This window comes from Solea solea, chromosome 1 (assembly GCF_958295425.1).
Source record: "Solea solea chromosome 1, fSolSol10.1, whole genome shotgun sequence".
Taxonomy (NCBI): domain Eukaryota; kingdom Metazoa; phylum Chordata; class Actinopteri; order Pleuronectiformes; family Soleidae; genus Solea; species Solea solea.
Genome location: NC_081134.1, coordinates 291455 through 435633, shown reverse-complemented (window position 1 = coordinate 435633; position 144179 = coordinate 291455). Strand labels below are relative to the sequence as shown.

Below are 144179 nucleotides of genomic sequence, written 5' to 3'. Positions count from 1 at the left end.
TCAATATGAATGAATGAATATGAAGTTACTGCACCTGCAACATTGCAAATGGTAAACAGCAGAAGCCGTTCAGTCAACACTGGACACTTCCTAATCTTAATCCAAGCAGTGGGGTGGCTCTGTAGGATAGCTAATCACCCTCTGCTTAATAAGGATTAGCACAGGGTGGATAAACTGCGGAAAAACAACAATGACACTGCATTTCTCACCTTCCTGAATTTGCACTGAGGTTGTTGCATTTACCCCTGAATACCCCCAGCTGAGGAAGGATGCTACCTCTATATTAGCAGGCATGTTGTAGGTATACTAATACATCATCCTAGGTCTAGCTCACTATTACTCACTACTCTTGGACAAACTTGCATATATAGTTACTGGAACCAGTTTGACTTTTTGTTTTTAAGCTTAGGATAATAAAATCACAAAAGTGGCCTTGCATTCACGTTATGAACGTTCATAGTCAAAGTGAAGAACTAAGTGATTATTAAGCAATTAATGTTGTATGAGTGTTTGACTTCCTGTCCTGTTTGTGCTAAAATAGAGCACTTGTGTATTTTCTGTGGTAGCAACAGACTGACAACTCACAACAACACAAATGGATTTGGTAGAAGCTGAGACTCAGAATCCTATCATTCAGATTGAAACAGATCTGTAAAAATCTGATCAGAATCACATTCAAAACCACCTCCATGTGGTTTGAATCAGCTTTGTAAAAATTGGATCTTGTGTTTTTTTTGACTTCCAAATAAATCTGATTTGGGCTGCAGTCTAAACAAAGCCAAACTTATTGTCCTGCACCGTCTGTTGTGTTAGTTTTAGTTCAGTGTCACTTCCTGTTTATTTTGGTAAGGGCTTTTCTCTACTTCCTGTGAGCACCTTGTCTGCCTTGTTCTGTGTCGTCTGATTCCCTGATAGTTTTCACCTGGTGCTCCTCACCCTCACTCCCTATATATACACTCCCTGCTCCCATGTTGTGTTGCCAGTGTGTCTTTTGTGTGTTGTCAGTGTCTGTGCCACTTCAGGTTTTGAACCACATAAGAGATCTTTTGTTGTGTTGGTGTGTAGCTTATGTTCTTGTTTGTTTCTCTGTTATTTAAAGTCAAGTTTAACTTTTAGTTTAGCTTTTTCTGAGGCGTTCCAGCTCCCGCTTTGTTTACTTGTTAAAGGCAATAAATCTCTTTAAAACCCTTCTCCTGTTTCTGGCCTTGTGCATTTGGGTCCAATCCTTGTGAGAGTTTGTAACACTTATCTTTTCTTTGAATCAATATGTTCAATGAAACAAAGACAACAGAAGTGACACCTGTTTGTCTGATGTCGGGACCCATTTTGTGGCCACAATTTGCATAAAAAGAGAGTTTTTATTGTTTGGTTTTGATTTGATTTCAAATGCTTTTTTTGGTGTAGCAGCGTTACAGCGCCACATACAGGCCTGGCATATGTACTTCAGCAATTTTACAGTCATTGGAGGTTTCTTATGGATGAAGACATTTCCTGAAGCGAGATGGATGGATGGATGGATGGATGCTGTGTTGAAGAAAACCAACAAAGACAAGGATTGTTAATATTTTGTAAACTGATTTGTGTACTTGTTATTCACTGAATGACAATTAATTTGCACAACACTGGGCAATATAATGCAAGCAGCATCATAAATGATAAACAGTGTCACTATAACAAAAAAGCACAGACTTCTCTGATTGCATCACTGGAGAGGTGCCTGAGAGAAGATATTATGTTTAGCAACCAAAGACATTTGGCACAAATGAAAAGAATATAAAGCTAAAATAACTATAATAACTAACTATAATAGTCTGAATATAAGACCAACTATTTTTTGCCCCAAAAAAAACAGAGGATGTTATTTTCATTGTCTAAGCAGAACTCCAGATCTTTACGTTGCTGATATACATTATCATTTGTTGCCACCTGGGCGCCCACTAATAAGCACCTATAAACACTCCTAATGCATTTGGAACCCCAGTCCAGTCCTTACTGAAAATGAACAAGGATCTGATCTGGGATTCAGAGACTTAATTCATCCCTTTAGTGGCAATGGACGAGCCTCAGTCAGCTAGCTGGGGGAACATCATTAATGCTAACAGGGCCTGTGGAGACACTGCCAAAAAAAGAGAGGGGAAACATTATTAACATAATGTTTCATTTACATACCATTCATTGCCCCCATACAAAGACACACAGACAATTTGTGTGGACATTATTATATATGTCAATTTATTTGTATATAAATATACATATATGTATATATATATATATATATGTATATATATATACATATATACACACACACATGCATAAATATATATATGCTCGTAGTTTGTCATACTTTAGATGAAGTGTTTGTGCACTAATGCATTCATGAGGTTATACATAATGCAAAATGATATATACATAAATATACACATTAATACACATTAACAAACATAAGATGCAAGTTTAGGTGTAACATATACATGTGTTTATAAATACACACAAGTACAGTGTGGCTCTAAATATTCTGCACAAACATCAACATTAGTATGCACATGCAGATATATTCACACACTCACGGATGAAATGCATTTCCTCGCCCTCTTACACAAACCTTGACCATATCTAACCACTTATTATAAACCTAATCTTCACATAAACCTAATACTAACCCTAAAACCAGGTCCTAGCCCATGAACAGCCCTTTTAATGTATGGCAGAAAGTCAGACAGAAAGTGCTTCCTTTGGTTTATAAGTATGAATAGTCATCATAAGGGTATATACATACAAGTACACACACACACACACACACACACACACACACACACACACACTGTGTCTCTGAGTGGTGGGGGTTGTATCGTGGTTCAGTCCTGGCTCTTTGTTTGATGCCTGTATGGCTGTAGCTCCTTTTAATGAGCTCTAATGGCAGCCCAGAAGGATTCTAATTAATCTGCATGCACAAAAGGCCTGTCTCACCCTTTCTGTCTCACCCTCTCTTTCTCTCTTGACCTCACCCTCCCTCTCCTCATGCACCCCCTCCTACCTGCGCATATTCTCCAGTTGTCCGAGAATCCTTCCTTCCTGTCGCCCCCCTCTTCTCTTCTCCGTATCTGTGCTAGGTATTAAAACTGAGGCATGTAGGTGACAGGAGGTGAAGGCCATAAGGGGAAAAAATGGACAATTTAATTGCACCAAAGATAGCTATTATTATGAGATTGCAAAAGATATTTCCAACAGCAGCAGCAGCAGCAGCAGCAGCAGCAGCAGCAGCAGGGAGTCATCCATGGCACTCCACCACCCACCATCCCCCAGACTTAAGTGCCCAATGTTCCGCAAAGGTCGTGCCACTGTTGTCACCAGTCCCCAAATGAAGACACTAATAAAAGGTTTGACGTTTGCACCATTGCTCGGCAGCTCCCTTAACCCCCCCCCCCCCCCCCCCCACTGGCAGGTTACATTTCTCTTCTGTCCTTAATATCCAGATATGCACTTGAATACCTAAGTGGTTAAAATTAACAATCAAAAGGTTCATTCTGGAATCAGAGACACAATCATTAATTGGATTTTTAAAGAACAGAAAATCAAGTGCATAAAAAGGGAACCCAGTTTAAAACTTAAAGAGAAAATCTATGGTATTTTAAATGTACATTATGTAAGAAATTAATTTCTATCAAGACATGAAATGGTCATCATATGTCATCAGAGATTAAGGACACATCAAATTGAAATATTGGCTTCACTGACATCAATATTGGCTTCGCTGTGTGGTTTGCTCTGTTGCATCACCCACTGCCACCCACCCAGTCACATGGCTTGTAGCACTTTAATATGTCACAGAACCTAAAAGGTCTCACTCCCCCTCTCAAAAATGTCTGAGAAGGCGGTGTGCGTTAAAGATGAGGAAATAATCATTGTGTGATAATTCTGTACTGATGTGACTCTGCTGCTGCTCACACAGAGAGTGACGAAGGTTTTCTATGTGCATTAACACAGTGTAGGGGTCGTACACATGAAAACAAGTTCAGGAGAATTGGCTAAATTATTATTTTTTTATCATATTTGATCTTTTTATCTACACAGAGCCTTTGGGAGCCCTGAATTGCTATTTTTGGGGAAAAAAAGAGTGAAAAAAGATCACAATGTTACCCTGGCATTTTCATGTAGACAACAAATGCACTACTTTGGTAAAAAACAAATTGTATTTCCTTATTTTCGTTCCTGGCTTTCTTCACGCTGTGTCGTTACGATTTTACAGACCCCAGTCAACTTATTTTTTCTTTTTAAAAGAAGCGACTAACGACAAATCTACCGACTTTCTGTCATAAACCTAAATAGAAGGAAATGCACAACTTCACGAGTGAGATCCATCTAACTATATTTACTGTGGGTGGAGAGTCGGACACACACACACACACACACACACACACAGAAGAGCTGTGTGAGCGCAGTGCACACACACAGCGCACACACACAGAGTCACAGGCAAGCTGTGGATGTTCAGTGCAGCTGACTGTGTGTGGAACAATCACTAATCTGTTTTGTTTATTCAAGTAAAAATAGGTTTTGTTTTCTCTTTATTTTATGATTCAACACTTTGAATCATAAAAATCTCTGAAATGTATGAAATCTCTGAAGACATGACGTGTTCCAGTGATATCTAGCGTCTTTTCAGGCTGACTTCAGTTACTTTCCATTGACACTAGTTGGTAACACTGTGAAACAATCTCCAAACACAAGATAATGAATGACAGCACAAGAGAATATAGGAATATGGTGTCATCGTTCTCCTAAAGTATCGCATTATATGGCTACACAGAAAAAAAAACCAATTCAAGTCCGTTAAAATGTTGTCTCTGTGAGGACAGAACACATCTCCAACAAAAAAAATAGCCATCGCTCCTAGAAAACAACAGCAAGTAAGTTTGTTTTCAGTCACTCTGATTGGTTATAGGTCTGTCCAGTTGTGTACAGAGGCATTTTGATCACCGTCCGTTGGTCACGCCTCTTAAGGTGTAAGTGGGAGGCAACTCTCCACCCTTTCCAGACTCAAACACAATCTCAAATGAGATTGCGTTTTCTAGAGCTTGCTCCTTATCAGTACCATGGACAGCGCCGCTACAGTATTCACATAGGCAAACAAATACTATCTAAATTAGCTAAATGAGCATTTCAGTTCTTTTAGTATCACAATAAAAAAAACTATCACACATTATCAAAATGTAGCCATTGATGATAAAATTGAGTATAGTTTTATTATACATTTTGAATTTCTAACCTTGTTTAAATTTTAAATAGGATTTTATTTGACTTATACAGTACTTTCTACACTTAATTATTTACATTTAGTAACCTCATATATCATTTTAGATTCTGATTTTACTACTCTGCTTTTAAGAGAGAACAAACTAAGAAATTAGTCTTAAATCTCTTAATTATATTTATCTGTCTGTTATAATTGCAAAATGTTGTTCTACTTGGTTTTAAAGGCCTTAACATCTGACAGCACACACTGTCTGGACAAACCTCCATCACAACATTATTACTTTTTTGCTTATAGCCCTCACCCTGTCACCATGTCATCTTCAAGTCTTCATATTTTTTCTCTCCATGCGTCTCTGTGTGTGTGTGTGTGTGTGTGTGTGACCACAGGAAGCTGCGCCCAGTGACTGAGTGACTTGGCATTTAAGCCACTGATGATGATGTGCTGCCTCTTCCTGCAAGGTCAGTGGACCAAATCACAGTGATTATACAAACAACAACAACAACAACATGAGGGCTGTTTACACTCTGCTGAAAAGTAGCTCCAGACTTTTGAATTCCACTTTGTCTCATGATATTTTCCTGTGCACACAGTCCACGATGAACCACCATCGCATTTCAACATGTTGTGTTGTGTCAACCATCTACCTCTGAAGATCTCATTATAGATATAAATGCTGAGATTTGGTGATCAAATCTGAAATGTGTTCATACTATTTGTGGCCGGTGTCTTGTAGTGTAAAATAGTTCATAGGACTCATTCGTCAAAAAGCAACACTGAGACCCAAACTGTGATAAAGTGGCATTGGACCAGTTTCCCTTTCTCATAAGTTTTGGGCCTGTCCCTCCCTCTCCTCATTTTGGCTGTCCGTTTTTATTTGGCTCTCTTTATCTGCACACTAAAGCCCACTATTCTCTTCGTTCTATTGAAGTTCTCCATCTTTCTGTTGCACGTGTTAGAACAGAATTAGGGAAAAGAGCTTTCAGCTTTGCCGCTCCCTGTGCATGGAAAACTCCCCACACTGAACTGAAAATGTCTGAACTGATTTCACTTGGAGCGTTTTGTTGGATGTTATTAGACAGAGAAAGAGACAGAGCCTGTATTTTGAATTTATTACTGTGACCTCAACCCACCAAATGTCACGCTTACATTGTACACGCTTACATTCCTTTTTTTTCCTTTTTTCTCAAAATGATTGTTCGTAACCTGTCTCCTATCTAATCTGGTATTTATTGTGACGTGTGCGCTGAGCTCTTGGAAAAGAGATTCCGATATCAGTGGTCTTTTTTACCTGTGACCTCACTTTTTAGTGTTTTACCACCTGGACATTCACCTTTTTTTAATTAATGTTTAATTTCTTCTGGTTTTATTGGCCAATTTAACTTAATTGTATTCCTATTGTTATGAAATAATCATATATATGTATATGTATATGTATATATATATATATATATATATAAATGATGTCATGTATAATGATGAATTTAACTTGGACCGACCTGATCCACCTGGTCCACATTTGCTTACTGTATTTATTTGAGGTCAGTGTATTAATACAAATATATTATGGCAGTTTCAGGTACAGGAAAAAAAGCTACTGCAGATGCAGTGGAATAAAGTGTCATGTTGGATGGTGGCTTTACTGCCCAATTGCCTCCATGATGAATGGGTCTATCACAGAGCCAGAACCAGAAATCAGCATCAGTCTGAGTTCATGTGTGCTGTTGTGTACTGCTGAGTGTGTGTGTTTATGTGTATGTCCTACAGTGGGCGTAGCATAGTAGTCCTAACAGCCGACAGATTAGAAAAGCGATTTCCTGGAGATGCTGACACACACAAAGACGTCTCGTCTCTTCTCCCTCTCTCTCTCTCTCTTCTATTTCCAGTCTTTAAACACCACTCGGAGTTTGCTGCTTTTGCTGGTGCTATTTGTGCCGCAGTAGAAGCTGGCAGCCTGCACGGTGTCAGGGCTTGTTAGGGGGCTGAGTTGCCGGTAAACCATGAAGCCAGAGCTCAGGGGGAGAAATGCTGTACCTTTGAACTAATCCCTGTGAGGTGGCAGAGCTGCGAGCGAAGGAAACACCTCAGTTGATTTTGGGTGACTGTGTGTTTTGTGACAGTATAGTGAATTCAGCAGAGGCCACACTAGTCTGAAGTAAGGTGGTCTGTCTCTGTTACTGCTATCAACTGCTTCTCAGGCTGAAATGTGGATGTTTGGGTTTGAGTCCCATTCAATTGTGTTATTGGTTGTTACCAAACTTAATGTTTAAGAAACACACGTGTGTGACTGTCTCTGACCCAACACAGTCTGTTTGTCAGTCCAGGTTTCTGACATGGGCCTGCTGCCTCTACTGTACACTTCAGTCTCTAGTCAGAAAAGGCTTTTTAACGTCAAACTAAGGCTGGAAACATATTGTGTTAAGTTATTATTGTTATTATTATTGTGTTAAGTTATTAGGTGAACATTTTATAATCAGTGCCATTTGTTAAATGGCTAAAAATCAGTTTTTCAGTGTGTCCTTGCTGGTATTTCTGTTTTTATGGGATTGTTGGGGACTATTTGATGCTGTTCTCTGCATATGGGACAGCAGGGTTCACACACAGCTCAGGGAGCACTGAGTATGTGTGAGTACCTCACAAAACCACACTAGAAAAAAACAAAATACTTTAATTAGCTGCTATATCTTCTAAAAATTTGATGATGGACGGAAAGATATTGAGACGGAAAGCGCTCTCTCTCTTTATCCTGTGAAACAAGGAAAGACCTAACACATGCGTCCTAAATGTCTCAGGAGTCCTCTAAATGATGATAAGAATAGATAGCCATTATATATAATGTCTCCTCACCTCCCTCATTACATCTAAATAATGCCTCCTTCCTATTATAAACACAATAGCAGCCGTCTGAAAGCTACAGTGACACCTCTAAATAGTCATATTGCTTCTAATATCACGTTACATGAAATTAGGCCTCAGGCAAATGACTAATCTCAACCAGATTAGTTGGCCAACCAATTTAACAAAGGCCCAGTAATTGTTTGATGAAGATATTGAATATGCAGGCCATATTGTGTTCCATAAGCTATGATTTAATAACTGTCTTCACGCCACATGAGAGCCATCCTTTATAATACTAACTACTGCTCTGTGTGGACGGGGAAAAAAAACACTCCTGCACTAAATTATTTTTGTGGTACATTTAAATGATTAATAAACAATAAGCTAATATGTTCAGGGCATACTATGAAATGTAGCTGTGATTTTGGTCCAGTGAAGTTAACTGACCAACACTGACCAAACAAAGATATACAAAGATGCACAGACGTACTCAAGTAGGCAAAGGGCACTTATACAGAAGCTCAAATAGTACATGGAAAAAAACATGTTGTCCATCTTAAATATTAATTTACTTCAACAATCGTATCATCCAGCATTTTCAAATGTGCTGAAAGATGTCAGCAAAGCTCTTTGTATTTACCTGAAACTGAAGGAAAATACAGGCATGTGTTGTAATGTAGACGTAACAAAACACATGAAGTTAGTAGAAAATAACCTGCTAATATTCAGCTAAATAAGGTCCATGTATCATTTTGGAATTATCACACCACTTTGTGTCATTTAATCCTTTTTGGACATTTAAATGGAATTATAGGTGACTTGTAAATGACTGTGCTCTGGACTGACCTCTTTCTACAGTTGGTAAATTAACAAAATCAATGTTGTGGAAGATTAATAGATAATTAAGGGTTAATTCCTTTCAAATGAGCAGCGTAAAAAAAATTAAAATAAATAAATATATACAGAATAAATGCAAATAAAATAACTTTTTATTAAAAAAAGGAAAATGGATATGTTATTTGTTGAGGACCGCCTGGTGAATCCACATATTGTTAAAATCCTCTCATTTTAGGATCAAACTTTCTGTTCTCTCTCATCAGATGAGCAAAGACAATAACACTTTTAAAAAAGACTTGTATAATTCTGGTTTAGTTCACTGCAGCGTGTTATTTTCCCACCTCACTCATGAAAACATCCATAAGCCTCAGTGAATTCCAAGTGCAGGGCCAGACTTAGAACCAGCTCCAACAGGAGGCTTTTAAAAATCACTTCACTGGCTCCCACTTAAATATAGAATACATGAAACATCATTTAAAGGAATACTTCACTGATTTGCATGAGGCTTTGTATTTCTAGAATAGCAGTAGTACTTTTTAAGAATTGTGCTTCCCTCCCTCAGTTTTCCACTGAGTTGTAAAAAATCAATTTTCCCTACGACGTTCTCGTCATTTGACTCAGTGTTGAGCAAACGTCGGTTCAAGGTTTGAAACGACGCCAGTTCTGCACTTTTTAGACTCACCCATAGGGGGAGGAGACTTCATTCCCAGAATGTAAACACGGTGTCCGCCATCAGTATTGTGTTTTGTATTTTTATATTTAGTATATAAAATACTGAAGTCCTGAGGGACCCACTGCCCTGCATGTTTTAGATGTTGCCCTGATTCAAATGGTCGGCTCGTCATCAAGCTCTGCCAAAGCCTAATAATGACCCATTGGTTTGAATCAGGTGTACAGTGAACTGTAATGTCCGTGTCATGACAGCCCAGTTCACCTCTGCATGGAGAAAAGCAAAGAACCACCGTGTCCACAGGGAGAACTTGCACACTCGTACACTTCAGTCTTTTTACTGTAAGACCACAGTGCTACGAGTTCAGCCTTTGTTCCATGAATGAATTTTGTCTGAAATGATCATTTGACAAGCAGCAGGTTCCAAAACAAGCTGCCTGACATGTATCAAATATTTTTTCACAATAATGACATTTTTTCAGGCAAAAAAAGAATAATTCTAAATCTAAAAACAGTTAATTTTAACACAGTTGCACAAACTCGCCAGTGTCAGATGGAAACAAAGCCGTTGGTGTTGCTGTTGTTCATCATCTCACCAAAATCTCACCCACTTGAAGTGATTAGTGTTGTTTGCCTGGATGCTCGACCCCAAGTTCCTTTTCACGGTAAGTATGACAGCAAGATATTCAAGATATCCCTCTTGTAAATGTGTAACCACAGAAATAACATGATGTTCACGCCGTTATCCTCTGGAGAAATTAATGCTTTCAAGAGGAACAAACTCACTTCCTCTTTGGGGAATATCTATGAAGTGTGTCATTTTTTCCAAGCTGACACAGTAACCACAGTAATGTTGGTGACAGAAACACTGACATACAGACTTGTTACTAGGGTCAAGGTGTGCTGCTGAAGTTCAAACGGAGCATCAGAGTTCAGAGGAACGATGATTTAAGTGACTTTGAATGTGACATAACTGTTGAAACTGTGGATTCTGAAAAAGAGCAGAAATCTCTGCCTCGTTGATGCTATAGAGAGTAAAGCAGACCGTTAAAGGTGAAAACAAATAAGTCAGACACCAGACCAGACTAAGTGTAGATCTGATGCATTTATAATGGTCCGGTTCAGGGGTTCCCAAACTTTTAAACTCCAGACGCTCAGAATAATGGGGCCAGCGATTCAGGACCTCTATTATCCCAAAGGACATTAAACACATCATATTGTTTCTTGTGTTGCTGCAAACAATGCTGTCAGTCAATCTGTCGTCATCACTTTATAGGGAACACGGATGTTGGAAGTGGGGTCACTTGGCACTAATGAGTGCTCACAATGACACACTGGATGTTATCCATCTTTTCTTATCTGGAACAACACAAAGAAGGTCCATATTTGGCCATGCATTAATGTGTGTGGCAAACGCTGGCAAACGGAATTCTTTTATTAGGAATAAGATCCTGTTGTTCCTAAAACAGGGGTTGTATCATATTGTTTTTAAGGGGTTCCTAAAAATAATAATTAACACAATTAAAACATTTAACAAAAACAAAATAATACCAGAACAGAGAGTGCACACCTTTGCTTGAGGCTTAAACACTCTGTCACCTGCGTTTTACATACTGGCACCTGAAATGTTTACATTTTCATCCACTGGATCTGGACAGAAATGTACGGTGGCCGACAGCGGCAAACACACGGCAACGACCCCAAACACATGCACGAGGACAAACAAGCTTCCCAAAACACCAGCAAGTCCCAAAACGCCAGCAAGTCCCAAACACTAACAAGTGTCAAAACATTTGTGTTTGCCTCTCTTTGCCAACTGAAGCGGACTCAAAAACGGTCTGTGGGAGCCTGGTTTTCGTGCAGCTATATGAGCGGCCGTTACAATGCTCGGGGACTACTTCATTGTTACTTTATTAAAAGACCTTTAATAAGAGGTTATGTGACTGTCGTCAAGCTATCCAACACTCGTTTCTCTGTAGTCAAACTACCTGACACTGAATTTTAACACAGGGATTTACAGTAAGTTGGAGTGTGTTTACCCCGTCGGCCACCGTAGAAATGTACCAGCTTATATTATATTATATTAACATCTCACATAAACATGACAAAATTCACCCTGATGTCTTAGTTACTAAACTGAGCAGCATCACTGACATAATTAACACGTTGAAGGGAGAAAAGTTGTTAGTGGTGAGTAATGCTGACATTTTATTATTCTCACGCTCAGACAAAAAATACAGGATGTTCAGGTCGGGTTCAGTCAATATCGTCTTGTGCTTGATTGGCTTAGAACAGAAAAATGAGTTCTGAGCTGCTCAGAGAACCACAGCGACACGCGTGTCCAGTCTGTCAGAACCACAGCTCTGCGTTTACATCGACACACGCGTCCAGTCCATCAGAACCACAGCTCTGCGTTTACATCGACAATGAGGGATGTTTTTGTGTCACAGGTGACACTCAGTAAAATGTGGTTACTGAAATAAAGAACCTCACAATAGGAAACTGTATCAATGTGTTGTTTGTTTATTACATTTGTCTCCACTAATAAACCTCATCCGTGTGTGACGCACACACAGGTGCCTGCTTGTCGTGGTTGTAAGACAGTAGGGAAACGACAGGAGAGTGACGAGTGTGACGTCCAATCCAACTTTATTTGTCAACCACAGTGGACCAAAGTGCTGTACAGAATAATAAAAGACATAAAAGCTCCAAACAACAACTAAAATCAGTAAAAAGACATGAAACATAATGTGGACGGCAGATCAGTCCAGAGAGGCAGGGGCGGGGCCATGAAGGGATTTAAAAACAAAGCATTTTAAAATGTGTGGACGGACAGTGGAGTGAAGCTAAAATGGGGGAAATATTTACGTGTTGCACCATCTGAAGACGAGCAACGGACGAACCACTAACCGCCACATAAAGAACATCCCAATAATCCAGCTGAGAGGTGACAAAGGCGTGGATTATTGCTTCAAAGTGCTGCTGTGAGAGAATTTCAGCTGCCTGAATTGAAAGAAACTGGATTTTACGACAGCTCTAATCTGCCTAGTGACTGGTCGACTGCCACCTGAAAATAGGACTCGTCACAGTGTCATTCTATCAACTTTTTCAGGTGTGTTAGTTTGAGATTCCTCTAGATTATTAGGTGAAACCCAGATTGTTTGGATGTGTTTTTTTAGATGCAGCCTGATCCCCAGTGTGAAGCCTTCTGCAGCGAGCAGCTAACCTGTTGTTAACACAAAGCCAACATCTCCACTTGTGCGTCTGTGAAATATCTGGCAACAGCTGTGAGACGAGTGTGACACAAACTGTGAGCAACAGGCGACAACGTGGTGACGGCACATCACTGAGTGGGTGACAGTGGCCCAGCGCTCGTGTGCCAACTCATGACACCAGCCTTCCACACACACACTGTGACTGTGTGTGTGTGTGTGTGTGACTGTGTGTGTGTGTGTCTCTTTAAATCAGTATACAGACGTTTACACTTTATTCTCACAACTGTTTACATCAGAGCACGAGTTTGCATGCATGTGGGCACACTGATGAGAGTAGGTGTGGGGTCCTCAGTGAGTGGAAGCATGAGACTACAGTGACTGACTGTGGACACACACACACACACACACACAGTGGACACAATGATCTTTGTAACCACTGAGACTCTGAGGCTCATTCTCACTGAAACATGACAGCGCAGACACAGCAGGGCAGCTGTGGATTAACGGGTAGACCGGGTCATCCTACAACTACAAGTTTAGGGGGTCCAATCTCCGGCTCCAGTAGTCTACGTGCTGATGTGGCCCTGAGCTAGACGCTTCTTCCCAAATGTGTGAATAACGTGGGAATAATGTGTGATATAAAAAGTGCTAAATGTAGATGCTGTGTGTGTGTGTGTGTGTGTGTGTTTAGATTTATCAAAGCTTGTTCAGTAAAATCTGCTCCTGCTTTAAAACCTTACTGTAAGAATATGACGATGTATGTTTTAATCTGCACTGGAAACTGAAGTTTGAGACTCTTCCCGAGGTGTCCGTCCGTCTGTGACTTTTCCTCCTGAGGCGTCTGTCCGTCTGTGGCTCTTCCCGAGGCGTCTGTCCGTCTGTGATTCTGTCCGTCTGTGGCTCTTCCTGAGGCTGACGGTGTGTCAGTCTCCTCACTACTACACCTAAAAAAGCCCTGAAGTGTCACTTAAATCCCAGCACACCAAAGCAACAGTAGTGTGTCTCTATATAGGCTATGAGTAACAAGTTCACATCATCATCATAAACCTCAGTCGCTAAAATCCACTGACTTAGGTCAGACAGTCGAGCCCAGAGTTTAGACCAAATATTTAGCTGTTAAGTGGAAAACAACCACCAGTTTGTCTGCACTTTATGACTTTACATCTTAACGTATATTCTCTAATAGTCCCAGATAATCATTGCAGATGATGGTATGTAACGGTAACTGTTAGCAGGTATGTTCTCTCTATGACCTCTGATCACAATGATTCATCCTTTATTAGCCAGGCAGATACATTTAGATTTAGAATTCACTTCAGTTCACTTCACTTGTCTGGATGTTCTCTGCTGCACATGGACACCGTCACTCAGAGGTCAGTGTGGACAGGTTCTTCAGTTCCTCATAGAAATTCTTCAGATGGTTCCAGGTCCAGATGGACAACAGTACTGTATTCCCTGCAGAGTCGGGATCTTCTCTCCTCGTCCAGACAAGATCTCATACACTTGAGTTCCCTCTGGATATCTGAGCTCATCAAGGACAGAAAACCATGACGTTTTGTCTCCATGGTTACCTGCATCCACCATCACTTCTGTCAGTGACACTATAGCCAGTGCACCTGAGTGAGAGCTGGAAACAAAGCAGTGGATAACACGACAAGGTTACAGAGAGAATCAGCACCTGCTGTGGGAGTGGCCAGAGATGTCAATGAATATTACAGTTATTTTGTTGTCACATGACACAATAGATCAGCTAAAGACAGGATGTGTTCACATTTGTCATGTTTAAAAGTCATTTATTAGTCTTTATATGTCCACTTATTTCTCAGTTACAATTAAATTATGTAACAATAATGTAATGTAATGTAAAATTAAAACTAAACAAAGGTACAAGAATTGTTGTTATTTATTGGGAAAACTGATGATGAGCTGATGAGGTGAGGACAGAACGTCCATCAGTGGAGCTTCACAGCCATTCAGGGTGTGATCTTTAACCCTATAAACATCAACTGTACATCAGATAGGATCATAAAAGTCAAGCCGCTAATACAGTTGCTATTGGCAGTAGGTAACCACGGCGACACAGACAGACAACACCTCAGATTATTGCTGTTGATGCTGAGGGCACGTGTGTGTGTGTGTGTGTGTGTGTGTGTAAATGATTGAAATCTCTTTCTGTCTTTATAAATCAAGTGATATGTTAAATAAGAAATGGATATTAGCATATTTGTCATGTTGTGTTGAGGTTTGGGGACACGTTCATAAAACAAAGATAGACTTAATATTTAAACTTCAGAAAAGATAATAAATGTCACGATAAATCTCCAAATAAATTATTCATTTTTAGTCCTTTGTATTAAAAAAACAAAACAAATAAACACTGGAAACACTTTTTCCAGTTAATAATAAAAACATGTAAGTTTATGTATCCATTTATGTGCCAAGAATTTAAAGTTCAGGATAATGTGTGTGTGTGTGTGTGTGTGTTGTTATTTGTGTGACATGTTGACGCTCATTGCTCTGGTGAAAGATTTTACAGCTGTGAACGTGTTAGAGTGTGTTCATGAAGTTAATGTGTTCACATCCTTTTTTTTCCGGTTATTTCTTTTAATTGGACACTTTAGACATTCATGCTCTCCTCTGCCCAGAGCAGAGCAGAGCAGAGCAGAGGAGTTGGAGAGGAGCAGTGAGATGAGAGAGGAGGAGGAGAGTGGAGGAGAGTGGAGGGTGGGATGGAGAGGGCCGTCCGCTGAGAATCGGACTCCCCCATTCAATCTGTGCAATCTCCACGACAGCGAGAAATAGATTGCTTTTTAAATAGATTGCTTAGCTCCCTGTCTTGGAGCCACTGATGTGGATACATTTCATAGCGGCCCTTGTTTAAACGAGAGCCAGCACATAGCATGATAGCAGAGCCACTTACCCCGGTGTTATTAAGTGTGGAATACTGTTAGCGTAGCCCTCATCCCCTATTTGGCCTCTGAAAACAAATGGGAAAAGAGAGCGAAAGAGATGCATTATGGACACATGAGGGAGCTGGGTAAGGATGAGGGAGATATATATGCACAGTTATTAATTGCATTGTATTTTGTGTATAAGCTCAACCAAGTCCTTCATTAGAGTCAATAATAAGAGGAAGAAATAAGCGATGAGGAGGGGATGGAGAGAGAGAGCGAAGCAGATAGAATGCTGCTTGCACTTTTGTCTCAGGATGAGAGGAAATGCAGCACATTTCCAATTGATTAATACTGCAGACAGCGCTTGTTGGCAGAAATCACATTATGCTGCTGGTCGGTGGGTGGGTTGGAAGCAGTCGAGAAGGAGAGAGAGGAGGAACAGAGCCAGAATTGATATCACGATTCAGTTATAGGGCCTTTAAGCTTCCTCTGATTCCTGCTGCTGCTGATGCTGCTGCTGCCAATGCTGCCGATGCTGCTGCTGCTGCCACCGCTGCTGCTGCCACCGCTGCTGCTGCTGCTGCTCACTGTCCTGGGCCGTGCTCATCACAGGGTGAACCAGGGTTTGTTCCACACAGTGCAGGGCTGATCAATTCATCGTTTTCAAAGTTGTATTGCAGTTTGAGACGATGTATTTTAGGCTGTGTGACGTATCTGACCAACTGTTAATGTTTCAGTCATGTTAAGTTGTCGTCCCTGTTAGAATTAGAATATCCGCTCTAATTTATTTCAATGCTCTGTTACATTTGACATTATTTTGCATATTGAAATAAACATTGACTCAAAATCAAAATAATGTAATAATTAAAATAAATAAGAAAATCAAAATGGAATGACTGTAAATGCAGGAATAACTCAGTTTATCTTGAAGCGTGTTTGTGTTTGTGTTTGTGTCGCTGACACTTGGACTAAGCTGAGCCTTCACTGCACCAACAACCTTCCTGAGACACGGAGAAAACATGGCTGCCAAAGTGAGTCTCATTCTTTGCTTTTATTGAACCTCTTTGTTGTGAACTGTGTATCAATGATATTATATCCACATCATATTTCATGTAGCCATTAAAGATGGATTTGTATAACTGTGAACATTTATTGGTGAAGTTTCAGCTTAATACGCCTCTTGGCTTCAGTTAGCATCAAACTCAAATGATGTTTTGTTTGTAAAAACATGGACCACCAGCAATACTGATATAAACATAAAAGGCTCATTTTGGGGTAATAATAATAATAATAATAATAATAATAATAATAACACATTTCATTTCAAGTCCCTTTCAAACACCCAAGGATGGAAAAAAAACAAAATAAATAATGTAACAATAGGTATAATTATTTTTTTCTTTAACCCCTGCTGAATAAAAATGATTTTTCCATTCTGGATCTTTCATGTTTGGTCAGACGTGAGGGTGATGAGCAGGTGCACAGGTGGAAAAATCTAGGGCCGCAGAAGATTTTAAGAATTTTAATTGGTCTGTGATCTTGGAATGGAATACAAATAATACGATTTTTTTAATCATACCTCACTAATAAAATTTCTTTTTTTTTATCCAGTAATTTCTTGCTCAATTCCAGGACATTGTTGTTTATTTGTATATGTTTGTTTTTTTTAGCTCTCCCTCCTCTAACTCCCAATCAGGTCTTTTTACCATCAACATGGTGATAAATACAACAAAATGGAAATACTTTATATTTCATGTGGGATGAGAAAGTAATGATTTCAGGATCTGTGTTATTTATACAATGACACGAAAATGTTCTCTTTTTTAACCTCAACTCATCTTGGAGTATATCTGCAAAAACTCATTCATTATACTCACGTTTAAATGTACAGCGGTCAAACCAGAGGAATAGTATCAAACATGTATATTTAAAAAATCTTTCTCTAAACTTCAGCACAGGATTATCACATTTTACCTGTGTCCAGGTCGAGGGCCAGACAAGGTCAAATAAATACAAAACAAAGCAAGCTTATAGTTTTAAAAATAGCTTATAGATCAACATTTAAAATACTATAGTTTTTTAAATAATTAAATGAATTGATTTACACATTAAATAGTCTCAAAAGGGCTAAATATCAACATTATACAATTGTTCCAAAGTTGTATACATATCAGTTTGAAGTACTCACAAAAGATCATAAATGTGAAAGAGTGGTAAATATTAGCAGTAAATAGTTTATGAATTATTGTCCACTGAAATCATCAGTATTGTAATGTGATTTCCTTCTGTCTGAGCGGATTTCCTCGGCTGTATTTCAGCAGAACAGGACACGCAGTCACATGTATCTGAGCCACAACATCGCTGCCCTCTTGTACTCTTGTTACCCTCCTCTGTGTTTTCAAAGTCCACATTTCATTTGTTACATTTATTTTTGGTTTAAGTTCTTTTATAACGTGACGTTTGGAGGAGCAGGCCCAACACAATCATATGGTGGGCCGGATGTGGGCCGGATGTGTCCCACGACTCTGCGTGAGCCGTGAGTTTGACACATTTGCTCAGAGTTGTTGATCAATCATAAAATGAATGAATTCATTACAAATGTAGATTTACTGGATGAAACTGGTGAACTGTAACCTTTGCTCACACAGGTTCTGTCTTAAATATGGATGGAACTGCTGTGAGGTGACATTGACAAGAACAATGTCTCACACACATTCAAACATGTGCAATTTTAGTAAGTTTGACTGCAACAAAAAAAAAAACCTTTACTGGCAATTTCCTCATTCATCTCAAAATCACTGAATAAAATCACTGTTAGACTTTCTGTATATGAAACTGTTGGTTGGAGTCAAAGTATTATTAATATCTTGTGCCTTGTGTTATTTCTGTAAACATTTGAGTTTCCTGTGCTATCCTTTCTTATTTATCTATATAAGATAAATAAAGTATTACATTTACTAAATGTTCCCTTTTTTTCCAACATTTTATTTGTACAAAGGGTTTTTCATATATTAGAATATTTCTTCCAGTATATTATTCATATACAGATTTTTCTTTGCACTTTTGCCCATTCGATGCTCTGCTACATTACACCAGTCTCAGTCCACAGAGAGAGCAAAGTAAAGATGATGCATAATTAATTGGTACAAAAGCCGAATATTTCCTGTGGCATTTCTGCCAAATGAGCCTGAGTCCTATCCTTCCCATCATTACCATCAATTTTCCTTAATAGTGTGCTTAATAAGTAATGAGTGGCCTGAAAATCAGGCTGCAACACCTGCTTTATGCTGTCAGTTACACAAAGAAATGCAGTTTGGACAAAACTCTGTGAATTATCCACAGATTTGATCCTTCATTCTGAGATCACAGCTGTGGAGCTCAAACACACACACACACACACACACACACACAGAGGTCAAACAAGGGCCGATTCTGATGCTGAGGTCAGCCAATATGTTGTTGATTTCCAGATATGCGTCATGTGTAATATCTGATTGATTCAATAATAATCAGCCAATGACGATGATTTAAAAATGGCAAATAGAGGAGGCGCAGAAGTGTTCTACGGCTAGGCCCACATAAGCTAGTGGCTAGCACCGTGGCCTAGCACCAAAATAAGTGACCCGGTCTGATCGAGTGCTTTTTACGTGGAGACTCACACTAAATCTGCATTTTGTAAATTGATTGAAAAATAATGATAATAATAATAACACTAATAACAATTATAATAATAACAATAATAATAATAATAACAGTAATAATAATAATCATCATCATCATCATCATCATAATAGCAACAACAACAACAATAATAATATAATACGAAGAATAATAATAATAATAATAACAAAAACATTCTGACTTTATAGCATGTTTTACTGTAGATCTGAGTATCGTCTGCGTGACACTGAAAAGTTAATGTTGGGGTTTGTAAAGACAAAAAAGAAGGGTGCCTAAAACTGCACCCTGTGGCACCCCACATGTGATGAGTGGTGGTGTGGAGGACAGTTTGTAATAAAGGAGTGACACCAGTCAGGAGGGGAAGCAGAAATGCAAACCCAGTGTGCAAGATAATGGAGAAAGACTTGAATGGTCAATGATGTCAAAGATCTATAAGAATCACAACACTGTTCAGCTTCATTTGTTGTGCGGTTTCAAAATGTTAGCTTTGTTTAAAAAAAATAACTGAATGAAAATAAAAGCCTGGAAATGGGTTGACAGTTATTAAAGTTAACATTTATTGTTAAAAGTAACCACATGAAGAAATGTGGACTCTTTTAATCACCTGTTGTAACCTTAGGGATGTTGGTAACCTACTTAATCCTGGGAAAGATCTAAATGAATAGACTGTTAAGTTGAGAAACCGTCGTTCCTTCTTTCTTCATTGCTTTTTATTTTTATTATAATCATCATCACTCTCTTTTATTACTTATTTAGTGAAGTTATTTGCAGATGCTTGTGTCTTTTGGGACGACATATTCTAATGAAAAATTCAAATAAAATAAAAAAAAAACATCATATATTGATATCTACATGGCATTTCAACATATGGCAGCACTTTGGTTAATTAACTGTCACATATTCATTGAAATTATTGTCAAGTATGTGTGTATGTGTGTGTGTGTTTTTATGTGTGTGTCTTTGGAAAAGAAACATTTTGTGAGGCACGGATCTGTGCCGCAGGTGCACCCATGGTGTCACATATTCAGGCTTTAAAACATTTGTGATATAAAGTAACAATAATTGTGCAGAAGTCACAACATTAGACCGTTTCATAAAAATGAGCTTTGAACTGTGATGTATGTGTTTCTATATTATTACTGTAGTTTAAACATAGTCACGTGATAAAGCAGCCAAAATACTCAAGGGCTTGTGAGGGGTTAGAATTAGGTTTGGGTTAAAGGTTAAAGGGTTAAAGGGTTAAAGGGTTAGGCTTTTAGTTGTGATGGTTAAGGTTAGGGTAATGGGCCAGGGAATGCTTTATGTGTGTGTGTGTGTGTGTGTGTGTGTGTGTGTGAGTGTGTGTGTGTGTGTGTGTGAGAGAGATTCAGCAGGGTTGGGTTTAGGATTCTAATGACTGTTGTTATAACAGGATTACATGAGATACAAAGCACTAAGACGCTCCGTGTGTGTGTGTGTGTGCGTGTGTGTGTGTGTGTGCGTGTGTGTGTGTGTGTGTGTGTGCGTGTGTTCGGAGGACGGGGGATTAAATGAAATAGGATGTAATATGCTAATGTGCTGCATGGTGATAAGAGGATGTAAATAGCCACTGACACGGGCTCATTTATCTGGTGTGAGTAACAATGGTGTGAAGCTCTGGGTGATTTTCCTGATAGTCATGAGCTGGAAGGATCCCGTCTGTGTGCCAGTATCTCACAGAGTGATACACACAGTTTCATGTAGTCACCGTTAACACAGGAACAGGAACTTCTGTCTTAACTCCATCAAATGAGATTAGATCATTTACAGAGACACACGTTCACTGGTATTTCTTTATAATAATTAATGTGATATGATCTCACCTACATGTAACCCACCCACTTTTAATCAGAAATATTATTTAGTTAGAGCTGCAATTATTATCTGATTATTAATATATTAAACTTAATTATGAAACAAATATGAAATGAATCGCCAACTATTTAGATCATTGATTAATTATTAAGGTTAGGGTTAAATGTGATGTCAATGGTCTTGTTTCTTTGTTTCTCTATGAAAGTAAATTCAATCTTACAAAAAACATGAGAGATGGTTTTATTTTGAGGTTTTCATCTATATTCTGTATTTTATATTTTAATAAAAAATAATTCAGATTGTATAGATTATAAAAATGATTATATTCAAATAGAAGTCTCATCCCTGCATTTTTTTGCAAACACCCGTCCTGAACTGAGCTGAGGGAATTTAAATATATATAATATATTGTTTAATTATATCACCAACAGTTTTCAGCCTAAAGTCCACAGGCAGCGTGTTTGAGTAGTTTTCAGAGGAACAACAATTATCAAATGATCCAGAATAAAATCATTTATGGTTGTGATTTTTCCTGAGTCAGCTCGATAACTGCATATGAAATATTTAAAGCTTTAGACTTCTTACTGTAATAAATGTCATTTCTAAATATGCTTTAAATGAATTAATACATTAGAATAAAATGAAATGAAGTTTATGTTTCAACCTTGAAGTCCCGATAAAGCACATTTGTTACAACTAACGTGAAGCTACACTTTAGTTTAAAGAATTTCTTTAAGCGTTTTGGAAAAGCAGGAAGTGAAAATAGTTATTCTTGGATAAAATATAATCTAATTTTAGTTTTCTGAGCTGTAAAAAAAAGAAAACATGACTGGACAGTTGAGTTCACACAGGTGATCTAATTCTTTTTATTATTATTATACTTGTTCTGTAGAATTTTAGGACAGTTTCTCAGTATCAGCAGAGAATAATCATTTTTAAGAGCTATTGAATAAAAAGTCCATTTAATAAAAGTAATGTCGTATGTTCCTCTCCAGTGAAGTCATGTATCTAAAATTGAAAAAAGGTCAAATAATTGTAATGAGATAATATAGTTTATTCACCACCTTGAGCACGAAGCACAAACTTAAAAACATAAAGCAAGATATTCAAATATTTGAACCTTCCCATGTCCATTTCCTCTCCTCCTTTCCTTCCTCCTGCTTCCTCATGAACTGAAAATGATTCCTTTGGAGCAGAAATCTTTGTGTTCGCTAACATCTGACCTGCTTGGGTTTGCATGGAAATGTGTCCTCAGCGATGCTTGGATGTACTTTTTTCATTTTTAGTAATTATATATTTAACTCTTTAATCCATTATTTTAAACTGCTGTTCTTAGGCTGCCGAATTTCTCACTTTGAATAGAAAAATTTAATTAAATGAAATACATGACATTACATTAAAAAGTACTAATAAAGTACTAATGCTCCCTTAAGTAAAGGATCGTCAGGTCGGTGTGTTTTTTTTATTCCCTCATCACTTAATCCTGATGTAACACCGTGTAACAAGTTAAAGAACAGGCTGTGATTTTAAGACTAAACAAACACACTTAAGGAAAGTGATGCATGAGCCTTTTTCTCTTCTTACTGTAGCAGCCTGGTGTTGAGAGGAGGAAGAGGAGGAGGAGGAGGAGGAGGAGGAAGAAATGGCTTTTATTTTTTTAATCTCTGAGTTAGTCTGTGGGATTGCTGGAAGGATCCTCTGGAGTGTGATCCAGGAGATTTTTAAAAGACCAAAAAGCGTTTAGGCTTCAGTCCATAGCTCATTCCTCCGAGTTTCAACATTCCGTCCACAGTCACAGGCCTGAGTCTGTGTTTCTACCAACACCAAAAAAACACTTGTTCTAACTCAGAGCTGATTAAAGTCTCATTTCACATTTCAAATTCCAACAGAGGGATTTATTGATATGTACAGTTGTAACATACAATTACAAGGAGAATGAAGCATTTATCGCTGGTCAGTTTTAAAACAATCTTCATCGTCATCATCATCATCATCAGTGTCAACAAGCACAGCTCAGTCACTGCAGAGAAACAGTTACAGTTACATGAGCCCAAGAAATCCTCCATTTTATATTGAACATGTCAGCAGTGTGTTTTACAGCATGTTTACACACACACACACACACACACACAGTGACACAGCACTTTATACCGCACCGTCATCACTGTCACGCCTCCTCCCAAAAGTGTTTTTGTTTTTTATTCTCACGTTGATCTTGTTTGAATGTTGCTGCAGCTTTCACACCAGTGACAGAAATGATATTTTTCCCCCTCTTTGTTTCGTCTCTCTAGAGAACTCATCTGAGCAGTCGGGTCACACATCGTTGGCAACACATTTTAAATATTCATAGAAGCCAATTTGCACAAATCTTCCAACCGTCTGACAAATATCCTTTAACTTTGTCTCCTCTGGTCTCCTCAGTGTTGTTTAAGTGAAGCTCAGCTCTGCTCATTCCACCTGTTTCCTCCTCACAATGTTTCAACACTTAATGTGAATTGTGAGGGTTCCTCAAAAATTCCCTTCTGAATTCTTCACATTGCCAGTGATGTGTGAAGGCCTTCACTGTCATAAACACACAAGTTTCACTTTAATACATTTGTAGCCTGAATATTCAATTATTTACGTCTTATTCTGGGTTGTGTCGAGTCCTGGGGTAAACGTGTATAAATGCAATTTGAGGGCTTATAAATGATTGAAGGCTCGCAGTGAATGTGCTGAGGTGAGTATCATGTCAGCCACTGACCTGCAGAGACACACACGACACACACGACACACACAACACACACGACACACACACAACAGTCCAAACAAAAGTGCAGTGCATGTGTGTGTGTGTGTGTGTGTGTGTGTGTGTCTCTGATATTTGTTCTTTTTTATTTTACAGTAGTGTAACGGGCACATTTGTTAGACCCCCTGAGATGAGGAGAACAAGTGTGTGTGTGTGTGTGTGTGTGTGATTGCACTAAATAAAACAGCTCCACACACTCCAGCATGTCACAAGGCAAGGAGATATAATTATCTCCTAATCCCAGTGTTAAACATGTAATTGTATGATTTGAATAATAATCAGTGTGAGAAACTGTGTCTAACTTTGAAATCAACTCTTCTGCCGCGTTTCGGTCTCGTAGTAGAAATGGACTCATCTGATATTCCAGAGCTGGGGCAGATTTCCACTGTGAGGAAATCTCCAGCGTATGATCATGTGAAGTGACATGTGTGAGGACGTGGCTGCAACAATCCAGTTGATCCTATTAGGTGTTGAAATGGATTTTATGGTTGTTAAGGCTCAGAATGTGCCCATCAGACATGGAGAGGAGGGGAATCCATATTCATGGAGCGTCGCTGTGGCTGAATGCATGGGGGGGTGTGTGTGGGGGGCATTTATAGACCATTTGAGCTGGGGAGTAATTGTTTATCTGGCGCCTCTTTACTCAATGCACAAATTGAGCTGTCGAGCTTGTGGTGGACATTTTGTTTTCTCAGCCGTGTGTGTGTGTGTGTGTGTTGAGTGTGTGTACCTGCACGGCGGCGGCGGCGGCGGGAGCTGTGTGACACGTGCCGGGAGATAAATGTCATTCCAGCGACCATTAGCATAAAAAAGGGACGCCGGGGGAGAAGGTGAGCGGCTCGGCTTGGCCTCGTAATAAAAGCCCGACATGGACTTGAATAAGAGGAGGTTCCACCCTCTAAACACAGCACAATACTGTGGGCTCATCATGGACGACTCAGAGCTACACTCAGTGTTTGCTTCACACATGGACACAGAATAAAGACTGAATTATTGGACAACAAAGAAAAAGTCTTGTTTGAGTCTTTGGATTTCACGCTGCTCTACACACTGAGTTGTTGGTGCTGTTTAATTATTATATATTATTTTCTGCTAAAACTGTTTCATTTGAAGTAAAGATGATCATATAAAGCAGCCAGTCAACATGGATTCATTATCAAGTATCTATTTGTTTGTATAAAATAATGTATATCACATACTTGACGATCTACAGCTACAACTACACTAATAACAGCAGTTTAAGCAGATGCTGCATTTATTTCCTCTGCATGAAGTCGGGATTTTTGCACGTTACTAAATCACCACCTGACACATGTGTCTCAAAGCAGTTAGCATTGTTAGCACACGTGTTACTGCCCAAATGATCAGAGTTACCCTGGAGTCTCTTATTAGTGTCATCCAAACATCAGTGAGCGTCACTTTAAATCACTTTACTGTCGACTCTTAGGATCACGCCAGCGTACAGCTGACCAGGCACATGTCCAGGACCCAGAGAGCCTTTCACTGAACTTTGTTTTTACCCTGAAGGGTAAGTGGCACTTTATGGTTCACGAGGATTAAACACTTTATGTTTTAAAGATAACAACATTTATCTTTCAAAGAGATAAAACACATATTTCCAAAAGAGCATTTTTGATTTGATTTAATGTTTATTATTGAGAACATAAACACATAGATTTAATATAAAAATCTGCTCATTTATTTGTCATTTATGCATTTATTTATGAACAAATGTTTAATTTCTATAAATAACTACACTCCATTGAATTAATAAATAATTCATTTTTTATGTAAAAGTAAAAGATGAGATTTACATTCATTCATCAGTTGATTGTTTAAAGTATCAAGGGGATAAAAAAATGACATAAAACTATCAAACTGTTAATACTGTGTTTATTTAAAATGATGTTATTTCTGTGTGTGTGTGTGTGTGTGTGTGTGTGTGTGTGTGTGTGTGTGTGTGTGTGTGTGCTGGGGCCCCACTTTCATAAGAGCACTTCATGGTTCACATATGGATGAAGAGCAGAAGTCTGTTCATATATTTATTTTTAAATAGACTTATTAAAATATAAAGTAAACATGATTCAAGTCTGGTTATTATTTTGTATTTGAAATAAGAGGAATTATCAGGACACATTTGCACCAAATGAAAAGTGATTTTAAATATCAGCACGTGTTTGATACGAGCTGCAGTCTGAGGTCACATGTGTGTCAATATTCAGGGAATATTCATTCACTGGCAACAGGAAATGAAATGTTTCTACATTTGACTGGAAAAACAGATCTGTCTCGTACTCTGAGTGCTCATTCAATGCAGCTTTTATTATTCTATCATTCTTATTATTCTGATTTTCTGATCTTGGCTTGTGTTTCTAATAAGACACAGAAACTAAAGTGACACATGTTCAGTCCACGTCTGGTTGAGGGTTTAAGTCTAATGACCCTCGTCATGTTGGTGATCATGTGCACGCTGCCATGCTAGCCTTACATTACGTGAACACACTGCTCATACAGATATCGTGACATAATAAGAAGAAGAAGAAGAAGAAGAAGAAACTGCTGTCAGACGAGACACTGAGACACCTCAAAGCAACACACACACACACACAGCAACAGAGGACACACTTTGCTGTCCAACACCACAGAGACAGACACAGACTGACAGACGCACAGTGGGACAGACTCTCAACATCAAACTATGGCTCAACAAACAAAATATGCATATCGCAAAAAAACAGATCAAACAAGTCTCTTTTGGAAGGGTGGGAGGTGGAGGTGTGGCTTCATCCAACCTGACAGTCCTCCCTGGTCGGTTGGGTGGGTGGGTTCGGTTGGGGTGAGGTACGTGGGTGGGTGGGTGTCGGAGAGGGGAGTCGGGGGTCGGGGCGAAGTGCGGACTCTCCTCGACTACGCGTATTCTTAAGCAATAACAACGTGATCCGTATTATCCACCCAAGAATACCCGTCACCGAAGAGAGTCTTTCAGAAAACATGGGAAGCTAAGCCAGAAACCACGTGTGCAGCGCCGCTGCCATTGCACCATCATCATCATCATCATCATCATCATCATCATCACCACCACCATCACCATCACCAACATCACCACCAGCATCAGGACCACGAGCAGCCTCCCTTCAGGCTCCAGTGGCAAACAGACACAGACACAGACAGAGACAGTGTGACAGTGGCATCCATCACTGCAGCATGTGTGGAGTGGAGAGAAAAACAGAAAAGAAAAAAGGAAAACAAGAAAAGAGCATTGTGTAAAAGCTCAGGTTATTCTTTCTTTGCTCTTTAAACACACACACACACACACACACACACACACAGTGAGTGCCTTACCTAGGCCAGGACCTGGTCTGTCTCCTGAAGACTTGGTCCAAATCATGGACGGCCAGCTTTCCTGCTCAGCCCTGGATGAGTTTGAATGGGATTTGGGGGGTGGGGGTGGGGTTGGGGTTGGGGGCGGGGGATGGAATGAGGGGTGGAGCGCACACACATAACAGGGGAGACGCAGGGTTAGAAAGGTCAGGCCCGGGGGCTGCCCCCCCCCCCCCCCTCCCCTGTACAGTCCATTACCACCCCCCCCATACCCGTGATCTTTGCCCCATGCAGCAACACATGTGGAGAAATCAACACATGGATTATACCACAGGAGGGGGGTGTCAGCGGTGTGCATGCATGTGGGGAACTCATTTGTTTGATTATTTAAAAATAGCGCTGGACTTTGGAGCCGCACCCCCGCAAACCCCCCCCCCCCCCCCCCCGCCCCAACACACACACACACACACACACACACACCGTTGATTTTTTTATAAAAAGGACTTTGTGAGCAGATTCCCTTAAATGTTCATTTACGATCATAACGACGACGACTCCTCCCCTTCTTATTTATTTTCAAATTAAAGCGACAAGCTTTTTAAACGCTGTAGCAGGTCCATGAATTATGTATGAAAAAATAAATTCAAGCAAATTTATTCCGTTCTATTCTAATTGAACTAGCCAGCTGAATACAAAGAGTATGCTCCAGTTAAACCCATCTGAAATCATTCCATTGATTTATCGCCTCTAATCAATATTTACTCTGCAGATGGTTTGGTTAAAGGAACAGGGATCTTGCTAATGTGTGTGTGTGTGTGTGTGTGTGTGTGTATCCTCAATGCCGAGGGCCAAATTACAATTTTATTGCACACGTTCATCAAACGTGAGCGATATTTGGGTCTTTTCTTTTTCTTGCAGGCACGGGAAACTAAAAACACTAAAGTGATTAAATCTGCAAACAAATAAGTGGGAAAAACACAGACTCTCGTTCATCTGGAAAACAAGTCTGTCTCTGCAGACGGACAAACTGACGGATGGAATCGACAGCAGGGTGGAGGTGTGGGCACAGAAGGAAAAGAAAGGAAAATGAGAGGAGGAGGAGGAGGAGGAGGAGGAGGGGTGGTGGAATCGAGGGAGAGGCAGATGAAGAATGGAGCAGGAAGAGAATAGAGAAGCAGATTAGAACTTGTATTTTTTTTTCTCTCCAGCTTCCTCCTCCTGTACGTCCCCTCCACATCGACACACACACACACTCTGCCAAAAGCAGGAAGACCCCCACCCATACAAGCAGCCCTGAGCCACAGAGAACTGGGATTTACCACCTGCAGCAAAACACACACACACACACAGACTCAGGTCAGCTCGCTCTGGTTATCATTGATTGTTCAGTGGAATCACCCCAGAGACTCATCAGATTACTGTGAGAGCAGGAGCTAAAGCTCAAATCAAACACCAACAACATTTTCTTTCCTTTTTCTTTCATCCTAACTTCAACACACACACACACACACACACACACACTTAGAAATTCAGCTCCGAGCAAACAAAGTACCACAGGTTGTCGGGGAAAGAGGAAGATGATGATGATGGGATGGGAGTGCAACATCCTCTCAGGTGTCATTTTCTACCCTTTTTCTGCCTTTCTTTCTTTCTTTCTTTCTTTCTTTCTTTCTTTCTTTTGTACAAATGAAATAAATGTCTTTGTTTTTTTTATTCTTTCTCAAACACCCGCCTCTTCCTCCCTGTGATTTAAGTTTAATGGTCATAGTGATGATCACATGACAGATTGGGGATGAAAGACACTTGCGGCAAAACAAAAGCGTTAATGTGATTAAAAAAAAGAAGAGAGAGAAATGTGAAATAAATGGGAGAAGAGAAAATAAAGTGCAACAACAGGTCTTACCCTCTTTTCTTCTTCTCCTCAGGACGGCTCTCCTGTAACCCAGGGTGTTGCCTTTTCCTCCGCTCTCCCTGTGCACCTCTTCTAAAATTCCCTCCCCTCCCCTCCTTCTTTCCTCCTCTTCTCCTGATGCCTTGTCGAGGGTCCGCGGCGAGCTTAGCAAGCTGGGAGGTGGTGATCTCCCCTCCTCCTCCCAGTTCCAGGAAGAGCTCCCTGAGGAGAAAGAGGAGGCAGATCCTGGCAGGAGACGGAGGATCCAGCAGCGGGAGCAGCAGCAGCAGCAGCAGTGATGGTGGTGGAGGAGGAGGCAGCAGTGGTGCTGATGCTGATGATGCTGCCAGAGAGGGCTGAGGGGAGGGATGCTTAACAAAAGATCTCCTCCTTGTTTCCCTCTCTTCTCCTCCTCTCTCCTCGTCCTCCTCCTCCACTTTTCCCCCCTTCTTTCACTCTCTCCTTCCCCTCTGTGCTCCTCCAGTGCAGAAAGGAGCCAGTTGTTGCTCCGCCGCCGCAAATAAACTGACAGCCGGTGACGAGCCGGGGCTGGGCGAAGGAGGGAGCAGCTGATAGACCAGAGAGAGAGGAAGAGGGAGAGGGAGAGCATGTGGTGTGATGTGGCATCTGCGAGAGAGTGATAGAGAGGAGAGAGGGATACGGAGGTAGAGATGGATGGGGGTGGGAGGATGGACGAAGGAGGAGGAGGAGAAAAGATGGTAAGCGAAAAGGTGGGGTGAGGCAGGATACACGGAGGGATGAGAGTGAGGGAGGGAGAGAGAGAGAGAGGGAGAGAGAGAGCAGAAAATAGAGAGAAAGATGTAAAGAAAAAGAGAAGCAATGAAAAGCCACCAGTCTTTATAATGGACTGTATTTCTGATATTAGAAAAAACAGAAGATAATTAGATTTGATCTTCACACACACACACACACACACACACACACACACACACACACACACACTGACTGTGATCATCTCTAATGGTTGACAAAAGCTTCTGCACACACACAAACATAAATCAGCTCTGTGTGTGTGTGTGTGTGTGTGTATGTGTGTGTGTGTGTGTGTGTGTGTGTGTGTGTGTGTACATGTACAACAGTTTGAATCATTTTATTTCGTCTTTGTTGAGGCAGAAAGGAGACAAGGAAAGGTAATAAGGTGTCATGAGTCATACAGATGTCCCCTATTCCATGTCTCGGAAAAGTGGAAAGTGGGATTAAGATTATTAATGGTCACTGAAATCAGCCAAAACCAGGGAGAGACTGGAAAGAATGAAATGAAGGTAAAAATGGAAAAAAATGAAGAATCTGAGGTAATTCATCATCACAATCATTGATTTAGGATTAAATCCATAAAAAAACACAGCAGCATCATTTTCTAAGAGAAAATATCCATGACTAGTCACATGTTCATCATCATCATCATCATCATCATTACTATTATTTTAGTATTATTGTATTAATTTAATTGAGATAGAATCATCAAGTGAAGCCAGTCCATCAGTGTGAAGCTCAGAGTGAGAGGAAACATGGACGCTGCTGCAGGGAACACAATTAAAATAAAATGCAAAAAGAAAAAGGAAAAAAAAAACAGAGGAATGAGAGAAAGAGGGAAAAAATAAAGCAATTTCCTCGGGGGCTGATTTAAGGTCTCCTTAATGCCAACTGGTCTCTTAACTCGCCACAACAGGCCTTGACTTTTCAAGCTGACATTTTCAATTAGCGAGGCTTGAAATTATTTTAGCAGCGAGAAAGAGAGACAAGGTTTTTGACTGCAAGATAATGGTCAGATGGTATTAGATTCCCTGTAGGTGTCCACAGCTCTGTCTCTCTCTCACACACACACACACACAGAGAGAGAGAAGAAAAGCAGGACTGATATTGTTCCATTCTTTTTCAAAGCAGCGAGGGACATGGAATGCACACAAGCATCAAACAAGCTTTCATGTTTCCCTCTTTCCTCTTTACATTAGCTGCTCTCAAATCACAGGCAGCAAATGTTTCAGTCTGGGAAAAATCAACACATTCATTTGTTGTGTGATGAACTGTTTGTGAGTCTGTTTGCTCCGTTCATACGACATGAACATCATTTAAAACATCTTTATTTCTGCTCCCGCCTCTGACATGCGTCAATGTCCAGAGTCAAAGGAAATTCAAATCTCCCAAGAATTCCACTGTGATTGTGTCACACCGGAGGGAGAGTGGAGGGTGAAATTATCACACAGGGTTTATCTTGGATGGAGATGGTTTCTTAGTACACACACACACACACACATATTTATATGTGTGTGTGTGTGTGTGTGAGCAGTGAAAGAGAGAGAGAGAGAGAGAGAGAGAGAGAGAGAGAGAGAGAGAGAGAGAGAGACAAAGGAGTTAGTTGAAGCTGTGGTTCTGGCTTTGTTTCATGGTGGTGCAGTGCCCCCTGGTGGTATCTAGTAGGTGTGTCACCTGCTGCTGCTGCTGTTAGAGCTCATTGTTCAGCCACACCGTCCTTTTTTTTTCTCTCTTTTTTTTTGACGTAAAACAGCAAAAGAGGAAACCAAATCTGTGACGGGCAGACAAAGGCAGATTAACTGCACCGGTCATTGTGTGTAAAACGACAGGAGATGGACCGCAGTGTCCAGAAAATGGAATCAGTGAGCGGTGATAATTATTAGTCGTTGTATTCATAAATAGCTGTAGCACTGACATCGACCATTAAACAGGAAAACAAAACTTTCTGCACAAACAGAGATCACAGGCTCAGATAAGAGCAGATGGACGGACTTCATTGATCCTGAAACTTGGAAATTCCTTTTCTAAAAATAACATTAAGAGGCTTTCAGTTCAGTTCAGTTCAGCATTCCAACATAAATGTCCAAAACAATCTGATTGGACAAAGAAATGCAGCAACAGCACAGACACAGCGACTCAAAGAGAGAGAAAGGTGCGATGAGGCTGTGGGCAGCTTTTCTCCTCCAGGAAGGTCTCGTCTTTTCAAAGCAGCAGCCGGCTCCACAAAAGGCAGTGAATAGGGTTTGAAACGCCACAAGGCCGTCTGTGCTGCGACATGTACGACACGACTGGAACACACAGACACAGACAGAAAAGCAGAAATCAATAAACTATTACCAGCCAATTAATCCTATGAAGCCATTTACAATGGCAGGGGGAAGAGGCTTGACAGCTGGGTTTCCTCTGGACACCTCGTCTTAATTAGAGAAAACCTACAGAAAACCTAACCCTGTCTCAGATACAGATGTGTGTCAAACTCATTTCATCCATTCACATTAACAGGTTATTATATATATATATATTATTATTATTGTTTTTTTAAGATTAAGAAAATATCGTGACCCAAATCACAACATAAATCAAAGTAGTTATTGCACTTTTTGGTAATTAGCACATTAATATTACCAAATGTTGTGCTGCATTTCCATAAATTATATTTCTATAATGTATGTATTTTTGATGGTTTTGAATCATGACGTCACTTCCTGTTTTTATCTGTCATCACCCATTTGTTCTGAAGTGAAGTGTGACTTCTGCACATTTTTAATTTACATGTAAGAAATAAAAAAACATGTTATTCTTATCAAATAGATGTTTTTATAATATATTTCGTTTCAGTTGTATATCTTATGAAATAAAATACACATTTTTGTGTTGTCTTTAGTTCTAGTTGTGTAACCGTGTGCTTATTTTCACCATGACTGTGCAGCTGAAAACAAAAGAGACGTGGAGGATCCTTGCATGAAACAGCCGTCTGCCCTTTATTTTCTTCATAAACACGAGTCTTTCATAAATTCACCACTTCCTTTCAAGATGGCTTTCAACATTTGAGCCACTGACTGTGGCTTCTTACTACATTTGCCATAAGTTTTAACAATAAAAATAGTTTAAAATCCATTGTTATTAGCGGTAACAGGAAGCAGTCACACATCTGCACACGTGCAGAACAAATCAGGTTTCTGGTAACAGCTTGACAATAAGTATCACTTACATTTTCCTAAAATATAATAGACTTTATCGTAGTTTGTTTCATTTTATTAGTTAATTTGATCAAATAAGATTCACGTTTTTTATTTCATTCCACAACTGCAACAACATTTTTAGGATCATTTTACAAATATTTCAGGGGAAATCACTTTGATTGGCTCGCCACTTTTTTTAAGAAGGAAAAACAATTGTTTGTTTTTGTAATACTGATTGTGGCCATTAGGGGGTGCTGTGCATTTTTAATTAGCAAATGTTTTCTATAACAGATGCTTTGAGAAGTTGAGGTGACAACATTAAAACAGTTAAAAAAAATTCAAATTGATTTATAAATAACTATTTGTTTAAAACACTGTTAATAAGTTAATTTACGAATGTATGCCCATTTATGCAGTCATGTCAACAGCTAATTTAAGCAAGTTTAATCATTATTCATAAATGAGTTTGCTTAATTGCAATGAAGAAATGTGACAGTGGTTTTGTTTTGTTTTGTTTATTTGTTCACAGTTTTCACCTCATGTGTCGCCCTGAATAAGTCTTAAGTTCATTTTTAGTAAATGCTCCAACTTACTTACTTAGTGAAGGAATCAGTTCCGAGGGATGTTTGCTTAATGAATAACAAATGAATTCTGTGTTAAATGACATATAATATGGGGTGAGTTTTTTGGGGACCCAAAAAATCTCCCAAGGCCTATATGTGGGTCCCGACCCAGTCTTTGGGAATCACTGTTTTATAAAACATGGTTCCAAAGCAAAGTTGACCACTTAGCATCTCCTTTAGGAGTCAAATATGAGGCAGAACATTTTCAAAGAATGTGTTTCTTATGTGCTAACCAGACATTATTTTATACTCAAGTTAAACATTAATGATACACATCGTTAGATTATCATCTCTTATTTTGAAGTCCTTTTCGTCCTCTGTGATTACCCGACCTGTGGGTGAAGTTCCATTTTGCAGCTGAGTAATTTCATACATTGAACCTTTAAACAATTTTTTTTTTTTTGTTCTGTTACAAAATCACAAAGAAGTTAGTTGTGAGTTATTTTAAATGAATAGTTGTTGAATGAAAGTGGCCATGTGATGTGGAGGTGTATCTCTAATTTCAGTCACTTCACCATATACAGAATATACAGGCGCTCAGTTTGCTGCAAACCTGGGAAGCTGGAAGTTTAGTGACAGAAGATTGTTTCATGCTGCAGAGTTAAAACCTCAAACTTTCCCTTCACATGGTGGTGTTTGTGTTTTCTGCTCTCGAAACAAAAGACATTCCGACTGAAAGAAATCCTCGTGATGTCAAAATATTCCATATGGCATTATGATTTGTGGGATGTGGGATTTTCTACAGGGGATGGTTTCAGACATGAGGCGACATATTGTAAGAACAAACAAAGTTTAATTCAAATGATAATTTCATTCAAATGATAATTGCTCCTATAAGAACTCTATCATGGAACATGAAAAATATCATACGTCCATTGTTTTCTTAGTTATCAATCCTTTTGAGGATCAACTCTCTCTGGCTGTCTATAACATACATATTTATGTTTAAAGAGGCTAAAATCAGTTTACTTATTCTATTAATAGAAATAAATGTATATACAAACAATCAGCATTACATTACATTATTAAGGAATATGATGCCATGTGTTCTCACATGGACCCTAAATGAGAACAGTTGTTGCCAGTGAATCATTAAAGACACGTGCAGTTGTTGGTCTGTGCTTCAGCGTCAGTGCGACACTGGAGCGTTAATGAGGAACAGAAGTCCGTCCTGGAAAACTAAGGAGCTCCACTTCCACGCTAACAAGCGTCAGCCTCGGAGTCCAGGCAGAGAGGCTCCAGAGCGGGTTGTTCATGGGTGACCTCTGGCCCTCATTCACAGATCTTTGCATAACTGCGGCGTCTTCCCGGGATTGTGATGCTGCTTATGGTTCTAGAGGTCAACAGAACGAGGGAGGCAGTTATCAGGTGCAGCGCTGCAGAGGGCAGACACGGGGCAAGAGGGACACGAGCTGTGGATGGAGTCTATCAGAGCTTGTTTCATCACGATGAAAAGCTTACGATGATCCACAGTAGATCTGTGTGACGACAGATTTCTACTTCAAACACAAAGTGCTATTTACAAGCCGAGCGACATCGTTATGCCTCTGTGTCGGTGTCATGTTGTGAATCTATTTGTCCGTTTGTCTGCCTGCTCAGATCAGTCCTGTGTGGATAATGTAAGTCACAAATAACGGGAGAGATTTTCACCTCATTTGACTCAAACTGACAGTGAAATGTGTTTGTGATCATATTTCAATAAGACATTCACGGATTATCACAAAACATCAAAAATACACAACTTTCTTTTGTCTTTGTACAGTGCACAGGCCTCGAGTCAGTAATTCCAGTTTTATTGTTTTTTTTTATTAGCTTAAAATGATTGCTCATGTGTTCTGAACTCCAGTTGTTTGAAACACATAAGCTATAATACACTTTACCTTCTGTGGTTTTTGATCAGGCTTCCTTCTTCTTACGAATGATAGGTGAGGAGTTGATGGTGTACAAAGAACCAAACAAACAAAACCAAACAAAAGGGATTTTATTTGGTTAAGTCAAACATCAGGCCGAGCTCTGCAGCAGCTCTGGAGAATGTTTTTGCCGAATCTCCGAACAATTCTGCCTGCTTAGGAGCAGGTACCTACTTTTAAGGGTTTCTCTAACATCCTTATCTCAAACCCCACATTTGAGGGTCGCCCCACTTCTCCTGTTTTCTAGGGGCCCTGTTTTCCTGGGAAACCAGTTGTGTCGGCTCATTCTATACACCCTCACCATCGTACATCTTAGAGTACTCAGGTTTTGACACTGGTGCCATTCAGTCAACACAGGAAGCCTGTGGAGTTAGGGTTGTTTGGTGCTGTCAATGGTGACGTCACATTCCACTGCTGTTGTTCTTTCTCGGCCAATCAGCTGCTCCTCACAGAGGAAACACATGGCTACTTAATATTCTGCTGCTGCTGCTGCTGCTCACTGTGACAGTGTGTGCGTGCGTGTGCGTGCGCGTGCGTGTTGTCGTCACTGTTGAATGAAGATGAACGAGGACAAACATTTGACAGAAGAACTAAATGTTTGTCTGTACTTCTGAACGAAGGCAGAGACTTCCGGTCTCGCGGGCCCCGCTCTCACTGCTGATGTGCTCGCGGACTTTATGCTAACGCGTTAGCATTTAAGCTAGCGCACTTTCTCCGGAGTTTATTGACAAACGGATGGATTATTTAATCCCGAACGAGAGTGACAGGACATGGGAATAACTGGACACGCTGAGGTGAAGAGAAACACCCGTTGTGAGATGACGACATGACGTCAGCGATGAAAAAGAAAAGAAGAAGAAAGCACGAACCTCTTATTCACCTTCTATCTTCTTATGGGGTGAGTTTTCATTCACGTGTTCATAAACATGTTTTTGTCTTTTAATAATCCACTGTGCTTTCACAACATTAGTGGCTACATTGTTATTAGCTTTAGCTCAGTATTGTTTTAAAATGGAAACTTGTGTTTGATCAGGTGATCATATTAGAAACTGTAACGGGAGCATGTGACGTCTGCTATTAATATGAAGAACAAACCAGGGCCGGTGCTAAGCTTTTGGGGGCCTAATAATTGGTCAGAGGTATAGGAAGCGGTGGCTCTGCTGATGTGTTTGAATAATGTGTGAATGACACAGCTTTGACTGTGATGCTAATGATTTGATGAAACTGTATTTACTGCAACTGCAAAGTGTTATTTCAAAAAGAAAAGAAACAACAACAACAACAACAACACAAACAGAGGATGGAAATATGACGACACTAGTGTAAGGACAAGAAATGATAACAGAATAAGCCACACCCTCCTTCCTATATATTTTCCCCTTTCATTTCCAATGTTAAGGTTTTTATGTCCAGTTATGTTATGTGTTGTAAATGTATTGTTGTGTGTAGCAGTGTAGCTCACAGAATAGTATCTGTGCTCCAGTTCCTGTGATAAGAAGTCGCACATACAGAGAGGTGTGCTTTCACTGACAGCTACACCAGGAGGGGGTTGGACTATGTAAATGTGATGATTCTGTCTCTTGGCTCCCAGAAGGTGTAAATCTTTGAGGCTAAAATTGTCCCTTAAGCAGTTTGAGGAGTGCCTACATTCAAATGTCCACTTCTTCAAAGATATTCAGATTTCCATGTGTTAGACATTGATGGAAAGCTTAATAAATAACTGAAAATGCCCCTCAGCCCACTTGTTGCTGGTTTTGCCGTGGATGGGCACATGTTTCTGCAAACCACAGATACTTCATGTATGAACTTTCTGCCTAAAGATTTGAAAAAGAGAAAGCCATTGTGTTTACTCTGACTTTGTATGATTTATTAGATATCAAGTGTGGTGGACTTACGATAGAGCTTTCTTTGTCAAAACTTAAACGCCAGAAAAATAGAACAGCAAAGGAAGGAAAACTCCATAAAACACTCAAACATGGCACTCATTCCTGTAGAACGGCACAAAGGGCCTGCTCTACACCTGAGGGCATGAAATCAAATCAAAAATTCCACAAAATGTGTAAATATTATTTTAATCATTACTTCATCATGATCCTCTATACTAAATGGATCAAATCCTGATTTGAAACAGAGACATTTCAGGGTGAATGTGACAGTCATTGTTTTTACTGCCACTCTTTTCCAGTACATTGGCTCTTATTTAACTCCATTGGTCAGAGAATAGACTGCTCCACAAATTATTATTGGTATTATTTTTTTGCAGGCAGTTTTAAGACAGGAGTGTATTGTGAATGAACTGTGTTAGCTCTATGTCCCATTAGAGAACAATCTCATTAGTTCTGCAAGCTTTGTCCCACTCTTCGGTTAAAAAGTCTTTATTGGATGAAATAAAATGAAATCCTGAGTACAATAAATTGCTTGTTTGTGGTAGATTTATGGACTTCATGTTGCATATGTGTTAGTTTGTTTGTTGTCTTGGCCAGGTCTCTGTTTTATAGAGGTTTTCTCTCATAGGGACTTCAGTAAAAAGCAATAAGTGAATGGAAAGTCATCAGAGCTGCAGAGAGAAAACAGAAAGAAGCTGTAGAGCCTGTGGGGACTGACAAACACTACAATAGTGTGTCATAGCTCGCTGGCATGTTACAGACCTTAGCTCAGCAGTTGTGATAGAGTGAGTACTGTGTGAGTAGACAGTAAGTCAGCAGGCCTCGACAACTAAACCGTATGTGGGGCTGTGGATTTTTAGTCTGCCTTGTTATCTGACACACTGATGTTCTTTAGTTGAAGTGACAAATGCTTCAGAATATCAGAGATCAGCAATTTGACATCACTGCAGCCTCAGTCAACACGTTCAATGTTGTTATTTAGTATTTTGTTCATTGTTCATTGATCTTTACCTCAGTGACACAAACCTTCTGATGAGCAGCCGTAGATCGAGGCCTCCTGTCTCAGCGTGAGCAAAACAATCAGCGACTTTCTCTGGAATTTGGTGAAGTAGAGTGACGTCGTGCATCTTCCAGAATTGTCAAAGAAGGCTGTTTTTTAACAGCAAGATAAAGAGACAAACACATTTTAAAGATATTATAGACATAGACAGGTGTAGATTTTCATAAGTCACAGCCATGTTTTCACAAAGAGTGAGTGTCAATGTCACTATCTGGTTGTTGGTGCGAGGGGCAAATAATCAGCATCGACCATGTGTCAGTACCTCGTACAATCACACTTCCACCCATTTATGTCCTCATGCAAATGAGTAGCATGTTATCAATATTTTTCAAACTTGCATCTCGTCAGTGCAAGCTTTCCCATGACTGAATCATTAGCAGCATTATTGGCCTTTTCCATTATACACTGTTGTTGTTTTTTTGCTTTTCCATCAGTGATAGTTCCAGTTATTCCAGAAAATTCAGTCAGGAGAGACTTTGATTTTAGTTATTTTATTTACATCTATTCAAATGAGTATAAACACAAAACTAATTTTATTTCTTATGCTGGAATATGCAGAAATATAAGTTAACACTTGTTTTATTTTATTAAAATATGGTGGAATGTGAAATAGGTTTAAATGCTCAATCATTTTCTTCAAGTCAGAGACATTTTTGCTTGATGCAATGTGCATAAAGTTAAAAGATTGAAACAAGTGTTGAAAAAAAAAAAAGGAATGTTAAATCCCTCAGTTTTTTTTCCTGTTGCACTTTTTGTTGTCGCCCGTGAATTACTCACATGTCCACGGTGTTATTTGCTGTTTTTATTTCCTGTTGATATGCAAAGGCCTTTAATGATAAAGAGGGTTTTTCATGAATTATAGACAGACAGAGACAAAATACACAAATCAAACAGCCTCAGTCCTGAGTGGACACATTACAACACTGAATCAGAAGATCTTGAAACATGATGAGAGTGTACTTAGAGGAGGGGCACCAGTGTCCTAGAGAGGTGAACAAATATTGCATCGCTGCTGCATTGTTAGCATTTGTTAGCACTTCCCATCTGAAGTTCTATTCTTATTCAACATATGCTTTGGACATAAAACCCACAAACAAACAGATGCAAATGAGAGTTCAGCAATAAAGGTGAAGGGGAAAAAGGGGGTGAAGAAACCGTAAATTAGTTTTCTATCACTAGAGCCCACAAATCACCCCCTCCCTCCTCCCTCCCTGCCTCCCCCTGTCGATGCAGTTGGAGGAGAGTTATGGTGCCACCGTCTGTATTTACAGCTGCAGACAGTTCTGTTCTGTGTTTATTTGTGTACAAACTGTCTGAATATTGAGGACCGGCCTCGACCAGCTGCTCTAGGTCCTTCCTGCCTCGGCACTCCTCTGTCGCTCTCTTCCCTCAAATGAACCTCAGCTTTTGGACTTTTTGGTGGCTCAGGATCACTCATCACCACTTAAAGGGTTAGTTCATGTTTTTTTGTGCGTTCAGCCTGTTGTAAGTTGATGTAAATTATCTTGGAGACATTATTTGAAGATAAATTCCTATTTATGTTGTTGCTTTAACAAGGACAACAATGGACGAAAGATGGCACATTAACATGAGAGTGAATTAGTAAATTATGGGAATATTCAGGAAAATTGTTTTGGGACTCAAAAAAAGAGGTTCTGACTCAGTCTTTAGGAATCAAGTGATTCTCGTAGAGAATTCTCATATTCTCAGAGAAGTGAAGCCTGGAACTATGCTACTTGCAAAAAGAACTAAAATGCATGTCTTACTTGATTTAAAACCCAATTATTCTGATTCTGATTCTCCAAAAGAACATGATGTCGGTAAAGCATGCCACATGTGAGTGGACACCGGTGTCAGCTAAAATTGTGCAGTAGGTGCCTGGTTGCAGGTGACGACATCAAAAGTCTGGTTTTTAAAGAACTGACATGGCACTGGTTTGCAACTGGAAGACTGTGTATGTGCATTTGGCTCTATGCTCAAGACTACCATCACAGCATTTGTGCACAGCATCTCTCATATTGATACAGTAACATCTGAATCACTGATGCCATAGTACTGACAAAATGCCAGCATTGACTTTGCCGAAAGTGTCGCCATCAACTCGCTGGTAGAGCGAGTCGCCTTTCAGTTGGAGGGTTGTGGGTTCGACTCTCTACAGTCTACATACATGATGTGTATTGGCAGTGAGTGAATGGGTATGAAAGATGCACATTGTTGCGCTGTATGAAAGTGTGAGTGGCAAAACTTCACCGTGCACCAGCCTTGAGCCTTGACAAGAAAAGTGCTATACAAAGACACACAATTCTAAATCTGTGCAATTGTATCAACACCTTCATAAAACAGATCCATTAAAAAAAGAAAAGAAGAAGAAAAGTCAGAAGAGCCAGCTAGAGGTATGTGGTTACTACGGAGACGACAGAAACCTTTCACCACTGCATAAACAGAAAACAATTAATGATCAGTGTTTTGAAGGTCTGTAATGAGTCAGGGTGTGTACAAGTGTTTTATTTTCTTCATTATGTTTCCATCTATTTTGAACATTCCAATACTTTTACAGTCATCACAAACCTCAGCCAGTGTGTGTGTGTGTGTGTGTGTGTGTGTGCGTAATACAGTTTTTAACCAGAAAGTAAATGAAGGCTTGTGACCACAGGCGATCCTTGGGAAAGGCAGCCTGGCCTGTGGCAAGCAGCAGGTTCTTTTTTGACTGAATCAGAAAAGCCCAATTATCAGCCATGCCTTCTCTCACTACATGAGACGCATATGTTTAAATGCAGGACTTTCACAGAATAAAAAAAGATGAAAGGTGACACTTGGACCATCCTTGTGAGGAAATCAAATTTGCTACATCAACATAATAGAAAAATATAAAACCAGACCGGGGGTTGTGTGAATACAAATAAAGAGGAGCTGTTGAAAAAGATCCAATGGTTTCAAAGCTCATGGGCATCGTCACTATATTCAAACAAAGCAAACATAGCAACAAATAAACACGTAAATACAAAATGATTGGTGTCATTGTGAAAACACTAATTAACTACACCCCACCAGTCACAGAGACACCAACTGCTCACAACACTGTTCTTTTTACAATCTGTTTTATATCTCACCAACAAAGAGCAGTTAAGCACTTAAGTCGACCAAACAGTCACTTCAGACTTGACTTGACCTCAAAAGACTTAATTATACCAGCAGGTGTCAGTGGCAGGTTGGTCCCGGTGGTCTGGCGCTGTACTCTGCGTCAACAGGAAGTAGCAGAGAATAATAAGTGCTCAGGTGAGTATCAAAGTAAATGGTTATCCTCAGTTCTTTCACACTGTGAAAGTCAGGTTCAGGATAACTGAAGCCAGTGGGTGGAGTCTGACAATATGTTTTATTCAACAACAACAACCCAGCGGCAACCCCAAACAAAGTCAGTGATGCGATGAAGAGTAGCTACTAGCAGAACTCTACTTTGGCTTTTGAGCCACTTGAAGGACTGAGTGAGACCAAATGGTTTCTAATCTGGCTCAGTGGACAAGATGGGTCATGAACGACTGATTAAACATGCTACTGGAGCTGGAGCAATTAAACCTGCAATTGTGGGAGTGAAGGGATCATCCACCTCCAGGTTTGCATTAAAAGGGTATAGGAGGGCTCCCACCACAAGTTGCACCAAGTTAGTACATGTGACAACTGCTACCATGGCAACAGAGGTGGAAATGAGAGACCTCAGAAACTAAATATAGTTACTGAAATCACAAGTTACTGCACTCACAGCTTTGTCTTTGGTGCAGTGAACCCTTTTTATCTGGGGCCCCTGTTAATGCTCAGGATAAAAAAAGGTATTTCAGTTTTTAAAAAAGGGGAAAAAAGTGTCTCCCACATTATCATCAGCACGCAGTATGCTCTACTTAGATGTTTTTTTATGGAGACCCTCAGCAAATAACTTCATACTTCATATTCAAACTAAACTCAGAAACGACCTCATTACCTCGATTACCTCTTCATAAATGGTCACTGAAAGTATTTGAGTGAAAACCCGGTTTGAATTATACATACCATGATTTGACTAGTTTTTATGTAAAAAGTTAGGGACACAATCATTGTAACCTAAGTTTCCATTATTGTACATGCTTTTATTGTGATGTGAAAGCGTGCTCCAGAATAGAATGAGGGAAAGCTTATCAGATGGTTATAGATGTCGTTCAGTGTCGTAATGTAACAAAGTACAAATACTTTGTTACTGTACTCAAATAGAATTTTCCCATATCTGTACTTCGTTACTTATATTTCTGATAACTTTTACTTTTACTCTGATACATTTTTCTTAACCATCTTTGTTACTCGTTACTACAAAATAAAAGTTGAGTTGGTGGCGTAATGCCCGTTTGTTGTCGCTAGTTGTTTTTAGCGGCACCAGCTGTTAGCCACTCAGCTATTAGCCGCAGATTTCGGCTCCAAGTGGACTTAAAACACACCAGCGGCTCGTTGCACCGTTGTGTCCGACACCGAGGCTCTGCTCTCCGGGTTTCTGGTCTCCTGTCTGCGGGTTAGCTGAGCGGCCAACCGGTGAGCTAGCGAGCTCATGCAGATAAACCACAGATTTATCAGTTTGTCTAGAAGTTCCACAAACTCCAAAAGTTTCAAAAATACAAGCAGACACACGGAGGTTGAGAGAGAGTTTTTCACCATTCATAACGGAAGGTTCATTTTAACGTTTAAATACTTTTACTTTTACTTCTAATACTAACTACTCTGTACTAATAAGTACATTTTATATCAGAAAATTACTTTGATACTTAAGTACAGTAAATGTCAGCTACTTTAAGACTTTTACTCAAGTAATATTGTAAAAGGTGACTTTAACTTCTACCAAAGTCATTTTCTGGAAAGATACTTGTACTTAGTTGCTGTATAAGTACTTTATACTAGACTGATGTCGTTACAGATGGTGTTATGTTTCCATACTTGTGTAAAGCACCAGGAGGTTTTGTAAGGACCAGATATACTCAGTCTGTCAGCTTCTGTCATATATTTCTCGATCCCGAAATTTTTCAGAAGCTTTTCCTGTCAACATGGTGTTGTGAGCACACATGAGTCACATGAAGTCTGAAGCGTTATACACACACAGAAGAAAATCATATGCTTTTCTTCAAACGAATTGGATGACACAACTTAAGGTTACCTACCAGCCTGTCCATCTGGTGGTAATAAAGACTGGAACTTGTTCCCTTCACACATACAACTTAATGACTTGTTGCAGTTTGGAAAAAACCTTATTTGTCTGTACTAGTCCTCAGGCAACTCAGTCGCAGCTTGTCCTGTTTAGAGTGGACAGGATTACAAATGAGCATATTTGAGGCACAACTCGGATGAACAGTTTGGAAATAATGGAAGGGATTGAAGGTTGAGCTGGTTTGGTCACGTGCAGAGAAGAGATAGTGATTATGCTGGACCAAGGATGAGGAAGATGGAGCTGCCGGGTAGAAGGAAAGGAGGAAGACCATAGAAGGATCATAGATGTTGTGAAGGAAGAGGGCACAAGGGATCATGCAAGAAGAAGAAGGGAGAAGCAAGAAGAAGAAGAAGAAGAAGAAGGGTCTTTTGAAAAAGCCACATGGTCTGGCCAAGGCATGGGATGAACCCAGTTCCAAAACTGTTTCAGTAGATAACTCAAATTTGACTTTACCTGCATGGCCCCATTTGACTTGCTAAATCTCTGCTACCTTCTCAAACCATGACTTCAGAGTGCACTCCTCTCTTTGCAGTGTATCCGGTAACATTGCAGACAGGTGGGTTTGTTGTTGTTATCTTAAGTTCACTATATGAATACAAGTTTGTAAAAATCTGCAAGAAAAAAAGCAACAACATCCAGCTTTTTGTGTGAATGCATGACTTCAGCCAGCTGGAGAGAAATTTCCATCTCAGTGAATAATCAGAGAAAGTAGGAATGTATCGGGTGACGGACACAGCTGAGCAGAGAGGAGCAGAGAGGCCTTCAGGCTTCAGCTGATTGTCTGCTGAAAGGATTCGACGACACATCTCGAAGGACCAAATAACAGAAAGACACTCAAAAACACTCATTGCTGCTCTGATTGCCATATTCTCCAGATAATTAACTGTCAAGGTTCTTGTCCCCACATGCACACACACACACACAATTCTTCTCGTTGTGCTGGAGCTCGATTGGCTCTTCATTACTTGCTGGCACACATTAGCAGTGTTTATCCATGAGCGATGGGCTATCACACAGAGCAGGGGAAGGAGGCAGGGTAGGAGGAAAAGGAAGAGGGTGAGTGAATCGAGGTGGAACTAATTTTTTGACAGGTTCTTGATATGGGTTGGGGGGTTTAACAAAACAGGAACTCAGCCTCTGAAATCTTCTGTGTTTGGAGGGAGGGGTTGGGGGTTATTTTTTTATTTTATTTGTCTGAGTCATGCTGCTCAGTCGAGACTGGTGTGGGGCCCAGGAGTGGTCAGGGCAGGTTCTACATAATACAGAAATCATCCTGCTACACAACCTACAAACATCCATGACCGCAGGTGTCAACGTCTCCATGTCTGTCCATGCATCTGTTCTTATGAACGCTGTGCTGCAACAATGTCTCAAAGGAATTCTTTTCAAACTTGGCACAACCAACTTTTCAACATAGACAAAATTCAAAGATTCAAAGATTCAAACCATTGTCACATGAGTTCACACAATGCTGATGAAGCCTCTCAGAGACTCTGTGATTCTCAGTATAGAGGTGTTTAGACCTGTTGCTGTTGGAGGAAACCGGAGAACCTGCAGAAAACACACACACACGCACGGGGGGGAACATGCAGCCCTGGTTGGACCATAACTATTGTCCTGGAGGCAGGACAATAACATCAACAAAGACAAAAAACTGCAGCTTTAAGTCAAGGGCACATAGTAATTACAGTTTATCTCTGTATGTCAGTCCGGTGTAAACCCCGCCTCTCAGGTGGGATTGTCTGCAGCTTCCCCCTGCGACCCTCAAAGGATAAGCAGTATAGATAATAGATGGATCTGAGATTAAGTGCCACATCTTTTCTTCATAACAATGAACAAATAAATGTAGACCTCTCAGAAACCTGGTACGTGTCTCATCCATATATTGACACTTCCTGTGCTGCTGCTCAACACTAGCAGCAGCTGCCACACTTTATGCCTGAAATGAAAACTAAATTCAGTGCACAGAGTCGCTGGCCTGCTGCGACTGCACCTGCCATGTTTGTTTTTGTTGATAATGCCACATTTGTGCTGACTCCCCTGCTTTGCATAGAGCATAGGAGAAATGAAGTGGGATCACAAATGCAGAGGGTGTCATTAAACTGTTCATTACCACACTGCTCTCTCCAGTCACGCTGGAGTTTGTTTGTTGTCAGAGTGAATGGTGTTTTTGAAATGATGAAATCAAAATTTAATGCTGTTAAATTATTTGGGATTTGCCTTTAGAACAAAAAACATTTTGGCGGGAACCTTGTGGTCACTGTGATTCAACCCTAATTAAACATTTAAAGCATCAGATGCCTCTGTTCAATGCACATTTCCCTTAATTCAAAAGTGGCTCTGTCCAAGAAATCTTTATTATTGGCACCGGGGAACATATACATGATGAATGTTTCAATCCTGGTACATTAGCTTTACGGGGAGAACATGCAAACTCTTGCCTTTGCAGCAAGAAGACCCGTAAAGTTTGCATGTTCTCCCCGTGTGAGTGGGTTTTCTCCCACAGTCCAAACATATGCACTATGGGGACAGTAAGCACTGACACTGATACCACAAATACTCCTGATTTATCACTTGAACACTTTCACATTGTCACTGTGCTAACACAATGATGGTAAACTCCTTCTCTTTGTATGATAAACTCAATATTTATATTTCAAGAAAGTATTGATATTGGCAAGAAAAGCCTTCCTATAGGATAACACTGTGAGCACATTGTCAGTGGTGATGCTATTCCACTGTGCCTGTCACAAACCTACATTTGTAAACCATTTAAAATCAATGACAATTTAAGTTTTATTCAATTGTTTGGAATAGAGTGCTGTGTGTGTGTGTGTGTGTGTCATATCTCATAGTCTGGGGAATTTCTTCTGGTTAAAGCAGCTGCCTTGTAACATTAACAAGACAAATCCTCGGATAGAAGCAGATGGATGGGAAATGACCACCTGATTGGTTATACTGTGGCTCTTTAACAACATTATAGCAGCGTGAGTGGAACGGAGCGATCAATCAGCCCATGGCATGATGCTTCACTGCCCAGAGAATTGTATGAGAAGCAGACTGGAAATGTCAAGGGTCAAGAAAAGCATCACATTCACATGCTCAGAGGCTCAAACGGGGACCAGTGAGCCGCTCGTGTTCACATGAAAACATGTGTCTACCTTTTTGAGTAATGACTTCACATTTGGGTTTTGCCATTTATATTTAGATTGTATTGTTTGTGTAAAAGTGGTCTAGTTGTATGAGTTATGCTTTTATCCATGGGCTGAGGGGTCGAGGGCACATTTGTAAAGAATTATAATGGATTGATTTCAGTTGAAAGCAGCGAATAGACCACTTGAATTATGGTCACCTTGATTTGAACCAAGTGCAGAACAAATAGACACATAAAATGCATGTTGAATAATTGGAGAACAGTTTTGGGGAGAAGAGTCTGGACTTTAGTCATGAACACACAGTCTAAAGCTGAATGCTTTATTTCTGCAGTAACACAAACTATCTGCAGTTAACGTGTTCCACCACCATCCTCCAATACTCACTGTCATGACCTTCCCTTCTTCAAATTCTTGTGAAAATGAGAAGTTGTAAATTATAGACAAATTATTGTCAGAACTGTGATTAAAGAACTTCATATAATATCAGAGGAGAGGCTAATAACGACAGAGAGTAGTGACATTTAACAAAGGGAAATGTTAAGAACATGAGATAATTCAAAATGATTAAATTCAGACTAAGAATACACTATAAATAGTCCCCAGAATGTTATTGAGTTCTTTTTTTCCTGAAACATTTGAAAAGTGATGCAAACAAGAAAGTAAAAGTACAGCACTGTGTAAAAGTCTATCAGCAGCTTTGTTGTCCTTATGTCCGTCAAACTCTGGGATCTTTGGCAGTTGGATTGGAATGATGGGACTGAAAGTTGTTCTTATGTATTAGCAAACTTCAGATGAGTTTGCATCAGGTGTATTTTAATGATCAAGCATGTCTTCAATAAACCTGATGTAAAACAGCAGATATTTGTCGACATGAAGACGTGAGGAGGAGGATTTTAAATTGAATTCTAAACTGTGGGGGGAGCCGGTGTAGAGAAGCTAACACTGGACTGATATGGTCTCTCGTTTTAGTTCCTGTCAGAACTCGTGCTGCAGCATTTTGTATTAACTGAAGTTTTAACAGACTTGTTGGAACATCCTGATAATAAGGAGTTACTGTAATCTAATCTACATGAACTAGTTTTTCAGCGTCGTGTAAGGACACAATGTTTCTAATTTTCATCATCATGTCACATCGCAGATCACAATGAAATGCCTGAGTGTTAGTTAGACAGTGCTCAACCATTTTGAACCATAGATCATTTGTGCTTTCTTTATCTTTTTCACACACAGGTTTGTGCAGCTCATCTTCTGACTTCCAGTCATAGAACCAGCCTAAACTAAGAGTTATCCCTAACCTAGTTAACCTTAACCACAATTCAAATCTTCGCCCCAAACGTAACCAGTTCCTCAGAAATGATGTTCTGTCTCATAGGGACCAGGTTTTGGTCTCTACGGGGACTACTGGTCCTGACAGTCAGTGTTTACAGCAGGAGCGGTGTTATAGAGGTAACACATACAAGCACACACACACACACACACACATTGCTACCCCTCCTCCCCAGCCAAAGTGTGTGTCAGTGTTAGTGGGGGAGGACACAGACACCTGGCCGAGCATACAGGCATTCACATTAGTCTCCTGCTGAGCAAACGCATCCCTGCATCCAACAGCACCACTTTAATTGTCATGGAAATCAGGTGTGTGTGCGTGTGTGTGTGTGTGTGTGTGTGACCTTCATATATCTGATAAGCTTTATTTCCTCATGATATGTATATCTGCTGGTCTATTATGTGCATATCCAACCAATGTGTTTTCATAACTCCTGCTCAAAATATTTCACAGCAGCAGAAAAAAGTGAAATAGGAAAGGGGCGGAGCCTGACAAAGAGCTCGTCCACTGCATATCCACCCACACACACACACAGTAAATGGTACTTACTGTCAGTCACACATTGTTTATGACCAACCACCGTATGCTTTGCTGTGTGACACCAGGATGTATATAGAGTGGAAACTAATGATTAAGACCATAAACCATGATGTTATTAATTATATATAAGGTCATTTATACTATAATACTATTATAATTTTATAACTTTAAATAGTTTTTTTTCATTCACTCCAGGGTCTCATGACTCTGCTGTTGCCGATGAGCATTGGTGGTAGAGCAACACCTGGATGAGCACAATTATCATTTATCTCCATAGGACACGTATTCATGTTCCAGCTGTTAGCATAGCCATTAGCCATTAATGCTTTTACCTTTGTGTTTAGAGCTTGGGACAGCGCTCATTATCACGGAATCCCATTTACATCACAACTCGTAAGTCGGAACTGCGAGTTCACTGTGTTCCAGTTGACAAGTCGGAAACATGTCTCGGGTTAGCCATTGTTAGCAACAGTGAAGCATTAAGAATTAAACAGTACTATGTGTGCGACGATTTACTGTGAACCAAATAACAGAAGTGCTAACAATAAAAGTAGCAGTGTTTGTATGGTGTTTCATATCTTTGTCTTTTTCATCTTTTTATTGGTCGCACTGTAACATTGTTCCCTCGCTGTTGAGTTTGAAGTAAAAGAAGAAGCATTGACTGTGACATTGTCTCTGATCTCCACTTGTTGTTTTCTTCTCTTCCTCTGACTCATTTCTCGCATGTTTATGACACCACATTTCATGCAGGTGTGAAAAAAAAACACCATAAGGCAAAAGAACCACTGGCAATAGGAATGGTGTTAATTGCCTTTTTTAAACAGGGTTCACTCTGGTTCAAAACAACATTTTGTTACCAGGACTAACTGATGTTGTTGTTGTTGTTGTTGTTGTGTTAATATTGCATAATTAGGATAAAAATAAAGCAAACCACAGGCATATTGATTGGTTGATATCAGAGAGTATAAGCTGTGGTGAAGGAGACAGGTCCGCCATACGTGATGTCCACTGTGTTCAGCACTGGGCCTCTGTACGAGCTCAGTGTGTCACAACTGAACTTGCTAACTTTTGCCTTTCTGATTTTAAACAACCTAATAAGTGGAGGCAGCCTGCTGCCTCACTACACACATCACACACACATCAAACCTTCACGTTTCACATCAAACCCAGCCACACGCACACACACGCACACACACACACACACACACACACACACACACACTCTCTCTCTCTTATTGTAACTGGTGCTTCCTTATTGGAAATTAAAGTGTGGACAGCAGGCTAATGATCAATAGTCAGGCCCACTGGAGATCCACCACTGGGGCTCATTAAAGCTACATGTGGCCTCGCTGTCACACACACACACACACACACACACAGACACACACATACATCCCCAGAGGGAGTTGATAATCAAACACTGCAGCGAGGCACACGTTCCTCCCACAGCGAGCAGAGAGGGAGAAGACGGAGGCATTTACCAATCTGCATTTCTGGATAAAAACAGCAGGGAAAGTAAATACTGTCAACGCCTCCCTCCTGATTAAAGTTCACTCAGTGGGCACAAGTCTTATTACACTCCTTTTGTTTCAATATATCTGTGCATTTTATACGCATATATTATACACACCATAAAGGTCATATTTACACAGAAAAAACAACAGCAAGGAAAAGAGATCAAGCAGTATATTTATAGCTATGGACTCAATGTAGAGCGTATATACAGTATAGCAAGCACAACTATTCTTCAGACTCCTGAACACATTACATTTAAATGAAGTTCAAAAGGTCAAGGTTTAAATCAATATGGTTTTGCTCAATAGCAAAACATGGAGCTCTTTGACACCAAAGTTAGCCGGTGGATGGAGTTCATGTTAGAAAACTCACATATGACAAACTCAGCAGGACGTTGTTGTTCAGGACAGAAGGATGGAAATTGAGGAGGAAGCTGGCACAAGACAACATTCAGAGCCATGGACTTCATTATAGTCCATTTCCATCTGTTTTACATCCTCTGTGCATCTCTTGTGTTGGTATGGACGTTATGCAATACTTCCTCTAGAGGGCGGTGCAGAGTGCCATTGCATTCATTAACAAAGATGGCGACCATTGAAGAGGTTATTCAGATTTATCCAAAATAGACAGAAACACAAGCAGGTTTTGTGACAGTGGAATGTCACCCACTGAACATTTACATCAGCGTCATCTCTTATATCGTACTGTAATACGCTTTGTAACAATTGCCACTTCATGATTCACCATTGTGGTTTGTAGGAATGTGTAGGTTGGTTATCTCTTAACCAGAGGAGGAAAACTATCAACTACCTTTGTATATTTCTAGCCTCTTATCATATGACATCAGCAGCTGCAGCACCAGGTCTGCTGCTCAACTTTCCTGCTTAAATGTTCCGAGAATTAACTCAGAATTTGGTGAAAGTGCTTTGTCCTTCTATAGAAGGAACATCATTTCACTGCAGACACTGCCTTCATGAAAGAACTCTTTAACCCTAACCCACACACACACACACACACACACGCACACACACGCACACACGCACACACACACACTTCTCCTCAGGACACAGTATTGACTTTCATTTATTTGGACAGGCTAAACAAAGTTAATGCCTAAACCTAACCTTAACCTAACTACAATTCCGATCTTAACCAGATCATCAGAAATGAGGTTCTGCCTCATAAGGACCAGGTTTTGGTCTCCATGAGGACTACCAACCCGTTCTCATCCCAAGGCGTCACCTGACAGACGTACACGGTATCCCTCTGCTTCTGAAAGACTCCCATGTAAACCCACTGGTGGAGGACTCAGACCAGACCTGGGCCATCCCGGACCAGACCTGGGCCATCCCGGACCAGACCTGGGCCATCCCGGACCAGCCTGTGTGAGTAGCCGTACATTTCCAGAGTTTCTCATACATTGATCAATTTAGTTTAGTAATTTATAGATGGACTGGAACAGGTTAGGACTACTGGTCCCGACAACGTCAGAAAAGATCCTAAAGAGGTAACAAACACACACACACACACACAAAGCAAAGAGCCCTATTTAGGCAAGACTGGGGATTAGCGTTGCCCTTTGTGGATCTGACATTCACCAATTGGACTTAATTAGCAGTGCTGAGCCTGACGCTGACCTTTTGTCAAGCAAGCTGTCATTGAAAACCTTTCTGTTGACTTGAATGGGGAATGCTATTTGTTAACGTAATCAGAGAGCACTGGGCTCAGGCTGCTGGGAAGATAACATCACTTCCCAAATGATAGATATGTATGGTTTTTAAGACAAATGGAAGTCAGTGTATTGTTGTCAGTCAAAAGTGTTGTTGTTCTCCTTTTGTCTGTACGTGCATTATTGGATCATTCTGGTCATATTTAGAATATCCAACCTTATCAGCCAGTATCAGATGTGAAGAGAGCACTGTCTGCTTGTTATTCCTGTGTGCCGCACAGCTCCACTGTCATCATACACAGTTGCCATGAACACCCACACTGATTTTTGTTGACACAAATCCACACAATGTCTTACCACCAGGAATATTCTCAAAGAACTGTAAGTTGAATTTTTGTGAGGGGATGTTACATAAGACCTGGGGGTGTTTATCCTGTTTCCCTTATAGTTTGAGGACTTAAGTGTTTATTTCTCCCCATTTAAACGTTTCAAAACAAACAAACGTTATCACATGAGTTCACACAACGCTGAGGACATCAATCAGCTCTGTGTTGCTGTGTCGCAGTGTTCAGTCCTCATGTTGAGTCCGTATGTCACATTACTATGCTCCACACAGGAAGTGATTCGTCTTACATCAGGACAGATGGAGGCAACAGCAACATTGCACGACTATGACTAAAACCACACAAACAAGTGAATTCTGCTGCTCCAACAGATCCACTGGATAAAAATGTTTTTCCCATTTGAAAAGTGAAGCAATTAGCCACCAGAGGACAGACTCTGCTGGTTACATACAACAACATTTGAATGGAAGTCTAGATAGATATGTATATATGTGTGTATATATACATATACATATACATATACACACACATATATACTGTATATATATATACATATATATATATATACATATACACACACATATATACTGTATATAGATATAGATATACAGTATATACAGTATGTGTGGGCCTGTTGGAATATATACAACCCTAATCCTTCTATTATCAAAGGACACTGAGCGGGGAAACACAATGTGGGGATCACCTCCATTTGCTCTCACTCTCTGTCTCACACATACACTCACATACAGTACACACACACACACACACACGCTCACATACAGTACACACACACACACACGCACAAAACAAAGAGATTCCCATAAAGCCACAGAGTGTGCTCTCCACTCTCCAACAACAAAGAGTGAGATGTTGCCTGGATGTTGTTCCCCTCACTCTCCAGCAGACTTTCCTATTACCATTGAATTCTTTTGCTTGTGTAGACAATGCTAAACGCTCCGGCACAGCCTCCTCACCAGAATCAATTCTGCATGCTTACTGACTGGAATTTTTCAATTTATACGCCCTGAAAAAAACAATCCCAAATCACTAATCACAGCTGCATTGTTCCCTGTGTGTGTGTGTGTGTGTGTGTGGCTGCTGTGCTCTTTGTGTTTTCTGGTTGCAGTTTAGCATTAAATTGGACTGTATTGAAACGGCCAAGTGTTTGTTTCAGTACTCGGTGAATCAGCAGTCGAGGGGCGACTAACTGGGCTGAGAGCAATGCTTTCTGGATAATGTCTTGCATATGCCGGGGAAATGGCACTGTTGACGAGCGCTTGTGCATCACTAATATCTGATTTGAATTTCATTTGAGCTCTAATAAGAGATACAGACGGATTGTGCTGCCTCTGCTGTGGACCAGCAGCCTGAAGTCATCACATGTTATTCATCCTGAAGCTAATGTCAAGAAACATAGACGTGACCTGTTGGAGTGTCAATAATATGGCAAACATTTGGAAGCATGTAAAGTTGAAAGTGAAGGTTTTTTTTTACATATTTTAGGAGGAAGAGCACAGTTTTCACTAAGTCAGGACATTGTGAGAGTGACCTGAAGATGATGCTTAATGGAACTCAGCCATGAGTGTTTCATTATTCACGTGTGTACGTTGTCAGAATATACACAAGGACCATTGACTCTGGTCTGTAGTGGAATCTGTATCTGTTTTAAATAACATGCTGGGTTTATTTATCCCTCAGACATGTCTTCAGTGGCACACTTATCTGTGCTGATCTCATTAACCAGTGTGAAAACAGTTTTAAACTCTTGCTGGTGCGACTACTACTGGATGGCTCAGTTTATAAAGGAATCAAATGTTAATATGAAATATTTGCTCAAATGAAACATCCCAATTTACTTAATGATTTTACTTAATGACGATCGTCATCAGTGGATCAATTCTTATCAAAAGTTAATGGGAACAAACTTGAGTGACCTACCATCAGACAAAACGTCAAAAACTGCAGGAAGCTGCTGACAGAGGGACAGATTCCTCCTGCTCACACCTGCTGTCTTATAAACAACCGTGAAGAAGGCGGCCAAAAAAGAAAAGACACATTTCAAGGTACAAGAACAAGGTGAAGGCACTAACCTGTGATGTGGAAGCGTGGAAACATGTTTAATTCTGTGGCTAAACACAAAGTCCCAGTTGTAAGCTGCTGTCAGACTGCACAGTGGTCAAATAAAGGTTTGATATTAATGATATTAATGTAGATGAATAAAAACCAAAGAGTGTCGTTGCCGTGAGCGACCACTCATGACTGAAACCTGCAGTTTCCACGATCAGTAAATGTGTCAGTGGCACATGATCCACAGCAGAACACAAGCTGCTGAGGGGCAGCAGAATAACCCTTATTCTGTTATTTCATTTGTGTTTGGATTAAATTAAATTATGGAAGGAATTTCTCAGCATTTGAATTCCTGTTTTTCTACAATAAATTATTCAAAGTTCAAGGCAACTGACTTGAATCCTGTGAAGAATGATGATGATAGTAATCATGAATATTATGTCAAATATGTTTATTTTTAATCCTTATTTTAATGTTGGTGCATTTTCCCTCAGTAAGAGGAACTTAGGACAAAGTATGGACTAAATGTACATTATTCTGTTATTTCTGTGTTCAGACGTTAACCACGGCTCATTCCTGGAGCTCTGGGTCCAGACATTGTTCATCATATTTCTGTTCACATGATGATGATGAGCACAGTGGGGATGAATGTATCATGTAAATGAAAAAAAAAAAAATTAGCCCTGCTTTTAAAAACAAGTTTTACGATCAATAGTCAAATATTAGGATTCAGTGAAGTCTCGTGGTCCAGAGTTCCATCATGGCATGTGATTAAAGTCCTGTCTTTACTGGAATCTTCCATTCCATGGAAATAATTCAAGTTATTACACCTGACTATTGTTATCAGAACTTTTTATATGCTTACAGATGAGAGCAAAAGGATTTTTGGGAGTCATTCCAGCAGATGATGAGCTGAGGCTCATCGCTGCCCGTGACCCGCCATCTCTCACTCTGTCTGTGGAGTTTCTGAGGATCACTCCGTGCTCCTGGATGCTCCATTGCCCTCTGAGCTCATAGAGGACAGTGAAGTGGAACCCAGAGTCCATCAGAGCCCACTGATAACCCGGCCTCCATTTCATCCTGCTGCACTTTAACATTCCAGCAGAGGAGGAGACACCACTTTATCTGTCGTGTGTCCAGGCCAACAATCAAGAAGTGGACCAAATGCACTTTCATATCCCATATATATATATATATATAGACATACTATTTTATATATATATATACACATACTATTATATACTATACCATACATTTGTTCATCATTATTCCATGAGGGTCAGCACCACCAGCCCAAACAGAACATCACTACAGTAACCTCAGATTTATTTGCAATTACAAATAGAATATATTGAATTGTCTGAGTTCATTTTGTTTTACAGCCAGCACGTTCCTGTCAGTCTGACCGTAGTCAGACTTTTCTAAGGATAAATAAAGTGAAACTTGAACTTGAAACACACCAGAGGGCAGCCATCTTCAGAGAGTGACATCATCGTTGACATCACAGGGATCAGTGACTGCTCTGAAGACATGATCGCACATTTCCCAGAGAAGACACAGAACAGATGGTGCAGACACTGTAATAAAGGCCTCTCTAATACACTGTGCAGAAGGTGCACGACCACTGGACATGAACACTCACACTGGGTTTTTGAACAACGTCATTTTCTCCTCCAGCATGAATGGGTCTGCCCCAAAGTTTTCATTTAGTTTTTATTAACCTAATGATTCTTAAAAATGTGCCTGTGTGATTATTATTATTGTTCATGATATTTACTGTTTACTGTAAGTAGTTCTGTATATTTGTTCTGACAGTGAAATATTCTGGTCCAATGTTGCAATATTACAACATTTGTGTAAAAACATGAAAACAAAGGTTCATGATCAGAAACATATGTTGTGCTTTTACAGGGATGTGCTGTCCAGTTGTTGGTGAGTGTGGAAGGATCAGTGTAATCCTCGGGTCACAGGTGTCCACTTCTGGTCGACTGCAGTCACGGTAAGAACCAGTGTTTTCTACAGCTTCAGTCAAGGACTAGTGAGGGAACACAAGTCTGACAAATGTTTGAATTTTTTATTTTTTTATTTTTTCATGAGAAGGACATAATATGTTAAGTTATAAAGGAATAAAGTTAAAGCAGTCAGAGGAGAGGTGAGGTGAGAGCATCCCTCCCTCTCAAGAAAGCCAAGAAAAAAGACAGGAGGTAGACCCTTCTCCCTCCCCCCTCCCCCCTCCCCCCTTCCTCACTTGATAAATAATGCAGAGCACGGCGCCCCCCGGTGCTGTGAAGTGTTTGTTAATGGCCGTGCTAATTGCAATAAACACGAGTGGTGTTTGAGCCCTCCAACAGCCACAACACTCCTAATTAGGTTGGCATGGCCTGATGGGACACTGGGAAGAAAAAGAGAGTATAAGGGAGAAGACAGAAGGTGGGGCCAAAAACAGGGAGGTCACACTGACGGAGGAGACGAGGGAATAAGGTTCAAATTACCTACAACCATGAAACATTGCTTTGAATAAACAAAGAGTCCCATCTGTTTTGATTTGACTTCTCATTCTTTTTGCTCTACTTGACCAGACAGAATGATTACACACACTATATATATATACACATATATATATATATATATATATATATGTATGTACTGTATATACTGTATACACACTGGACAAAGTGTTATTTGGTTTATAGAACAAAGTCTTTGAAATGTCAACATGAGGGTTGGTTGGCCGTTCCATGCTGTTTCACTCGCTTGTTTTCCGTTTGTTATCAACAAGCTTTGAACTGTAAGCGATTGTAGTTCTTAACATGGCTGAGAGAGAGCACACACACACACACACACACACACACACACACACACACTTGACTTTCCCTCCTGACTAAATCACCTGAGCACACATCAAGATTCAAGATGTCTTTATTGTCATTCCAACACACATTAGGACATGAGGTCAGAACGAAATGTCAGTCTCTCAGAACCCGGTCAGCCCAGCAATAAAAGAAAGAAGAAAAAAAAAGAAGAAAAGAACCAAAGTGTGTGAGTGTGTGAGTCTGTGAGTCTGTGAGTCTGTGAGTCTGTGAATGTGGACGCTGGGACTGGACCAAATTCTACTGACATCACATCCGCTCAGTCACTGGTCAGCAACTGTGATTTAACCATTCCTAATCCAACCAACAGCATGGTCTTCAGATTGTTGCAGGTAATTTAGGTTCATCATAGCTGCACATTTCCACCACCGTCATCAGCACGTGCAGCAATGGACCCAAGGGCCAAACGCATGACCTTCAGGTTGGAAGACAGCCCGTTCCACCGTTGAGCCACAGCTGCTTTAGGACTGACTAAAAACAGCGTTCAGGACTCAGCAGTACGGTGGTAGTGTGTTGTTCTTTAAGTGGAAAGTCGTGGGTTTGATCCCCCTGCTCTAGAAGTTTGCCAATGAACACCTGAATGATTCAGTGAAGGCTTGGGAGAATGTGATGTGTTATAGTCAGATTAGTTCAAAATTGAGCTCTTTAGCATCAACTTGACTCGTCATGTTTGGAGGCAGAGAAATGCTGAAACCTGGAGGACTGTTTCTCTGCTAATGGGACAGATGAACACGGCCATGCACTGGATGAGAACCTCCTGGCCTCAGTCAGAACACTTTAGTCTGGGTCTTCCAGCGCGACAATGACCCAAAACAGTTGGCTAAGGCAACAAAAAAGAGGCTCCAGAAGAAGTAAATGGAGGTCATGGAGTGGCCTTACCAGTCTCTGGACCTCAGTCCCACAGAACATCTGTGGCAGGAGCATCAACTTTGAGTTGCCAAGCAACAGCCTGGAAACTTACATGATTTTGAGAGTAAAAATCCTTCCTGAGATGTGTGAAGACCTGGTGACCAAATACAAGACACGTCTGACCTCTTACCAACCAGGGGTTCTCCACCGAGTCCTGAGTCACATTTGGCTTGAGGACCAGATTTCTTGATGGATGTTCTGTGTCTCTGTTTGTTTCTTTGTAAGGGAATACTGTATACTGATGACGTCATAGACGTATGATGTGAATGTTTCACACAAGGAATGAAGCTTGTGACGTGGTCGGCACGTGTATCTGAACCAAAATATTGAATAATACTGATTTTGTTTTTGTCGATCAGCTGTGTGTGTTAGTGGCTTTAAACACTGCTGGGCAGCACTGAGGGTTACGGTGCTGGTCAGTGATGAGAACCACGACTGTTCTACCCGGCAACATCAGTATTCACATCCAGATGATCTGCTGAAAACAGCAATACTGAACAAATAAATAGATAAATAGTGTCTGCAACATTATGGAGATTAAACATGGCTGAGTCCTCTAGAGATGAGACTGCAGCACTTTCTTTTCCTAAATAATTAACCAACTCTCTCTGTGTGTGTGTGTGTGTGTGTGTTTGCTGCCTTAATGAGCCCCTCTGGATGAGGAGGAGCTGGGACGAGACAAGGAGGGAAGAGGGTGATTAAAAAGGAGGGAAGAGGGAATGAGGAGGAGATGTGACAGAACAAGAAAGCTAAGGAAGGAAGGAAAAAATAAGGTAGTATTGGAGTGGAGGTTAATGATGACAGATAGGAATGAATAGGAAAGAGTTTGGGGGGGGCGGGGACATGTGATGTGAAAATATAAATATAGCAATGAGTGGAAAACTGCAGTTGAACTCTGATAGATAATAGAGCGACGGATACAAAAGGAGGAAACCCTATTTATAACTGAGTTACGATATAACTATATCATTGGATAATAAATCTATCTAAAATAACAGCAATCACTTAGTCACATAGGTTAATAATACCATGTTAAATAAAGTAACCTTATTATTTTGAGGTTAAAGAACAGAAAATATAGAATTTCAATGGAAATCTGTTCAGAATTCTGAGGATTTTCTTCACTGACTGTTAAATCCTTGTGTTTTCTGTTTTATTCTCGAGAACACAGACAGTGAAGCTCTGCTGTAGAGCTGCATAGAGTTGAGTTTTTTCTGTTTTTCAATTTTCTTTATTGTGCAAAACATATTTATAGAATGAGTGAAGAAAAAGTACCACATTACAGAGTAGTGATGAACATGTGTGTTATTGAGAGGGCTGATAGAGGAGGATATTGTATGTACAGTGTATGCTTGGGAGGTTATTATGGTATGGTGGGGAGTTGTGCTCATGCACGTGGCTTCCATGAGTTGATGAGCACTGGAGGGGGAGGGAAGGGCACGATGGGGTTGTGCAGCTCAAGATAATAGTGAATGAACTGGTTGACATGAAAGTAATCAGCTGTTTGAAGTGCTGAGAGTTTAATGTTATTTTACTTCTAACAGTTTATAATTAAACACAACCATGAACAGATGACGTGTTTAAGATTTCTGATTTCATTCTCGCAGAGTTTGTGTCGACAGAAAAACTTCATGTCAAGTTTACAACAGTCTCAGTCTCACACAGTCAAACTACACTCTCGTCACATTAAGGGTTGAACCCTCACCCTCACCCTCACCCAGGAGGGTGAAAACATCATGTTTCATCATGATAGTAATAACATTGTTAATCACACTGTGTTGCACTTTGTTTGGCCTTACAGCAAAATACTGCTAAAATGCATTCATTCAATCATTCATTCATTCATTCATTCATTCATTCATTCATTGTCTACCTGTGTGTGTGTGTGTGGTCCTCACTGCGCCGCACTGCTCCACCTCTAAGGGCAGGTTTGGTTGGAGTGAGTGAAAACAGGGCGGTGAAGGAGGAATCAGCTTCACAGAGAAGGGATGGAGGAGAATAGACAGATAAGAGACGGAAGGATGAACAAAAAGAATGGTGGATGGAAGAGATAGAGGCACGAGGAAAGGAAAGAAGGAAAATAAAGCAGGGAAAGGAGAGGAAAGAAAGACAAATGAGAAAAAAGAAATGATTTCATATCATTGTCTTGTTGTTTTGGAACAGAAATATCTTTATTACAGTCACTCATTAAATCCATTTGAAGTCATCATCTTTATTAATGCCACCCATTCATTTGGCAGATGGAAAATGAATTCTTTGTGTTGGTGCGCTGAGCCACGCTGTGCCAAGTCTTATCAGCTGACAACTGGTGCGTTCATGCACAAGTTTGTTATGAGGATGTGTGACGGTGAGAGGTGACGCTGGATCGTGGGGATGAATAATTCTCACTGTTGTTAATTATTTCCACAGGGGATTGAGAACATGGAGCTCGCAGGTTACACTGAAACACTGACAAGCTGACCTGTCAACCACACACACACACACACACACACACTCATTACGCTGCCAAAATATCTCCCTCATAACTCAAACTTCAACTTTCTACTAATAATTTGTAAGTAACACATTTTCTAAACATATCACAATAGTGACATTGTTCCAAAAATCTTTCTCCTTTACTCAAATATAATAAAGGGAAAAATGACGTCCCTTATAAACTACATTATAAACTGTGCCATGAGTTGGAAGAACTGGGCGCAGTCGGGGGGGGGGGAGGGGTTAGGGTTAGGGTTAGAATGAGTTGGAGGTCATGTTGGACAGTGTGACATCGTTCTTCAGACCAATCATTAAACCTTTGTAGGTGTGGCTGAGGGTTAGCATCTGACTACGGTACAAGTCACATTCCTACAAAACAAGAAGAGAACAATGTTACGAAGCTCGGACACGTGTGGTCAATTATCATTGACTCAAATAATAGTAGAATCTTCTAGTTTGAAGGAGGTAGAGAGACTCGTACAATTATCACTGATAATGGAGAATCATGGAATAGGAACAGAAAGAACTAATGGATAAATGATTGATGCAAATGACTGTATTATAAATGAAAGAGAAAGGTCAAGCTGACTGGGAGAGAAGAATTAGTCTTTAAGAATAAAAACACCAAAGACTGGAACACATGAATGCATTTGAATGACATTTTCTTCATATTCTTTAACACCAATTACTCAGGTAAACACAAATTTGAGCTCAACTGAAAAGACGGGAAAAGTAAAAGATCGAGATGGAAGCAGATGGAGAAGGTTAGGATACAAGAAGGACACAGTGGAGGGATGAAGGGTGTCAGAGAAATAACTCCTGATCCTTAAATGATTTAATGATTGTGTTAATCTCAGTCTCTGTGCATCAGATCAGGCTTAACATTAGAGCTGCCACAGGTTTTACATGAGTCTCAGAGGCTGAGGACGGCTGTGCACCCTACATCACCTGTGCATCCTACATCACGTGACCTGTGCATCCTACAGCAAAGTCACAAAATAATTATTTTGAACTTACTGATGGACGGAGCAGTGGAGCATCATCTCCTGTACGCAGACATGTACAATTGTAAAATAGTTGATTTTCTCAATGGACTTTGGTGCAGCGAGCGTGATAGTATGGAAATGTGGCAAGATATTCTTATTGGACACTGAAGACCTGAGTGGATGAATTAGGTGACCTCTTTGTTGAGAATCAGGGGTTTGTTTTGTGCTCCGTCCATGTCTCAGTCTGGTTGTACAAATGTTAAAAACACAACCAATTAAAAAAGCACAACGGTCCCTTTAACAGGACAAGTTGAAATATGTCATGTGTGGTTTTATTTAAATGAAGAGAATAGAAATCAGTCCCAACATGACCTTCATACATGGAGCGCTTGTTTTTGTTTCCCTGTGACATTGTCGTGTTTGTCTCTGTGAACACTGCACACCTGCTCAGAATCAGATACATTTAGGCCTATTGTGCTAAATAATACTGTGTTTACCGCTGTATTGTCATTATGTGGGTATGTAAGCAGACAATGAACAACAATGACATAGTTAAGCAGAAACACATTTGCACAAATATGAAACAATGTGCAAGAGAAAAAAAGAAAGGAAAGAACAAAACCACCGTGTCCCCTTCAACAGAAAAGCCCTCTGGCCTGCAGGCGCTCCTAATTAGAAGGCAAAGCTTTTTGACGGTAAATTGATTTTTAATTGTGCACTCCCTGCATTCATCCAGGTGGCCAACTTCCCCCATTTAATCTTTCACTCTGTCTGCCGCTCTCCCTCTCTTTAATTGGAACATGTTTGGAGCTGCCTTTCCCCCGGTAACAGCACTTTCCTGAACATGAGCAAGTCATTCCACATTAGATAGATAGGATGGATGGATGGAGGGACAGATGGATGGATGGAGGGATGGATGGATGGATGCAGAGAAGGGAAAAAAACAAGATTGGAAACTGACAAACAGGAGAGTTGTGCCATAATTGTCAGTAATGCTTTTCTACTTTAGTCATTTGTTGGACAAACAGTCACAGTCGATGTTTTCCATGTGCTCAGATTCTCCTCCTCGTGTCACAGGATGTGCAGGATAATCGTTGTGACAGCGGCTAAAAGCAGTTTGACAACAGTGATCTACGTACGCCGCGGTTCATCTGATGGTTATTCAGCCGCCGGCTGTGCAGAGATCCTGACACTGTGCCAGGTATCTTGAGAGGATATGGACGGTCTGATCCAGCACCACACACACACACACACACACACACAGAGTTCACCATCACATGATCGTGTTCTGCTGTCAAACGTGACAGTTAGACCACGTGTTAAAGTAACACATGGTATAAAGTAACAAGCTGCCATGTTAAAAAGCTCAAACACTTCAATCATTCAAGTTAGATTTATAAAGAAAATCATTTTTAAGGTGTTTTTGAGGAGTTTGACTGTGAAAACATGGCCGACACAAGGAAATAAAGATTTTAGCCACGTCTCTTTTAATCCCTGAGATCTTGTGTTGTGTGCCTTCATAAACTGTTAAACTGCTCGTGTGTGTCTGTTTAAAGATTTAAAGATTTATTATCATCTATTTATTAGAATATTTGGTTTATATTAATATCACTAAAAAGTTGTTACACATTTACACATTTTGCCAACTTAGATTATCCTTAACATTTTATTTAGTGTCCTGTTATTAATGATGCGGCGAGTTGACTTCACATTAGTGACAACACTTTCATGAAATATTGTTCTTGTTTAACATAAATGATCAAAAATAAAAAAAGTGAATGAAAAATGATTCTTCTGGCCAGTAATACTGTTAATTACAAAAAACCTTCTGTGGTTATTTGTAATCTTGTGAGAACCTGACAGAACCAGACAGAACCAGGAAAAACCAGACAGAACCAGGAAAAACCAGACAGAACCAGACAGAACCGGTCCACTTTAAGCACTGAGAAAAACTGAATGTAGGAATAGTGAAATAACAGGTTTGAACTTACTGGAGGAGGCAGCACTGAGTCAACGACTCTTGTCTATGTAAATCATTAATGTCATTTTGGTTCAGAAGCATGAGCTCATGTATCTGTGGAGACTGTGTGTGTGTGTGTGTGTGCGTGTGTGTGAGAGTGTGTGTGTGTGTGTGTGTGTGTGCGTGTGTGTGTGTGTGTGTGTGTGTGCGTGTGTGTGTGTGTGTGTGTGTGTGTGTGTGCCTGTGTGTGTGTGTGTGCGTGTGTGTGAGAGTGAATGTGTGTGTGTGTGTGAGAGTGAGTGTGTGTGAGAGTGAGTGTGTGTGTGGGTGTGAGTGAGTGAGTGAGTGTGTGTGCGTGTGTGTGAGTGTGAGTGCACACAAATCATCGGCTCTTTCTCATCGTCCGACGTTTGCCCGTTGTTGAAGGAGGCGTGTCCCTCATGGTGAGGATGTCCCCCAAATATCAACAATACTAACATAAGGAGATAAGTTATATTTGTAAATCATATTCCAGGTTAGTGACATTTAAGAGGAATGATTTGTCTCTCAGTCTGACATCACACATGCACTTCCTCCAGTATTATGTACAATATTAAAATACTTATAATAACTGACAAATAATCACAAAACACAAAAGTAGAAAAAATACTAACTAAAATAATAATGATTGATTTATTTCATATTAGATAATTTTTTAGGGTAAAAACAACAGTCGTGCTTCAAGGGGCAGGAAGAACCGTCATTCATGACTTTGAACTGTGGAGGGCAGCATTTCATTAATACATGACTGCCAGAATTTATTAGGAGAAGAAGAAGGGGAACCGGTGAGAACTGCGTCTCCTTCAAGAGTGCAGCCACTGGCCTTGTCGGCTGCACACTTGCACACTTGCAGCCTTGTAGCCTTGTAGCCTTACAGCTTCTGTCAAACCCTTCTCCCCATTGTAAGTCAGGAGTTTGCTGTTCTCTCTTTGCCTCCAGTGACTCGTGTTCGACATCACAAAATGCACAGGAATCAACTAATGTGCAGCAGGAGGAAGCAACGCGGAGAACTCTGGCACTGTTACCATGGTTACACCTTTATATCATATACTTATGATCTCTGCTTGATCAGATACACGTCATAAAGTCACATAAGGTGCTCAGACTCACGCACACCATTGTCATTAGAAGCCACATGTTAGCAGAGACAGTATTAATGACTTGTGAAGTGCTAACCAACTGACTTATGGGTAATTGCATGGTCATCAGAGCAGCTGATGGCTGATAAATGACCTTTTGTTTTGGGCCAATATGTTTGGTCAGTTTTCTTATTTCCTCCACTTGATGAAATAAAATAGTTGAAGAATAAACATTAGACAAAAGTGGGGCCGGGTTCTGGAAACCGTCACCATGGGGGCCTGTGGTCATCGGGGGCCTCCCTCTGTGTGGTTCTGGCCCCCTCTGGTTGGCCTCCTGCGGGGAGGGCGTAGCTGACTGACCTGATGCTGACCACGCGTGGACGTCGTCCCAACCACATCTACACATACACACTGATGCATGCACTCACACACACACAGACACACACACACGTTCACTTACATAAGAAATCGATTCAAACTCACTCACACAGCTGTTGTGTTGCTTCTCTCTATGTTTAACAACTGTTCCTGTGTCTTTGTGTCGTGTTGTTCACCTGTACTGTCTCTCTCTCTCCCTGTCTCTCTCTCTCTCTGTCTCTCTCTCTCTCTCCCTGTCTCTCCCTCCCTGTCTCTCCCTCCCTGTCTCTCTCCTTTGTCTTCCCCTCGTCTGTTCCACTCGTCTGCTTCATTTAAATAAATATTTGATTAAATGACACCTGATCCGTGTTGTATCTGCACTGCAGTAAAACTCAATATTAAATACATGAAACAGTCAAATCCCTTTTTCTTAGTTATCTTAGATAAAGAAGGAAAGAATCAGGGCCTGTTATATAATTCTAAGCTGCTAATGACAATTATTAAAAGTGAAGTTCACACATGGAAATAAAAGCTATGAGCGTCACAACACAAAAGATAATGAGTCAGAGAAATAATTGTGTGATTTTTGTGCAGAAATCTAAATATTTCATGTATAAAAGGCGTGTAATGAGCGTCTGTAGCTGCAGAGTTTCCTCTTCACACTGCCGTGTTAAAACCAGGGCTCTGGATTTCTACACCTGCTCGAGACCCAGCGCGCAGCGTCACAGTGAACCATGACAAAAACGCAGCAGCACTCGTCATTGTCGCCAACCCCCACTTCCCTCCACGCCTCCTTCTCCCCCTTCTCCTCCTTCTCCTCCGTTCTTCACCCTTTCACCGTGGAAGAAACAGCAGCAGTTAAAATGAGGCTCGGAGGAGGTGAAGCTTTATTTAAAAAGAGAAAAAAAATCAATCAGACTGAACTGGTCTGAAATGGCAGGGAGATAATGTGATGGTGTGATGGTGGTGGTGACCTTTAAACATGGCCTCGCGCTACATCCCAGACCCTGAAAGACCCTGAAAGACCCTGAAAGACCCTGAAAGAGCCTGAAAGACTCTGACCTTTGTACAACCATTACACAAGCCTTTAATCTGACACACACGTAATATAGACAGACAGACGGACACCATACAAGCATGTATCTGATTCATGCATGTGTGTGTGTGTGTGTGTGTGTGTGTGTGTGTGTGTGTGTGTGTGTGTACATACATTTTTACGTACACACACATATGCATGAAAGCAATTAACACAGACACGGCGGTGAGACTGAGCGTGTGCACACACACACACACACACACACACACACACACACCCTCTCAGCAGCAAAGGCCATGTGTGATAATGGCTTCCTGTATGTTAATGCCGCCGGCAGAGCGCCTCCTTCTGCTGCCGTCAGTATTCCGCTCACATGGTTTTGAATTGCAAAATGTTAAAAGTGGAACGATGCATTATTTGTAACGCCACTGACAGTTTGCATTTAGAGAAAGAAATACAGGAAAATATCCTGTGGAGTGTTTGAATAGATAATTATGTGTGTGTGTGTGTGTGACTGAACAATCTGACTCAGGCGAGTGGAAGACGAGCAGTAATTGTTACTGTAGAGGAGAGAATGGATCAATAAATATCGATTATCCTCTGTCTATTAGGAATAATTGGTGATGTTTGAGCGAGCGACGTGATGACACATCGACCCGCGTGAGCCGGGAGTAAAACATCATCGATTTCAAGGTAAATGCACAGTTTGACAGTTTATGTCACAACCTGATGGTACACAGCGTCGCATTATTGGGCGCAGTCAATAAATATGGAAATATCTGAACTAAATACTCCTGTGTCACTGTGGACCAAAAACACTGCTTTTCTCTATGGACTTTGATGCAGGAGAGTGAGCGGTTACCAAACTGTTGGGAAAAGTTAGAGCAGCAAACACATTATTCAGATGTCAGAGACTTAAAAGTGGCAAAAACGTATTCTTTTAAAATGGAGCAAATCTCCATTTTGAGCTTTATTTTTGGCTCCAGTGCAGTAAGTGCTGTCTGTGTGTGTGTCACCGTCATATAAAAGGTCAATTACAGGCACGTGTGATGATATACCAGGGTATAGAAAAGTAATAAAGAATGGATCATGAAAACAAACACAAAAAATATTGCTTCTCAAGACACTTGCTTTTCTAGAGGGAATAAAAGACGCTGCGACTTTGAACCGCATTGATTTTCCTAAAAGAAATATATCTGTATCTATATGTCGAGGGTGAGTGTTTGCTGTGAAGGAATGATGACGGTGAGGCGGCAGCAGCAGCAGCAGCAGCAGCAGCAGCAGCAGCAGCAGTGCAGAGGAGGAGGAGGAGGTGCAGCAGCTCCTGATTATTGGCCAGGACACAGTCTATCAGGGATCCACTGAAGTGTGTGACACACACACACACACACACACACATGGCTTGTGCAACAGTGACATCTTTTGGTGTATTTGTGAGTGGAGCCTCAGACTCTGTGTACAGAGCATTTTAGACTTCACATTATATTCATGTTACAAACACACTGAAAACAAAGCATCAGTCTGTTTTATTTATTCATTACAGATAGAAATGTGTATTTCAAGATAATAAATAACAATAGTCATGAAAGTTTTCTGATCAAATAAAGTTATGTTATATGTATAAATCTGTGAGATTGGACGAAGCAGTTTCTTTACATGATTTCTTTTCTATGAGTTGTGATTTTTAACTTTAACTTCATCAACGCCATCTCAGTTTATGTCAAAGATGTCAAAGATTGATTTACCACTTTTAAACTTCAGATTTCTTCTTCCTCTGTGGAACATAAATGCTCGTTTGAATTTAAAAGTCTGTGGAAACAGTTTTGACCGAAACAAAAACATCTTTATTATCATAAGTAAAAGGTGAAGGAATCGGGATCATGAGCATAAAACCCAGGAGAGAAGGTCAGGACTGTACAGTGGCCGCTCACTGGATCAAATCCCGCTTTGTCCTAAAACATGCACATCAGTTATTTGGACACTTGACATATACGTAAATAACCATAGTATGAGGAAACTTAGCTCACTATCAATATATAAAATCATGTTTCATCTTCGTACATGTTCACTGAAAAGAAGGTTTGGATTCTTGTCTTTTTCTGACTAAAGGTTTTCACGAGACAGAATATTTTCTAGATCAAACATTCGCTGAAATATTATAATAATGTTCAATAAAACAGAATAAACACAGAGAATCTGTGATTAAAACACAGTTAACTTCCAGTTTGGTTTCTCCACCAAATGTGAACCACGATGATGTCATTGATGTAGAGACACACGGATCTTTGACTCTGAAACACAAACTCACCACAACAATTCTGTTTGTACAATTTAATTCAAAGAAAATCAATGAGTTTATTTGATCAAAACTCTGTTTTAAAGAGAAGTCAGTCAGTCAGTCACAGCATCATGCTCCAGTGATCTGGGACACTTTAGAGACCTGAGAGATGAAGACAGAAGACACAAAAACCATCACAAACATCACAAACATGACTTTGACCTCTGTCCTCAGCTGCTGCCTCACAGGTAAAGTCAACTGTGTCTCTGTCCATGATGCTTCTGTATGTCTCTGTGTCTGTCCTCAGAGTCCAGAGGCCGGTGAAGTGCGTCTCAGCCTGGAGCAGTGACGTCTGTTGTGGGAGGCTGTGCCACCATCACCTGTAGAACCAGCCAGGATGTTTTTGTTGATGGAGAAACTCCAACGTGAACAGAAACAGAGGACACACACACACACACACCAGTATTCTGACCAAGGTTATTCAACTCTCTGAGTGATGCACACTTCATAAAACCAAATATACTGTCTGTGAATTTAGTTTACTGGAAATCAAGGAAATCATTCATCCTGAAATCAGCCTCTATGCTGATGACATCCTGTGATATGTTGGTGTAACTGATTTAACTGGCTATACACTGTATGTGTGTGTGTGTGTGTGTGTGTGTCAAATGCTTTCTTAACCTCTTATCGATACATAGTTATTTCTTCTAAAATGATGTGATGAATATGAAGAAGAGTCAGTATTTCACAGTACTAGATCATGTTTAAGGTGGTGAATAAACTTCATAATTCAAAGTAACTTATAGTTTAATATACGAGGTCCTTAGACCTGTTATTGATAACCATTGTTCAAACTACTATAATAGTCAATGTGATGATTGTTTCTCTTTTAAATCTTTGAGGCTAAAATTCTCCCTTAAGCAGTTTGAGGAGAGCCTACATCTTCTTCAGATGTTTTCATATGTTAGACATTGTTGGAAATCTTAGAAATCACACTTTCATGGAATCTGTGACTAACTCAAATGGCCCTTGGGAGACTTGTTCCTGCTTTTTCCAAGGCTGGGCACATATTTAATACCAAAGCAGTTTTAGGATGGTAAATATTAGATCTATGAAGTGTTCCACTTATTTTCTCTTTGCATTTGAAAAGATGAGCTGTTGAAATTCAAATTCAGCATCAGAACGAAGAGGAAAGATGATTTAAGTGACTATGGGCGTGGCATGATTGTTGTTGTCTGTAGTGTTAATACAGTAGAAAGGTCAGAAGACAACGACTGGACCACTTTGAGATGCTAGATCGTCAACAGTCAACTCAAATAACCACACAACTCGCACTAAAAAAGCCTTTATTTATACAGGTTATCCCATTGAGACACAGAAGACAGACCTGTTGAGGACAATCGAGGACAATTTCAGTGATTTGAGTGGCATTAGGTTTGTTAGTGGAGACGAGTGAATAAACACATGTTGATATATTTCATTATTATTAGGTTATTTATTTCAGGAACCTCATTGTACAGAAAATCAAAGTCTTTCATCTGTGACACAAAAATAACCCCAGTCATTCAGACTGTATTCAGTGTTATTCAGTGTTATTCAGTGTACCTAATAAAGTGGCCGGTTCAGTAGTGACAGTCAAACAAAGGCTGTTGCTGTTGCTGTTGTTTCCACGCGTGAAACTGTGTCTTCAGCTGAATCACGAACGCTCTGATTCAGCTCCGCTTCTTCCGCATCTGCGCCCTCTGATCCCAGCTGCGTCAAGAGCAACGTGACGAGCAATTACACCGGACGTACTTCAAAAACCCGCCACAATAAAAGCCTTGTTACGTGAGACCGAAGTGAAAGAAGAAAAATCAAACATTTGTAGAAAAACCTCGAGAGCAACACTCACGTAACACAGACGTGAGAGGCTCAGGGTGTCTCTGCTTCACCTGAGATCCACAATCATGAGATCCACAATCATGAGATGCACAATCATGAGATCCACTATCAGCAGCCAACATACTCACGACTAAACGAGCTCATGATTAAAGGGATTGTTTCTGGAAACATTGTTGACATGTTTACATAAAACTTCAAGGTAACTTGTAGTGATTTCCGTTGTTGATTTGCTAGTTGCCAGTTTAAAGACTATTCACTATTAACAATCACTATTTGGTTTTATTTTGAGTATGTCTTCAGCAGCCACCACATTTTATATTTGAAGAAAGGAATTCAGAAAACACAACACAATGTTTGATCATTAACCCAAAGCCAAACTAATGTTTGAAATCTTTTTCTAATGAAGTTTTCTGTTTGTTTGTTTGTTGTTGTTTCGTCATAGTAAGCGTTAAAAAAGGCAAATGAAAAGCTCCATTTGAAATATTGACTGGGTTTTATTTTGAAATAGGTGACAGGAAGTGGTGTTCAGTCTCGGTGTCGGTGTCTTTCCACTGCTCTGAAGCAGTGTTGCCAGATTGGGCGGTTTTCCGCCCAATTGGGCTTCTTTTGTTTACGTCAGGCGGGGAAAAAATACATTGGGCGGGTGAATAAAATTTGGGCTGCTTTTGTCCACATTTGGCGGGTTTTTTAATATTGTAAAAACAGCTCTCTCTCTCTCTCTCAAATAAATAAATAAATAAATAGTTTAAATAAATAAATAATTGAGGTAGTTGTGGGCTATTCAATCGGCATACGGCAACGTACCGGTCCGTGACGTCAGTTCAGCACTGTAGCCGCGCTAAATATGAAGCGGGTGACCTAGCTAAGCAGCAGCATCATGCCGAAGTGGGGTAAGGGTATAAATATATTAGGCCTACACGGTTAAAAGTGCAACTTTTTACGTGCAGCTGTTATTATTACTAATCTGGGCCTGGCGCTAGGATGCCAGAGGTTCATCTTGCAATTTGTGTAGCCAATGGTTGATTTACTGCGCTCTTGTTGGTTGCATTAAACCTGTTAATCTATCATTTATGTGTGGCTATTTGATGCTATATGAAGCTCTGGATGTCTATGTGTTATGATTTTACGGGTTTACACGAGTGTCTGGCAACTTCGTGGTTTGGGCTGGTTTTTATTGGATTGGGCGGGTTCTACGATGTGATTGGGCTGGAAACTGTCAATCTGATCTGGCAACACTGCTCTGAAGTTGTGGTGGCAGTAGTTTCTTGTTCCTTCACTTGTTTCTCATGAAGTCTCTTCGTTGAGAGTAGTTTTCACGGTGACATGAGTGGACACACGGTCCCCGCGGACTTCTCAGGACACATGCTGGACCTGGACGAGGACGAAGACCTGGAGGTTTTCAGCAAGGTAAAGAAAACCAAACCAAACAAAACAGACAAAACATTCACATTCAACCACGAAAACAACGGCAAACACGTTCAGTGGTTTTCTTGCTGCGTGGATTAGAGCTGATCTAACGCTGTGAGGTCCAGTGGGTTCTGAATGTACCGACACATTCCGTCACGTCCTGGATCAGCTGATGAACTGACCTTCGGACCTGAGCACGAGCGAACACCAAACCCCACTCAGAGTTCTTCGGTTTGAGGCGTTTCACTGTTAATGACGTCACAAGACGAACTTTTCAAACTAAATCAATGAACACATCAAATCTGCAGCGACGTCACTTCAGTTCGTCTTCAACGTCATTATCAGCACGTGACGAGTTTGACGTCACTTTAATCCAAATGAATGAACTTGAATTACTAACAAATGGTGTTCCGTTCAGTGGCGTTAGACCCGGGTTCGGACCCCGGTCGGAACACGGGTCTTTCTGCATGGAGTTTGCATGTTCTCCCGTGTGTGCGTGCGTGGGTTTTCTGTGTGGGTTCCTCCCACAGTCCAAAACATGCAATAAGTTGTTCTCTATAAGTTGACTGTAGTTGATTTTCGTTGTTTTTAAGCTGCAGCCGTTCAGGCTCCTCCGGTTTCATATATTTGAGCAGTAAGTGCTGCTTTACTACACTAATACGTGTAAGTTGACCTTTTATTAGATTCATGTGGATGTGAGTCAGAGTAAATGGTCACTAGGTGCATTTACCTTCAGTCATGTCATTCACTTTCTTTTGAAATGTGTGTTGCACCATATTACAAATATAGAGCTGCAACTAACGCTTATTTTCATAATTCATAGCGACAGTTGTAACCACTACAACAACCGTGCAGCCACACAAATGGACTTTGTCAGTTAATTGAATAAACTGTCAACGGCAATTAACTGACTGATCGTTAACCATTACAATCACTAATAATGAGAGTAATGAGAAGATCACGTGGGCACTCTTTGAATATATGTTTGTCTTTTTCAGCACAGGACGTCAAACGTGGACGAGAGACGCTTGTGTTTGTGTTTGAGTGAGACATAATAATAATAATAATAATGATCAGTCAGAGACAGGTCGTTGTGTTGTGTTGTGTTGTGTTGTGGTGCAGGGCTTAGAGTCTTCTGCAGACATCGGCAGTTTTTAACAGGAAACAGGCCTGCAGGCAGCTCACACACACACACACACACACACACACACACACACACTGCTGTTTGCCTGCAACATTTGAATGTGGCAACATGAAATGAAATGTGTACTTACTTTGTGTTTATTTTAGTAAAGTTTAAGTTTAAGTTTGAGTTTGTGAGCATTTGATGAGTGATGTGTGTCAGAGCTGTCACTGACTGTCTCAGTTTCTCTGTGATGACTTTTCCGTTGCATTGATAATCATCATTTATTATGTTGAATGCATTTGTGAAATATTATAAATTATATGTGTATATATGTGTGTATATATATATATATATACACATATATGTGTATATAAATATGTTCATTTAAAAAATATATGAAATCGACATAATATAGGTATACAAAGTCACTCAATAATTGTATTGTAAGATCATGTATTGTCATGAGTCCTGTGTGCAGCTTTATATCCTCATATACTGTATATAATATAGCCTCAAAGAGAATCACTATATAAATAACCACAAGAAAACCTAACTATCCCTTTAAAGGTTGAAATGACAAAAACAGAACATAACTAATAATAAATAAATAACTAATGTGCTGACGTCTTTGCTGTGTAACTGGAAAAAGCTGCTTCACCACATTTTTGTGTTTGTTGCTGCATCAGCGAGCACAGAGTGACCTCAGTGAACATGTCAGGACAATCTCACTCCATCGTTCTCTACATGAAGGGAACACTGTTGATCTGCAGCTTATTTATCTGCAGTCACATGTTCTCCATCAGCAGAGATTCAGATGTTTCTCTTTTAAAGGTTGTCTTTTCATCACTGCCCTTATAATGATATATAATCAACAGGGAGGTCAGTTATGTCAATACTGTGCCTGGGTTTACAGAGAGAGAGAGACAGACAGACACACAGACAGACAGACACACAGAGAGAGAGACAGACGACATGTTCATAAATGAAATGCTGGATGACATTGAGTTCCAAAAAGAAACCAACAAAAACAAACTGTGTCTTTTTGATATTCTTATGAATTTTATTATTACATATTTTCTTGAAATACTTTGACATTTTTTCCTTTGGGAATGAGAGTGAGGGGCTTTTGTTCATCATCCTTCAGCATAATCATGCTTCAGAATATTGTTATTCTATTGTAAGCTGCATGTTGTTATGTTAATGAACACAGAGAGAGAGAGAGAGAGAGAGAGAGAGAGGCCACACCAGGTCACAGGACTCAGCAGTGGATCCACACTTTCTCTCCCTGTGGCACAAACTTCACTCACCTGTGTTCATACTTCATAATAATGAAAATAATAAAAACAATAAAGAATGCAAACGTTTGCTCTGAACCTCTGGAGGCTCAGTGGACTACACAAAGTATTTGCTTTAACACGGTTGTTGTTTAATTGGTGCAGAAAACATCCTCCACTCTGGATGGAGATGGAAACCTTGTGCCCAACTCTCCCAGCTCCTTGGTCAACCAGTACAGACTGGACGAGGACGAGGACGAGGACGAGGACGAGGAGGAGCAGCAGGATGTTAACACCATTGACCTCTTCATCACCGTGGACAACCCAGAGAGCCATGTCACTGCCATCGAGACCTTCATCATGTACAGAGTCCTGACCAAGGTCAGTCCTCAGTCCTCAGTCCTGTGTGTGTGTGTGTGTGTGTGTGTGTGCTGAAGGGCAGACATTAAAGGATCATTTCAGGGCTTTTTTAAATGTAGTTGAATACGGCGACGGGAGCTCAGTGGTAGAGCGAGTCGTCTTTCAACGTGTTTGATTCCCGGCTCCTCTAGTCTGCATGCCGTGCTGATGTGTCCTTTGGCAAGGACCGCGCTGGAAGCGTGTGAATGGGTGTGAAAGATGAGTGAATGGCTGTGATTTGTGAAGCAGCTTTGAGTGTTTATGAAGAATAATATAAATACAAACCATTCACCATTTAAGGTACGGACACATTTGTGAAGTGGCTCAAATCTACTGAAGCTTAAGTCTACAATGTTTTAAGAATGTTTTTCCGACTTTCTGTGGCTGAAAGTTCTCTTTTAACAAGTGGAAACTGAAGTTTGAGTTATAAACTGCTCACTCCCCGATCCATACAAAACATGTGTGATTTAACAGCATGCAGGACGTGTTGATCCACTTCTGCTTCCATCACCAAGTTCAAATATGTTATTTAGTGACTTCAATGTTTGAGGTCCTTTTATTCAAATTTGCCAAAGTGACACAAAGTTACCAAACGAGTAGACCGGCAGTGAGCGATGATGTCACAGACTGAAGCAGATGTTACCAGATAAGCTTCTTGTGATGTTGGCTTTAATCTTTATTTGTGTTCTTTGGTTTGTTCTGAGCCTCCACATGGTGCAGTTAACACTCACTTGAACGTTGCATGGTGACTCATGGTGTTCATCTCCTCTTTCTCCAGACCACACGGAGTCAATTTGACTGCAGTGAGTACGAGGTACGTCGACGCTACCAGGACTTCCTGTGGCTCAGGAGCAGACTGGAAGAAAACCACCCAACGCTCATTGTCCACGTATGTATTTGTCCACCACAAACCAACCAGAACCAACTCGTTTTAGATTTTCTCTGTTTCCTGTTGCACGACAGCATCATTGGGTTCTGTGACTGAGGTACTATGTTGTGGTCTTTGCTCAGCCGTTACCAGAGAAGTTTGTGATGAAGAGCATGGTGGAGCGCTTCAACGACGACTTCATTGAGACCAGGAGGAACGCTCTGGACCGCTTCCTCAAAAAGATCTCGGAACATCCCGTCCTGTCCTTCAGCGAGCACCTGCAAGTCTTCCTCACTGAACCTGTACGTCTTCAACACACACACACACACACACACACACACACTCATGAAAACCAGTTTTTAGCTACTTAACAAAAGGCTCACAGAATAAACTCTAGACTTCTTCTACGACACCTGATGAATGCGTCTGCAGCTTCATCTCACTGTTAGAGCTGCTTCCTGTACTACATGCTAAGCTAAGCTCTCTGATGCTCTGCAGTATGAACCATAGACGGTTGAAACATTCATTCATTCATTCATTCATTCATTCATTCATGTCAAACTCAGTTTCAGAGGGGGCTGGAATTAAAAACTGGGTCCAGGTCGAGGGTCAGACGAGGTCATACAGTATCATATAAATCCTTTTGATACTGTTTTCCATAAAACAGAAATAAGTGATATACACAAATGAGCATGTAATGTAACATGTAGACGTTGATGTGGTTGGACCTCCTGCAGGAGCTCACGTCTCACAAGAAGCAGGGTCCAGGTTTCCTGAGTCGGATGGGAGACACGGTGAGGGGCTTGGCTAACTCGGTGAGAGGTTTAAAGAGTCGACCAGATGAGTTCACTCAGATGCAGGAGTATGTGGAGGACTTCAGCAACAAGATCTGCTCTCTGGACAAGGTCACGCAGAGGATCATCAGGGAACAGAAAGGTATGAAACAGAGATCACACCCAGATGCTCAGTGGCTCACACAGATGTGCTGCTTTTATTTACGTACTTAAGAGTGTTTAAATGTAGCAGCTGTAGATGAACTGGAAACAAGTGTCATTATTGGTCTTTATGTTGACATCTTAAATGTTGCCATCACGGACACCAATCTATATCCATTTTTCCCTAAAGTTGAAAACGGTGCATTTAGTGTTAATTTGGGTCAGTAATTTATAAAAAAACAAACAATTAAACTGCATTAATGAATGTGACGTTCACGATTCAAACAGAATAAAACAGTTTGCATCGATGTGTTTTCAGAGTATCTGGATGAGCTGAAGCAGTACAGCCCCACATACACCCATTGGGCGGGGTCAGAGCGGGATCTGGCCGAGCCCCTGAAGGGTGTGGCCAGCTGTGTGGAGCATTGTGGTAAGGAGACAGAAGAGCAGACCCAACATCTGTCTGAAGTCCTGGTCCCTGTCCTGCATGAGTACGTCCTCTGTGCTGAGACTCTGAGGGTGAGTTGGACAACAAGATGAATGTTTGTCTGTTTACACATACACAGACACTTCATACAGACACAGACACAGACACTTCACACAGACACAGACACTTCATTTCCTTGTGGAAAATGAAGCAGGTGTGAGGGAAGTCACTTCCTCTCGATCTCAGGCCGCCAGAAACAAATAATCATTCACTCCGTCACCTCCTGTCGTCATGACCTGAAACAGAGTGGGAAAATCTCACCGACCTTGACAATGAATTTGACAATGAACGGGACGGGAACTCTCCGTCCGCAGTAAAAGCAGAACCCTCCTTCTCGAAAAGTAGTTTTTGGTTTTTGTCTGAAAAGTTACCAAGTTTGCTTTATGATAACTTCTATTTTCTGTCTTTATTTCCTTCTTTCCGACAGTTTATTCTGTGACAGTGTTTGGGATTATAATCTGTATCTATAATGTGTATAACGTCTTCTTCTCTGTTTTTGGTGTAACGTTACAGCGCCACTTACAGGCCTCATACATGTTCTACAGAGTCAACTCACTTTAGTACAGATTTCAGAATGTCTGTCAGACACTGAGAGCATGTGTTGAAGGTTTGACTCTTAACAGTTGAATTATTTAAATCTTTCTCATTCTGATTGTGAGTCGATGTGAACTGGTCCGTGAAATTCTGAAAAACAAACCTTGAACCTTGACCTTGATCTAAAAAAGAATGAAAGCAGCAAGATCACTTAATTCAGTGGGTGATGTGAAAGCTGAAAAAAATAACAATAATAATAATAACAATAATAATAATAATAATAATAATAATAATAATAATAATAATGAGCTGTAAAATTCAGCCCGTTCCTCTTCCACCATCAGAACACGTGGTTTCATAAACAGCGGTTTATGAAAAACAAGACTCATACATCGGTCATGGGGAGGTGCTAAGAATCTTGGGAAAGATTTGACCTTTTTTTTATTTCATGAAATATGAATAAACCGTTGAATAGAATAAAATGTACTCCTCTGTCCTAGGGTGTGATGAGACGTCGAGACAACCTTCAGGCCGAGTTCGAAGCCAAAAACGAGGCTCTGGTGTCCAGGAAAACTGACCCAGAATTAGTGAGTATGACTCCCATCCTCCCGCTCTGCCAGCCCGTGTGTGTGTCCGTGTGTGTGTGTGTGTCCGTGTGTGTGTCCGTGTGTGTCCTCAGTCCTTCTCCTAAAGATTAGGTGCAATAAAGTGAATGATGAAGCGATGCCTGTTCCCACAGGGCCGCCCTCTGCTCATATTGGGGATGGGGCTTCCTGGGTAGGATTATCTAAATACCCAGGCTTGTCAGTCCTCAGCTCAGTGGGAGTAAGAGCTGTCAATATAATTTACACTGTAATCCCTGCAGCTAATAATGGAGTAATGAAAAATCCCAGATCCCTTTTAGAAGAGGACTCGCTTCAAAATGTCAGGAGACGGGAAATAAGGCGAGGAAAGGACACAGCTATTTTTAATGCACCTTGTTATTATTGTGTACGAGTGTGTGTTTTATTTTATTAATGATTTAATCTCTTGTTATAGAGAGCTTTAACACAATCAGCAAAAACAAAGGAGGAGAGAAGAAGACGAAAAAGAATTAAAAGATGCAGAAATCCAGGTTTTCTTTAATGGGATTTACTTTTTATGAACTTCTGTCAAGTGCAAAGCATATTCCCAATCTAAAACCCCTTTACAATGAAATTAATGTTTAATATAATAATGTAATGAATATAATTCAATGTATTGGAATTCTTAAATATTGATCCATGTTTATGGCACCTCTTTACAGCGTGTTATTCTATCTCTTAAAGTAAAGTGATAAAAATATCTCATCTCACATTAAATTCAGCAACATTCTCACACACACACACACACAGACACACACACAGACACACAGAGACACACAGACACAGACACACGGACACACACAGAGACACACAGACACACACACACAGTCACATATTAACGCTCTGGTATGAAACCACTTATTTAACAAACGAGAAGCAACATTTTCTTCCTTTTGGTCACGTTTGGCAACATATGAATATTATATCTATATGGTGACATGAGAAAAGATAAATTATTATCATTATATCATGATGAGGACGTTTTAAAGGCTGCTGCATTGATAATGATATTTATTATATTGAATACAAATGTGAAACACTCTAAATATTATAAATAAAATACTATATTAAAAAATACAATGAATCCAGAAAATGAGCGCTTCTTTAAACCTAATTATTTGTGTTATAGTACAATTTGACCACTTGAAATATCCTTCATTTAACATTTAAAAAGCCCAAAATAAATAAATAAATGAAAATATTATTTACAATATTAATAATATTATTTATAAGCTTTAGTGAAACAACATATTGTTCACAAACACTGAGCTGGTTTAGCTGCAGTCCTGCTCTCTGTCTCCCTCTTTCTCCATCAGTGGTACTGCAGCCTCACAGCAGGAGTCTGATCTTCTTCTCGACTTCATTTCCTCATCTTTAAGAATATTAGATGAAGTGTTTGTGTGTGTTTTTGCAACAACGACATTTCAACTCGCTAGAAAACCAAAGGCAGTGAAACCGCTGCAGTTATTCACGAGTGAACGGTGAACTGCACATAACTCAGGGGTTTTATATCGTTAGCCTCTGAGGAGGAATTATGACAACTATGGCTCCTGTGTGACAGACCATAAGAAACAGTTTCATTCATTAGTTTCACGTGTTCTCAGACACTTTTTCGCGACACTGCAGAGAGAAGCTGATCTGAACCGACAATTCTTCCTGAAACACATGAGATCTGAATTACAAATGTCAGGTAACTGTGTGTGAGGTGTGTGAGTTGAACATTACCGTCCACTATTATTAAAAAGGTGAACTTTTCAAAGCAGAGAATCAAATCCCTTTGTTCTGAAACCTTTATTTGACCTTTGATAAGAGTCAAAGTGAAGGTTGTGTTATTACACATCACAACCAGGAGGAGGCAGTGTTGTGTCATCAAACTCTTGTTATTCCACTATTATCAAGAGCAGCAATTCCCAAGAATGCTGCAGCCCAAAATACATTCTGAAAATCTTCTTTAGTCACAGCTATCACAGGAAATATCATCAAGTTTATTTCATCAACTGAACTTTCAATCATTTCTATGTGTGTTTTATAACTCAGTTTTTCATTCATACTTCCTACTACATTCTCTTTGACTGTTGTGTATGTGGCTGCAACAATTAATCACACATAAGCAACTACTTTGATTTGTTAAAATTCCTCGAGGTGTCATTTTCATCAACATGCTCAATAACTATAATGCACTACAGCAGCCTTTCTCAAAGTGTGGTCCCTGGACCACTGGTGGTCCGTGAGCGACCCCTGGTGGTCCGCGAGGTGACAAGCAAGTATCATGTTTTAAAATGTAAAATGTCAGTGTTTCTCAAACTGTCTGCCTGGTCATCAAAGTTCATTTTAGGAGGTTGAACTCTGTGAACTGTTGAAGTTGGCTAATTGTTTTGGGGCTATTTTGAGTGAGGTGGTCCCTGAGTGTTTTTATGGGTAAGTGGTCCTTAGTTTGAGAAACACTGGAGCAGTAAAGCTAAAGCTAAAGCTACATGCAGCTAAAAGCAAAGCCTGATGTTTGACATGACTTCAGTCTCTATGTGGAGTCGTCGTCTCCACATTAGAAAACTATTCTGTTGTTTCTGACTCTGGTAAAATAACCGGACGTCGGCACGTTGTTGCATACGAGTGTGATCAGTCTGTTAACACCGAACAACACTCGGTGATACACAAATAACACACTGACCAGTTACAATCAACAAGTATTTGACAGTTACAGGAGCAGCTGTTCACCTCGTCTGTTGTTCTTGTTCATTCTCAATAAACACAACTGATCATGAGCAATTGGCAAAAACGATTGGCTGATTAGTGACTGTCCAAATAATCATTAGATGCAGCCGTGTGTGAGATGCTGACTCATCGTTAGTTTGAGGAAGAAAAATCCATAAACCACATCAGTGCAGTGTGAGCAGGAAATGGAACAAGTCACACATTTTAGTTTGGATTGATTTATGAAACTTTGTATTGATGGCGAGGAGAGCATGAAAACACGTGATTCCAAACACCTGGCGCTCGTGTTTATATGGACGTCTGATTCTGTGTTGTTGTTGTTGTTTATATTCATACAGCGATTTACTGATGACACTTTTACTCTTCTGTCAGATGACACGCGTGTTTCATACGTCATCTCCTCCTATAGGTTACATGTGGAGTCTTTTATGGGGAGGGAAACACACACACACACACACACACACAGAGCATCACAATGCAATTCAGCTGTAGCCTTGACAAGGTGTCTGGATCGATATCACTGCAGTAACAAGCGTGTGTGTGTGTGTGTGTGTGTGTGTGTGTTTGTGTGTGGGAGAGAGGTTTAAACTATGCTGACTTATGTTAAACAGTCATTAGATTCATGGAAAAATAGACTGAGGCAGTTTTACAGAGGGATTATTATTCACATCACCAATGCGGTGATTTCCATTTCCCTGTATTAGTTTCTGTTTTGTGTGGTTGTGTGAACGTCTGTCTCTAAATGCTGTGGAATGTCACATGTTAAACATTTGCTCCGCCTCTTCCTGTGTTCGTCTGTCAAATGTACTCCACAGATTTATCATGTTTAGAATCCACGGGTGTCTCCTTGTCATGTACTGCGTTACTGTTGTAACCATAGGTTTGATGTCATGTGCTGCGATACTGTTTTAACAGTATATATGATATGATATCATGTAACAAGAGCGTCTTATGATTGACAGCTGTACTGTTTCCTGTTATGAACTCGATAAGAATGAGACATTTTGACCATTCACGTGTTCAGTAGGTGAAACTCGTCATTTAAACCAGAGGACCTGATAATAGAAGATGCTAATACTACACTATAAACTGCAGAATCCACGTACTGTGATGTATTTGTGGTTCATTTGTGTCTCTGTGTGTTTGATCGGTAGCTGCAGGACGAGGTGGACGGTCTGGCAGACCGCGTGGAACTGGCTAACAACGCTTTAAAAGGAGACTGGGTCCGCTGGAGAGGCAGCATGAGAACTGACCTCAGATCAGCCTTGATTTCCACCGCTGAGAAGAATGTGGAACACTACGAGAAGGTGAGGTCACAACACAAGTTTGTAGTTTTAGAGAAAGATCGTGACTCTGGGAAACTCTGTTCTCTTCACACGTTAATGGGACTGTTTGTGTGAATGGGTGAACACTCTGTTCTCTTCACACGTTAATGGGACTGTTTGTGTGAATGGGTGAACACTCTGTTCTCTTCACACGTTAATGGGACTGTTTGTGTGAATGGGTGAACACTCTGTTCTCTTCACACGTTAATGGGACTGTTTGTGTGAATGGGTGAACACTCTGTTCTCTTCACACGTTAATGGGACTGTTTGTGTGAATGGGTGAACACCAGTGTGGACTGATGACACAGAATTATCTATTTATCTTTTCACTGTTACAGTTGCTGATTTGTATTTTTTTTATTATTAAGCAATACATTATTATACATTATTATTCATCTCCATAAAAAAACACAACAAACAAACAAGTATTTTTATTCACTGGGAAAGAATGTAACTAGAGAGAGGAAAACAGATACAATGACGTATCTGACGTATACAACGAGCAGGCAGAGACAGCTGGGATTTAGATGTTGAGAGAAGAAGAACAATGGAGCATGCTGGAAGGAGAGAGCACGAGACAGTGACATTCATTGAGTCCATTATGGGCTTTGTGCGTTACGATGGAGTGGAAGTGTGTGGTTAGCACACAAATGTGCTTCCATATGCTTTTTGAGTAACAGTGTTTTGGTTGTAGATTCTGGAGATGCACCAGCAGAGGGCAGCAGTGATGTCAGTCTGTGCTCACAGATGAATCTTCATAGGGATGAGTCATTTTCAGCTCAGCAGTAAAAAGAAAAGATTTCCAATTTAATTTGTGACTAAAATATCATAAAATCAGATTTGAATCTCTGCATGATGGTGGACTGTTTGCAGTAAAAATTCAGACGCTGTAATGACTTCACTCGCGTGATTTTTAAACACCGTTCACTGAATCTGTTTCCATGTCAACACATGTGCTGATCTGCCCACTTTCACACTTTCCCCAAGTGTAAAAACTTCCATAGGTTTTGTTCTGTTAAATGTTCTGTATTTATAGCACTTAGTCTTGATGAACTCTCAAAGCTGTTTGAATTTTCTCATTTCTCATTTTAATCTTCTTATTGGCCCAAACACCTCAGATACGTGTATACATTGGCACATCATATATCAGCAAACAGTCCAATATCAGGCTTTTGAAAGATAAGCTAAACATATTTAGTAAGATCATCCATAACGTGGTTGTGTTTGTGCTAATTGTTTCATAAAAAGCTACTTCCTGCTTTGCAAATGTTAAGGATGATGGGTTAGGGTTAGGATTAGGGTTAAGGGATGATTTGAGAGATGCACTCAAGTAAACTGTTGAATAAGCAGCGGTAAGATTCCACTTAATTACAGTGTTTCAAACACGATTTTGCTTTTAGCTTAAGCCAATAATATAGACTTTGTTTTGCTGTGTAAGAGCTTCACGTTCACTTTACCCTCATACCCTCATACCCTCACCTCCGTCCAACCTCAATCTTTCATTACTCAACATCAGTGCTGGAGCTCTGTCTCAGTCTTGGAGATGGCTGCAGCTGCGTTATGACACTAGGCTGACCTGGCAGCACATTAATGCTGGCTGTATACTCGTGTGTACTGTGTGAGTGTCGGTGCAGTTGAAATTCAGACGTTATGTAACGGTAAAATGCCAAAATAAATATTCATCAGATATATTTTGAGTCTGTGGGCTGATCGGTGCAACAGTGACGCTCAGACGATGCACTCCTGTTCAGCAGTTCACACTCATGATAACACTAATGAAGAAGATGGTGCACGTGTGTGTGTGTGTGTGTGTGTCAGACACAGGCCATCTCTCCTGTCCTCTCTCTGCTGCAGCTCTTACAGAAACACTCATCAGCCAGCACAGTGGCCCAGGCAAGCATGACTCAATACAACAAGTGAATGTGTGTGTGTGAGTGTGTGAGTGTGCGTCTGTCAGAGGCCACTGCTGGAGACTAAAAATGCTCCTCTGCACTCACACATTAATACATGTGCATCCACTTCCACTATATTATCACTGATAGACACATGATCTGAGCTCATGTGATCAGATTACGTGTGAACAGTTGTTAGCATGTGATCAGATTACGTGTGAACAGTTGTTAGCACGTGATCAGATTACGTGTGAACAGCTGTTAGCACGTGATCAGATTACGTGTGAACAGCACGTGATCAGATTACGTGTGAACAGCTGTTAGCACGTGATCAGATTACGTGTGAACAGTTGTTAGCACGTGATCAGATTACGTGTGAACAGCTGTTAGCACGTGATCAGATTACGTGTGAACAGCTGTTAGCACGTGATCAGATTACGTGTGAACAGCTGTTAGCTCATGTGATCAGATTACGTGTGAACAGTTGTTAGCACGTGATCAGATTACGTGTGAACAGTTGTTAGCACGTGATCAGATTACGTGTGAACAGTTGTTAGCACGTGATCAGATTACGTGTGAACAGTTGTTAGCACGTGATCAGATTACGTGTGAACAGTTGTTAGCACGTGATCAGATTACGTGTGAACAGTTAGCATGTGATCAGATTACATGTGAACAGTTGTTAACATGTGATCAGATTACGTGTGAACAGTTGTTAGCACGTGATCAGATTACGTGTGAACAGTTGTTAGCATGTGAACAGCTGTTAGCACGTGATCAGATTACGTGTGAACAGTGTATTTTCTGCTTGTTGTGTGGTCCAGGGACGACCTGAAGGACACATGTCACACACAGGTGTTTGCAGGCCAACTGTAGGATGGTGTAACTAGACTAATATTGAATTGACCATTGCTAGCTGCAGTGACAAACTAACCAGTTGTGTTGCTCATGTGTGTCATTGTGGTGATTTTGACCTGACTGCTCTCTTGTCATGTGTAGTAACACAGACTGATCATCACTCCAGCTTTAAAAGAAAAATCAATCCATGCTGATTGAAGAGGTTTGTTTTTAATGAAGCGTCTCTGAGAGACAAGTTTGTCTTCACGCAAAGAAGAAAGAATGATCCATAATTTAGATTATTGGATGTGTGTACTGCAGAGGCACCACATCAAGATGACAGCACTCAGCTGCTCACGTCTTTTGTTAACACTGTAGTCTTTAATATTTCTTAAGCTGCTGTGACAGAAGACAGGAACGATCACACCTTACAATGCTTTATGTGACAAAGCAAACCAGGAACATGCAGGAGATCTGTCTGCAGTCACTCACATTTTCTCTCTTTATTATATTCTTATATTATTATATTATTTTTTTATATATATATATATATATGAGATTTGTATTGTTAAATGTGCTGTTCCACACTCCACTTAAACTCCCTCTGCTCACACACTGTAACTGTAAACATGTATTTAAGTCTTTATTTACATGGATTCATAATTCTTTTACTCTTCCTGCTTCTTTGTGGTTGCACACACAGAAGTTTTCCTCCGTGTTTCTATTATGACGTGTTACAGGAAGACAAACACGAGCTGTGATTGTCTTCAGCATTGTCTTCATGAGCATTAAAGCCCAGTGTTTTCATGCTGTTTGCACTGCTGCGCTGACTGTGGTTATTGTGTTGCATAATGTGGTTGTGCACACACACACACACACACACACACTAGCATGTACATGTTATCAAAGCTACACATTAATCCCAACTTGTGACTGTGAACACAGAAATAACAATGTACCCATCCCCAGTCCCCAGTGAAATCCACATGAAAGTGGTAGTTGAGGGTTGTTTTGAACACACTGCCTGAGCTGTGTGTGTGTGTGTGTGTGTGTGTGTGTGTGCCTCATTCCCCTTGAGCAGAGCACCAGAATATGACGGGATGCTGGTTCTCAGTGGAAACATGGCTGCTCGTGTGGACTGTAGACTCTTTACCAACGTTTGCAAACTCCTCACAGCTGCACCACAGTCCAGAGAGGAAAACATGAGTCAACTGCAATTTGAAAAGACTCTGAAGTCATAAATAACACATTTGAACTCTGATGGAAGCAGTAGTGGATCGACAACTCTCTTTCTTTTTTCTTTTCTATGGTTTAAAAAGTGATAAATGCTTCTTTTGTTAGGAAACTAAAATCTCTTGAGGGCAACCATGCATTTGTAACACTGGTTCTAGGTGCAGTGAGCCAGCAGCAGGGGGCGCACACAGGTAGGGCAGCTCTGATTATATGTCAGCACCTCATTAAACCAACTGAAGCAAATCAATTTGACCTTAATGACTCGTCTGATAGAACCCTTGAGTTCAATACTACTGCAGATAATTGAAAGATTCCAACACTCCTGGTGTTTTCTATACATTTCACAGAAGAAACAATAAGTCTTTAGTGCACCACTGAGAATGCTGCTAATTAGAGTTGGGATTATTGAGGTTTAACTTCACGTGAATCTCTCCTCTGTAATCCAGTGTGTAATTCCTCTGTAAACCCCGCCCTGATCCTGACAGATGACATCAGTCCTTGCTGTGCTCTGTGCTTATATTGTTATTCAGATGTAGATGTGGACTGTTGGAGCCGCAGGGCCTGTGAAAGATTCATTAGAGTGGTGCACAGAGAGAGGCCACCTGTGACAATCTAATAAGGCACCTGCACCTGCACCTGCACCTGCACCTGCACCTGGGAGGGTTTTCACTGCCTCGGCTGGTGTGAGGGAGGAGAGGTGGGGGAGTGTCAGAGAAAGAAAATACTCTGTGATACAAAGACTCAGATGAAGAAAGAAAATACTCTGTGATACAAAGACTCAGATGAAGAAAGAAAATACTCTGTGATACAAAGACTCAGATGAAGAAAGAAAATCATATGTCCAACGCTTTGAATATAGAAATCACACACACAAGCATGTGTCTATGAGGTTTTATTACATTATTAACTGTAATTTAGTCTAAACTTTGTGAGTGTTTTTGATCCTCTTCAGTGGCTCGGACGAACTATCAATGTGGCAACATATGGTTCTGGTTCTGGTTCTGGATGATACATTATCATTCATGAAATATGATTCTGGGTACACGGCGGTGTAGTGGCTAGCACTGTTGCCTCGCAGCAGTTTCCTTTCACTGTTAATTGATCGTAGGAGTGAATGGTTGGTCAAAGCAGTAGACCATGACCTTTGACTCATGAGTGTCACTGACTTCACACACTGACCGCTCTGTGTTGTCTTCAGTTATCGTGATGATCATTATTTGATTATATCGACTATCACTGAACTGCAGCATCAAGATATTCTGATTATCAGGTGAGACGACCAAGGACGGAGTTTCTGGAGTCGGTGATGAGTTCAGTTGGAAACAGCTCAGATCTGAGGAGGACAAATGACGGGTTGCCATGGTTACACAGAGGCCTTTGTACTGAGTTGTTAGGTTTTTCTCTCACACTTTGTGTTTATCGTGTGTTGAAGTGACAGAATTCTCACCAGCCCTGTGTCGACCCCTGTGACTCTGAGTGAGCAGTTGACAAACTTCAATCGTTGTCAGAGTGACCAGATAGAAGATATGGAGTTGAGTGGGTGAGTTTCCTTGTGTTTCCACTGAGTGTGGGAGTGGGAGGGAGCTCATGTGTCACAGACTGTGTTGCTTATGTTGTAAACAGTTATTTACTCTACGAGTCGCAGCCTAATCACACATTCAAAAGTCTTTCATGTGATTAAAGTCACAGTTTGCTGCGGTGATGATTCTTCACATGCAGGGCTGACATGAGCTTGTCAATGTTGCCATGGTTACCTCACAGCATCGCTGTTTGTGCTGCAGAATGGTCTGAGATCAATGTGCAGATGTTGCTTATATTTCAAGACTATTTTTATTGTCCACATATAATTGACTGGAGTTGATATTTTTGATAGAGTGAGTGAGTGAGTGAGTGAGTGAGTATTATTTCCTCAGCTACATGAGCAGCTATAAACTTCAAATCATAGTTATGATATGATATTCTTATAGTTGTTGGTACCTCCTTATTTACTCTCTGTTATAAATGATAAAATAAATCATAAATATGAGTGGAAATGTTTCATTTTCAAATGTCTTTTATTCATTCATTCATGTGCAGGGTGGAACTATGTGGAATATGATGATACATGCCAGTCTGAAGGTTTCTGTTATTTATGTTGATTCAAAATGACATTGGAAAAAAAGACTTTATTCATTTTAAGCCTAATTATTTGTGTTATAGCAGAAGTTCAGAATGTAAATATCCTTCATTTATCATAAAAAAGCCAAAGAAATAAAGCAGGTATTATCTGTAGCTAAGCGACACAAGTGTGTAAAACCTCCACTTCTGTATTTTGCTCTCAGAACAAAAGGTTGTTTCACTTCAAAGTGACAGAGATTTTTCTCGTTCATGAAGAAAAGCTTCAGTTTTCCTTAAAAACATCGACTTTTGCTTTTGTCTGTGTTTGTTTGAGTGTTTGTCAGCTGCACACACACACACACACACACACACACACACACAGCAGTGAACGATGGATTGGGATGAAATTCTGGAGATGATTTAAGATTTAAGAATAATTAATCTTGTGAGATAGTGTTTTATTTCAAAGTAAAGTAAAATATTTTAGATTTCCAAATTTTACAGGAATGTTAAGAATAATTAACATTTCTTTATAACAAGTGTTTGTGTTCTAGTGAAGTCTACGATGTAACATTAATGTTCACTTAAAAATAAAAACTGTGTGTGTGTGTGTGTGTGTGTGTGTGTGTGTGTGTGTGTGTGAGGCATTAGTGAGACATTGTTGCCACGGTGTCATGATGTCATGACCTGCTCAGCTGTTCTGCTCTCAGACAGTGAGATGACAGGATGATGATGCTGCTGCAGATGTGTGTACACACACACACACACACACACACACACACACAGCAGCAGTCTTCCTCATACTTCTTCATCTCTCCACTGTGCCCTGACTCACAGGAACCCACGGTGTCACCTCAGTGAAAACTGGGATGACTTTATTCAAACTTTATTCTGACCCAGGAGTAGAAGAGTAAACTGTGAAACTGATTATCTATTTAACTCTAAAACTGTCTAAAGAAAGAAGCTTCAGCACAAACCCATGAATACATGAATCAGTGCTGCTTCCCCGTCCAGCTCATTTTGTTGCTGTGAGCTGAATGTGCCACAGGTTCCTGGTTCTGTGTCTAATATGCTTTTTGAAACTGAAAATTGGTCGTATTTCTGCAGTGTTTTGTTGTGTTCTGCAGAAAAATGACTGTGTGTGCTTGTTCATGTCTTATATGAGCAGAAGTCCAGTCCTTTGTTACACTGATGTAACAAAGGCTCTGTGGCCCTGACTCACTGCTGCCTCTAAACAAAGTGCTGTTACCTTGGAAAAACGGACTGGTGCATTGATGTGTGCTGACAGTGTGGAACCAGCGTTCACAGAGTGGTTTCAAGTGTCTGTCATGTTCTTGTTCTGGTGCCTCTGCAGTGATCTAGATAATGGCTTCTTTGCCACAAATGTGTGATTCGCTTTGTCAAGTCCTCTGCAACACACACACACACACACACACACTCACTCACTCTCAGTGTAATACTGTGTTTATTGTACTTTATTGTGGTTGTTTTATAGTAAGAAGGTTTTTTCGAGCAGTAGAACTTAGTTGTGAAACTTGTCTGTCGTTACCTGTCTGTCTGGAATCATCGTCTGTCTTGGAACAGATCACTTCCTGTGTGCACTGAGATAGTGAGACACAGCCATCAGTGTGTGAAGTCACCTGACATTTGATGATTTACATTTATGTGCACAGTGGTTTACATAGATTCAACCACTGTGCTTATTTTAACATGTGCTGTTATTTTGAATGATTTGAGGTTTGAGGTCATGTTCTTAGTGTAAGAATCAGTGTTGGTTTGTTGAGACAATAAAGACGTATTCTGTTCTAATCTATTCATTTAATCATCTTGTAAATACAGTTTGTATTAAACCTACTTTAAAGCAGTCGTAGGATCCTGGTTTCCAGGCTGGACCATGAAGAAAATGTTGTTGTCTCTTAGTCCTGATCACGTTAATGTTTAATATAAATAAATCCATAGTTAACATGAAGCTACTGTATACTGTATATATCCAGTAGACTGAACAACATCCTGCATAATCACACAAGTGAAAACCAGTATGAGGACTCGTGGCTGTCAGCAGGGACAGGACCGCTGAAGGCTCCTAATCACATTCTCTCCTAAAGTCTTATTGTGTTATTTGAAGTTATTTTAACTTCATGTCACATTACACTGATCTTTCCTGACTAAAGCGAACTAAAGCTTGTGTTGTTTTATAAACCAAAGAGAGAAAACGACTGATTGTTGATCAACTGTCTCCGTTAGTCATTTTAAATGTGTTATTTTGTGACTTGAGTGTTTGAAGTCCTTTATTCAGTTTTATCAACGTTCCAGTCATTTAGCACATGAGACTCAGAGGATTTTAGCTTCCAGTCAGAAAATGATATTATATAACATTATATATAATATGTGATGAGGCTGATGATGATGATGAGGCTGATGATGATGATGATTAGGCTGAGGATGATGGGGATGAGGCTGAGGAAGGATGATGAGGATGATGAAGAGGATGAGGCTGATGATGAGACTGATGATGATGATGATGTTGATGAGGCTGATGATGATGATGAGGTTGATGATGATGATGATTAGGCTGAGGATGATGATGAAGAGGATGAGGCTGATGATGATGATGAGGCTGATGATGTTGATGAGGCTGATGATGAGGTTGATGATGATGATGATTAGGCTGAGGATGATGATGAAGAGGATGATGATGATGATGTTGATGAGGCTGATGATGATGATGAGGTTGATGAAGATGACGATGACGATGATGATGATGATGCTCTTTGTTCTCTTTCAGTGCCTGGCTGTGTGGGAGTCGTTCCTCCTCTCTCAGAGACAGGAACCAAGTGAGCAGAAAGACGGGGACAATGTTTCCTGAAGTGCAGAAAAAAAGAAAGATTAAAGCATAGAGATGACATAAGAGCGCACCGTCTGCTGTCTGTGCACCTGGACCCTCCAAATCCAGACCTTGACCTTGAACCATTGTCCACTTCTGCAAACTTGCATCAAAACAAGCTTTCTCTCTCTCTCCCTCACTCTCTCTCTCTCTCTCTCTCTGTCTGTCTCTCTCTCTCTCTCTTTCTCTGTCTGTCTCTCTCTCTCTCTCTTTCTCTCTCTCTCTCCTTCTACGTGACCAAAGTTTATAATTCCAGTTTTAACATTCCAGCAACAAATTTACTTTTTTTTTTCTTTTTTTAAGCACTTTGATCTGAATAGCCAAACATAGCTGTGTTTACATCGTGCACATGCACGTGCACACAAATGACTCAAGTGTCGAGTTACAGGAGTTCTTCAAAGTAATGACGTAGAAATCTGTAAAATAAATAGAATTAGTCATTTTGCACACACAGCAATTAGTGATAGTGAATTTGACCTCTGCATTTAAACCATCATTATTACACACAGGCCAGACGCAGGGCAGAGGGCAGTGCTTATCTATTGGGGATTGGGTGCCTTGCTCAGGGGCATCCCAGCCCTTGGCCAAGAGAAAAGGAATTGGGCTCTTAATGGTCACAGGTCCTCAGATTCCCTGTGGTGTTTTCTCCTTCATACGTCCTCAGCAGAAAGTGCAGAGTGTTCCTTCATTTCATACTTGAACCTGAACAAGGAACAAGGTTTACAACCAAAACACCTCTCATCAAAGATAAACTATTATTTTCTCCCTTTTATTATTATTATGATTATGATTATGATTATTATGTTTCATGCAGCTATGCAACTATGGCTTCCCCAAAAACATTTTCTGTGTGTGCTACACTTTACTGTCGTGTTACTATGAGTTATTTGAGATGCACTCACTCTGAAAACATCCAACACAAACAGAGAAGACTCACCTCATGACATCTTCACCTTAAGTCTTCAACATTTGCCACTTTCTCTCGTTGTTTGAAACCTCTAATGTCTGGAAACTGAAGTTTGGTTTGTTTCACAGAGAAAATCAGTGATTTTATGTCACACACAGACTCACTGAAGTGACACACACCTGTGACTCTGTGACTTTGGTGCAGGAGAGTGAGTGGCTGATGTTTCATTGGTCATTCTTAAATGAATGTGACTGAATCTCGTTAGTTCTCATTGTTTCACTAAAGGCTCCGTGATTGTGAGTGTCACAGAACCATGTGACTGACTCTATTCTTTTTTTTTTTAATGTTTTAAATCCTATAATCACATTAATAATTATTATAATAATAATAATAATAATAATCATCATATAAGGCATTATACACATGACCACTATTCTTTTCCAAAACCTGAACCAAAGTGCTTCACTGAGGCTTTGCATGAAAAAGCATGTTTGTTTTTATTAAAAACATTAGTCTGTAAACATTCTTCTAATGGACGTCTCAGTGGATCTGAATGTTCAGATGAATAATTTGACAGCTTCCAAAATTGTTGCCAAACTCATTTAAATGTGATTAAACTTTTTGTTTTGTCGTCGAGGAGCAAAGAGAGAGTCACAGAAAACACCAAGTTCATCAATTCATTATCAGAATATTTGACTATTTATTTAGTCCTGGATTAGTAATCTACCAATAGTTGCACCGTCACACGTTCACTGAAAGACTTCTTTCCGTCTGTGTTTGCTGAACTCTATCATGAGTCCGTTCTCTTCTCTACGCTCAACACTGAACACTAACGTACAAACAAGCACTCGGCCAATCACGTTTCTGCATTCATATCCCAAACACGCCTCTCTGACAGGGTTACTGTCCCTGTTGCTGATTGGCTCTTAAATGCAACACATAAATAAAGCAAATGCAAAGGTCAAAGTCAGCGTCTGTTGTTTCTATGTTTACCAACTCTGTCTGTCCTCCTCTCTACTGCTGCTGATGATGATGATTCTGTCACGTTAGCTGCAGCCAGTGTGAAGGTGTCACACAGAAGCCATGTTTACATTTCTAACAATCATATATCAACAGCTCTTTTTCACCCACTTATTGTTGGACCATAGATCCAGTGCAACTGAGTGTCCAGCTGCCGCCAAACACTGGACTTCGTCTCCTCACATACAGTCGTCTCCTCACACGTACAGTTGTTGTCTCCTCTCACATACAGTCGTCTCCTCACATACAGTCGTCTCCTCTCACGTACAGTCTCCTCACATACAGTCGTCTCCTCACATACAGTCGTCTCCTCACATACAGTCGTCTCCTCACACGTACAGTCTCCTCACGTACAGTCGTCTCCTCTCACATACAGTCGTCTCCTCACACGTACAGTTGTTGTCTCCTCACATACAGTCGTCTCCTCTCACGTACAGTCGTCTCCTCTCACATACAGTCGTCTCCTCACATACAGTCGTCTCCTCTCACATACAGTCGTCTCCTCTCACGTACAGTCGTCTCCTCTCACATACAGTCGTCTCCTCACACGTACAGTTGTTGTCTCCTCACATACAGTCGTCTCCTCTCACGTACAGTCGTCTCCTCTCACATACAGTCGTCTCCTCACATACAGTCGTCTCCTCTCACATACAGTCGTCTCCTCTCACGTACAGTCGTCTCCTCTCACATACAGTCGTCTCCTCTCACGTACAGTCGTCTCCTCTCACATACAGTCGTCTCCTCACATACAGTCGTCTCCTCTCACATACAGTCGTCTCCTCTCACATACAGTCGTCTCCTCACACGTACAGTTGTTGTCTCCTCTCACATACAGTCGTCTCCTCACATACAGTCGTCTCCTCTCACGTACAGTCTCCTCACATACAGTCGTCTCCTCACATACAGTCGTCTCCTCACACGTACAGTCTCCTCACGTACAGTCGTCTCCTCTCACATACAGTCGTCTCCTCACATACAGTCGTCTCCTCACACGTACAGTCTCCTCACGTACAGTCGTCTCCTCTCACGTACAGTCGTCTCCTCACATACAGTCGTCTCCTCTCACATACAGTCGTCTCCTCTCACGTACAGTCGTCTCCTCTCACATACAGTCGTCTCCTCTCACGTACAGTCGTCGTCTCCTCACACATACAGTCGTCTCCTCTCACATACAGTCGTCTCCTCACATACAGTCGTCTCCTCTCACATACAGTCGTCTCCTCTCACGTACAGTCGTCTCCTCTCACATACAGTCGTCTCCTCTCACGTACAGTCGTCGTCTCCTCACACATACAGTCGTCGTCTCCTCACATACAGTCGTCTCCTCTCACATACAGTCGTCTCCTCACATACAGTCGTCTCCTCTCACATACAGTCGTCTCCTCACATACAGTCGTCTCCTCACATACAGTCGTCTCCTCACGTACAGTCGTCTCCTCACACATACAGTCGTCGTCTCCTCTCACATACAGTCGTCTCCTCACATACAGTCGTCTCCTCTCACATACAGTCGTCTCCTCACACATACAGTCGTCTCCTCACGTACAGTCGTCTCCTCACATACAGTCGTCTCCTCTCACGTACAGTTGTCTCCTCACATACAGTCGTCTCCTCACATACAGTCGTCTCCTCTCACGTACAGTCGTCTCCTCACACATACAGTCGTCTCCTCTCACATACAGTCGTCGTCTCCTCTCACGTACAGTCGTCTCCTCACACGTACAGTCGTCTCCTCTCACGTACAGTCGTCTCCTCACATACAGTCGTCTCCTCTCACGTACAGTCGTCGTCTCCTCACACATACAGTCGTCTCCTCACATACAGTCGTGAAACTAACAATAACATCGAGCCAAAGTTTTAATATCATGTGAGATCAGATGAATAAACATCACCGTGCTACTGAAGCCTTATGAGATTTCATGTTTACGTGTCTTTGTTTAAAAAACTTGAATAATCTTTAATAATCTTTTTTATAATGAGACGTTTTTCCCACTCTCTATTTGCTTTTAACACTATGAATGAAAATGTAAAGAAAAATCATTTTTGAGATGTTGACATAATAATAATAATGATGATGATGATGATGATAATAAAGGCAGATGTCACCGTGTTTGTAAACTGTTCAACACTAAAGAAATGAGACTCTCTGTGTTTGTACTTACACTCACTGTAAATCACACTGTTGTGTCAGATTGTTTCTCCATTACAGGATTATTTTATCTTCAAAGATCCGCCGTCCCTCAGGAGACGATACTGTCCCTCAGGAGACGATACTGTCCCTCAGGAGACGATACTGTCCCTCAGGAGACGAAACCAAACGCTCTTTTCAACACTCTGACGAGAAATGACAGCGTTTATCGATCATGACTGTTATTATCATCATCACTGTGAGGCTGAGCTGAAGAACCATGTTTGTCTGAGGAAACAAATCACAAAAGCAATTTAATCCTATTATCATTAGTATTATTATTATTATTATTATCATTATTATTATTAACATTATTATTATTATTATTATTATTATTATTGTTAGTATTATTATAAATAATAATAAGTACTTAAAGGAAATGTTCTGACGGACGAGTGAAGGGTGAAGAGCTCAGCTCTGAATGAAACATGAGTTCTTACTTTAATATTGAAGCTCAGTGAGAAACCTTTTGTTTTCTCAGGTTAGAGACTTTGATTTTCTGAGGTTCCTGAACTAAAAACGTAATAATAGATAATAAATAGATCAATGTGTGTCTGTGAAGGCTCTCACTTATCCAGGCCACAGTCGTCTTCTGCAGCGAGCTGTTGGCGACTGGACCTGCTTGAGCCAGCTCATCTGGACCGGACTCAGCTGTCACCGGACATTCTGACCAGGTGAAACCTGAAGAAACCATCACTCAACAGAGGAGCTGCACGAAGACAACAACTGTATCAAAGATTAAGAATAATTATATTAATGACTTTACTTTATAAAGAAGAAAGAAAAGCAATTCACTGATTCAGTCTCCTGAATTTAGCCGATTATCAATTTGGATTCTGATGAATAATTAACTTAAAAAAATGTACAATAGTGAGCAGTTATTTTATTTGAATTGAAATGTTCACTGTGGTGTCATTTTAAACTGTTTCACGTCTCACACACAGACACAGTCTGTGTGTGAGTGTGTGACACGCTCACATCACTGAGGACAGATGTTCAAACCTCATCTGAACGTGTTCCCATGCTGTAAGTATTATTATTATCATTATTATTAGTAAGTATGTCATACAGACATTAAAGAATCTGTGAAAACGACTTTAGATGAAGAAGTGCATGTTTTCTTGTCTGTCTGTGCAGGGAAGAGTGAACACTCTCATGGTCCCTCCCTCCTCCCTCCTCCCTCCTCCCTCTCTGCGTTAAAGAAAGCATGTGTGGGGGTCTTATTTTCAAGGCTCTGCTTTATTTAGAGACTGAGGCCTCGTTAATATTTAATGCGATTAAGAGCGTTGGATAACCTACTTAATAATAACATGTTCAGCTGCACAGACCTCAACATGCAACCAGAGAGAGTGAAATACACGGATGTTGAGATAAAAGCAAACATTAATCAACCAGATATTTTTGGTTGATTTCAAATTCATGTGAAACTCTGCTTTCTTTGTACACCTGCTTCCCACTCTGTGGGCTGAAGTATTTGGTTGGAATAATGTGGTGGAAGTGAAGTTAATAATGAGACCTCCTCGTGTCTTTGGTTAAGCAGCTTGGGAAACGTGATGTAACCTCTGTGTTGTTAACTCTCTATGAGCTGAAACTGTCCGCTGATGCTTCATCATACAGACTTGGTGCTGTCCTCCTGCACAAACAGGGAGAACAGAAGTGTGTGCACGTGGAAAAGGAGGCGCGTGGATTAACTTGGGTTGTGAAAGGTTCAGGGACTTTCTCATTAGAAAGTCTATTAGGTCACCAGGCATTAACAGAGCTCGCGTCCAGAATTCCCACATTACACGAGACACTCACAAATGTGTTTAACTTCATGGAAAAACAAAGTTATTTCTCTGGCAGAGACAAAAAAGAAGAAAATCACTGACAAAGCAAAGTGTAGCAAATAGCCACAGAGTTATTATGGAGAGGAATGGAACTAGCACACATACTCTGTAATGTGAAGCTGAGCATTTGCACTGCAGTGGCGAGTGTGGCAGTCAGAAAGATGAACAGCAGGTGTGCAGGAGCAGCAGGAGCAGCAGGAGGAGCAGGAGGAGCAGCAGGAGGAGCAGGAAGGGAAGTAGGTCGGCCACACCTGGCCAGTGCTCCCCACACACACACACACACACACACACACACACACAGGGAAAAGGATGCTCTGGGGACAAACCCTCGCAGATTAAACTGGATTCACTGAACGAAACACTGTCATTTTTATAATAATGTTTATTTGCCACAAATTGAAAGAGCAGTAACACATTTAATCAATGAATGAAGCGACCACGGCCTCGTGCACCTCTTCAGCTACGACTGATTACTTCCACCTGTCCACGCCGAGCTCCAGGCTGGACCTTCTGCTTCAGAACAGGGAAGGGGAGCACCAGGACAGAGCTGACACAGGGGGCGCTGTGGGATGACCTTCATCCTTCCTGCCAGTGAAGTAACTCATTTATTCTGCATGATTTCAGAAGTCTTAAGTGTTTAGGTCATGCAGTTTAGTTTGCTGTGATTTTCATGCCTGAGTTTGTTGGTGCTGTACGATGTTTTTGTTTGATTTGCATGATTATGAGTGTGTTGTTTGAAGACTGTTCGATATTCACATGAGGCACATAAGAATAAACAGGCCTTGCTCTTAATGTGGCTTCTCTGCATGACGGCTCTGAACCAACCTGCACCCCTGGTCTGGTCTGGTCTGGTCTGGACTGAGGGATGGGAGTTTGGCAGCTGTTTAAACAAAAATGCAATTTTAGTTTAAAATAAAAAACATGATAAAAAAATAAAAAATTCTGATAAAACATGCATTGCTGCCTATTTCTTCATTTTATTTTATTTAACAGGTGGAAAATTGTGCAGACATCAAAAGTGAAGACATGAATTACCCAGAAGCGTGTGCAGCTATTTGCAGCCACAGTCGGCTCCGTCTCTGCCGCTCATACATTTTAAACCTATTTGCTGAGCTCTGTTGGACACTCGAGACGAGACAGTAAATCTCTCTTTTCAAATGTTGCTTCTCATACTGACAAGATGGTGGCCATCTCTCCTCTCTGGCTTGACGGATGGAGGCTCCCTCATTGGGAGAGAGGAGAAATCTTCTCTGAGCATGGATGAACCACGGCCAAGTATCCTGGTTGTCTTTGACATGCTCAGTGTGGAATGGAATGAGTCCAAATGTAGCAGCAGTGAAGGAGCTGTGAGGCCCTGCAGGCATGGCTCTGTGTGGAAAGGTTCATTAAATGTACATGTGTACATGTCTCTATACATGTCCATGACACACTCACCATTATTAATGCATTCAACTAAGCTTGCCCTACTTCTCCATCTGCTGCTTTTGTGCATAGGTTGTCACATTATGTATTTGTGTCTCATTCGAGTCACTTGTTGTCGTAGCAACCTAATAACTCTGCTGTTGGACACGATAGACTGTTCATAAAAATGAACATAAGCCGTCTTTCCACCAGTTGTAATGGTTCAGTACCTGTGCAGCACTGAACGGGGCTATTCAGCTGGTTCTGTACATGGTCCCTGACTAAACTACACTAAACTGGATAATGTCATTCATAGTCCGATTACTCCTGCGTGTATATGCTTAGTCGGACTGGAGAGGTACTTGGCGTTCTGCACATGCACCAAAATGTCCTCTTTGACCCAAGAAGTAGGAGATGGCGTTTAAACGCGTTTAAATGCAGAGAAACCAACAGAGGCGGAGTCAGACGTACACGGCCAATAAATCATTTTTATTTATTTCCTGTTTTATTTTGTACTTATTTCAGGTCACTTCTGTCTGTGTCTTCCCCGCTGTGCCGATCATCTGCCCCTCCCCCAATTAGCCACACTTGTGTCTCGTTACTCCGCATTCCCTTGTGTATTTAAACTTTTATAAGATTTAACATCTTATGAATGTTTACAAATGTCAAGAAGTCACAAGCAGAGGGAGACCACACCATGGCTCGTGTTTATTCATCAAATGAACTCAAATCAAATCATGTTGAAGGCACCACAATGGTCGTCCGATATCAGACAGAACCGTCACACGCTGTCAAGTCAACTCTATAGAACGGCCAATCAAAATGAAGCAGGCAATTTCCAGTTGTAGATTCAGGCTGCTCTTCATGCTTTTGGCCACCAGATGCCACCAAAGAGGACTGTGTTGAAAAGCTTTGAGTAATGTAAACCATACATACATACATACATATGGGCGTGGAGTTCAAATTACAATTGTTTTCACCTGCCGCATTTCTGTGAGCGAGCACAGCCTGTGATTGGGTGAGATGTGAGACTTGGGAACTAATGCCCCACAGACACCCAGTGATTCATAAAGAAGTGAAGTGGGAGTCACTGGACAGAGGGCATCAAAGAAACACCTCCAACGGGAACTTTATTATCACAATTTATTAGTAATTAGTAATTCTTTATTATTATTAGCAACAACTCTGACCTGCCTATAGAACCTCCACCAGTCAGTCCTCATTAGCAAAGAAACCCGTGACCTAGATTGTGGATCTCTGTCTATAAGAGTGAGATGAATAGTTCAGCCTCTGGTGGTATTTTCTGAGATGTGGTTGTTTGAAGTTGCCCGACTGTGCTGTGTGCGCCCCCTGCTGTGAGAAGCAGCCTCAGGCACGGAGCCTCAAACATGGCTGCCACCAGTGACACAACAAAAGAAAACTTGGATAAAAGACATCTGTGATGTGTTAACAACATGCTTGTCACTTCGTCAGGAAGTGGACAACAAGTCTTACCCTCTCACACTCCACCAAACAGCATCGACTGACTGCCTCAGACGTTCATTCCTTGTCATAGCAACGTCACATTGAATTGTGGGTGAGTGGAGCTAGCGCAACATGGCAGAGGGATGCTAAAACCAAGAGCTAGTGATAAAAAAACGTGCCCAATATTCTGAAAGCGGACATTTGGGCACATTTTGGGGATTTTGTGACGCACGCTGTTTGTAAAAAATCAAATACCAGAAAATATACCTCCTTGGTGGAGAGAATACACAAATCAAAGAGCGTTCTTTAAAAGCTCTCACTGTAACTGCTATACAAGAGTGTATAATAATATTTCATATATACTGTATGCCTGGTGTAGACTCGGCTCTATAAAGGTAGAGGCGGCAAAAGCTTTGTCACCTTCCCACCCTGCAACCTTTAGGTGAAAGGAGACACATAACCGATCTTAACCTCACTGGTCGAGGTGGAGGTCTGTTCCACTTTTTCTTTTTTTTGTCTTTGTTTGTGGATCCACACCTGGAGAACTCACAGCCACAGTCCCTCCACCACCGCCCTGCAGAAGAGAAGTCGACTCCCCCGACACGACACCGAGGATCAGCCAGAACACGCAGGACGACCCCGTCAAGCACCGCAACTCAACAGACCCTCATCTAGCCCCACCAATAATACCCCAACAGAGCTATGTGCAGGGGGTGAACACAGCACTGAACTTACTGTTTGTAGTAGTTAACAAGTGAACTACCCATTTAATCATAATTCAGCTTATAAAGAAGTTAAAATACACTGTTACTGTCAACTCAAAAATAATGGAATAACATAATAAGTCGTCCTGTGTCAAATGGGTTCATGAAAAAAAAAGCTTAAATAAAAATGATAATGATGAATTATTAAAGTCCTCTCCTGAAGCGTGGAATGTGAACATTTTTCTCTCTCGCTCTTTTTGTTTTCTGAAATCATGCGAGGCAGTGAACCCTGAGGCCAGAAGGTCCAGACTCAGTGTGATATAATATGACTTAATGACTGCTCCTCATGCTGCTCTGCCATCTCATTCCTTTGATTCCTCACCCTTCGCTGACCCAGTTTGTGATGATGTTTCCACGTCTGTCCTTGGTCGTGGCTGTGAGGTGATTCAGAGGAATCATCCTGTTGATTTAGTCTCTCTGTTCTCGGCGTGAATCCACAGTCGTACCGTCCTCCATCTAACGAGACAAGCCAGTGTGTGTGTGAGGACTGAACGAGATTGAGATCGTTCAGATCGATTTTATGCGACTCATCAGCCACAGAACTTTGGAGGCGGACAGAAAAAACCACATCTATCATTCAGCTCTTTAATGACATGGCCCTGCAGGGACACAGTGTAAAAACAGTGTTAGCCCTTCTCCTGCACTTGGAGTGAACAAAGAGTTGATTTTAAGCTTTAATGTAAGGAGAAACATGTCCGACTGTGCGTGTTCATGTAAAAGATGAATTCATCACATGTCAGCGGGGGGAAATGTTTCAGACCACATGTCATGCATTGATCAAGTGCAAGGCTGGGCAAGGTCAGGGAGAGCCGGGAACACCAGGGAAACACACCAGGGAACACACCAGGGAACACACCAGGGAACACACCGGGGAAACACACCAGGGAAACACACCAGGGAACACACCAGGGAACACACCGGGGAACACCCTGGACTTTCGATGTACGGTATCATCTCCACCTGCTGCAGACACTGCTTTCAGTGTGATTGACAGAGCAGCAGATTTAGCCCAAGGAAATGGAAATGCACCCTAATGCCAGATCTCACTCTCTCACTCTCCCATGCACCTCTCCCTACATGTGCCTCATTTCCTCTCTCTGCATGCTCTGTAAAGTAAACGAGATGAAAGCAGCAAACTTCTCGGGAGGTTGATTACTGACACAGTAAGTAATCAACCTCCCATTCATCCTGGCTACCTTTCATTCATACACGCTGTGGCAAAGATGTGAGAGAGCTTCCTCTGCACTGTTGGAGGAACATGAGGCAGCTCCATGGAGGGATAGTAAAAACAAAAAGGATGTAACGTACCTTAGTGATAATATAATCCCTGTGTTTGTGTGTGTGGGTTTCTCTGGTTTCCTTCCACAGTTCAAAAACATGCAGACACTCTAAATGAACCATAGGTGTGAATGGTTTTTCATCTCGGTGTGTTGACCCTGTGATGGACTGGCGACCGGTCCAGAGTGTTCCCTGTCTTTCGCACCAGTTCCCCAGGACCCTCATGTGGAGGATGAATTCATGATTGAAACTGATATACAGCCTTCACCTTCACACCTTCACACCTTCACATATTAGTTTGTGGAGTCAGCTTCCGCTTCACGCTCTGGCTGGTTTGTCTCATTGGGTTGCTGTAGAAACATGGTGGCATAAGTTGGCAGCCTCCATAATGCATCCATGTAAGAGTGAGAACCTTCACAGACACATTCTAGCACTTTCTACACTAGTTATCAGAAGTATATTCCATTTCTGCCAATAAGCCCTGCTAAATATTACACACTCGTCCTTTAAATGCATTCTTGTGTTGTGAGACACAACCACACACACAGTACTGCTGCTGCTGGGTGTGTGTTTTGTGTAGACCAAAGCACTTTGTGTAACAGCTTCATCACGCTGATCCTTGTAAAGCTCTCACTGAACATTACACTTGGATTAATTACCAAACAGAGGAAACTTAGTAACCTTGGCAGATATTTGCTCTCTCTCTCTCTCTCTGTCAGTGTTCCCTTCAGTTTAAACTTTGGTGTTTGTCTATTTATTGGATGGAAATGGACAACTTTTAAAAAGCCATTTGTAAGATTCTCTTAGTGTTTCTCCATGTTTGGTTTCTGTCTGTCTGTCTGTCTGTCTGTCTGTCCCTGCACCTGCCTGGGTGGGGCTGACATAATCATTTCCCTGCTGCAGCAACCTACCAACACACTCTGCTGCTCGTCCCACTGATCTTCAGCTCTGGTCTTCACCAGCTCACAGTTAACCCTTTGTTGATCAGTCTCAGTCTGCTTCCACATCCAGTGTTTGGTTTTGTTTTTTTTGGTCACTCTGCTCTGCTCATCGTCCCATCGTCGTCTGGAGCCCTGACTAATTGGACCTTTACTTTGCCGACCAGCTTTTGCTATTAATGCTAATGTTAACGATGCTTCTCCTCTCTCTGTGTTCTGGTGTCTGAGTTGTTGGTCCAGTCTGAAAGTCTGAAAATAAAGCGGAACACTGTTATTGTTATTGTTGTTGTGGGTGCAGCAGATAATCTGTACATTTGTGTGTGTGTGTCCACATCAGAGTGCATCTCAGGCTGCATTTTTCTATGCACCTGGTCTGAGACAGGGTTTTTATAAACTGCACCAACTTTGTGTTACCTTGTCCCTGACACACAATTGTAACCATGGTAACACCTGAGTTTTCCCGATTACAATTATGTGCAGTGGAAACAAGTCAATGTGATGTGAACCAAAATATCTCTTTTAAGAATATTTGTCACAGCTCAACTTGGATCGGGTATCCACACGTTCCGGTCCAGCTGGTCAGGGTGTAATTGTGTCACAAAATGTGAGCACTGGCACATGGATAAATACTGGTAATGGATCCAGACACCTTCTATTATGTGAGCTGAGAGGACAGAGGGGATAATGATGCCCTTAGTGTTAGCCACAAACAGCTGTTGCTGCAGCTCAGCTTATTTAAATGTCCCAAATGTGCAGTATGAAGTCATCTAAAGTGATGGTAAGATTTTAGGAAACACTGAGTTGAGAAAACATTGAAAACGTGGAGACAAAGTAAGGAAAAACAGATTTTAGCTAATTAAGAAAAAGCTAATGAAATAAAATCAACACTTTCCTAAGGCTACGATATCTCGTGTACCATTTTATCTTGCCCCGAGTCATTCTTTTTAACTGAAAACCAAACTCTGTTACTTTGTAAATCGCAAACTTTCAGCATGAAAGTACAGAGAGAAAATGATTGATTTTATATCACGGCACATGGGAATTGTTGATCCTCATCAAAAGTTGTTCAAATTAGATTTTGTGAGGTTTTAAATCAGATTTATCACAGGAACAAAAAGTTACCATACAAAGCACGAGTTACCATTCCAAACCCAACTGTACCATGATGGAAGTTCCTAAAACTCCTTCAATATTAAACTATTTATATATCAAACCTTTGACTAAAAATATTGTAACTGAGCATCAGTGTGAACTGTGGACAGTGGAGATGATTCCCTGATACAGTAACACGCCACAGGCAGTGAGTGTGAACCGCCCACAGTTGGAGACAGTCATCGATGAATGTGAGGGTCAAGGAAGACTGTGCTGGTGTTTATAGATGTTGTTCAGATCACACTGAGCTCACAGTCTGACACACACACACACACACAAGCTCATCTAACTGTCAGTGCAGGGGAGGAGGGACACGCTCCTCCTTTTCTGTACTTTACATTCATTTCATCCTCTTTTTAACCAATTCATTTATCGCCAACATTACATAACACATAGCTATGTTTACCATGATCTCGATTGTTAATTGAATATTGATCGATGATGATTCAGCAGCACTCTACCAACAGCCAAATCATTTCCTAATATGAAATCAACCGGAAACCGAGAAGTAACTCCAGCAACCACATTTCCTTTAACCAACTTTGGATCAAGCATCACACACTGTCCCTCAAAAGAGGAATGGATACTTTAGGACCTGATTCTGACTAAGAAACCAAACTGTTTTTATTCAAGGTAAACAACAACATTCCCTTTTAACCCAGAATCAGTGCCAAGCCTCGGAGGCAGCATGGAACATTTACTCACCGGCTCAGAGGATAAATGAGAGCGAGAGACAGACTCAAACAATGTAAAATACTGACGCACATCATATGTGGAATGCATACTCTTGTGATGGAGGGTTAGAAACAGAGATTGAAGACTGTAAGTCAAGCTCCTTTAAACAAAGCTGTCTCCTTGCTTCGCCAAACACAAACACACAGTGGAGACGATACAAAGTATAAAATCAGACAAATCACATAGAAAAAATCAGAAAATGTCGTTATTCAAAAACAAAAAAAACAGAGTGAACCAAGGAAAATGGTTGGTGATCCCGGCAAAGAGTAACATAAGTGGGTTAGCGTCTGGAAATTAAATGAAATGAATGATAACAGGACTGCTGTAGGAAAATCAGTGCCATCAGTAAATTAATAACTTTTAAACTTCCCTCCTTCTCCACTCACAGCATAGAGATGTCATCACTGAAATGAAGCACAGATGAGTGGAGGGAGAGAGACAGGAAGAGAGAGACAGACAGACATAACAATTGTGTCAAAAAAGTGCCAAAATATTACATACAACTTAATATGGCTACATTTAGGACTTGGGAAATGTCTTTCAGTCATCACTCCTTCACACTATAGCTGTCTCTTAAACTATAATATTATTGTGAAAATATCACTGCCAACGGGGAATTTGACTTTAGTTGCTCATTTAAGTCGAGGAATATGTTCACCATCTTATCTCCACAGACTTTTCCAAGTGGATTCATTTTGAGCTCAAACGTAGATGAGAGATTGTGTTTTGTCAGAATGGGACGGACTGACGGACGGACTGACCCTGGAAACAGAACGTCTCCAGCCTTGGCCGTTGCTGGTGCAGGGGCAGAAACAGCATCCTCCCACACACACACACACACACACACACACACACACACAGACTGATTTACTCTAGGACACTGCACTTATATGAGCTGCCGTGTGCAGATACATCATCTGAGCCTCGATTGTAGCTGACACAAGAATATTTTTCTATGGCTATGATCCTCATGTATACATATACATCATATACATACATCGAATACAACATCATATACTCCTCTTCAAATAATTACCTTCATAATCAGGACGTGTTGTCTGGGTAAATGACCCACTTAATCTTCTGTGCTGTTGGCGATGTAATGAAATGATTCCATCTGCAGTCGTCCTGCGTTCACATCACAGATAAATCATCCATTTCACGCTGCATCCCCAGCTTTATTTCCCTCTCTCCTCCTCTCCCTCGCTCTCTCTCTCTCTTCCCTCTGATCTCCTCACACATGGTGATAATGAATGTCACACACACCACAGGCTGAGGCAGGACCTCAAATCTAAATTGTGGATGTCTGGAATAAAGGATTATAGTGGCCAGTCTATAGCTGCCACACTGGATATGTGTGGGTGCTGGGCTGCATTTCAGTTTCTTCTGCACATTCCTGATCAGCCAGCCTCTCATGCGTTCAACAGCCTCTGCTGAGACTGATTTCATGCTTCCACCCCCAGCTGAGGTGAGGCACATCCCTTCTTGAGTGCATGCACACGCAAACACAAACACTTTGAGTCAGAGGATTTACAAAGCTGAAGTCCACCGTCTGCCAGACATCCAGCATCCAGGTAACCACCCACTCTAACATTTGCCTTTAAATATTAACCCTTAGACGCACAAGTGAGCACTTTGAATGCAGTGAACAGTTTAACTAAGTCTTCACTTACCTGGGAAGTGTTATGAGTACAATAACACAAAAGGACATTTAAACCCACCTTGATATAGCCAGGGGTTCCAACAGTAATGTCAAATCAGTTCTTCTATATGGTGCGGAGAGTTGGAGGGTGACAAAGACTGATATGAAAAAGACTGATGCATTCAACAACAACTGTCTCCATAAGATATGCGTCTTCTGGCCCAACAAAACACAAATGAGGAACTTGACATAACAAAACTGGTTGTAGAAGGCTATCAACAGAAGTTACCAGCAGAAGACTGAAATGGCTAGGGAATGTACTAAGAATGCCTGATGACAGAATACCTAGAGTTGCCCTAAACTGGAAACCTGAGGGAAAGAGGAAAAGAGGAAGACCTGGCGCCAATGGGGCTCTCCTGGCAAGCAGCTAACAACCTGGCACAGGAAAGACCCCAATGGAGAGGAAAAAGTCGTATAGCCTTATGTCTCACAAGGGACGAAGAGAATAAGTAGATAATTGAGTAAGATGCACAAGTGGGGTCAAAAATGACCCCATGGGTTGTTATTCTTAAAAATCTTAGAAAATAAAAGTTTTTATATTTAAATATTCCAGGTATTCCTCATAAAACATGTTTGTGACATGAGGCCATTTGCATTTTTAAAAATATTTCTATTAATTTTAAGAAACTGCAGTTTTTCTATCACTACCCCAAGCATTTCCTATGGAATCGCTAAGGAACCTTTGATTCTTATCAACGCTGTTACTGTCAGTATAAAGGTTTACCCCAGAGAATAATCACTCTTTTGTTGACTAAAATATAATCAAAAATGTCATAGATTAGTATGCCGTCCAAAATGTGACAAAAAAGTCATACTATAGTATGTCGTCCAAAATCACCCAAAAAAAGTCATACTACAGTATGTTGTCCAAAATCACCAAAAAAAGTCATAGTATAATATGTCGTCCAAAATGTGACAAACATGTCATAGTTTAGTATGTCGTCCAAAATGTGACAAAAATGTCATAGTTTAGTAAGTCGTCCAAAATGTAACAAAAATGTCATAGTTTAGTATGTCGTCCAAAATGTGACAAAAAAGTCATAGGTTAGTATGTCGTCCAAAATGTGACAAAAAAGTCATAGGTTAGTATGTCGTCCAAAATGTGACAAAAATGTCATAGTTTAGTATGTCGTCCAATATGTGACAAACATGTCATAGTTTAGTATGTCGTCCAAAATGTGACAAAAATGTCATAGTTTAGTAAGTCGTCCAAAATGTAACAAAAATGTCATAGTTTAGTATGTCGTCCAAAATGTGACAAACATGTCATAGTTTAGTATGTCGTCCAAAATGTGACAAACATGTCATAGTTTAGTATGTCGTCCAAAATGTGACAAACATGTCATAGTTTAGTATGTCGTCCAAAATGTGACAAAAATTTCATAGTTTAGTATGTCGTCCAAAATGTGACAAAAATGTCATAGTTTAGTATGTCGTCCAAAATGTGACAAAAAAGTCATAGGTTAGTATGTCGTCCAAAATGTGACAAAAATGTCATAGTTTAGTATGTCGTCCAAAATGTGACAAAAATGTCATAGTTTAGTAAGTCGTCAAAAACATAACAAAAATGTCATAGTTTAGTATGTAGTGCAAAATGTGACAAAAATGTCATAGTTTAGTGTGTCGTCCAAAATTTGACAAAAACGTCATAGTTTAGTATGTCGTCCAAAATGTGACAAAAATGTCATAGTTTAGTATGTCGTCCAAATTGTGACAAAAATGTCATAGTTTAGTATGTCGTCCAAAATGTGACAAAAATGTCATAGTTTAGTATGTCGTCCAAAATGTGACAAAAATGTCATAGTTTAGTATGTTGTTCAAAATGTGACAAAAACGTCATAGTTTAGTATGTCGTCCAAAATGTGACAAAAATGTCATAGTTTAGTATGTCGTCCAAAATGTAACAAAAATGTCATAGTTTAGTATGTCGTTCAAAATGTGAAAAAAATGTCATAGTTTAGTATGTCGTCCAAAATGTGAAAAAAATGTCATAGTTTAGTATGTCGTTCAAAATGTGAAAAAAATGTCATAGTTTAGTATGTCGTCCAAAATGTGAAAAAAATGTCATAGTTTAGTATGTCGTTCAAAATGTGACAAAAATGTCATAGTTTAGTATGTCGTTCAAAATGTGACAAAAATGTCATAGTTTAGTAAGTCGTCCAAAATGTAACAAAAATGTCAAAGTTTAGTATGTGGTTCAAAATCAGTCAAAAAAGTCATTGTATAGTATGTCGTGCAAAAAGTCATCAAAATGTCATAGTTTAGTATGTCGTTCAAAATGTGACAAAAACGTCATAGTTTAGTAAGTCGTCCAAAATGTAACAAAAATGTCATAGTTTAGTATGTCGTTCAAAATGTGACAAAAATGTCATAGTTTAGTATATCGTGCAAAATGTGACAAAAATGTCACAGTTTAGTATGTCGTCCAAAATGTGACAAAAATTTCATAGTTTAGTATGTCGTTCAAAATGTGACAAAAATGTCATAGTTTAGTATGTTGTTCAAAATGTGACAAAAACGTCATAGTTTAGTATGTCGTGCAAAATGTGAAAAAAATGTCATAGTTTAGTATGTTGTTCAAAATGTGACAAAAATGTCATAGTTTAGTATGTCGTTCAAAATGTGACAAAAACGTCATAGTTTAGTAAGTCGTGCAAAATGTGACAAAAATGTCATAGTTTAGTATGTCGTCCAAAATGTGACCAAAATGTCATAGTTTAGTATGTCGTCCAAAATGTGACAAAAATGTCATAGTTTAGTATGTCGTTCAAAATGTGACAAAAATGTCATAGTTTAGTAAGTCGTACAAAATGTGAAAAAAATGTCATAGTTTAGTAAGTCATCCATAATGTAACAAAAATGTCATAGTTTAGTATGTCGTCCAAAATCTGTCAAAAAAGTCATTGTATAGTATGTCGTGCAAAAAGTCATCAAAATGTCATAGTTTAGTAAGTTGTTCAAAATGTGACAAAAATGTCATAGTATAGTATGTCGTGCAAAAACTCATCAAAATGTCATAGTTTAGTATGTTGTTCAAAATGTGACAAAAATGTCATAGTATAGTATGTCGTCCAAAATGTGACAAAAATGTCATAGTTTAGTATGTCGTCCAAAATGTGACAAAAAAGTCATAGGTTAGTATGTCGTCCAAAATGTGATAAAAATGTCATAGTTTAGTATGTCGTCCAAAATGTGACAAAAAAGTCATAGGTTAGTATGTCGTCCAAAATGTGACAAAAATGTCATAGTTTAGTATGTAGTGCAAAATGTGACAAAAATTTCATAGTTTAGTATGTCGTCCAAAATGTGACAAAAATGTCATAGTTTAGTAAGTCGTCCAAAATGTAACAAAAATGTCATAGTTTAGTATGTCGTCCAAAATGTGACAAAAATGTCATAGTTTAGTATGTCGTCCAAAATGTGACAAAAAAGTCATAGGTTAGTATGTCGTCCAAAATGTGACAAAAATGTCATAGTTTAGTATGTAGTGCAAAATGTGACAAAAATTTCATAGTTTAGTATGTCGTCCAAAATGTGACAAAAATGTCATAGTTTAGTATGTCGTCCAAAATGAGACAAAAATGTCATAGTTTAGTATGTCGTGCAAAATGTGACAAAAAAGTCATAGTTTAGTATGTCGTCCAAAATGTAACAAAAATGTCATATCTTAGTATGTCGTCCAAAATGTGAAAAAAATGTCATAGCTTAGTATGTCGTTCAAAATGTGACACAAATGTCATAGTTTAGTATGTCGTCCAAAATGTGACAAAACTGTCATAGTTTAGTATGTCGTCCAAAATGAGACAAAAATGTCATAGTTTAGTATGTCGTGCAAAATGTGACAAAAAAGTCATAGTTTAGTATGTCGTCCAAAATGTAACAAAAATGTCATATCTTAGTATGTCGTCCAAAATGTGAAAAAAATGTCATAGTTTAGTATGTCGTTCAAAATGTGACACAAATGTCATAGTTTAGTATGTCGTCCAAAATGTGACAAAAATGTCATAGTTTAGTAAGTCGTCCAAAATGTAACAAAAATGTCATAGTTTAGTATGTCGTTAAAAATGTGACAAAAATGTCATAGTTTAGTATGTCGTCCAAAATGTGACAAAAATGTCATAGTTTAGTATGTTGTTCAAAATGTGACAAAAACGTCATAGTTTAGTATGTCGTTCAAAATGTGACAAAAATGTCATAGTATAGTATGTCGTCCAAAATGTAACAAAAATGTCATAGTTTAGTATGTCGTCCAAAATGTGAAAAAAATGTCATAGTTTAGTATGGCGTTCAAAATGTGACAAAAATGTCATACTTTAGTATGTCGTCCAAAATGTGACAAAAATGTCATAGTTTAGTAAGTCGTCCAAAATGTAACAAAAATGTCATAGTTTAGTATGTCGTTCAAAATCAGTCAAAAAAGTCATTGTATAGTATGTTGTGCAAAAAGTCATCAAAATGTCATAGTTTAGTATGTTGTTCAAAATGTGACAAAAACGTCATAGTTTAGTATGTCGTGCAAAATGTGAAAAAAATGTCATAGTTTAGTATGTTGTTCAAAATGTGACAAAAATGTCATAGTTTAGTGTGTCGTTCAAAATGTGACAAAAACGTCATAGTTTAGTAAGTCGTGCAAAATGTGAAAAAAATGTCATAGTTTAGTATGTTGTTCAAAATGTGACAAAAATGTCATAGTATAGTATGTCGTCCAATATGTGACAAAAATGTCATAGTTTAGTATGTCGTCCAAAATGTGACGAAAATGTCATAGTTTAGTAAGTCATCCATAATGTAACAAAAATGTCATAGTTTAGTATGTCGTCCAAAATCAGTCAAAAAAGTCATTGTATAGTATGTCGTGCAAAAAGTCATCAAAATGTCATAGTTTAGTATGTTGTTCAAAATGTGACAAAAATGTCATAGTATAGTATGTCGTCCAATATGTGACAAAAATGTCATAGTTTAGTATGTCGTCCAAAATGTGACGAAAATGTCATAGTTTAGTATGTCGTCCAAAATCAGTCAAAAAAGTCATTGTATAGTATGTCGTGCAAAAAGTCATCAAAATGTCATAGTTTAGTATGTCGTTCAAAATGTGACAAAAACGTCATAGTTTAGTAAGTCGTCCAAAATGTAACAAAAATGTCATAGTTTAGTATGTCGTTCAAAATGTGACAAAAATGTCATAGTTTAGTATATCGTGCAAAATGTGACAAAAATGTCATAGTTTAGTATGTTGTTCAAAATGTGACAAAAATGTCATAGTATAGTATGTCGTCCAAAATGTAACAAAAATGTCATAGTTTAGTATGTCGACCAAAATGTGAAAAAAATGTCATAGTTTAGTATGGCGTTCAAAATGTGACAAAAATGTCATACTTTAGTATGTCGTCCAAAATGTGACAAAAATGTCATAGTTTAGTAAGTCGTCCAAAATGTAACAAAAATGTCATAGTTTAGTATGTCGTTCAAAATCAGTCAAAAAAGTCATTGTATAGTATGTTGTGCAAAAAGTCATCAAAATGTCATAGTTTAGTATGTCGTTCAAAATGTGACAAAAACGTCATAGTTAAGTAAGTCGTCCAAAATGTAACAAAAATGTCATAGTATAGTATGTCGTGCAAAAACTCATCAAAATGTCATAGTTTAGTATGTCGTTCAAAATGTGACAAAAATGTCATAGTTTAGTATGTCGTTCAAAATGTGACAAAAATGTCATAGTTTAGTATGTCGTCCAAAATGTGACAAAAATGTCATAGTTTAGTAAGTCGTCCAAAATGTAACAAAAATGTCATAGTTTAGTATGTCGTTCAAAATGTGAAAAAAATGTCATAGTTTAGTATGTCGTCCAAAATGTGAAAAAAATGTCATAGTTTAGTATGTCGTTCAAAATGTGACAAAAATGTCATAGTTTAGTATGTCGTCCAAAATGTGACAAAAAAGTCATACTATAGTATGTCGTCCAAAATCACCCAAAAAAAGTCATACTACAGTATGTTGTCCAAAATCACCAAAAAAAGTCATAGTATAATATGTCGTCCAAAATGTGACAAACATGTCATAGTTTAGTATGTCGTCCAAAATGTGACAAAAATGTCATAGTTTAGTAAGTCGTCCAAAATGTAACAAAAATGTCATAGTTTAGTATGTCGTCCAAAATGTGACAAAAAAGTCATAGGTTAGTATGTCGTCCAAAATGTGACAAAAAAGTCATAGGTTAGTATGTCGTCCAAAATGTGACAAAAATGTCATAGTTTAGTATGTCGTCCAATATGTGACAAACATGTCATAGTTTAGTATGTCGTCCAAAATGTGACAAAAATGTCATAGTTTAGTAAGTCGTCCAAAATGTAACAAAAATGTCATAGTTTAGTATGTCGTCCAAAATGTGACAAACATGTCATAGTTTAGTATGTCGTCCAAAATGTGACAAACATGTCATAGTTTAGTATGTCGTCCAAAATGTGACAAACATGTCATAGTTTAGTATGTCGTCCAAAATGTGACAAAAATTTCATAGTTTAGTATGTCGTCCAAAATGTGACAAAAATGTCATAGTTTAGTATGTCGTCCAAAATGTGACAAAAAAGTCATAGGTTAGTATGTCGTCCAAAATGTGACAAAAATGTCATAGTTTAGTATGTCGTCCAAAATGTGACAAAAATGTCATAGTTTAGTAAGTCGTCAAAAACATAACAAAAATGTCATAGTTTAGTATGTAGTGCAAAATGTGACAAAAATGTCATAGTTTAGTGTGTCGTCCAAAATTTGACAAAAACGTCATACTTTAGTATGTCGTCCAAAATGTGACAAAAATGTCATAGTTTAGTATGTCGTCCAAATTGTGACAAAAATGTCATAGTTTAGTATGTCGTCCAAAATGTGACAAAAATGTCATAGTTTAGTATGTCGTCCAAAATGTGACAAAAATGTCATAGTTTAGTATGTTGTTCAAAATGTGACAAAAACGTCATAGTTTAGTATGTCGTCCAAAATGTGACAAAAATGTCATAGTTTAGTATGTCGTCCAAAATGTAACAAAAATGTCATAGTTTAGTATGTCGTTCAAAATGTGAAAAAAATGTCATAGTTTAGTATGTCGTCCAAAATGTGAAAAAAATGTCATAGTTTAGTATGTCGTTCAAAATGTGAAAAAAATGTCATAGTTTAGTATGTCGTCCAAAATGTGAAAAAAATGTCATAGTTTAGTATGTCGTTCAAAATGTGACAAAAATGTCATAGTTTAGTATGTCGTTCAAAATGTGACAAAAATGTCATAGTTTAGTAAGTCGTCCAAAATGTAACAAAAATGTCAAAGTTTAGTATGTGGTTCAAAATCAGTCAAAAAAGTCATTGTATAGTATGTCGTGCAAAAAGTCATCAAAATGTCATAGTTTAGTATGTCGTTCAAAATGTGACAAAAACGTCATAGTTTAGTAAGTCGTCCAAAATGTAACAAAAATGTCATAGTTTAGTATGTCGTTCAAAATGTGACAAAAATGTCATAGTTTAGTATATCGTGCAAAATGTGACAAAAATGTCACAGTTTAGTATGTCGTCCAAAATGTGACAAAAATTTCATAGTTTAGTATGTCGTTCAAAATGTGACAAAAATGTCATAGTTTAGTATGTTGTTCAAAATGTGACAAAAACGTCATAGTTTAGTATGTCGTGCAAAATGTGAAAAAAATGTCATAGTTTAGTATGTTGTTCAAAATGTGACAAAAATGTCATAGTTTAGTATGTCGTTCAAAATGTGACAAAAACGTCATAGTTTAGTAAGTCGTGCAAAATGTGACAAAAATGTCATAGTTTAGTATGTCGTCCAAAATGTGACCAAAATGTCATAGTTTAGTATGTCGTCCAAAATGTGACAAAAATGTCATAGTTTAGTATGTCGTTCAAAATGTGACAAAAATGTCATAGTTTAGTAAGTCGTACAAAATGTGAAAAAAATGTCATAGTTTAGTAAGTCATCCATAATGTAACAAAAATGTCATAGTTTAGTATGTCGTCCAAAATCTGTCAAAAAAGTCATTGTATAGTATGTCGTGCAAAAAGTCATCAAAATGTCATAGTTTAGTAAGTTGTTCAAAATGTGACAAAAATGTCATAGTATAGTATGTCGTGCAAAAACTCATCAAAATGTCATAGTTTAGTATGTTGTTCAAAATGTGACAAAAATGTCATAGTATAGTATGTCGTCCAAAATGTGACAAAAATGTCATAGTTTAGTATGTCGTCCAAAATGTGACAAAAAAGTCATAGGTTAGTATGTCGTCCAAAATGTGATAAAAATGTCATAGTTTAGTATGTCGTCCAAAATGTGACAAAAAAGTCATAGGTTAGTATGTCGTCCAAAATGTGACAAAAATGTCATAGTTTAGTATGTAGTGCAAAATGTGACAAAAATTTCATAGTTTAGTATGTCGTCCAAAATGTGACAAAAATGTCATAGTTTAGTAAGTCGTCCAAAATGTAACAAAAATGTCATAGTTTAGTATGTCGTCCAAAATGTGATAAAAATGTCATAGTTTAGTATGTCGTCCAAAATGTGACAAAAAAGTCATAGTTTAGTATGTCGTCCAAAATGTGAAAAAAATGTCATAGCTTAGTATGTCGTTCAAAATGTGACACAAATGTCATAGTTTAGTATGTCGTCCAAAATGTGACAAAACTGTCATAGTTTAGTATGTCGTCCAAAATGTAACAAAAATGTCATAGTTTAGTATGTCGTTAAAAATGTGACAAAAATGTCATAGTTTAGTATGTCGTCCAAAATGTGACAAAAATGTCATAGTTTAGTATGTTGTTCAAAATGTGACAAAAACGTCATAGTTTAGTATGTCGTTCAAAATGTGACAAAAATGTCATAGTATAGTATGTCGTCCAAAATGTAACAAAAATGTCATAGTTTAGTATGTCGTCCAAAATGTGAAAAAAATGTCATAGTTTAGTATGGCGTTCAAAATGTGACAAAAATGTCATACTTTAGTATGTCGTCCAAAATGTGACAAAAATGTCATAGTTTAGTAAGTCGTCCAAAATGTAACAAAAATGTCATAGTTTAGTATGTCGTTCAAAATCAGTCAAAAAAGTCATTGTATAGTATGTTGTGCAAAAAGTCATCAAAATGTCATAGTTTAGTATGTTGTTCAAAATGTGACAAAAACGTCATAGTTTAGTATGTCGTGCAAAATGTGAAAAAAATGTCATAGTTTAGTATGTTGTTCAAAATGTGACAAAAATGTCATAGTTTAGTGTGTCGTTCAAAATGTGACAAAAACGTCATAGTTTAGTAAGTCGTGCAAAATGTGAAAAAAATGTCATAGTTTAGTATGTTGTTCAAAATGTGACAAAAATGTCATAGTATAGTATGTCGTCCAATATGTGACAAAAATGTCATAGTTTAGTATGTCGTCCAAAATGTGACGAAAATGTCATAGTTTAGTAAGTCATCCATAATGTAACAAAAATGTCATAGTTTAGTATGTCGTCCAAAATCAGTCAAAAAAGTCATTGTATAGTATGTCGTGCAAAAAGTCATCAAAATGTCATAGTTTAGTATGTTGTTCAAAATGTGACAAAAATGTCATAGTATAGTATGTCGTCCAATATGTGACAAAAATGTCATAGTTTAGTATGTCGTCCAAAATGTGACGAAAATGTCATAGTTTAGTATGTCGTCCAAAATCAGTCAAAAAAGTCATTGTATAGTATGTCGTGCAAAAAGTCATCAAAATGTCATAGTTTAGTATGTCGTTCAAAATGTGACAAAAACGTCATAGTTTAGTAAGTCGTCCAAAATGTAACAAAAATGTCATAGTTTAGTATGTCGTTCAAAATGTGACAAAAATGTCATAGTTTAGTATATCGTGCAAAATGTGACAAAAATGTCATAGTTTAGTATGTTGTTCAAAATGTGACAAAAATGTCATAGTATAGTATGTCGTCCAAAATGTAACAAAAATGTCATAGTTTAGTATGTCGACCAAAATGTGAAAAAAATGTCATAGTTTAGTATGGCGTTCAAAATGTGACAAAAATGTCATACTTTAGTATGTCGTCCAAAATGTGACAAAAATGTCATAGTTTAGTAAGTCGTCCAAAATGTAACAAAAATGTCATAGTTTAGTATGTCGTTCAAAATCAGTCAAAAAAGTCATTGTATAGTATGTTGTGCAAAAAGTCATCAAAATGTCATAGTTTAGTATGTCGTTCAAAATGTGACAAAAACGTCATAGTTAAGTAAGTCGTCCAAAATGTAACAAAAATGTCATAGTATAGTATGTCGTGCAAAAACTCATCAAAATGTCATAGTTTAGTATGTCGTTCAAAATGTGACAAAAATGTCATAGTTTAGTATGTCGTTCAAAATGTGACAAAAATGTCATAGTTTAGTATGTCGTCCAAAATGTGACAAAAATGTCATAGTTTAGTAAGTCGTCCAAAATGTAACAAAAATGTCATAGTTTAGTATGTCGTTCAAAATGTGAAAAAAATGTCATAGTTTAGTATGTCGTCCAAAATGTGAAAAAAATGTCATAGTTTAGTATGTCGTTCAAAATGTGACAAAAATGTCATAGTTTAGTATGTCGTCCAAAATGTGACAAAAATGTCATAGTTTAGTAAGTCGTCCAAAATGTAACAAAAATGTCATAGTTTAGTATGTCGTCCAAAATGTGACAAAAATGTCATAGTTTAGTAAGTCGTCCAAAATGTAACAAAAATGTCATAGTTTAGTATGTCGTTCAAAATGTGACAAAAACGTCATAGTTAAGTAAGTCGTCCAAAATGTAACAAAAATGTCATAGTTTAGTATGTCGTTCAAAATGTGACAAAAATGTCATAGTTTAGTATGTTGTGCAAAAAGTCATCAAAATGTCATAGTTTAGTATGTCGTTCAAAATGTGACTAAAAATGTCAAAGTTTAGTATGTCGTGCAAAAAGTAATCAAAATGTCATAGTTTAGTATGTCGTGCAAAAAATCATCAAAATGTCATAGTTTAGTATGTCGTGCAAAAAGTCATCAAAATGTCATAGTTTAGTATGTCGTTCAAAAAGTCATCAAAATGTCATAGTTTAGTATGTCGTGCAAAATGTGACAAAAACGTAATAGTTTAGTATGTCGTGCAAAATGTGACAAAAATGTCATAGTTTAGTATGTCGTTCAAAATGTGACAAAAATGTCATAGTTTAGTATGTTGTGCAAAAAGTCATCAAAATGTCATAGTTTAGTATGTCGTTCAAAATGTGACCAAAAAGTCATAGGTTAGCATGTTGTCCAAAATGTGACCAAAAAGTCATACTATAGTATGTCGTATAAAATGTGACAAAAATGTCATAGTTTAGTATGTCGTTCAAAATGTGACAAAAATGTCATAGTTTAGTATGTCGTGCAAAAAGTCATCAAAATGTCATAGTTTAGTATGTCGTGCAAAAAATCATCATAATGTCATAGTTTAGTATGTCGTGCAAAAAGTCATCAAAATGTCATAGTTTAGTATGTCGTCCAAAATGTGACAAAAAAGTCATAGGTTAGCATGTCGTCCAAAATGTGACCAAAAAGTCATACTATAGCATGTCGTCCAAAATGTGACCAAAAAGTCATACTATAGTATGTCGTCCAAAATGTGACCAAAAAGTCATACTATAGTATGTCGTCCAAAATGTGACAAAAAAGTCATAGGTTAGCATGTCGTCCAAAATGTGACCAAAAAGTCATACTATAGTATGTCGTCCAAAATGTGACCAAAAAGTCATACTATAGTATGTCGTCCAAAATGTGACCAAAAAGTTATACTATAGTATATCGTCCAAATGTGACCAAAAAGTTATACTATAGTATATCGTCCAAATGTGACAAAAAAGTCATAGGTTAGCATGTCGTCCAAAATGTGACCAAAAAGTCATACTATAGCATGTCGTCCAAAATGTGACCAAAAAGTCATACTATAGCATGTCGTCCAAAATGTGACCAAAAAGTCATAGGTTAGCATGTCGTCCAAAATGTGACCAAAAAGTTATACTATAGTATGTCGTCCAAAATGTGACAAAAAAGTCATAGGTTAGCATGTCGTCCAAAATGTGACCAAAAAGTCACAGGTTAGCATGTCGTTCAAAAAGTCATCAAAATGTCATAGTTTAGTATGTCGTCCAAAATGTGACCAAAAAGTCATAGTTTAGTATGTCGTTCAAAATTTGACAAACATGTCATAGTTTAGTATGTCGTCCAAAATGTGACAAAAATGTCATAGTTTAGTATGTCGTCCAAAATGTGACAAAAAAGTCATAGTTTAGTATGTCGTTCAAAATGTGACAAAAATGTCATAGTTTAGTATGTCGTTCAAAATGTGACAAAAACGTCATAGTTTAGTATGTCGTTCAAAATGTGACAAAAACGTCATAGTTTAGTATGTCGTTCAAAATGTGACAAAAACGTCATAGTTTAGTATGTCGTTCAAAATGTGACAAAAACGTCATAGTTTAGTATGTCGTTCAAAATGTGACAAAAATGTCATAGTTTAGTATGTTGTCCAAAATCAGTCAAAAAAGTCATTGTATAGTATGTCGTGCAAAAAGTCATCAAAATGTTATAGTTTAGTAAGTCGTTCAAAATGTGACAAAAACGTCATAGTTTAGTATGTCGTTCAAAATGTGACAAAAATGTCATAGTTTAGTATGTCATGCAAAAACTCATAAAAATGTCAGAGTTTAGTATGCCGTTCAAAATGTGACAAAAATGTCATAGTTTAGTATGTCGTTCAAAATCTGACAAAAATGTCATAGGTTAGCATGTCGTCCAAAATGTGACCAAAAAGTCATACTATAGTATGTCGTCCAAAATGTGACAAAAATGTCATAGTTTAGTATGTCGTTCAAAATGTGACAAAAATGTCATAGTTTAGTATGTCGTGCAAAAAGTCATCAAAATGTCATAGTTTAGTATGTTGTGCAAAAAGTCATCAAAATGTCATAGTTTAGTATGTCGTTCAAAATGTGACAAAAATGTCATAGTTTAGTATGTCGTTCAAAATGTGACAAAAATGTCATAGTTTAGTATGTCGTGCAAAAACTCATCAAAATGTCAGAGTTTAGTATGTCGTTCAAAATGTGACAAAAATGTCATACTATAGTATGTCGTATAAAATGTGACAAAAATGTCATAGTTTAGTATGTCGTTCAAAATGTGACAAAAATGTCATAGTTTAGTATGTCGTGCAAAAAGTCATCAAAATGTCATAGTTTAGTATGTCGTGCAAAAAATCATCATAATGTCATAGTTTAGTATGTCGTGCAAAAAGTCATCAAAATGTCATAGTTTAGTATGTCGTCCAAAATGTGACAAAAAAGTCATAGGTTAGCATGTCGTCCAAAATGTGACCAAAAAGTCATACTATAGCATGTCGTCCAAAATGTGACCAAAAAGTCATACTATAGTATGTCGTCCAAAATGTGACAAAAAAGTCATAGGTTAGCATGTCGTCCAAAATGTGACCAAAAAGTCATAGGTTAGCATGTCGTCCAAAATGTGACCAAAAAGTCACAGGTTAGCATGTCGTGCAAAAAGTCATCAAAATGTCATAGTTTAGTATGTCGTCCAAAATGTGACAAAAATGTCATAGTTTAGTATGTCGTCCAAAATGTGACAAAAAAGTCATAGTTTAGTATGTCGTTCAAAATGTGACAAAAATGTCATAGTTTAGTATGTCGTTCAAAATGTGACAAAAACGTCATAGTTTAGTATGTCGTTCAAAATGTGACAAAAACGTCATAGTTTAGTATGTCGTTCAAAATGTGACAAAAACGTCATAGTTTAGTATGTCGTTCAAAATGTGACAAAAACGTCATAGTTTAGTATGTCGTTCAAAATGTGACAAAAATGTCATAGTTTAGTATGTTGTCCAAAATCAGTCAAAAAAGTCATTGTATAGTATGTCGTGCAAAAAGTCATCAAAATGTTATAGTTTAGTAAGTCGTTCAAAATGTGACAAAAACGTCATAGTTTAGTATGTCGTTCAAAATGTGACAAAAATGTCATAGTTTAGTATGTCGTGCAAAAACTCATAAAAATGTCAGAGTTTAGTATGTCGTTCAAAATGTGACAAAAATGTCATAGTTTAGTATGTCGTTCAAAATCTGACAAAAATGTCATAGGTTAGCATGTCGTCCAAAATGTGACCAAAAAGTCATACTATAGTATGTCGTCCAAAATGTGACAAAAATGTCATAGTTTAGTATGTCGTTCAAAATGTGACAAAAATGTCATAGTTTAGTATGTCGTGCAAAAAGTCATCAAAATGTCATAGTTTAGTATGTTGTGCAAAAAGTCATCAAAATGTCATAGTTTAGTATGTCGTTCAAAATGTGACAAAAATGTCATAGTTTAGTATGTCGTGCAAAATGTGACAAAAATGTCATAGTTTAGTATGTCGTGCAAAATGTGACAAAAATGTCATAGTTTAGTATGTCGTTCAAAATGTGACAAAAATGTCATAGTTTAGTATGTCGTGCAAAAACTCATCAAAATGTCAGAGTTTAGTATGTCGTTCAAAATGTGACAAAAATGTCATAGTTTAGTATGTCGTTCAAAATGTGACAAAAATGTCATAGTTTAGTTTGTCGTGCAAAAAGTCATCAAAATGTCATAGTTTAGTATGTCGTGCAAAAAATCATCAAAATGTCATAGTTTAGTATGTTGTGCAAAAAGTCATCAAAATGTCATAGTTTAGTATGTCGTGCAAAATGTGACTAAAAAGTCATAGGTTAGCATGTCCATCAAAATGTGACTAAAAAGTCATACTATAGAATGTCGTCCAAAATGTGACAAAAAAGTCATAGGTTAGCATGTCGTCCAAAATGTGACCAAAAAGTTATACTATAGTATATCGTCCAAAATGTCACAAAAAAGTCATAGGTTAGCATGTCGTCCAAAATGTGACCAAAAAGTCATACTATAGTATATCGTCCAAAATGTGACAAAAAAGTCATAGGTTAGCATGTCGTCCAAAATGTGACCAAAAAGTCATACTATAGCATGTCGTCCAAAATGTGACCAAAAAGTTATACTATAGTATATCGTCCAAAATCTGACAAAAAAGTCATAGGTTAGCATGTCCATCAAAATGTGACAAAAAAGTCATAGGTTAGCATGTCGTCCAAAATCTGACCAAAAAGTCATACTATAGTATGTCGTTCAAAATGTGACAAAAATGTCATAGGTTAGCATGTCGTCCAAAATGTGACAAAAAAGTCATAGGTTAGCATGTCCATCAAAATGTGACTAAAAAGTCATAGGTTAGTATGTCCATCAAAATGTGACTAAAAAGTCATAGGTTAGTATGTCGTTCAAAATGTGACAAAAATGTCATAGTTTAGTATGTCGTTCAAAATGTGAAAAAAATGTCATAGTTTAGTATGTCGTCCAAAATGTGAAAAAAATGTCATAGTTTAGTATGTCGTTCAAAATGTGACAAAAATGTCATAGTTTAGTATGTCGTTCAAAATGTGACAAAAATGTCATAGTTTAGTAAGTCGTCCAAAATGTAACAAAAATGTCAAAGTTTAGTATGTGGTTCAAAATCAGTCAAAAAAGTCATTGTATAGTATGTCGTGCAAAAAGTCATCAAAATGTCATAGTTTAGTATGTCGTTCAAAATGTGACAAAAACGTCATAGTTTAGTAAGTCGTCCAAAATGTAACAAAAATGTCATAGTTTAGTATGTCGTTCAAAATGTGACAAAAATGTCATAGTTTAGTATATCGTGCAAAATGTGACAAAAATGTCACAGTTTAGTATGTCGTCCAAAATGTGACAAAAATTTCATAGTTTAGTATGTCGTTCAAAATGTGACAAAAATGTCATAGTTTAGTATGTTGTTCAAAATGTGACAAAAACGTCATAGTTTAGTATGTCGTGCAAAATGTGAAAAAAATGTCATAGTTTAGTATGTTGTTCAAAATGTGACAAAAATGTCATAGTTTAGTATGTCGTTCAAAATGTGACAAAAACGTCATAGTTTAGTAAGTCGTGCAAAATGTGACAAAAATGTCATAGTTTAGTATGTCGTCCAAAATGTGACCAAAATGTCATAGTTTAGTATGTCGTCCAAAATGTGACAAAAATGTCATAGTTTAGTATGTCGTTCAAAATGTGACAAAAATGTCATAGTTTAGTAAGTCGTACAAAATGTGAAAAAAATGTCATAGTTTAGTAAGTCATCCATAATGTAACAAAAATGTCATAGTTTAGTATGTCGTCCTAAATCTGTCAAAAAAGTCATTGTATAGTATGTCGTGCAAAAAGTCATCAAAATGTCATAGTTTAGTAAGTTGTTCAAAATGTGACAAAAATGTCATAGTATAGTATGTCGTGCAAAAACTCATCAAAATGTCATAGTTTAGTATGTTGTTCAAAATGTGACAAAAATGTCATAGTATAGTATGTCGTCCAAAATGTGACAAAAATGTCATAGTTTAGTATGTCGTCCAAAATGTGACAAAAAAGTCATAGGTTAGTATGTCGTCCAAAATGTGATAAAAATGTCATAGTTTAGTATGTCGTCCAAAATGTGACAAAAAAGTCATAGGTTAGTATGTCGTCCAAAATGTGACAAAAATGTCATAGTTTAGTATGTAGTGCAAAATGTGACAAAAATTTCATAGTTTAGTATGTCGTCCAAAATGTGACAAAAATGTCATAGTTTAGTAAGTCGTCCAAAATGTAACAAAAATGTCATAGTTTAGTATGTCGTCCAAAATGTGACAAAAATGTCATAGTTTAGTATGTCGTCCAAAATGTGACAAAAAAGTCATAGGTTAGTATGTCGTCCAAAATGTGACAAAAATGTCATAGTTTAGTATGTAGTGCAAAATGTGACAAAAATTTCATAGTTTAGTATGTCGTCCAAAATGTGACAAAAATGTCATAGTTTAGTATGTCGTCCAAAATGAGACAAAAATGTCATAGTTTAGTATGTCGTGCAAAATGTGACAAAAAAGTCATAGTTTAGTATGTCGTCCAAAATGTAACAAAAATGTCATATCTTAGTATGTCGTCCAAAATGTGAAAAAAATGTCATAGCTTAGTATGTCGTTCAAAATGTGACACAAATGTCATAGTTTAGTATGTCGTCCAAAATGTGACAAAACTGTCATAGTTTAGTATGTCGTCCAAAATGAGACAAAAATGTCATAGTTTAGTATGTCGTGCAAAATGTGACAAAAAAGTCATAGTTTAGTATGTCGTCCAAAATGTAACAAAAATGTCATATCTTAGTATGTCGTCCAAAATGTGAAAAAAATGTCATAGTTTAGTATGTCGTTCAAAATGTGACACAAATGTCATAGTTTAGTATGTCGTCCAAAATGTGACAAAAATGTCATAGTTTAGTAAGTCGTCCAAAATGTAACAAAAATGTCATAGTTTAGTATGTCGTTCAAAATGTGACAAAAATGTCATAGTTTAGTATGTCGTCCAAAATGTGACAAAAATGTCATAGTTTAGTATGTTGTTCAAAATGTGACAAAAACGTCATAGTTTAGTATGTCGTTCAAAATGTGACAAAAATGTCATAGTATAGTATGTCGTCCAAAATGTAACAAAAATGTCATAGTTTAGTATGTCGTCCAAAATGTGAAAAAAATGTCATAGTTTAGTATGGCGTTCAAAATGTGACAAAAATGTCATACTTTAGTATGTCGTCCAAAATGTGACAAAAATGTCATAGTTTAGTAAGTCGTCCAAAATGTAACAAAAATGTCATAGTTTAGTATGTCGTTCAAAATCAGTCAAAAAAGTCATTGTATAGTATGTTGTGCAAAAAGTCATCAAAATGTCATAGTTTAGTATGTTGTTCAAAATGTGACAAAAACGTCATAGTTTAGTATGTCGTGCAAAATGTGAAAAAAATGTCATAGTTTAGTATGTTGTTCAAAATGTGACAAAAATGTCATAGTTTAGTGTGTCGTTCAAAATGTGACAAAAACGTCATAGTTTAGTAAGTCGTGCAAAATGTGAAAAAAATGTCATAGTTTAGTATGTTGTTCAAAATGTGACAAAAATGTCATAGTATAGTATGTCGTCCAATATGTGACAAAAATGTCATAGTTTAGTATGTCGTCCAAAATGTGACGAAAATGTCATAGTTTAGTAAGTCATCCATAATGTAACAAAAATGTCATAGTTTAGTATGTCGTCCAAAATCAGTCAAAAAAGTCATTGTATAGTATGTCGTGCAAAAAGTCATCAAAATGTCATAGTTTAGTATGTTGTTCAAAATGTGACAAAAATGTCATAGTATAGTATGTCGTCCAATATGTGACAAAAATGTCATAGTTTAGTATGTCGTCCAAAATGTGACGAAAATGTCATAGTTTAGTATGTCGTCCAAAATCAGTCAAAAAAGTCATTGTATAGTATGTCGTGCAAAAAGTCATCAAAATGTCATAGTTTAGTATGTCGTTCAAAATGTGACAAAAACGTCATAGTTTAGTAAGTCGTCCAAAATGTAACAAAAATGTCATAGTTTAGTATGTCGTTCAAAATGTGACAAAAATGTCATAGTTTAGTATATCGTGCAAAATGTGACAAAAATGTCATAGTTTAGTATGTTGTTCAAAATGTGACAAAAATGTCATAGTATAGTATGTTGTCCAAAATGTAACAAAAATGTCATAGTTTAGTATGTCGACCAAAATGTGAAAAAAATGTCATAGTTTAGTATGGCGTTCAAAATGTGACAAAAATGTCATACTTTAGTATGTCGTCCAAAATGTGACAAAAATGTCATAGTTTAGTAAGTCGTCCAAAATGTAACAAAAATGTCATAGTTTAGTATGTCGTTCAAAATCAGTCAAAAAAGTCATTGTATAGTATGTTGTGCAAAAAGTCATCAAAATGTCATAGTTTAGTATGTCGTTCAAAATGTGACAAAAACGTCATAGTTAAGTAAGTCGTCCAAAATGTAACAAAAATGTCATAGTATAGTATGTCGTGCAAAAACTCATCAAAATGTCATAGTTTAGTATGTCGTTCAAAATGTGACAAAAATGTCATAGTTTAGTATGTCGTTCAAAATGTGACAAAAATGTCATAGTTTAGTATGTCGTCCAAAATGTGACAAAAATGTCATAGTTTAGTAAGTCGTCCAAAATGTAACAAAAATGTCATAGTTTAGTATGTCGTTCAAAATGTGAAAAAAATGTCATAGTTTAGTATGTCGTCCAAAATGTGAAAAAAATGTCATAGTTTAGTATGTCGTTCAAAATGTGACAAAAATGTCATAGTTTAGTATGTCGTCCAAAATGTGACAAAAATGTCATAGTTTAGTAAGTCGTCCAAAATGTAACAAAAATGTCATAGTTTAGTATGTCGTCCAAAATGTGACAAAAATGTCATAGTTTAGTAAGTCGTCCAAAATGTAACAAAAATGTCATAGTTTAGTATGTCGTTCAAAATGTGACAAAAACGTCATAGTTAAGTAAGTCGTCCAAAATGTAACAAAAATGTCATAGTTTAGTATGTCGTTCAAAATGTGACAAAAATGTCATAGTTTAGTATGTTGTGCAAAAAGTCATCAAAATGTCATAGTTTAGTATGTCGTTCAAAATGTGACTAAAAATGTCAAAGTTTAGTATGTCGTGCAAAAAGTAATCAAAATGTCATAGTTTAGTATGTCGTGCAAAAAATCATCAAAATGTCATAGTTTAGTATGTCGTGCAAAAAGTCATCAAAATGTCATAGTTTAGTATGTCGTTCAAAAAGTCATCAAAATGTCATAGTTTAGTATGTCGTGCAAAATGTGACAAAAACGTAATAGTTTAGTATGTCGTGCAAAATGTGACAAAAATGTCATAGTTTAGTATGTCGTTCAAAATGTGACAAAAATGTCATAGTTTAGTATGTTGTGCAAAAAGTCATCAAAATGTCATAGTTTAGTGTGTCGTTCAAAATGTGACCAAAAAGTCATAGGTTAGCATGTTGTCCAAAATGTGACCAAAAAGTCATACTATAGTATGTCGTATAAAATGTGACAAAAATGTCATAGTTTAGTATGTCGTTCAAAATGTGACAAAAATGTCATAGTTTAGTATGTCGTGCAAAAAGTCATCAAAATGTCATAGTTTAGTATGTCGTGCAAAAAATCATCATAATGTCATAGTTTAGTATGTCGTGCAAAAAGTCATCAAAATGTCATAGTTTAGTATGTCGTCCAAAATGTGACAAAAAAGTCATAGGTTAGCATGTCGTCCAAAATGTGACCAAAAAGTCATACTATAGCATGTCGTCCAAAATGTGACCAAAAAGTCATACTATAGTATGTCGTCCAAAATGTGACCAAAAAGTCATACTATAGTATGTCGTCCAAAATGTGACAAAAAAGTCATAGGTTAGCATGTCGTCCAAAATGTGACCAAAAAGTCATACTATAGTATGTCGTCCAAAATGTGACCAAAAAGTCATACTATAGTATGTCGTCCAAAATGTGACCAAAAAGTTATACTATAGTATATCGTCCAAATGTGACCAAAAAGTTATACTATAGTATATCGTCCAAATGTGACAAAAAAGTCATAGGTTAGCATGTCGTCCAAAATGTGACCAAAAAGTCATACTATAGCATGTCGTCCAAAATGTGACCAAAAAGTCATACTATAGCATGTCGTCCAAAATGTGACCAAAAAGTCATAGGTTAGCATGTCGTCCAAAATGTGACCAAAAAGTTATACTATAGTATGTCGTCCAAAATGTGACAAAAAAGTCATAGGTTAGCATGTCGTCCAAAATGTGACCAAAAAGTCACAGGTTAGCATGTCGTGCAAAAAGTCATCAAAATGTCATAGTTTAGTATGTCGTCCAAAATGTGACCAAAAAGTCATAGTTTAGTATGTCGTTCAAAATTTGACAAACATGTCATAGTTTAGTATGTCGTCCAAAATGTGACAAAAATGTCATAGTTTAGTATGTCGTCCAAAATGTGACAAAAAAGTCATAGTTTAGTATGTCGTTCAAAATGTGACAAAAATGTCATAGTTTAGTATGTCGTTCAAAATGTGACAAAAACGTCATAGTTTAGTATGTCGTTCAAAATGTGACAAAAACGTCATAGTTTAGTATGTCGTTCAAAATGTGACAAAAACGTCATAGTTTAGTATGTCGTTCAAAATGTGACAAAAACGTCATAGTTTAGTATGTCGTTCAAAATGTGACAAAAATGTCATAGTTTAGTATGTTGTCCAAAATCAGTCAAAAAAGTCATTGTATAGTATGTCGTGCAAAAAGTCATCAAAATGTTATAGTTTAGTAAGTCGTTCAAAATGTGACAAAAACGTCATAGTTTAGTATGTCGTTCAAAATGTGACAAAAATGTCATAGTTTAGTATGTCATGCAAAAACTCATAAAAATGTCAGAGTTTAGTATGCCGTTCAAAATGTGACAAAAATGTCATAGTTTAGTATGTCGTTCAAAATCTGACAAAAATGTCATAGGTTAGCATGTCGTCCAAAATGTGACCAAAAAGTCATACTATAGTATGTCGTCCAAAATGTGACAAAAATGTCATAGTTTAGTATGTCGTTCAAAATGTGACAAAAATGTCATAGTTTAGTATGTCGTGCAAAAAGTCATCAAAATGTCATAGTTTAGTATGTTGTGCAAAAAGTCATCAAAATGTCATAGTTTAGTATGTCGTTCAAAATGTGACAAAAATGTCATAGTTTAGTATGTCGTTCAAAATGTGACAAAAATGTCATAGTTTAGTATGTCGTGCAAAAACTCATCAAAATGTCAGAGTTTAGTATGTCGTTCAAAATGTGACAAAAATGTCATACTATAGTATGTCGTATAAAATGTGACAAAAATGTCATAGTTTAGTATGTCGTTCAAAATGTGACAAAAATGTCATAGTTTAGTATGTCGTGCAAAAAGTCATCAAAATGTCATAGTTTAGTATGTCGTGCAAAAAATCATCATAATGTCATAGTTTAGTATGTCGTGCAAAAAGTCATCAAAATGTCATAGTTTAGTATGTCGTCCAAAATGTGACAAAAAAGTCATAGGTTAGCATGTCGTCCAAAATGTGACCAAAAAGTCATACTATAGCATGTCGTCCAAAATGTGACCAAAAAGTCATACTATAGTATGTCGTCCAAAATGTGACAAAAAAGTCATAGGTTAGCATGTCGTCCAAAATGTGACCAAAAAGTCATAGGTTAGCATGTCGTCCAAAATGTGACCAAAAAGTCACAGGTTAGCATGTCGTGCAAAAAGTCATCAAAATGTCATAGTTTAGTATGTCGTCCAAAATGTGACAAAAATGTCATAGTTTAGTATGTCGTCCAAAATGTGACAAAAAAGTCATAGTTTAGTATGTCGTTCAAAATGTGACAAAAATGTCATAGTTTAGTATGTCGTTCAAAATGTGACAAAAACGTCATAGTTTAGTATGTCGTTCAAAATGTGACAAAAACGTCATAGTTTAGTATGTCGTTCAAAATGTGACAAAAACGTCATAGTTTAGTATGTCGTTCAAAATGTGACAAAAACGTCATAGTTTAGTATGTCGTTCAAAATGTGACAAAAATGTCATAGTTTAGTATGTTGTCCAAAATCAGTCAAAAAAGTCATTGTATAGTATGTCGTGCAAAAAGTCATCAAAATGTTATAGTTTAGTAAGTCGTTCAAAATGTGACAAAAACGTCATAGTTTAGTATGTCGTTCAAAATGTGACAAAAATGTCATAGTTTAGTATGTCGTGCAAAAACTCATAAAAATGTCAGAGTTTAGTATGTCGTTCAAAATGTGACAAAAATGTCATAGTTTAGTATGTCGTTCAAAATCTGACAAAAATGTCATAGGTTAGCATGTCGTCCAAAATGTGACCAAAAAGTCATACTATAGTATGTCGTCCAAAATGTGACAAAAATGTCATAGTTTAGTATGTCGTTCAAAATGTGACAAAAATGTCATAGTTTAGTATGTCGTGCAAAAAGTCATCAAAATGTCATAGTTTAGTATGTTGTGCAAAAAGTCATCAAAATGTCATAGTTTAGTATGTCGTTCAAAATGTGACAAAAATGTCATAGTTTAGTATGTCGTGCAAAATGTGACAAAAATGTCATAGTTTAGTATGTCGTTCAAAATGTGACAAAAATGTCATAGTTTAGTATGTCGTGCAAAAACTCATCAAAATGTCAGAGTTTAGTATGTCGTTCAAAATGTGACAAAAATGTCATAGTTTAGTATGTCGTTCAAAATGTGACAAAAATGTCATAGTTTAGTTTGTCGTGCAAAAAGTCATCAAAATGTCATAGTTTAGTATGTCGTGCAAAAAATCATCAAAATGTCATAGTTTAGTATGTTGTGCAAAAAGTCATCAAAATGTCATAGTTTAGTATGTCGTGCAAAATGTGACTAAAAAGTCATAGGTTAGCATGTCCATCAAAATGTGACTAAAAAGTCATACTATAGAATGTCGTCCAAAATGTGACAAAAAAGTCATAGGTTAGCATGTCGTCCAAAATGTGACCAAAAAGTCATACTATAGTATATCGTCCAAAATGTGACAAAAAAGTCATAGGTTAGCATGTCGTCCAAAATGTGACCAAAAAGTCATACTATAGCATGTCGTCCAAAATGTGACCAAAAAGTTATACTATAGTATATCGTCCAAAATCTGACAAAAAAGTCATAGGTTAGCATGTCCATCAAAATGTGACAAAAAAGTCATAGGTTAGCATGTCGTCCAAAATCTGACCAAAAAGTCATACTATAGTATGTCGTTCAAAATGTGACAAAAATGTCATAGGTTAGCATGTCGTCCAAAATGTGACAAAAAAGTCATAGGTTAGCATGTCCATCAAAATGTGACTAAAAAGTCATAGGTTAGTATGTCCATCAAAATGTGACTAAAAAGTCATAGGTTAGTATGTCGTTCAAAATGTGACAAAAATGTCATAGTTTAGTATGTCGTCCAAAATGTGACAAAAATGTCATAGTATAGTATGTCGTCCAAAATGTGACCAAAAAGTCATACTATAGTATATCGTCCAAAATGTCACAAAAAAGTCATAGGTTAGCATGTCGTCCAAAATGTGACTAAAAAGTCATACTATAGTATGTCGTCCAAAATGTGACAAAATCAAATCATCTTTAACCAAAGTTAAAGAAATTTCTTTAATTTTCTATTGGGATCATTTTTGACCCCACACATTGAAGAGAGTAGGTTTTGGTAGATCAAGCAGCAAACGGTTAAGTATTATTAATTTAATTATTATTAATTATTTAATTTAATAATTCCCCTAAACCTGTTTAGAAAAACGTGAATTCCAAATGTAGCCTGTTCTAACAGTTTTTACAGGATCGCCAACCCTACCTTTAAGTCTATGTTCATTTAAGAATATGAGTATAATATGAGTCCTGGTCATCAGTGGTAGGTGGGATGCACCAATACCACTTTTTCTGACTAAGTACAAGTACGATTACTTAAAGGAACATTTCACGGATTTCAAACCTCGGACGGAAGTGTCACTAGTGAGCGCTGCAACCGTCTTTTTTTGTCTTCTGAGCATGTGCGACTAGTGCATGAAGACGGGTACGTGCATGAAGACGGGTACGTGCATGAAGACAGGTACGTGCATGAAGACAGGTACATGCATGCACAGATACTGTATACATGCATACTGTGATTCTGACTGTAGCTCTCGGGGCTCTGAGGGTTTATCACTGTTGTTGGTCATGAATCTAATCGCTCTCTCCTGGGAACATTTACACACAAAGGACTTTTCCTTCACTTCTCCCCAGGTGTGTGTGTGTGTGTGTGTGTGTGTGTGTGTGTGTGTGTGTGTGTGTGTGCTCTTCTCATTCATCCCCAAAGTGAAGCTGTTGGGCTTTGAAACAAATCTTATAGACTTAAAAAAAACACAGACTGAGACAAATGTTTGAGTCTTTTCAATCTTTTTTTATTCAAAGGCTGTAAATTCTTTTTTTTCTACAGTGTAAAAGGGCACAGTTTAGAACTCAAGTTGAATAGAAGACAAAAGGGGTTAAAATATTAATAAGCATAATATAAAAAAAATAATAATTAACTGGAAACAGAAGAGAAACAACATCCATAAAAAATGATCCAGTACAACAGAGTAAAGATGGTAAACAACATGTCATTGAAGTGCATGTAAAGCGTACACATATACATATATATATATGTATATGTATATACTGTATATGTGTGCAGCCATGTTTTCAGAAGATGAGACGTTCTCAGTGTTTCCTTCAAAGTTGTAATTTGGTTCTTCGTCACTTTTCTAACATAAATAATGTGAGAAGAGAAGAAGAGAGAAAATGTGCTTTAGTTGCACTTTGATTTAAATCCATGGAAGTGATGATTTTTCTTGACACACATTTGAACACTAATGTAAAAGTCACTACTCACAGAACACAGTATAAAATGTGTTTATAACTTTGAACATTAATATGAAATAACATGAATAATGTGAACACTGTGCAGTCATATGAAAATAGACACAAACACACACACACACACACATATAAATAGATAGGTATAGGGAATATATTTATAATTTGAACATATTTTTTACACTTCTCTTTTTTTTTAAATAAATATGTTAGGAGAGCTGTTGCAATGCACATGTGATGCGACTTTTTAGTTGTTTTTCATATTCTTTGTGATGTTTATTTATCAAGCAGCAGCAGCAGCAGCAGCAGCAGCAGAGACTTCAGTGGTCATTTCATTAGCAATGAAAGGAGTGAGAGGTTGATTTAAAGTGCTGCTGTTTGCATGTTCCTGCCTGGACTCCTTAAATAAGTGCTTCAGTAATTATTACAAAAATAGAGATTTGAAGGGGCAACAGAATTGGACCTTCACTGTGATCTCCTCTTTCCTGATGAGAGCTGACATTATTGCTAAGAAGGACACGTTACAATATCATCAATGTTTTAGGCTATGATTTGTAGCAAAAACAAAAAACAGTTCATTAATCACTTGATAAAACATTTAAAGCTGCTTTTATCCATGTTTGGCCAAGAAAAAAAAATAACATCAAAACAATGGAAAAAAAGAAAGTCTGGCTTTGGAAGGCCGAGCATTTCACGCTTTCACTTCTCTTCAATACTAATTGAATACTAGTTCATTTGTCTTTCAGCTCTGGTTTGTTTGTTATTCAGCTGCTGAGTGGAACTCTGAGCTCTGAGGAGTGAAGGATCAGCTCGTCTGACAAATAATCAACCAACACCATTGAGATCACATTTAAGCAATCGGCTCAATCCCATTTCTCTGTGTGTCCTTTCCCTTGATTTACACTGAGTTACATGGAGTAATGGTTCAAATGTAGCCCTACACTATGTGACGCGTCCTCGTGTAAACAGACACTTTTTTGCCATATATAACACACCATGTCTCACACACACACACACACACACACCTTTAACTTCTATGCTGTAGATGATGAGAGGACAGTTCACATAAACACATTTGCAGAGTTTTGGATGTCGGCTTGTTTTCACACACACACACACACACACACACACAGTTTGTCACATACTAATGTGAGCTGAAACTTTTGGAGAGAGAGAGAGAGAGAGAGAGAGAGAGAGAGAGAGAGAGGCTGCCGTGACTTGATTGTGACTGTGGCTCTGTAACCTGCATGCTGTAAGTAAAGCGTTGCCTTAATAAAGGCTGTAAAACCTCAAATGTATGTAGTTATTTCCTCCACAACAACTCCTGCAAACACTGAGCTAAGTAGCTACAGTGCTAACATGCTAACCAGTGTAACATTAGTTTCCTTGGATTTAGTTAAAGGAATCAGGACACGTGACACCTTCACGTGAGGGTTAAGTGTAGGAGCACAGAGTGAAATGGGACTGAGCGTTCATGCACACACACACACATGCACACACGCACACACACACACACACAAAGCCTACACTTTTGACAAAAAAAGGCATTTAACCCATTTCTCTGAGGTTTTGCGACAGCTGAAAGGAAAGCAGACGGTGGAGTGTTTTTGTTTGTGAGCTCTGTGTCGATGATGTAACGGTGGTTCACAATAGTGACTAACGGGTGCTAGCAGCCATGTAGCCTCCCAGAGCTCAGAGAGGGTTCCTCCACAGCTGCTGATGACAGAGACTCTGTGTTCAGTGTCCACAAACAGTCACTACGTGTTTGCAGGGTTAGGGTTAACTTAACCTAACCTGACCCTAACCCATAGCCAAATGTAATATATGCACATATACAGTAAAGTCAATCTTTAAATATGAAATATATACTGTACGTACATACACCATTTATCACACATATGATCATATATAACCATATTGTCATGTTCATGGTTATAAATTATTATTATTATTATTGTTATGGTTCCAAATGTTGCTTTACTGTCCTTCACATTATTGTCTTGTGTGTACATGAAAAGAAACAATGCTCAGTCCATTAAAGACTCATTCATTTGTGTAAACATATAACCAGAGTTACTGAATGGAAAAGAAAAAAAGGTTAAACTGAGCTACATCATAAAAAAGTAGTGCAACAAAAACACCCGCAGCTGTGTTGACGCTCAACGACGTCCATGTCCTGATTGGTTATGAGATGCAGAGACAGTTTTAACCCAGTGTCTCTGTGTGGTTCTTCAGAAACAAGAAAGAAAGATAATAAGCACTTCAGTCTGAGAAAACAGAGTGGGAGGTCATGATTGTCTCCTTGACAGGTTTGCTGTAAAATCATCAGAGTTCAGTGTTTTCATTGGTTGGACTTGACAGCATAGAGAATATACTGTACACACACACACACACACACACACACACACACACACACACACACACACACACAGTGCACTGTTGGACACACACACACACACACATCATATAACCCTCACAGGAGAACAAATAACACATGAACACAAACACATAGCAGTTGACCTAGTTTGCTACTTTGATCGAAGCCCATATTTATCAAAGTAGTAACGATTATTTTCTTCTTTAGGGAGTTTGCAGATGATAAAAGTGTTGCACTTCAAACACACACTGAGAGTCGACAATCGCTTTCAGAATCTCACCAAACTCAACTTTTAGAAATGACAAAGACACAAAAGGCTGGATGGTATGTGAGCATGAAACATGACAAGGATCCAACAGGTAGATCCTTCATGGCCGCATGTTTCCCAGGATTCACCGCTCACTGGAGACAAACACAAGCAAAACCCTCGAGAGACACAAACGTGAGGCAAAATCACATCCTCGCTTCATGCAACAGGTGAACATGGAAGGCATGTTCTAATATGTGTCACCTGATTTAAGCTGTTGGTTGTTGGTCAGCTTCAGCTCATGAGCAGTCATGAATGATGTTTACCTGCTTTTGTACTAACACAACGCACGGAGCTTTAGTCACGTTCAGCTGCAACTCTTCTGCTACATAAGAAAATAAGGATAGGGAATTCCTCCCGTCCTTCGGAGGAAGTGGGCTACATTGCAAATGAAGGTCCACGCACCACATCAGCCATGCAGAGCGTCTCCTTTAAAGGATGCAAACCCTGGATTGAGTAACAGCCGGTGTGTTAGCGACATGTCCAGATGGGAATCTAGATTGTAGTTTGGAACCAAATCGATCTCAGGCTGGACTTCCCTGTGTGGAAGCACGTCTGTAACGTGATCACGTTTGTGAGAAAATGAATTCTTAATCCTTAATCTTTACGTCTTCATTTTCATGAATGACTTTGATGAATATGGGCCCAGCCGTCAGTTTGTCCTCCAGAGTGAGATGATACAACAATAACAGGAAATCAATGTTATAAACTATATGTCTTTGTCCTTCTCTTTCTTAAAACAGTAACATTTGACATCTTGACAAATATCTTTCCTTACAGACAACAAAAGGAAATCACCAAACCATGGCAAAATATTTGACCCAGGCAGAGTGGAGACAGTACTTTCAGCTTCAAGCTTCTTCTTCTTCTTCTTCTTCTTCTTCTTCTTCTTCTTCTTCTTCTTCTTCGTCCTCCTCCAGTGTCTCACAGTGAGTAACAAGTCCTCTCCAGGCTTTGCCACTTTGCCTCTTTGCCTCCCAGAGAGCTGGACTCTGCCCGGGGTTCAGAGGAAGTGCATAGATGGAGACTTACTGACTCGTTTTCATCTTTTCATTTTCTAAATACAAGAAGCCGCAAATGACAACAGGGACGTAGGTAAAGACGACACAGAACAACACACACACACACACACGCGCACACACACACACACACACACACACACACAGACACACACTGAATGGGTTTAGCGCTGCACTTCATTTAGTTGGATTGGACAGTGAAGAGCGTGGATGTCCAGTGGGTCTGCCACACGGCCGACTCCACGTCATGTGACCTCAGCGAAGGTGATGTGATTCTACAACGGGGAGAAGACAATGAAAGTCAGAGGTTGTAAGGAGTTAGTTAGTTAATTAGTTAGTTAGTTAGTTAGTTAGTTATTTAGACATTTGCAGCAACATGTTTTATTCCAAACACGGCACCACCGTTTTAAACTAGTCACTAAAAGTCACCGTAGTTTAGTTTTGACTTCACAGGCATGAATGACCTTGCTTTGGCTTTTTTTTTGTAATTTAATGTTACCAAGAATATTTAGCCACAAATGATAGAACAGCGGAGGCTGTACAGCAGTTGACTGACATGTGACTTTAGGCCATGTTGAATCCCTCAGGACAAACTACTAAAAGATAATCTAAACGTTTTTGATTGTTACTGAAAATGTGACTTGCTAACTTTACCTGACAGAGTCCAAGTTCATTTATTAACTACTGACTGTTTTTCCGACTGACCTCTCAAACTGGGGTACGTGTACCACCAGTGGTACGTGAGCTTCCTCTGGTGGTACTTTGAGCTAAATCAGAAATACTGTTCTACGGTATATACCAGGGTATGTGTAAGTGACACTCATATGTACATATGGTCAATTCTCACATGGGTGATAAAAACACCACAGGACAGAAAAGCTACTGCCAATGTGAATAGTGTTTTTGTAAGTTAGCGCATCACAAGTTTAGCCATTGAATTCAGTGGATTGAGGAGTGATTTTTGTTTCACTGAGTGCAAATGACTTTTGGCACTAACTCAATGTGCACACTGACTGAATCTGCTGAAGAATCTGCTGAAGCCAGCGTCAGTCCCCGACAAGGGCTGATGGTCGTGACTCACATCGTCGATGCTAGTCCACGCTCTTTGATGTCCTAGTGTTTACAACAGGAAAATTAGAAGCCGTAAAAAATAGGTTTTGAATAAAGATTGACTGGCTCATGCTTAACTAGAACTCACCACCTGTGATGTAGAGATTTGTACAGTGTATGTCAACACTTACATGGAGTTAGCTGTAATACGATGCTAACATAATATTATTCATGTAAAAATCAAGTTTATTTCAAAGCCAAAGTTTCTCCTGAATCTCCACAGTGGAGGTGTCCAATGCCAAGTTAGCACAGTTTATAGAGTAAGAGAGAACAAACATGGAAAATACTCCAGGTTGACAGAAAAAAAAGTAGGACATCCATAACCCGAAACCTCACCAAAGCGCTCAATTTGTTCCCTGTGAAATCCTTACATGGATCAAAGCATTAACCATAGAAAGAGGCCTGATTAGCAAACAGCACAGCAAACAAAACAAAAGCCAGTAAGAGTCAGAGGCAGGGGACGGTCAGTCATGCAGAATAAAAGCTTTGATTTTCTAATCCAAACAGAGTGGGTTTGGCTGTGAAGCAAGAGAGGAGGAGGAAGGGGGGGAAGGGTGAAGCTACAGAGCGAAGAAGAAGGGAGGATGTTCTGTTCAGGCGGTATTTAGTCACCTAAAAATAAAGACTTAGCTACCCTGTGGAAAACTGCATTTTAGTCCAATTTTAGTCTAATTAAGACTAAGACGATAATTCAGTTTTCTCAATGTCATGTAAACATGTCAGTCCGACTAAAATTGAGTTAGCCTTAGTTGGATAATGTGACTCATAGTCTGACTACTCTTAGTCGGACTGGATTCAGACTTGGCGTTCTAAACATATGCAAAAACTTCAAATCAACAATCCAATCAAAAAGATCACAATCTTAATCATAAAAAATCAGCAGGAACATGTGTAGACAGAGGTTTCTGCCTCCAAGCTCCAGCTTTCTCCTTAAAACATCCACTGAGACAAAGCCTTCTGCAGTTGGTTCCAGACAAAAAGCTTTTTATCCCAATTCAGTTCTGACCTTTGGGACAGACAGTGAGAGAAAATCCTGGGAACCAAGCTGATGGATCTAGAGCTCCACTGATTAACTCAAGTCAACAGGTAGGAGGGGAGAAGACCGAGAATAGCTTTGAAAATGAATATGTGCCAGTGTTTTAGTCTACGTGTAACACACTCATATAACAGACAGTGATCAGGGCCTGTGATACACAGTGTCCAGGACATGTCCCACGTCCAAGACTGACATAAAAGTGGCAGCAACAGCCTCTTTTTGGACTGAAAATAAAGGCGGGATTTAATCCAGAAATAAAAAACAAGTTTCAGTTTGTACCAGCTGATTAATATGTGGAGTAAAACTCATCAATTAAAATACCAAGATACGTGTATGATGATACAGATATAGGAGGTGCATAGGCTGACTTCCATACAAGAGGGATGACGTTTGTGACCAGACAAAGATTCTAAATGTTTCGACGATCAAATCTGCTGCGAGTTTTAAAAATGTATACTCGGACTGTATTTGTCTGATTAAACAAGTGACAGCATCAACAGTGCTATGCTAATAAAAGGCCCATTTGATTTTATGCACCATTAACCACAATGTGTCTAAATGAATAAATGATAAGCACTACAAAATTTAGATAACGCAAATATTGTTCATTACAGGGCCGACAACAATTCACTCTCACATTCACACTTACGGTCAATTTAGAGTTTGTACAAATAACCTCTGGATGGTTTTTTGGACTGTTGGACAAAGAAACCGGAGAACCTGCAGAGAACCTGCAGAGAACCTGCAGAGAACCTGGTGAGAACATGTCAACCTCTTGTTCTGACCCAGGTCTTTTTGCTGCAACAGTGCCAGTCACTACTCTACAGCCGTTAAATTAAATATCAATCTCATGATGTAAAGAGAATTCTCTTTGTTTCTTAGTCAAATGTTCTCATTCAGGGCTGTGAGTAGAGTGTAGAGACACTTTGATTCTGTCTGTCTGTCTGTCTGTCTGTCTGTCTGTCTGTACGCAGTAGGTCTAAAGACATGATGAGTGAGGCTGTAAAAGTGATTTATTTATAGCAGTAATGATTTAACAGCATATGCTAGTCACACATCACACTGACACTGTCAAGACACTGAATTCTGTGCAAACAGTGAAGTGTGAGATAAGACTATGAATAGAAGGTCTGTATAAAGGAGTGGGAGGATGGTGAGAATTGGGTAAATGGGAATTTGACTCTGAATCACATTGACAGGTTTTCTACGCTATATTTAAAAGAATGCTATAATAAGCGTTACATAGCATTGTTGCCGCACAGCAAGTTCCCCAGTTCAGACCCTGGTTCGACCCACGGTCTCTCTGTGCGAGTGGATTCTGTTTCCCTCCCATAGGTTAAGTGGACACTGTGGATTGACCGTCTCAGTGTGTAGATGTGACTCCGCCTTTTACTCCGTCAGCTCCCAGTGAACTTAAAACTTTTGTGAACGAGCAACAAAAAAATCAATTGACATTTGAGTCAAGTGCTCACTGTCACTGTCACTGTTGTGCGACTATATCACAATACATGATTATGGGATTGTGGCGTCTCTGGTGATTCCCACACTGCAGTCGTAACCACTACTGATGGCTCAGGTAAAGCAATGACAGCGATACGTTAGAATGGATGTAGTAATAATTGAGACCACTCAGTATGTGTACCCATGACTACTTCTTCTTCTACTATGTAAAAGTTAGTGCGATCAGTTAATCCTGAAAATGTGGGATTAATCTCCAACAATGACCAAGTCAATGTCTAAAATCTCCTCATTTAACAGAGGATTGCTGTGTGTTTAGTGACAGCACTGCTGAAGATGAGCAGCATCACAAACACTGCTGCTGTGTCACTGAAAACAACTGCTTTACAATCACTAGTCACTCGTTTGAGTGTCAGGTGTAAAAATAAGTCACATATGAGGCGACATATGATACTACATGTACAAGAGTGACTTAAATATGACGAGTTAACTTCCTGTTGACTTGAGGCGTCGTGTTCGTCTTGGACTGACTGCGTGACTGCGTCGATAATTTCAGAAGAAGAAAAAAAAACATTCCAGGAACTCCACCACTGTGTGAGTGCTCGGGCCCTAATAATAATGATAAAGTCATAAAAATAAAATGTGGCTTTCCATATTACAATGTAGCAGTTTTACTACCATCATGTATTGTATGTATTAGTATGAGTAGATTTTGAAGTAACAGTATTCTCTTTTGTGTATTTCATTAATAAGGAGCTTGTTATCCTCACTTTGCATTGAATATTTGTATTAAATGAACTGTCAAACATATGATGCACTCACAGCCATACAGTGCATACAAATCTACGTGTGTATATATACTGTACAGTACTCCTCCTTTAGGTTTATCATCTAAGCAGGGATATTTGCATTTATATTAAGGGGAAACACTATCTATCTACTATAAGTGCTACAGTTTCCTCCTGTTGTGTTTGTAATAAAGCTATAGTTCACCCTCCAGCAGGAGAAGTGAGACTCTTCAAAAGGATCCAATCATTAGTTTGATTCACAGGGAAAATGTCCCTTCAGCTTGTGATAAATATGTGACATCGTCTGGAGACATGAAGTGAAAAAGCAGGCGTTAAAGAAGGGCACAATTCATCTTTACTTCCTGTGGTTTGGTTCACTGTGGCTTGTTTAGCTTGCAGGCATCTTTACGCGGAGCTATTTTTAGAGGCTGCCCTCGCGTGAGCTGTCCAGAGACGAGCGAGCACACGGAGGCTCTTTCAGCAGCAGCCTGTGGACTGAAGCTGAAACACAGCACTCTGCTAATATCAAGTCTGAAGGTGCAAAAAAGATGCAAAGAGAAATCAGGGGGAAAAAGCACTTCAACCACACATGCCAAATACTCTGGACAGAATCAGCCTCATCCTCCTTTAGGCTTCATTAACTTCTAATCAGGTTGATGCATGTGGAGCAAGAGGTCTCTAACAGCCCAGCAGATGGACAGGCAGCGGGCCAATGGACCCGTGTTTAACCAAGATAAATGCACAAGATTTAGGGTTTAAAACATGGCTCTAAGATCACTGAACATAGTGACATCACAGAAACCCGGTCAGATACACTGACATTGCAATATTGTGTCTTTGTGTCATTTATTACAATGTAAAACATAAAGAAACTGTCAGCTCTGTTGTGACAGAACCAGTCATTTAAGAGACAGACGTGTGTCATCTGCATAGAGATGAAGAATACTGAGCTCAACCATCATCTCATCTCATTTCATTTTCAGTTTTATCTTATGAATTCTCATCAAAAAGCTACAACATGAAATACAAGGTTCCATTTTAGGTCCTATTCTTTTTAATCTATACATGATGCCACTCTGGGATGGCATTGATCTCCATAGTTACGCTGATGATAGACAGAACTATGCTAACGTGTCTCCTGATGTCTTTTGTTTACCTGTGGCGTGGACGTGCGACCAGGACAAGAGTTTTATTTTTTTTCAATCATCCATAATGACAGAGTGAAGCTCGATGGTAAACTAAAGCCTCTGTCCCTGAACCATGTGATGAAGTAAAAACATCTCTGCGTTATCTTTGGTTCGGATCTTTCCTTTTTAAATCATATAAACCTATGTTAAATACAGTATTTGATATGTACATTAAATGATCTCCAAAGCCAATGCAGAGACATTCATTCATGCTTTTATCACCTGTAGGATCGGCTGTTTTTACACTCATTGTGTCTCCTGACAGTTCTGTCTCTTTCAGGCTCTGTCCACACAGAAACTGGTGCATCAGTCTTTTATTGTATTGGTGTTTCATCCACCTGGATTTTGGGAGACCTGAAACAGTATTTTTTGGAAGGCGTGGCCTGTTTGTGCAGCGACCTGAACGTACGCGGACGCTTTGTCTGCAAATGCTGCAAAAACCAAGAGAGTGTTTACATACTGTGGAGTTCACTGGAGGTCACATGACACACATTTCATTTCACCATTAGATGTCACTAACTCTGACACACCAGTCTACTACACTCTGTTGTGCTATAGTGATTTATTCATGTGTATGTGTTGACAGCTTCAGGACTCGTCCCTCTCTCAGTGACAACACCAGCACCGTGTGGATGATAATCTGCGAGTGTACTGCAATGCTGCCTAAATTTAAAGCTCAAATCACGTATGATCTGTCTCTGCAGTCGTTACATTTTATTATGGTAGAATAACTGTTCCTCTGTAAAAGCTGAGGATGAAAAAGGATGAAAACAGGGGGCAGAGGCGGCGAAGGACGTGTCCAGAAGCAAACTGCACTGATGTCCTTTCATCTTTTTACATTTCTATTCTTACTTGATCATTTATTCATAGTTAGGGTACTTTTAAGTCTCTGGGGGAGGAGGGGTTTTAACACGGCCTGTTCCAGTCGCCTCATTAATGATTAACTGTCTGAACCTGCTGCTCATGCTGTGACTTCCTATACAAACTCATGTGTTTGTATTTTTGTTCTTGTCACCGTGGTTAAATGATCTGCTCTGTTCTCGCTCTGTTGTCTGAGTGTGAAATGTTCTCCACGGGTTCTGAACATCTGCCAAAGCAGCAATTAGCACGTCCTGTCTGCAGTGTAACCATGGACGTGGACTGTGTTAGATACTAAGAAAATGTTATAAACTCTAATATTAAGCAAGCAATTCAGATTGTTTCTGTGTCTTCTTAATAGATGTTAATTATTCATCTTACATTGCAAAGTAAAAACCAAACTACTACTAGTACATTTTCTGTGTTTTATGTCTCGGGTATTTATTTTAAATAACTCTGAAATGAACTCAAATCGATCTGATTCCACGTATTTCTGTGAAACATGTGAATGGAACATGTGACGACATCTCAAAAACAAATCCAGCTTGAACCACAGCTTTAACCACAGCCTCCTCTCATTCAGTTTATGCTAACATGCTAAGCAGGATGTGTGATCCCCAGCTGCTGGAGGCGTGGCCTGACCTCATTCCTGCTTCATGTACAAGAGTTGGATCCTCATTGGAGACATAATTCATTAAGACTCATTAGGAATAATATTAACTTTGAGTTGCTGGTGAAGTTGGTATTAAGTATTTGTAACTCTGTTTTCTAGGGTTTTATTATTAGTATTATTATTATTTTCAAATGTTGTTGTTAGTTAAATCATTTGTCTGAAAGCATCTTATTTTGCTTTAAGTGTGGTTGTAACTAACAGATACTTAAACATAGTCAGTGTCTTACATTTAGCTGAAGTCAGGAGAACAGACAAGGCTCTCGTTACAACATCTATAAACATTTAAGATTATTTTAAACTAATTTATTCTGACTGGAAACTGTAGTTTCTGTTGCTTTCTAGGCCCCAAAGTCCACAGAGGAAAATCACTGATGATCGACTGCTGTCTCCATCACTAAGTTGAATGTAGTTACATTTGTGTGTTCTGTGTTACAAATCATTCGTTGTGATATTATTTATGAACTCTGGTGCAGGAGAATAAGCGTTTTTACAAAGTGACACAAACTCAGAGAGAGATAATCTGTGTGTGGTCACCTGACGACATGTCAGTACACAGCCACACTTAAAAACATGAACTATCCCTTTAAAACAACAGCTATGAAAACAGAGCTGCAGGATTCTTACTCCTGATGCTGTTATTTATAAATGTTAAAGACGCTGATGATTTGCTTCTTAAAGCCTGAGCTCATTTCTCACAGAACAAAGCGCACATGGTGAACATTTCCTGAATGTGGATTAGCTCGTGCTGTTTGGTGCCTAATCCTGCTGCTGCTGCCGCATGGTTCTAACACTGTCTGACAGCATCGCTCTAAGTCCTTTAGCATGGCAGCATGTGTTTAATTCAACAGAAACAGCTGCTTTGACTCACATGAAAAACATCAGTTCATATGCAAAAAAATCACACATTATGATTAATATCATTTTTGCACACAGATATTATAAAGTGAATAGCTTTAAATCCACCAGCATGGCTGTTGTCTGGTGGGATCTGAAAGTTTAGTTTCTCTCCAATCACAGGTAAACGTCATATAAATATATCTGTATCTATAACACGTGGCGACGTCAGTCTTTTTCATAAGAAATCAAGTTAAAAACTTTAAGTGCGTGTCTCTTTTTTCCAGAGTGGGCGGGGTTTGACACACTCGACTGAAGCACTTTACTAGCACAGCGCGCTAATGCACCTCTGTTATAAGCAGAGAGCCAAAGTGAAGTGAAACATTTTTTGAGTGCTTTCTAGATCCTGGCCCTGAAACTACAACCACTTTACAGGACAATGAATCAGCAGGAAATAAAACACTGCCGCAACTAGACGAGAGGAACCTGATGCTAACATCACTCCCAGTGATACTTCAAGTTTTCAGACAGCTGATATTAGAGCAACATCATTTTTGCCAAAGCTGACGCTCGCTACTAGCTTTTTTTAAGATGTTCGTGGTATTTTTCCTTCTACGAGCTTCTCAGGTTTGGGGGATAGCATTAGCATTAGCCTGCTAGCATGAACATGATCTCTCTCATGTTGTATCTCCACACTTTACACGGCACAAATGTGGCTAAACTTTTGAAATGCATGAGTTCAGCACCATGG

The 144179-nt window shown here is 39.0% G+C and overlaps 3 protein-coding genes and 2 long non-coding RNA genes across 9 annotated transcripts in view; 2 read left to right on the top strand and 3 right to left on the bottom strand.

Moving 5' to 3' along the window:
* Positions 1-26047: 26047 nt before the first annotated feature.
* On the bottom strand, positions 26048-29964 carry LOC131462513 (uncharacterized). Of its 2 annotated transcripts, XR_009240891.1 has the most exons (3): positions 29231-29964; positions 27349-27419; positions 26048-27203 (listed from the first exon to the last, which is right to left on the bottom strand). XR_009240891.1 is itself a non-coding variant. In XM_058633799.1 (2 exons), exons 1-2 carry the CDS (start codon positions 29826-29828, stop codon positions 28317-28319), a joined length of 636 nt encoding a protein of 211 aa, XP_058489782.1. In that variant the 5' UTR covers positions 29829-29964; the 3' UTR covers positions 27789-28316. The 2 variants fall into 2 exon arrangements, 1 of the variants encoding a protein (XP_058489782.1); XM_058633799.1 differs by lacking the exons at positions 26048-27203; positions 27349-27419 and adding an exon at positions 27789-28354.
* Positions 29965-36255: 6291 nt separating this feature from the next.
* Positions 36256-67464, top strand: LOC131449122 (uncharacterized). Its single transcript, XR_009234254.1, has 4 exons — positions 36256-36605; positions 51565-51793; positions 56403-56490; positions 66814-67464. It is a non-coding gene; the product is annotated as an uncharacterized LOC131449122 (long non-coding RNA).
* Positions 67465-71600: 4136 nt separating this feature from the next.
* Positions 71601-92867, top strand: snx7 (sorting nexin 7). Of its 2 annotated transcripts, none has more exons than XM_058635549.1 (9): positions 71601-71768; positions 74334-74549; positions 75346-75456; positions 75579-75737; positions 76173-76371; positions 76690-76889; positions 77892-77978; positions 81881-82033; positions 90896-92867. In XM_058635549.1, the coding sequence occupies exons 1-9, from the start codon at positions 71685-71687 to the stop codon at positions 90974-90976; spliced, it is 1290 nt and encodes a 429-aa protein (XP_058491532.1). In that variant the 5' UTR covers positions 71601-71684; the 3' UTR covers positions 90977-92867. The 2 variants fall into 2 exon arrangements, with proteins under 2 accessions (XP_058491532.1, XP_058491539.1); XM_058635556.1 differs by lacking the exon at positions 90896-92867 and adding an exon at positions 85862-86887.
* Positions 92868-132374: 39507 nt separating this feature from the next.
* On the bottom strand, positions 132375-133580 carry LOC131451226 (uncharacterized). Its single transcript, XR_009236142.1, has 2 exons — positions 132909-133580; positions 132375-132806 (listed from the first exon to the last, which is right to left on the bottom strand). It is a non-coding gene; the product is annotated as an uncharacterized LOC131451226 (long non-coding RNA).
* A 1139-nt stretch (positions 133581-134719) lies between these two features.
* The window catches only part of LOC131450865 (phospholipid phosphatase-related protein type 5-like), a 63239-nt gene continuing 53779 nt past the window's right edge, over positions 134720-144179 (bottom strand). For 2 of the 3 annotated variants that reach the window (XM_058622260.1, XM_058622271.1), the window contains one exon: positions 134720-135759. In XM_058622260.1, coding sequence (XP_058478243.1) covers positions 135730-135759 — 30 coding nt within the window. In that variant the 3' untranslated portion in view covers positions 134720-135729. Of the gene's footprint in view, positions 135760-143258 lie in introns of those variants that run through there. The other variant, XM_058622279.1, reaches the window with a different exon arrangement.

Excerpts from the sequence above, each read along its gene's own strand:
- LOC131462513 (XM_058633799.1), bottom strand. The coding sequence starts at position 29,828 with ATGCTCTCCCTCTCCCTCTTCCTCTCTCTCTGGTCTATCAGCTGCTCC. Across the intron at positions 28,355-29,230 it reads GAGGAGAAGAAGAAAAGAGG|TTTGTCCGTCTGCAGAGACA; the intron begins GTAAGACCTGTT and ends TCCATCCGTCAG.
- snx7 (XM_058635549.1), top strand. The coding sequence starts at position 71,685 with ATGAGTGGACACACGGTCCCCGCGGACTTCTCAGGACACATGCTGGAC. Across the intron at positions 76,372-76,689 it reads GATCATCAGGGAACAGAAAG|AGTATCTGGATGAGCTGAAG; the intron begins GTATGAAACAGA and ends ATGTGTTTTCAG. Across the intron at positions 76,890-77,891 it reads TCTGTGCTGAGACTCTGAGG|GGTGTGATGAGACGTCGAGA; the intron begins GTGAGTTGGACA and ends CCTCTGTCCTAG.